At 40.3% G+C, this 144,179-nt stretch overlaps 1 long non-coding RNA gene across 1 annotated transcript; it reads left to right on the plus strand.

Moving 5' to 3' along the window:
- The first annotated feature begins 44,664 nt into the window (after nucleotides 1-44,664).
- On the plus strand, nucleotides 44,665-116,949 carry LOC142358795 (uncharacterized). Its single transcript, XR_012761854.1, has 6 exons — nucleotides 44,665-44,805; nucleotides 50,997-51,137; nucleotides 101,629-101,708; nucleotides 105,499-105,611; nucleotides 115,879-116,010; nucleotides 116,667-116,949. It is a non-coding gene; the product is annotated as an uncharacterized LOC142358795 (long non-coding RNA).
- Nucleotides 116,950-144,179: the final 27,230 nt, after the last annotated feature.

Here is a 144,179-nt window from a genome sequence, read left to right on the forward strand (position 1 = left end):
TATAGCTGGAATTAGATTGCTCCATGGGTGGAACATGTCACTTGGTGAAGGATGGGTTGGTGACAGATCTGTTATTCTCTTTCACCAGGTTCTCCAGCACAAACCCAGTCTCATTTCTCCTGCAGCTGAAAGAATTTGCCTTCCTAACTTGCTCTAGGCTGCCTAACAGTGAGACATTGGACATGGGTAGACAGCTTCTGCTAAAATCAGTCTCAAACCAGTCCTTTGTCCATCTCTGATATCTGAGAAATGGGAGCATTCAACAATCAGTTTACATCCCTTGCTCCTTCTGCTTGTAGGATCACAGGCAGCTTTGCTTGCTATAGTGGCTTTTATGTTTGGTACTACCCCAGATAAGAAATCACTACCGAAATATGCTCCACTTACAGGAATTCCCAAATTTGAAGCACTAAGTTAGTGCTGTGGCTGGGCAAATGGAGAATATGTTTTTTCCAGGACCTCTGCAGGAAATCTGTGGAGTTTCATGAAAAATAAAACATAAAGCAGAAGCTTGTTGATCCCATAAATCAGTCACTTCTCCCTGTTTTATAGAGATAGGAGGCACACAGTCCATGCACCCTAACGTATGCACATGGATATCATGCAAAAGAGACGAGAAAGACTTTATGTAACCGCGGAAGCTGGGTACATCTCAGCACTTCATCTCAACACTGAGTAGGGGATGGTACCTTAGACAAAATTCATACTGAAATTAGGAACATGGAATGGAGAGGTGAAAGCTTTCCCTTCTCCTTCATCTGTGCTCTGGACATTAAAACAACAGGTGCAAGATATTTCTAATCTATTGCTGACTTACGTGACCAGGCCTACCACCTCAATTTCTTCGTTAGCAGGTGACGTTGGTACCCTTCTAAAATGGAGGTCCCTACCAACTTAATCTGGTTGGCATTGGCTCTGTGCTGTTGCTACAAGGTCGGATGGGATGTATCACATGTACTCAAGCTGGCCAAGATGAGCTTCTCCCAGAATCGTGAAGACCAGGGCATGCATTAGACAATGCAAAATTGTGGCATAGATTCAAGGTTTCATATCCTCATGTTTTTCCTAATTTGCCATAAATTATGCCTGAACACAACCCTCCATTCCACAAAGAGTCAAGCACTTTTGAATAATAGGGGAGACTCACAATCCTACAGTTTTCCTCTCTGTAACCAGTAGTACTTTGTTATGACTATGATTTCTTGTCAGTGAAGTTCTCTACTGTCAGCTCCAAGCTCCAATTTCTAGGGGAAGAATTAGAAAAAAACATGTCAGCACTGTAATAGCTAATTAACAATAAATGAAGGTCTGGTATAATTAAAGCCTTATTTTAATGTGCTGTAAAAATCTTGTATTGCTTCAGCAATGGGAGAAATGTATTACATTCATCTTCCACAATGTATAATTTAAGCAAAAAATATGGCCTTTTGAAGGTATCATAAAACTTTATATTGCTCCAGGATTATATGGCATTCCGTGATTAGGGTATGTTAAGCCTTCTTTTTATTTCCTTTTCCGTTTTTGTCAATATTTATTTTTCAATCAGCAGATTAGCTTTGCTCTGAAACTACCCTGATTTGGATAAAGATGACTTTGTTTCCTTTTGCCTTCTGTCTCTTTATGAATAGAAGTAGAGCCGTTGATTGTGTTTACTGACTATATGTAAACCTCCTGTTAAGAAGAAACATCTGGAAAAGCTGAAACTTTTGCTAGAAACTAATATTTGACTATGGTTGGCAGCCACATCTGTTTACAGATAAAAGGCATGGGTGTAACTTTCCATATAAAATCCTGTTCTCAATTTATGAAACTGAAGACGGAACTGTCCCACTCTAGGAGCATAATGATCGAAGGAACAAATACAGAATGACACGTTACAATATGTGGCACTTGTTCTGCTAAGACTGAAGCTGATCTATTGTCACAGCTTCAACAGCACTGACATATTTGACCATGGAACCTGGTGAATTACTCCTGTAGTTTTCACAGATGCTTGCCCACTATAATCACATCATATACTCATGTTAATCATGCCCAGAGTGGACACCTGAAGGGAAAGAGAAGGAAGTAGAAGAGTTGTAAACGGTTACCTATCTTTCGTTACAAATTCTCCCAACTTCTCAGTCCTTGCGTGAACAAAAGTGCAATGGAAGTCTACGCTGGTTCCTCTTCTTTTGCACTGTCAGTATTCATTACTCATTACGTTCTTAATGCCAGAGCTATATAGGATTTGGGAGGATCTTTCTGTACTCAAATGCAGAATAACATCTGGGAATCAACCCCAAATATCTTTACGAGAAGTTCAAATTTTTTCATGCTAAATTATTATGTCTTTCTCCTAACGTATTATTGAAATTGGCCTACAGTTCTGTGCTTAACTGAAACTTTCATCAGGCCAACATATAAATTGACTATTTGCAGACTGACCAGCTAGCTACTGTTATCTCTGCAGTTATGCCTTGCCTGAACCTAAATTTGGCAATTATATTTTGTTGCTTTTAACTAAGTTCTTCATCCTGGTGAAACAGCTGCACTGTGCTTGTAACCTGATGACTTGTTATTTGATTAGTATGAACGTAATTTAAAAAAAAATTTTAGATGTGTTTAAGAAAAAAGCTAGTGTTTTAATAATGTATTTATGCTGCCTCAGAGAATACACCAGCTTGTTAAGAAAAGCCAAAACTGAATGGTATGAATGAGTTCTTCTAATCTTACAAGGTTAACATTCAGGTTTGAGAATACGTCATAACTCCCTCTCACACTACAGGAACTTAGCATGGTTATTCTTGCAACCGATATTGCTAAATGAGTGTTTTTTTAAAAAAAATACTTCTGCTTTGAAACTATTTTTTTCTCTGCTAATATGCAATTTTGTTCAAGTGACAGTTCGTTTTAGAAAGCCATACAATAGGTACTTTATATAAACCCCAAATATAATCCAAACAGTGGTTCAGGCACCTTCACAGCTCAGATTTTAGTGATGGTTTAATTGATTTTTATTTAGATAGTAGTCCCCTGAAGACTCTTTAATTTCACACTGCAGTAGTTTGTATTACTCTTTGTAGTTTCAGGCTCCATTTTAGGTTCAGACAGCCCTTTAGATCAGTCAGACTCCAATAAACAGAAATGTGAGACAGAGAAACTCTTTCCAATATATTCAGTTTAATTAGACAGTTTGTCACTTGTATCTAAATGTCTTTCACAGGCTTTGTTGTAGAAGATGGAAGCATCACCTCAAGTGTTAGCTGAACCTATAATTCAAGTGAATTTTTGCAGGACCCAAGAGTATTTTGGGAAAACAAGGAATGACTATCAACATTCAGATGTTTTCTTTTTCTATTTGTAGTGGTTGTTTCTGTATAGATCAGGGAGCTGGAAAATGTAAGGAAGAGGAGATTGGAACAATTTTTTTTTAATAAGTTATGAATTTAGAGTCTTTCTCTTGTTTTCTTGCATTAGAAATATTTATATCTCGGGAATCTATCCACAAGTATGCATTTAATTACAGGGAGAAGTCTGCTTATGAATATCTAATAACTTCTGTAGTATTTCAGTATTTTGAATTAATATTGCTTGATTTTTCCAAGGAATTACATGTTTCATAAGTGGAAAAATATAGGGTCTTAATAGACTGTCTGGGGGAGAAGGGCAGTCAAAGTTCTTTTTTGCTGAATACAGACGACATACAAAGAAAGAGAAAAAATCTAAAATTTGTGTCAAGTGGGAATTTCTTTACCTAGCCATGTTAATTAATGCTTCTCTTAGTAACCTTTGTAGTCTCAATAGAGCTTGCCAGTGAAAGTATGTGTTACAAAATAGTACTATTTTTGTATCACTAAAATGTCTCAGTACTTCAAACAGAGCTCAGTTAGAGAAAAACAAACCGAAAATTTGGCAATATTCCTCACAGGCAATGTCTTATACTCTCTTTTTTGTATTTTGCATTTATTTCCTCTTTTAAGAAAATTTTTGTTTACAAATCACACCTGCTTGTGTCAAATGAGCAATGCCGTATTTCCTCCACCTGCTCCCCCCGAGTGAAGCTTTCATTGCAGGGTTGAGAACTGTTTATAATCAAAATAGAAGTATTTTGTAAGTTTCTCTCTGTGGCATGGAAGTCTGTCGGTTGTACTGTTGCCTGTGGTGGATTGATATTGGCTGGCTGCCAGCTGCCCACCCAGCTGCTCTCTCACTCCTCCTTCTCGACAGAACAGGGGGAGAAGATAAGATGGAAAGGCTCATGGGTACAAGATAAGGACAGGGATCCCAATCACTTACAGCTGCTCTCACTGGAGAAACAGGCTTTACTCAGGGGGAATTAATTAAAATTTTTGCCAGTTAAAACAGATGTGGAAGGTGAGAGACAATGACAAGAATTTAAACACCTTTCCCCTACTTCCTCTTTTTCCGGCTCAGCTTCACTCCTTCACTCCTGACTCCTCTACCCTTGCCCTAGGTCCAAGGGCATGGGAAACGGAGATTGTGGTCAGTCCATAACAGCTCCTCTCTGCTGCTCTTTCCTCTTCACGTTCTTCCCCTGCTCCAGCATGGAGCTCTCCATGGGCTGCAGGGGAATCTGTGTTCCAGCACCTGAAGCACCTCTTTCTCTCCTTCTCCTCTGACCTTGGAGTTCACAGGGCTGTTTCCCTTACTACTTTTGCTCACTGCTGTGAAGCATTTTGCCCGTTCTTAAATACATTTATGTTCAGGAAGTGTGGGCTGGATGAGTGGTTGGTGAGGTGGATTGAGAACTGGCTGAATGGCAAAACTCAGAGGGTTGTCATCAGCGGCACGGAGTCTAGTTGGAGGCCTGTTACTAGTGGTGTCCCCCAGGGATCAGTACTGGGCCCAGCCTTGTTCAACTTCTTCATCAATGACCTGGATGAAGAGTTAGAATGTACCCTCAGCAAGTTTGCTGATGACACAAAACTGGGAGGAGTGGTGGATACACCAGCAGGCTGTGCTGCCATTCAGCAAGACCTGGACAGGCTGGAGAGTTAGGCAGAGAGGAACCTGATGAGGTTCAAAAAGGGCAAATGCAGGATCCTGCACCTGGGGAGGAACAACCCCATGCACCAGTACAGGCTGACCTGCTGGAAAACAGCTCTGCGGAGAGGGACCTGGGTGTCCTGGTGGACGACAGGTTGACCATGAGCCAGAAGTGTGCCCTGGCTGCCAAGAAGGCCAATGGCATTCTGTGGTGCATCAAGAGGAGTGTGGCCAGCAGGTCGAAGGAGGTTCTCCTTTCCCTCTACTCTGCCCTAGTGAGGCCTCATCTGGAGTACTTTGTCCAGTTCTGGGCTCCCCACTTCAAGAAAGATGAGGAGCTACTGGAGAGAGTCCACCGGAGGGCTACGAGGATGATGAGGAGCCTGGAGCATCTGTCCTATGAGGAGAGGCTGAGGGAGCTGGGCTTTTTCAGCCTGAAGAAGAGAAGGCTGAGAGTGGACCTAATAAATGCTGATAGATATCTGAAGGATGGGTGTCAAGAGGATGGGACCAAACTCTTTTCAGTGGTGTCCAGCGACAGGACAAGGGGCAACGGGCACAAACTGAAGAATAGGAAGTTCCATCTGAACATGAGGAAGAACTTCTTCCCTCTGAGGGTGACGGAGCACTGGAACAGGCTGCCCAGGGAGGTTGTGAAGTCTCCTTCTCTGGAGATATTCAAGACCCGCCTGGACAAGGTCCTGTGCAGCCTGCTGTAGGTGACCCTGCTTCGGCAGGGGGGTTGGATTAGATGACCCACAGAGGTCGCTTCCAATCCCGAACATTCTGTGATTCTGTGATTTGCACTGAGATGCCACCATCTTGGCTGTGGGGCTCAGCTGTGCCCTGCAGTGGGTGGGCTGGAGCTGGCTGGAACCAGTTGTGTCCAGCATCAGGCAGCCCTGGCCTCTCCTGTTCTCAAGGAGGCCACCCTGCAGCCCCCATTACCAGCACATCACTGTGGACACCTAATATATGAGTAAATAATTACCAAGATCTGTTAAAATATTTACAGCTCAAAAAAGAGAGAGAAGACAGAGTAAACTGATGAAAATATTTGAGAAAAGATTTTCCAAATGAAAAATTTGGGTGATAAATACAGATTTTGAAGAGAACAGGTACTCATATAAATGTGGAGGGGGGTAGAGAGGGAAACCGCAAATGGTAAGACTTAAGGGACATGAATGTACACAAACAGCTGCAACGTGTTACTCACACTACAACAGATGGAAAAACAAGCACAGAACAACAGGAAGGGATTCAGAGGAAAAGTAAAATCAAAAATGGGAAATGGCTTTCTAAGGAAATAGAAAGAGAACTCAGCAAAGGATGAGAGACAAAGTTGATAACAATTAGAAACGACTGAATGGTACAGAAATGGGTGAAGTTCTGTGTGTCCTAGGACGTGAAGGGACTTGTGGAGCAAAACTGAGAAAATCAAAGCCGAGAAATCAGGGCAGGTGGGAAGGAACAGACACAAACAGGAAAATAAAGGAAAGACAATAAAAGACAACTCTGAGGAAGAAGGTGGCAGAATGAACCACCCTCTCTCCCCCTGAAAACACCTGCAGCAAAGCTTTCTCCCTTCAGAGAGAGAAAAATTAGGCAGATGTAATTGAAAGATGTAGGATGAACCCCAAAACACAGGCACTGCTTCAGTTGCTGTTGGCCTGTGTGCGTCATATGATACATTCATAAGAACCGTTTTGGCTCTAAAATCTATGAATCTTCACAAGACTTGTAACTCGATGACAAAAGTAAATACATATTTGCAACTGTTAACAGCCTTTTTAAACATTAGGTTGTTTCTTAACATTTGGTAAAACAATTGTCCCATTTTTAATAGAACAGTTATTATATGTAATTCCGTCGAGAAGCAAAACAAAATAGATACCTGTAACCTTAACAAACAGAAATGGTTCTTTAGCTCTCTGAGCAGTGTTACATCTGGAAATATTTGAAGCAAAGCAAAAAACCAAATGCCACACAAAGCCTCCTCTCAAGGAGAATAAGCAAGATCTGTCTAGTGTCTATTTCAAGAAACAGGCTTTTTCTGTTCTTTTGCACAATTGATACACAATCTCATTTGCATATTTCAGAAGTTTACAAATGACTCCTCATATACTCTAGGATTATCTCTTTCTTTGGCCTTTTATTTAATTCTAAAGATAATGAGTTTCATAGGTCTTCTGAATTTCCAACAAAAAATTTCAGCAGGTCTTCAGGCAAGGGTAGCCCAATGTGCTGGGAAATTTGATATAAACTGTACTACATGTAATGAGGGACAGAGCAAAATGGCCGTATGTATAATATTGACTTAGGGCTAACAAAAACCCTGAATAACTGTCTGAAAATATGACTGGCTATTGTTTTTATTCTCTTTAATTTCTTGCTACTATTCCTGTTTGCCACTTTCTTCTAATTTTTAAGTCAAATATTGTGGCAGTGACTTCTCAGCTCCTTGTAGCTTTCCTATTTGTTTTCTGGGGGAAGTGGTGCATTATTTTTTTATCTCCCTCTAGCCTTTACTGTCCCTTTATTTGCACTTTGTTTTGGCTATGCTAACAAAGAGAGCTCCTGAACTCCAAATAATGTGTTAAACCACTTGTGTTCACACACAGAAATTTTTAGCTTGCTTGAACTGTAGCTCTATGGAAATATCAGATAAACACTCAAAATCAGAACCGATTGGGGACCTCAGTGATACTCACAGCTGAGATCTGAGCAAGGGCTTCTCCTGAAACAGCTTTGTTCATGTGTCCATGAATCAGGCAGAGATTTACTCATTTTTGTTTTTCAAAGAGAGTAAATTAAGCAGCTTGCAGTTCAGCTGCCCCCTGGAACTGAACTCTGATGCAGGACGTAATTAGCTCTGTTTCCCCCACAACTCCTTGTGAAACTCATGCAGGCAGTGACTAAAACTGCTGGCAGATTACATTAATTCACCCCAAACATAATCTATGTTTTACAGCTGGGGGAGTGTTTTGGTTTTTGTAAGAGCTGTTTATTTTTTTTTATTTTGGCTTATTTATTCATCAGTATTCAAGCCCTTTTACTTCTAAGAGAGGAACAGTAGGAACACTTGTGAGCTATTCAGTATGGAAAGAGTGGTGTATGCATTGAGCAAATGTGCGCTCTTAATATTAGACTATCGTCAGCCAAGTTTATCTAAGATGTAAGACTTCATCTACAGGTTGTAGAACTTGTTCAAAGAGATGAAGATTGCTTATTGCTTGAAGTTGCTTGTTGCTGTATTTGTATGGACTGTGTTTTTTCCCTGTTTTGCTGTTATCAAAAGCAGGAGTACTCCTAGTCTGAGTTCAGCTAAATATTTTAACTTCTCAGACGATCTTTGGCTGTACTTTTTCGATCACATTTGCACTGTATTTGATGCATTGTATTTGATGATTGTATTTTTTTTTTTTTTTTTTTTTTAAGTCAGGGATCCAGTTAGACTTCTGGTGTATCTGACGTTTTCCTTTTTCGAGAATGTGTGTACACGCATGGATGCATGGATGTCTATGGAGACCTGGTGTCTATGTGGGCTCAGGCTGCAAATATTCTTACAGCTGGGAGCAATATCCTAAACTCACATTGACTTGAGTTCCTGCACGTGTCTCTGATGGCCAAATGGAGTACAAGCTTCTAGGAAATGGTAAGTTTTCAAGAGAGAAGACCCTTCAGTATTTGGAGCCACAAAGCTTGCTAGGGAGCGAGGCAGAGATCCAATGTTATACATATTTCACTGTTCCTGTATTCTGAAATCATATGGATGCTTTAGGTCCCTGGAAGCTTTGTAATTCCTGTGCAAAGTGCAAAAAAATTTTGGTTTTGATGAAGACTTGCACATTGTCCTCCCAGGATCCTGGTATCAAATTCTAAACTAACTGTGTCTTGGGCATGAGGCATCTTTCTCCCTTTTGCTTTAAGCTGTCCACATCCCCTTAAAATCTACTTTTTGGAGTCCACAGAAAATTTTAAGTGGTCTCGTAAGGAAACGGAGCTGGTGAGAACACACTGTTAGTCTATCCATTTATCAGTCTCTTTGCTGGTCTATCAGCCATTTTCATCCAGATCAGATTAGCTGTTCTGTTGCTCATGGAACAACTTTGTCTTTAATGTCACCAATGGAAACACATTTAATTAAATTCCCTTTTTTTTGTGCTAACAGGATGACTTTTAAGTATGTGCCTACATGCAACAGATTTATAAATGGGTTTATCTGTGTAGACATTCATAAAAAAGGGAGCTAAATCTAGCAACAAAGTCAAGTGGCCTCTTCCAGAAGGACCTGCTTCCAATATGAATATGTTTTTTCTCTCATAATTTAATAAAGCAATGGAAATATACCACTGAATCTAAAGTGATGTCTCTGTTTGTTTTGCACTTCAGCCTCTCAGGTTAAAACCTTTCAGGTTTACTGTAGTGTAAGTCCATGGTAAATTATGATAATAATTAGGACAATAAAGCATAATGTCGCAATTTCTTGTAAAATACCTGTAAATGCACTTAACATTGATTAAGCAAATAATAAGTTCTTTAAAAAAGCAAAATAATTTTTTTGGGTAGTAAGAAATGGAATGCCTAAGGATGCAAATTTAACGTCAGAGATACTAGTTGTAAGCTAAATCTTGTTTTAAATTCAAGAATTGAAACTTTTACCCTAATGACTGAATGAAGGTAGGTTTCTCACCTTTTAGCTCACAAGAGTTTCAGGGAATCATTATTTCATTGCATTTTATTACATCTTCTAGAGGCTAAGGCTCATCTGCAAGTGAACCACCATAGATCTCAAACAATTGAGAAAACCATACTCTCCAAATTCTTCAAAACTATTGCAAAAGTCAATTGTATAGTGAAAGTATATGGTCACCAGATGGTCTTATTTGTTTGCCATGTAAACTGGCGGTATGAGGCAAAGAATCTCCTTTTGTGTTTTGGTGTACAAATGTTGCACGGACACCATATGAGCACTAGGTCCTATGGCCAATCTGTCATGCAAAACAACCACTTTGTTTCCTCTAATTCCTTGCATTCTCTTTTCCAGTAAGTCTAAAGCTAATTTCACTTTTGACACAGATGTCCTGTGTTTTATTACTTGTTCATAGACATCTCGAATAGACAGAAAAAAAATACAATTCTTTTTCTTTGTTTCTTTTTGGACTAGTCAGATGGTATGTTACAGTGAATAATGAATAAAGAAGTGCATTGGCATCCTTTATCAATTTCCTCAGTTCTGTATGTTCTTCCATTGGAATTTCAGTTTCAGGCAGGACTTCTGATGTATTCTCCATAAAGTTCCTCCCAAGCTCACCTACAATGAACTTACATTAAAATATATATATAATTTAGTTCTTCCTGCTATAGTCTTGTATTCTGTGAATGCTTCTTATGGCTCTACAGTTTCTTTTGCACTCTTCCTGTTTCTGATACGTTTAAGAAAGATATATTATAAATTCTTACACCTTTTGCAAGTTTTTCCTCAGATATATCTCTGACATACCATATTCTGAATTTATATTTAGCCTGCTTCAGTTTATGGTTCTTTCCATTTCCCTCATTTTGACACAACTCCATTTTCTATAAGCATGCCTCCCTACTCCTGTGCCTCCTCTCACCTAGCCATATATATTTTTTTTCTTCCACCAAACCCCCGCCTCGCCCCCAGTTTCCAGACTTTCTGTGCGGATTTAGTCAGAGTAGTAAGAAAAGATGATTACAATAGCAGATATTGGAATAAATAAGACCTGACATAATTTAAAAAGACAACATATGCTAGAGATGGGTAGACTGTACGGGGATTCATTTCACGTAACAGTGGCTACCAAAAGGTAAAGAGTCTGTCTTCCCTGATCTTCTGATCTTCCTCTATGGTCACGGAAGAGAGAGGATCATCTCCGGAAGGTGCTCCTTCTCACCCAAAGAGAGGGGTCTTGGTTCTCTTTGTAAATTTAGGACAGCTCCTAGGAGAGTGGATTGAACTTTGGGCTTAGTAAATGGGTTGTTGAAGTTAGGTCAGATGTGGGGTCATGACTCACAAGTGTCAGTCACTTCCTTATCTGTGTCCTTGCATTAATTCAGTCTGACGAATGATCTAAATATGTGATTTTCTTTGGTTTAGGTAAAGTTCTAGAGTGAGAAAATACAATCTTTCCCACTCAGTCTCTTAATTTTCAGTAGACACACCATTTAAAACAGGTCATTCTTATTCTTCCCTTTCATTAAACTATTTACTTTTTCAGTCAGTTCACAGGTCTAGTTTCATTGCGTATCTCCTGGTGAAAAATTCCTTGGCTGTTGCCACAAATGGGAACAATGCAATTCAGACACCTTAAGAAAAATAGCTACCATTTCTCTCAGCTGTCAAGACCTTGTATCATGAATAAATTCTGAGGAGGAAAGTTTCCTTTCCATGGCTGCTGCTAGGTGTCTCAGATTCTCAGCCTGAGAAGAGCTTCTGTTCTCTGGCTGCATTATGTAGTCACGTCAGCTTCATACCTACTGGTGAACAGAGAACCTGGGTACAATGAATCATTCAGCCCTCTGTACAAAGAAGGAAATACTTGGATGGCCAAAGGCAGGGTAGCGTTACACTTAGAGCAGCATGAATGTCCCTAAAACTTTCTTAAAAAAACAGTGTAATGTTGTTTTTAGTGTGTTCTATTTGTCATTCAGAAACACAACACATTAGCAGCTTTGAACTCTGAGGCACTAAAAATATTTAAGTTACATAAGCAGATTGAGAGAAGGACTGAATGATGCTTTCAAACTGGAAATATTCTTAAGCATCTTTCCACTTCTGCAGCTAAATAGTGTAGTTCTTGTAAAGGGCAGAGCTATAGACACTGAAACAGCCAATCTATACTAGGATGTAAAGAGGCAAATGAACCAAGATAAATATTCAGACAGATCTGCAATTTCAAGAAAGAAGAAATTGTTTTTTTCTGAAACAAAACATGCTATTGAACCTAAGATTTATTCTTTTCTTTTTCTTTGAATTTGTAGGTATTTGCATAGGCTGTTTTATTCATTCTTCATTTTTCAACATTAGCAATTTCCTTCAATAAGAACCTTTTTTGCTGACTTCTCTAGCATGTAACATTGGGGAAGCACTGGCATAATAGATCAAGGTTTTTATTTTTAAAATGCCAATCATAACAAAACCCTTGAAAGAGATTTGTTTCTTAAACAAATCTCTGTGCACAGTGTTAATAAAATACATGCTCTGAAGGGGAAGCTATAATTGAAATAAAACTTAAAGCAGCATATATTGGCCAACCAAATAAAGTGAACGTCTGTTACCTTGCTCTAAATTTAAACCAGTCTTCGTTCATAGTTTCAGTCAGAAAAACCCCAAACATCTGCTAGAAGGGAAAAAAACCCATCTGTAGCCAAATTAACATGAACAGCTATAAAACCAATAACTGTGCAACAGGAGGGTCTTGGAGAAAAGCGATAGGTGAAATTTGAAAGTGAAATCTCCAAATGCAAATGAAAAAAAAGAAGAAAAAAGATGGTCTTAATTAGCAGCAGACACAGACATGAAGTAAAATACAGAGGGGCACAGGATATAGGAAAATATTTCAGATATGTTAGCACTTCAAAATGTCAGACAGTTTGAGACAGTTCTAAAGAATTTATTCCTTGGTTTGGAAGGCCTAACAGACATGCAATAAAATTCACAGGAGCACTACTACAACAGAGTAGAATAGCAGGAAGAGTCAAGTGTAACAGTAATACAATACAGTATTTAGAAATCTTGTATTTCTATAAAGAGGGTGATTAATGGTGTAGTTATTGGTTTGTCTTTGCATTTGCGTTTATATACATACAGACATGCTGAATCCATACACAGATCAGAAATTCCATGTCACAATGGATTTACAAAATCTGATCTATTTGAAATTAAATCAAATAACCATATTTTCTTAAACTTCTGGGGAGAAAATGAGGTAGAAAATGTCAAAGGAAATATTTTGTTGTAATATTAGCTTGGTAATAGCAATTTTAATTTTCAAGAACAGCAGTAGTAAATGTCAAAACAAAACAAAAGCATTCAGAGTTTAAAAAAATAATGAATGTTTCACTCTGAAAACTTTGAAAAAGAGTTGTCAGAACATTGAGATGTGATTTATCTCAAAGAGCATCACATTGATATTTGCACAAAGCCGTTATCTCTAATGTAATTCTTGAATAAGCCTTCAATCAGGTTTTAATGTAATTGTTCATACACATGTACGATCAGAATGTATATACCTGTATGTCGTCGGTATGTTGTATGCTGCTGTAGCTCACTCATCATTCTGTGTATGCGCTGGTCTCAAGGTTGTTGGAGATAATGACTTGAGGAGGGCTGAGGCCTGTTTATTTCTTTGAGAAGACAGAATTTTTGTTCTAATCATGAGATGACACATTTAATGATATACTATCTCTAAGCACCAAATAATACTTTTTACCTGTAGTACTTTCCCTTTTTCTCTAAGGTAGATTGAAAATACTTCCTGCTTCTTCCTTTGAATTCTGGTATCTGGCAGAAGCAAGTGATTTAACTTAATGACCCCAAATATTTTAGACAAATGCGAAGACCATAATTCCCTGCAGCTCCTTTTTTGTAAGAAAAACCTGTATATCTGTGAGCCAGTGAAGTGAAGAAGAGATGGAATTTTACTTGGAAAAAGTAGTCTCCTATATGCCCCTTAAGAATAACACATTCTGTTAAGAAAGAGGGTTACTGGAATTATTCCGTTTATTTTTTCAACTCAGAAACATGGTGAAACATTTGCTCCAGACTGTGGATCCACTTAGGAGCTTTCCTGTTGTCTCGATGTTGTGGAAGTGGTCTGGTCAGCACTTCTATCTGTCCCTCCATTAGGACACACACTGATTTCCCCTGTCCTTTATTTCTGCAGATTGGATGGGGACAAATTTGTCAGATGACGGCAGATCCTTCTATACCATGGCCCAGCTCAAGCTGTGGAGCTCTTTAAGGGTGAGATTCTTCTAAACCATGTCAATGATTTGGAGCATAGATTTCTGTTGAGTTTTGCTAGCTCATGTGAAACAAGGGTCATGTGTGTACCTACAAAAATCACTTCCAGTATCTTCGTGCTGGTAGCCAGATTTAGCATATTCTAGATGTATCTTAACTGGCAAGATTATTCAGGTAATTAGAGTCCACCACATTGTCATAGCTGAAATGGACTTATAACCCATCTGTGCCAGATTGTATAAATCTCTTGCCTTATTTTAGTCATGTGATAAATTATGTTGGTGTACATCCAGGAATTCATAAAATCTGAGAACTTTGTATGTGGAACACCTACAAGGCATGAAGAATAAGTATCATGCATTAATAAAAATAATGAAAAAAGAATAGAAATTGCATTGCTGAAACTGCTGTTTTAGCAGTTCTCAACCTCTTTTGTGCCAAAACCAGTTTCCAGGAGGAAGGTTAATGAAAAATATTTTCTCTATGACAGCTGATGATGTGCAGGAATGTCAAACGGTGTTCATGCCTCATCCTCTGAGCAGCGACATTGAAGACTGGGTAAAAACCTTGCTCTTTCAATGGCAAAATTCTCACTGACTTCAAATTGCCAGGTTTTCAACCCAAGTCCTCACTGAGCACAGTGCTCATTTATTAGTCTTTATTCTCACAATATTTATTGCACCTGAAATACCCTCAGTGTCCGTCTCTCTTCATCTGGGATTCGCTTTGTTTAGGTTTTGTGCGATTGAATAGCACAGGGACATGGAAACAGATAATAATTTTTGAAGCAGAGCCACAAGAAAGCCAGGGATTTGGCTGCTATAGCAGAAGATTTGCACCAGTCTTGTACACATGGAGCATGTTTTTGGGAAGAATTTAGTACTCACTGCTCGTAATACAGAGGTTGCTAAATCACTACTGTGATCAATAAAATTAATAAAATTAGCGTTGAGTGTAATGATATAAGGTTTAAATCCACAAGCAAATTTTCACTACCAACATTGTTTTTAGTTCCGAGTACTTACAAAAGTACTTCTCAGTGTGTCAGACTGTACTGAGTGGTGTCAGTTTTTTTCTTCTTTTGTTCAGAATTTCAGTATGCTTCTACCAAAACATATTCTAGTATGAAAAGCTGGCTAGCATTCTATCAGCTAACAAGAACCTGAACCTGTCTGTGTCTTTATTCTCAGTTAATTAAAACACCAGTCTCTCTTTACTCTTTCTGTGGGAATAAATATTAAGTATATATGTTTGGCATTGTACACTGCTGACCCTTTTGTAGTTTTATCTGGCCTATGGCATATGAAATCAATGTGGTTCACACACAGCACAGCCACAGCTCCCATGCCACAATGCATTTCTCTCACTAGAGAGGAAAGTGGGCTGCAGGATTAGGTACAACACCAGGAACCCAGCCCAATGTGCACCATAACCTGTCGCAAAGTGGAGAGTAAGACCAAGCAGCATTGTGTCCTAAACTAAAACTGACTTGTGGATTTCTCTCTCCTCTCCAAGTGCTCCAGCTCATAGCACAACAGAAGTCTGACACATCTTTCATGAGAATGTGTTACTTTTGCCCTTTAGTATATTTATGGCTGGTGAAGCCCTTCTGTCCTTATGCTTCCTCCAATATCTTGTCTATTTGGAGGATTGCATCTTTGGGCGAGGAAGTCTTCTGTAGGAATTACTGAAGGAAGCAAGCAAGGGAAGATTTTGCCTTGAGGACAGTCCTTTTGACAGTCACAAAAATAGTGACAGGCGATTCTGGGATCTCTTTGACAGACGATGTGACTATGTTACTGCTTTCTTGATGACAGAGAGAAAAGAAATTTCTTCAGGGAAAAGAAAGCCGAAGAAAAAGTTAATAAAGTAGAATTGAGGAAAAGAAGAGAAAAAAAATGGCCACTGGTTTTGATTAATTGCAGGTTTCTCCTCTTCTTCTCCCAGTCATCTGCTATGCATTCTTAGTCCTCAGATTTGCCAGGTAAGACTAATAGGAAAGTGACCCTGTTTTATAAAAACTATGTCTAAGTGGAAGTTAATGAGGTGGAAATGAGTTACCTTCGGCAGAATTTTTCCAAGCTTTCAGTTTTACCAGTAAAAATGCTGCAAAGTAGGATTAATTATCCTAAAGGCAGCTCTGGCAGTGCAGCTCTGCAGGGCTCTGACCCAGTCTGGGGACTTTGCACAACCGTGCTTTGAGCTGGGTAGACAAACCTCCCATCCAGCTCCAGCTTGGTCACCTTCACCACAGTGCCTCACTGTACAGGACTGTGTATACCTTTGTCCTCCAGCCCTGCCATTATGGCACTTCAGCAATGTGGCAAAAAAAGCACCTCCTAATCCTGCAGGCAAATCCTGCTGATGGCCTGGGTGAAGCTCAGAAGACACTTCCGGATTCCATAGATGTTATCTCCCATCAGGTTCCCGGAAGCATGTGCTCTTCTGGTTATGGGAGCTTAATGGTGATGCTTTTAAGGTATCATGCAAAAAGGCAGGCCGTTCCAGAACCTACAGATTCAGGAAGGCACATGGCCAGAGCACTGGGCCTCTCTTTGAAAGGATGCATTGTCCCTGTCCTCACCACGTCTTTCTCAGCAGCTTCTGCTATTGCTGGCATAAGCATTAAGGAGCCCTTGCATTATGGAGGAGTAAGGAACCTTTCCTTTTTTTCTGTTTTCTTCCCTACAGATACATGTCTTTGTAGGGCTAGTTTCACATAAGCCTAGGATTTTACAGGTCTGATCTGAGCCCAAGACTGCAAACATTATACAGGCAGATTTCCATGGAAGTCCAGCATCAGGCTACTGGCTGAACCAATTTCCACTCGCAGGCTGGTGTAACCAATTGAGCAGGTGTGAATGCAGACATTGTATCCACCAGAATGAGGAATATGCAATGCTTTCTTTTTAAAAAATTAAAAAATTAATACAGGGCACATAGCGCTTTTGAGACATTTTCTTTGCAGATCCTGTAATGCATTTAACCAGATTGGAAAAACAAAATAAAATAAACAAATAAGTAATGATGAAAACAAAAGCCTACTGTAGATTTCAGCAACCTGTAGGATTAAAGGAGTGGTCTCCCCTTTCATCACACTGCCCACTTGAACCTGCTTGCTCAGTGTCTGCCAGGAAACTGTTTAAAGTTCCTGTGGCTTGAGAAATGGCCAGTCTTTACAAAGAAGGAGATTTTTATCTGACCAGCCAAGATCTTAGAATGTCAATACTTGACTCTGTCTAATAAATAAATAAACAAAAATGCACATACATGCACACATCATCTAGGATGGCAGTCTCTTGCTGGGTAGCTAGATTTAAATCATAAGGGATTCAAATCTTGTTTTGTTTGAAAAATGAAAGTTTCTTCTCAGACACGGTTATTTCCATGACCTACTAAACCAGTTTGCTATAAATGTTCATCATACTACAAAAAGATTGAACGTTTGTATTTAATTATGGTAAAACTCAATGAGAAATAAAAAGATAAGGAAGAAAAAATACTAAAAGGATCTAGGAGAGCCTGCAACCTTTCATCTTTCTGTTGCACTGAAAGACCCAGCAGATTATGGTCAAAATAATGTGTCCCCATTCACTTCCTAAATCACCTGTGAACTAACTATGACTCTCATCCTAGTAAACACCTAGTAGAACTCTACTCATCCATCTTGAAGCGTAGCTGGTATAGCTCCTTTTATAGACAGTAAAGAGAAGTAGGACATGATTGTCCTTCCACTAATACTCTTTGGAGTGAAAGTTACACAGAATCACAGAATCACAGAATAGTAGAGGTTGGAAGGGACCTCTGTGGGTCATCTAGTCCAACCCCCCTGCCGAAGCAGGGTCAACTACAGCAGGCTGCACAGGACCTTGTCCAGGCGGGTCTTGAATATCTCCAGAGAAGGAGACTCCACAACCTCCCTGGGCAGCCTGTTCCAGTGCTCCGTCACCCTCAGAGGGAAGAAGTTCTTCCTCATGTTCAGACGGAACTTCCTGTGCCTCAGTTTGTGCCCATTGCCCCTTGTCCTGTCGCTGAGCACCACAGCAAAGAGCTTGGCCCCATCCTCTTGACACCCACCTTTCAGATATTCACTCCAGTTTAGCTCCCACATTTAAAGCAGCGTATGTGACATGACATGAGTATGATGAAAAGCTCCATTTTCTCTCTCAGTTTCATGTGGAGGCAGGTAACTGAAGAATTTTAGGAACTCAGAATTCAAAGGCCAGGGGAACAAAAAAGATTTTCAGCTGAATTTTGGAGTTTTCTAAAATGAAACAGCTTTTAAGAGAGACACCTTAAAAAAGACACCCCAAAACTCAGAAATCTGTAAAATAAGGAGACTACCGAGGGATCCGATCTGTCATGTTGAGCACAAGCATAAGGTGAGTCACCACTGGCATGACACTTTGAGTCTTTTTGGACTTCTAGGATTTTTGGACTGGGATTAGTGCAGAGCCAGGGCAGCCCATGACAGAGGCAGAAGAAATGTCACTGCTTGGCAGTGAGCCTCGTATCTACGTTGACGGAAGCCTATAGTTTGTATTACGTAGGAGAAGCAAAACCATGTATTACCCTTCCTTCAGAACACCCAGCAAGGGGCAGATGATTCCCATCATAGGCAAGGATGCTCCTTGCATTTTGCATGTAGTCCATGCACTCCAAGGTACTTTATGTTGGAAAGACATCATGGGAAGAATAGCACAGTGGCCCAACATGTGCTGTTTCTCTGGATAAGCACTTCAAGAAACATTATTCTTATTTTATTAACACAAGATAAAACTATATATTTTTGAACCTAATGTAAATATTTTCCTTCTGTTCCCCTCCCTTTGAAAATATTTAACATATTAAATATGAAATTTTAAAATATAAAAATTTAAGAAATCCCTTCCTCAAAAGCAACAATATGTTTTCATACTACTCAGTGCTGGTGGCAGAAGGGAGTAATTTTTTACTTGCTTCTGCCTCACATTTAAATCTTTTGAAGCAGTAAGTCTTCCTTAAACTAGAAGGTGAATCACACTGTAAAGGAGTGCTAGCTGGCATGCCTGTTGGGTCTTTGCAGCACTCTTAATCTACACAAGAAGAGAAAATTTGCAGTCCAGTAAACGCTCCTGTATCCAAATCTCTTCCACAGCATACAGCTACAGCAATGCTATTTGAAAAGCAGAACTGTCTTAAGAGACCAACTGCAAAATTTTGCAGGGTTCCCGTAGGAGACAATAAAGTTGGCTGCTCTTTTGCATTTTCTTTTCTGACTGCATCTATCTTTCAAAAACTTCCCTTCTGGTTTGATGTGTTTTCTTGATTAGCCAAAATTTACACCTTTGCATTCAGCCCTCATCTAATTTTATTTTGAATTCTTTTTTGTTCCACTTTTTTCCTGCATTTTTTAATAGGTAGCTGTTCTGCATTAATCTAAATGAAAAGGTTTTTTTCCTCTGCTTTAATTATGATTATCTGATGTTTTCGATTTCTCTTCTGCTTCACAACAGTATCAGTGTTATTTTAAATACCTGGATTTCCCCAAAATATTGATTCCTTGTAATATGTATTTCTTCTATTCACCTGGCAGCTGTTTTTCATGCACACTTACGCAGAAGCACCACTTGCATTTCTGAGGCACTTATTATGGGCTCTGAAAACTCAGCAGCTAATAAAACAGTCAGTTTTGGATAATGATCAGTCCAGAGAGGCCATATGGGGACACTAGGGGCACTGGGGAATTTTTACATCTTATGGAATTGAAAGAAATGGAAAAGTTGGATAACCACTTATTTGAAATTGCCTGTGATAAATTAGGTGACATTCTGGAAAGAGTTGACAACATTGTGTCATTTCCATTGTGATAGTCAGTTTTGAAGTGAAGCACAAATAAGGGAAGAAAACCAGGGGATTAGTCTCATATGTTCTTGATATGTTTCTGACACAGGAATAAATCGGCTTGCTTTGAGGGGGGTGAGTTTGCATCAGAGAAAGCCCGCCAGTTTTTATGACCTCCAAAAATACTGAAGCAGTTGCTGGTGCCAAGTTTTCAACTCCTTTTGTTTTATTCAAGTGCTCTCACCTTCATGTGTTTTTCCATGCCACTCCCAATGGAATTATTTTCTTAGTCCAGAACGCGAAGATCCTTCTTCATTTAGGGCCTGATTAAAATCCCATTTAAGTCAATGGAAAGATTTTCATTGACTTTAGTGGGCTTTGGAGCAATCCTCACATTCCTCCAGAATACGCTTTTCCTTCCATGGTGCTTACAGAAAATTGTGTCAGTTTTGCCTAGTCCAGGAAAAAGAAGAAATGCAGGGAACCCAAGCTACATGAAGGAGCTGTCTTGGAATAGATATAGGACTGTTACTACTCCTCAATAGCTATGTGTATATATACTCTATTTTGGAAAAAAAATACTTTAAAAGAAAAGCAAATCACTATATACTTTTTTCCCTCCCCAAGTGCTAGTTAGTCAGCTATGGTTATACCGATCGGATAGTCTAAGCAGTAGAGTCTTTAGATGTCTCTTAACATGTTCTTACCAGACCTTTATTCGTGTTTTACATTTTACACTCGATGGGCTTTCTCTGTTTTGGACATTGTGAATAGTCAAATAATAAAAACATGGCAAAAGCCTGCACTTCGAGGGAACACTTACTTAACAGCCATCAGGCTGGCTGTCTTCTGTAATGCCCATTGGTGCATGAGAGGATCTTGGCCACTGACTTGTTGCACAGCTGCTCCAGCAAGATGCCTATGTGTGCATCAGTCCTTCCTTTCTCCATAAGAGGATGCTTTATCATAGATCCAGTGACAGCACTCCGGCTCCTACTGCAATCGCAAGGAATTTGGGAGCTTAAGCTCCACTATGTCCAAGCACATGCAATTCCACATCTAGTCAAAGTGGAAATGGAGATCTGAGAAGGACAGTGCAGAAGGTAGGAGGTATGAGTAGAGGGGTGTCAGTGGCTTGCTAGCCAGAATCGTTCTGCACGAGCAGATAGGCAGAATTTAAGTACTGCCCTAGGAATCAAAAAACCCTCTGTTGGATATTGGCCTTTACTTCTGGAGAAACAATTTTGTAGGCTTCAGTTGGGGTCAGCCTTTAAGTTTTCACAGTACTGATGATTTGGCCAGAGTTTTTGTGGAAGTGGAAACTTCATGCACCGTCCAACACACTTTAGTAGTGCTACGTTTTGAGCAGGAGAAGGGAGCTGAACTCCGCATTTACTGACTTCCAAAGTAACTTCTTTATGACAAAACTGCTTTAAGACAAAGATAGCAAATATATTAATTTATTGGGAACAATCAACTCACAGTAAACCGAACTAGTCTCCTAATAGAATTCTTGATTAAGACTTTAGTAATTCCCACTTAATCATCTGACTTTTTACATTGATTCATACCTATGGAAAATAAATGTTTCTGATCCATTATTTCTTATTCTTGGAAGAGAAATATGAATCTTCATTCTTGTTAGATAGCTCATTTTGCATATTGTTCCCTTATTTCTGCTTCAAAAACTGTGAGATATTTGTTAAAGAATTTAGAAGAAACTGTTAATTTCTCATAACAAAACTGTGAAGAGTGATGGCTCAAAAACAGAATCACAGGTGGTATCATTATATACACTTGGTCATGAAAGAAACGCAGTAACCTTACTACAGATCTATAAAGACTAGATATAGGTAGATATAATACAAACCATCTTTGATGACTGCCAGGTATTATATGATAACAAACACCCTTTATAAACAAATACTGAGTCATCAGCTTTGATGCTGAAGAAGTGAAGATTATGATGAACATATGTAAGAACTAATTTAATTTTATCTCATGGCAGTGACTCACCTTTCTCCCACACAACATAGTGGCTTCTAACTATCCTATTGTTTCATCCTTGTACAGTATGTAGCAAAGAAAATTACTACTTTAATGTTTGTGCTTTATGTTTATAGAAAACAACGTAATGAGGAAATTGTTTCTGAACAAATTTCCAAGGGCAAGAAGCCAAGAGACAACAAATCAATTCAAAAGACTTTTTGAGGACATTGGTGGTTTAATATGAAATAATTTGTTTTATGTTAGAAAATGTTCTGAATACTTCCACTTCGGTGTCACACTTCATAAAACCTCTGTCACTGTCTACCATAAATGCTAACACACTTTTACACTTTTATGAGAAAAAACTTAGAATATGCTGAATGGTTGGAGTGAAGAGTTACATGTCAGGTTCAAGGATTTAATAGAGATACATATATCTAGAACAATAGGAAACATGCTGGAGATTTTCATCTGACTTCTCTGTCAACTGCTGACATCAGAAATCTCAGATATTGGAGGGAGGGCAATAGTGTTTCTTCCAAACACATCACACTTCTGCCAGCCAAGATCTCAGTATCTGGCTTCAAAGGGTTCACAGTGCCTGTTCTTCAGTGATGCTCTCGTTTTATACCACTTCATTAAATACCTCTTCTCCCCATACTGTCTATAGAGTTATCCTCCTCTTAATCCCCATTTTTTTGAATACTTTGGCATAATTTCTCTCCATAAATTATATGTGTTCCTGCTGTATAAAAACCAGCACTGTCTTCTCAGTCTCCTCATCAATAAGCAAGATTCTTATCATTCCTCAATAAAATGTTTGGAGTAGCATTACTGAAATTGTCCCTTTCATCAACCACTTACTTGTCAAATCTGATTCTTACTTTACTTTGCATTTAATTGTTCTGCTTCAAGTAGCACTGATTTTCATAGTTCTACTAAGAAGTAATCTTCATTTATCTTAGTTTGAATTGCTTTGTCATTCTACAGTTTCTACATTTTCTGTCCAACCTAGAAATTTTTTGTTGCCCCATAGTTTAAGATCTTTTTTGTTCACTTGTTCATAATAACAGCTTTTGCTCAGAATCCAACTCTGTAGAGATTCAAAAAGCTCTTTTTCTCTGTCTGTGCTTTTTCCCTCATTAGTCATCTTGCTAGCACCATACTTTCCATCTTGTAGTACTACTAATAATCTATTGTGCACCCAGAGAATCATATCTCATGCACTGATGATGACAATCCTTCTTTTGACCCCCATGTCCACTCCCCACCACTATGCCTATAGTTCTTGCATTCATGACGAAGTATTGGCACTTTTCCCTTTGTGCTTGTTGCATGTGGTGCTCAGCCTGAGCTACAATCTGCTGCTTAGCTGTTGTGTAGGTTGTTTGGGATCTTGGTGCCATGGCCCTGTGCTGCAGCTGGGTACAAACATGGTCAGTGAAGCAAGGACTCCTGCTTCTTGCAAGTTTTAGTGTGGTCCTTCACCCATTCCATGACCATAGACATGCCTTGTAATGAACTGAAATGGAATGAGATTTGTCTCAGCAAATTTATACATCAGCCATACAGATACCTACATCTGAGCTAGCCACTCCAGACTTCCTTTATAATCACTGCTGAGAAACAGGCACTTCTCAGGCACAATTATTATGACATATTTTAGACATCTGCAGTAGGATGAGATGACTCGTATCCTAGAAATGCTTATTTTTCTCTAGTGATAGTAAAGAAAATTTAGACAACTTTCAGATTTAGACATCGACATTATACATACCCACACCTCACCACATGAGTTTTGTGTATGGAGTCTCAGACTCTGAGGCTGTGGAAGATGGGTTTTACCCCTGGTATAGATGAATAGCTCTGCCAAAAGCTGAGTGATTAACCTCTCTGAAGGACAAGACCACTGTGCTATGGAGTACAGACAGCTGCTCTACATTTTGAAGGTTTGGGTTGGTTTTTGTTTTTTTGGTCTAAGTCTGACCATTAAATTTCAGCAAAATAACTTCTACAAAAGATGACTATATTTCTTCTGCAGAGTCAGACTGTAAGTAACAGTAAGGAAAGCCAGAAAATCAGACCTTCAAAATTTCCTTTTTTTCCCTGCTTTCCACACACGAACAGACAAAGATGTAGTAGGGAACGTGGTGAGAATCACAGCTCTGGAGTGTAGCCATGTCTATGAGGCACAGCAAAGACTGACAGAAAGCACTGTATAAAATGAAGGGAAATAGTGAGAGTGAAAGGCTTGCAGAGCAGGAACTCTTCCAGTTTTGAGTACTGCTTTTTTGAATATTTTCAAAAGGTGTAGAATGCTTGCACAGAAAAAAAAATATTCTTTCTTGGTGGCTAGGAGGGATTCACTGGACACCACCTGGCATTTTTTTTGAACATTCATTCTCCAGATGTGCATGGTTTGTTTAGAGGGAAATACAAGTTATCTATGTGCTTGTACTATGCTCTTCAAGACACAACTTGCAACAAAAGCAGTTACAGACTTACATATCACTGACAGAGTTGTTTACAGAACCAACCAGAATGGTTTAGAACTCCAAAAGCTGCCAAAAGACTGCTATTGATTTTTACAATATTTACGTTAAATTCTGTCCCCATTAAGAGCAATGACAAAATCCCAGTGACTTAAGTAGTGCTAGAAATTCAGTCCATATTGCTTTGGAATTTGCCGTTAGAAAAGGATTTACGTCACAGTCAAAAGTGAATGCAATTTAAAAGCTCTACTGTCTGATGCATCAAAAATGTTCTTTGACTCAGAGCACGCCTTAATAGAATGCAACCTGTTTATGAACCTCAGACTGAGAAGGATCTCATTAAATCACAAATCTCATAATTGGAAAAAATATTGGTAAGTAACATGATACAGACCTTTTCGACAACATGACCATGTGAAACGTAGTTTGTTACAGGTAGAAATGTCTGTCTTTGTCAGATGTCATCACCCTGCTCAGTTAACACAGGTGAAGCATGCTATGCTTGTAAAATATGGACCTGGTGGTGGGCTGACTTACCAAAATTTCATTTCCATGTGATGCATTAGCCCTTCTACATTGGTGCTGACCATAGAGTGTTGCAGACAAGATATGTTAGAAAACAGCTGAGGGGCAGTATTTTACCTATAACGGATCCAACTGAGCACTGTAATTTCTTCTTCCTGAACAAAGTCAAAGAGCTCAGCTTAAAATTGACATTAAAGGTAACTGTAGCTCAACTGTGTGACCCTGTCCTGAAAGGGATATGGAGCGTGCAAACCATCATTTGAGAGGTAGTTTAAACACTGGCTTTTTATTTTCTTTCAAACAACAGGTCTAGCTGAGATGCAATGGCTGACTGTGTTAGGTCTTCCGATGTCCATGTCTCTGCTGCAGAGCCTTGGTTTGTGTTGTTGCCCTCAGTGAAGATACATCCTTAGTGAGTGTTGGAATTTGTATGGTGTTTTAAACTGATTTTATTTTTCTCCAGATTTCAAAATTCACAAATATTCAAAATAATAATAAAAAAGTCGCAGTCTTCAAATATTTCATTATTATGAGGTTAGAGTCAGGCAGGTTATTTGCAAAGCTTTCTATCAAGGAGTCTTCAGAACAGCATTATATATTCAGAAATTTGTGAGTCAGTATGCTGGCAGGTAATGATAAAATAATAATTCGAGAGGACAATGTGTCATTTTTTAACCAGTTATCCTTCCAGCTGTGACAAAGAATGAGTTGTTGTTGGCTCTAAAATTAGTGTACAGTGTTGTAATATTTTTATTAAAAAATTTGTTTTACTTTCCCTGGATCCTTGGCATTTATTTTTTCACATGTTCATAGTGTATTGATCAGACTTTGGACTGTCTGTTCAGGTTACAAATGAAACAAACAGCCAGATTCAAGCCAAGTCCTCAAAGGGGTCACATATGCAGCAGTGTTAGCTTTAAGGCCAAGATTGAGAAGCATTCCTTTATATGCTCAGTCTTAAATATGGAATCAGGTGCTTTACTGAAGTCATAAATAGTTGAAGACTAAAAGTTATTGTGGTGAATGGACATTTGTAGTCCCTGTGAAAACCAGGATGCTTGTGTGAAGTGCATTTGTGACACAAGTTTCAAGGGATCTTGCCAAAATCTGAAGAGTTTTAGAGGGAAGAATGTATTCAAAAATATGTCATACTTGGTCTTAAAAAATAACTTGTTTCTCTATGCTGTTTCTCTAATAGCTGTTTTACATTGGTCTCTAACAAATCTTTGCGGAACAGAGCTTATGAAGTCAGAGAAGAGGAATTAGGCTGCTTTGCAGGGCACGGCAATGCCGTTGACCCATGTCTGCAGTAATGTATGGAATGGCTGAATGTGCACTTGCTGCCGTGGTGATGTAAGAAGCAGACATCCCGCGTGACTGCTGTCGGAGCTGCAGCCAGACGGGCAGTCTCGCTGAGGTGAGTGGGGCTGCTCAACTCCCTGGCCTCGGACCAGTGTGCTAATAGTTCATGCACAGCAGGCTGTCTGCGTGAGGAGAGGGGACACAGTTAGCAATGGCTTAGATCAGCTGAAAGTTCAGCAGGTTTCTTCTGCAGAAAATTACAATACATAAAGTGTAGTTTGATCAGAGCTCTGAGTTTCATAAGATTCCCTCTTAAATTAAAAAACAAATGTATATGTAATGTTATACATCTGCATGAATTTCTGGTACTTCTATCGGCATTGGTTCTATGCAATGGCTATTCCCTTCAACAGACATCTAATGTGTTCATTTGAAAATCCATTTTTACATATTCAGCTCCCTGAGAGACTGGAGTCTGCAGTGTACCTTACCCCAGCAAGAAAGCAGATGTTTTAGACAAAGCACCTGTCAGCAATTTATATATGTCTCATACAGCCTTGGGACCAGTAGGTAAAATAAATGACCTCTTGATGCCTTCCACCCTGCTCCCATTTTAGAAACGAATCTGTTATGACACATCCTATGGCCAGCTTCTCAAGTGGTGTAGTCCTATACAGTTCCATTAGTGGCTTTATTCTGACTTCTGTTAGGGGCATCTGGTCTGGCTCTAGCAAAGCATGAACTAGGGTGTTCCATTTCCCTGCTAGAGGAGTTCAAGACTGAAGTAAAATGATCCATTTTTAACTCATTAACTGAAGATTGTTAATTCCAAGGTTGAGACCAAATCAACAGGCAGTTACAAGATTCACAAGTGCTGTCATACCAACTGCAAACAAATTTCTGTCTTGTGCTCCTAAAACTAGCACCCACTGTTCAGCTAGGGCTGACGAAACTTCGTATTGAACGTCTCGTGTATTTCAGTTGCAATGCTGCTTGCTTCCTTCTGGGGAAAAGCAGAAAAAAGCAGCCTGGCTGGGTTCTGAAATCAAGGTCTGGACAGACTGAATTTACATATTTAATATGTTTGATTTCACAACCTGACCCTCAGCTAGCAAATCAGATGTGAGGGTTATACTGCAGTATTTCCTGGAAGTAATTTGTGCTTTTGAAAGGAGGAGGTTATTGAACAGACATACTTTGCTCCATCTCCTGAGATAAGCCTCCTGGTGCCCATGACAATGTTGTTAGATGCTTACCTAGGCACTGCATTGATAGTGCTGTGGAGTACCAGACTGCCAGCATCAGATACGAGCTCCACCTGGCTGCTGCAGGAGATACAAGCCAAGTAAGCCCTACTCCAGCTGTTTCCAGAAGTGCTGATCCCCTCCTGCTCCTCCAGTTTATTGTTGTTTTCTCTTCCTTTGGGTGTCAGGATATGCCTCTGCCTGGATGCTATCTTCTGAACCAGTCAGTCAGAAGTTAATTAACTGGTGTCTCTTCCTCCTAAAAGGGAGGCACAAGGCACACACCTCACTGTAGCTTACTAATTTAAGAAGGTTTTTACTAGTTGCAATGGCTTTTGTGAGTCCCCTTCCTGTGTTCCAGTCTCCTCACTCGAGATGGGGACAGTCGGGTCGTCCTCAAACCTTGATCCCCTTGGTAGATGGAGGTTTTTTGTCACCATGATAAAAAGACTTTAGACTCTCCTTGTTTCTACTAGTTCCCATAGCATGGCTTTCTGCTGTTTTGCTGTATCTTTCCTAGAGCGAAAAGGAATGTGAAGAAAATCCTGTTTCTGAAGCACTCGTGTTCTTAGCTCTCCTGTTGCAAATGCTGCCACCTCCTTCTTAATTCCACAGCTTCTGCCTCAGGGAATTTGACTCTCCTCCTGTTTTCACCAACGACCTTACTGTTTCCAAACAAAACAACCTCCCTTCACGACCTCTTCAGTCAGGACATTAACTTTCTCCTGAGGAATAATGTTACTTGTTTGATAACTGGTCTCCTTCTGTGGTTCATGCTGAGTCTGCCTCGTGTGCCCAGCATGCTGCCAGCACCCTATGAAGGGCAATTAAAAAGTCAGAAAGAGTTAGCAGCATTTATGTGCCAGGAAAACCTTAATGGATTAGGACTACTACTCTAAACCTTGCTACCCACAGAGTTTGAGCCAGGGGAAGCTTTAAAATGTATGTATTTTACTAGTGCAGTTCTGCGTCTGTCACAAGCACATGCCTCAGTATTTGCATGTCTTGTTAATAGCCTTAAATAACCTAACACCCAATCCATGACTTGTTAACAACTTCCTTGGAATAATAAGGGATGAATAAATCACTGTGTTTGGGTAATCATGCCATTAATCTTGAAAAGAATAAGAAAACAGAAGGCAGAGCAAGAGGGACAGGAAACCCCAAAAGGATTTGCTGCTTGAGAACGTGACACCAATATAACTTCAGGTGTGAATTTATACAGTGAAATTCAAGCAGTGCAGAAAGGTGCATCCTTTTCCACACCATTTTACAGACGAATGGACTTACTTTAAATCTTTTAATCGTAGATTAAACTAAACCAAAGTTAAACCAGTCTTATTATCTGATAAGAGAAATAACACAGACTATTTTATGAATACAGAGGCTGATTTGAGCTATATTAGTCCAATCTTTTCTTGTCTGTGAGCATTTAGTGAAGGCAGATGAGCACTGGCATACATGATTGCAAAGCTGAAGCTGCAGCAAATTGCTTATTTACAGACCTGTTCCTTCCGTGCTTTTTCCTGGTGTACCCATAATACCGTTAGCAAAGGAGAGAAGGTCAAAGGGTGAATAGTAGCATTTAGCTAAGGGACAGCTAACAGGGACTATACAGGGACAGCGGGATAGGCAGAAAGCATTTCACCAACTGGGACTGGATGTGGGCTCCTTCAGACTGGCCTGCAGTAGACAGCAACGTGTTGGCAGAAAGCCCGTCAACATATTTGGCGTTCTGTCTGCGTGTTCTTTCTGCCATCTCCAGTGCAAGCAACCAGGATTTATTCTGCTAGCAAATGTAGTCCTGTGTCATTTTTTTTGTTCAAGCCCTTAATGAATATATAGGAACCTGTGTAGTTTGTGGATTGTTCTCTTTCTCTGGGTTATAGTGCGTGATACAAATGAAATAACATATTTGTTATTACACAAACCTTAATAAGACATGTAGGCTCAGGTATGTACAACTCTTACCTATATGTCTTAACCTGAAGTATTCCAAGACAACTTGACAAATCTATTGTTGGCCTAGGTGAGAGTGATAAGAAGCAAAGAATGGCTCTTCCTTCACCCCACCATCAGGGCCTGCCAACATCCCAAAGAACTGTAATAAATATAAGCCTGTATTGCTTATCACTTCTCCATGACATGAAGTGGCTCTTGGCCTATATGGATGTAAAGTGTTGTCAGTGGAAAGTCTGACTCTCCAGGTAGGTTAATGTATTTCTTCTATGTGGATTGCTTGGAATGTTGTATTGTGGATTTCGGTACCAGAACACTTTACTCACGGATGCATGCAATTGTACGGATGACAGGACTTCCCTCTCTTGCTCTCTTGTGGGGAAAATGGTGCAGTGAGGGGGAGAAATTATGCAGTTTAGCACAGTGGTTTGTTCCATCAGCTCCTTGTTCTGTGGGTGAGATGGCACAGTCCCAGAGAGGTTGGTCAGCGTGGTGGTTCCTGCCATGCTGTACTTCTTCCTACCACAGGAACGCGGGGTTTCCTGGGCTCTTTCCCCCTTCCCTGGCCCCTGCAAAGGATGGAGAGGTGGTCCTGGATCTGAATGCAGAGTGGTGGGTCCTCCACCAAAGTCATCAGGAACTCCTGGGAAGACCACAATATTCGTTGCTAAGTTTGCTCAGTTATAGAATGGGGTAGGGAAACACCCCATTGGTGATTTGTCTGATCAGCTTGAGCTGTTGTTTCCTGATTTGCTGTCACCACAGTTGTTGGTATCCACAATCAGTTTGTTCCAGACATGTCCTGGACATTTCTGTACTGAAGATTACGGGTTTTTTTGCATAGTTTCACTCTCTGTTTCCCTCAGCACACCAAAGACTGCTCTGTTGTTTGGAGCAGGTGGTTGATCATATTTCATCTACTACAGCAGAAATTCAGTTAAAGTTCATGGGTTTATGCTAAGAACTATGCTAACTAGATCTAACTCATGCTAGCTGGTACAGGTGGTTGCTATCGGTTAGCCAGAAGGTTTCATGTATATTTGATACCTATGAAGCAATTTCTATTTTGGGTGCTAGTCTTTGTAGGATTTGTGTAGACACGTAAAATAATATGTAAAAGTTTTCAGGGCTAATGAAAATGTTCTTACTGCACCATTCTCATTTGCTGTTCATCTGACAATAACTCAGTCTGAGGGGCCAATGCTATGGGTGAAGTGAATCAGTACACCTGACGGACTCTGGGAGTCGAAAAGTTGAGAATTTTATACCGTTAATAACTGGCTTAAGAAAATTTAAAAAAAAGTATGTTTCCTAGTTTTAGGGATTAGATTCCTATCAAATGCTGAAAATCCATCAAATTAAATTTTACTTTGTGAAGTGTCTGGGAGCAGGAGGAGTGAAGAAATACTACATCTCTTAAAGCACTAAAATATCACAAACACCACAGTTTGAAAAGTTGTAGAGATAAAGGTGTCTTCCCTCAGCTGCGGACTCTGTAACCTATACCTATTTTCCTCTTACAAGTTCTGTGATATCTGGGTTAAATACCCTTGGAGATGGAAACTTCACTAATGTAATCCTTTCTTCTGCTGACAAAGGACTCTGCATAACACCTTCCCCCCAGGAGGGATTTAAAGAAGCAGCTGAAGGGAGGCTGTTTTCTCCATGTAAATGTGTGGAAATGTGATGTCTCAGCCTACTTAGATGTGTAACAGAAAGGGAGAGAAGCTTCCAGTTAGCACCTGTGCATCCAGTGTGAGGACTGCTTTAGCTCCTTAGCTGCCTTTTTCTGCAGAGCTCTGGATATCTGCAAGAAGGAGTTTCTGACTCCTCTTGAGAAGGAAGTGCTTTAGCAAATGCAATTCCAGGTTGCACAGTTTGTCCCCTCTATTTGTAGACTGCAGACGACACAGACTAAACGGTTTGTGTTTTTAATCTTCTCAGAGCTTTGATGGTAAAATCTTCAGAAATCAAAAGTGTTGGAGAAGCAAACCTGCCATTCCATCCAGCAGTGGCAGGGGATCATGTATACCTGAGCCAAGAGACTGCACGAAAAATACCTAAATGAAGTTCAGAATGTCAGCAATCAAATATTGTAAGTTATCAAGTATTGTTTGTATTACTGGAACATTTTAGTAATCTGTTAAAATATTAGAAGAAAAGTAGTATTTATACTACCAGTAGCTGAGAAGGGCTGGACTACTGTGATGAGGTTTTTGGGCTATTATGTGATGTTGTGGATTTCCTATAAACTGGTCCACTTGAAGCAAAGTAAGTTAAAATTAATAAAATAAATATTACCTAGAATTACTCATACACCCAAAGCTTTTCAATAAGTCTGTCTGGCAAGGGCTAGCACAATGGAAAAAAGAAGTCCACAGAACATCTTGTCATTTTGTAGAAAATATCTGCGGATTTCTTTTGGCCATTAGTAGTTGCTCACTATCTTTGCATGGAGTTTGTCTGAAGTGTGAACGGTTAAGCTTGTACAGTGAGTGCAACTACTGTCCACAGACTCCTAGTACAAGTTCATGATGTCTTAATGGCTAATGTCCTGTGCAACTTTTAGGTGTGGAGGGTGGTGGAAAAGAACTGGAGTATTGCCTGAAAGACAATTTGTATTTAGATTAGATAACATAATTCAGATCTGCTCCAATGATGTACTATGACCAACTAAAGTACTTAGGGATGGATGTGATAAAGCAAACAAAATATTTTCATAGACTCGACTATATTACCATTAGGTACGTAAACATTTCCATTCATATCTCTGGTTCCCATCTGTGCTATTACTAATAACTCTGGTAATCAGCGATTTCCCATCTTTCTACAATATCATGATGATTTTTCTATACAGTAATTTACTTGCTCTCCCAGTCTCACACTCCACAGAAACAGAATAGATCAAACTACTGTACATACAAAATAGAGCTGGGTTTGTTTGACTGGATTTGTTTTTTGTTTGTTTGTACTTCGTTAAAATTTGGGAACAACCTTTGTATATATGACTTGTGGAAATCTTGCTATGTTTTACTTAAAAAAAAAAACTATTAAAAAAACAAATCGATTGTGTATAAGATAAAATACAGTAGATATAGTAATAAGGACAGAGTTAATAGACCAAATTGTATTCAAGTATTCTTCAAGTTTGGCCTTGCTTAATGAATTACTACAATTAGACTCTTTCCTTCTGGGAGAACATTGTGGCTAACAGAGCTCACATGCCAGGAATGAACAGAGTTATGAAGTTTCAGGAGCCACAAAACCTCTCTTCGGTGTGTGTGCACGTACAGGTCTAGCAGACTTATCTCGTTTCTCTTTCAAGATTGCTACTGAGGATTAATATGTATGGTCCAGCGCAGCTAATTCTATGAGACATCTTGTTTACTGGAGCCTGTATATTCTCTTTTGGATGCCTGTTTTGTGAGACTGAATCTACTAGCGGGTCTGTTTCATCTGCCTGTCAGGAAGGACCTGAGTAATAGGAAGATGCTCAGTGACTTCAGTGAGAGTTTAACTTTGAAGTAAATCAAGAAACTTCTAAAATACTAGTTAGACTGTGACTCTCAGAAGCTGGTAGTCTCTGATATTCACATAAAAGATGAAGGTGTACCGCCAGAGGCTCGGAGGAGAAAATGCTTGCAAGCTTTCAGTGTTTGAATAGTTACAGCCTAGCACAGATACACAAAAATGAACGTTTGGGAGTCCCCGGTTGCTGCAGCAGGCCATGGCATGGACCTTTGATTGTATCTTAATTAGCTCTTAGTTATTTCTGACCTATGACCTGTTCCTTTCCTGTTAGGTATTTTCTATGTGTAAGTGATTAAAATGGGGAGACTACACACACCTGAGTGGCTAGAGGCTGTTCAGATGAGATCCAAATCCCTTAAACGTTGTTACCATATTCCACTAATGCTATGAATTGTTTAGTTTATGCCAGTATGGTTTTATTAACATTAAATATCTCAAAGTTTTATTTGTCTAGTTTGAATAAAAATGAGAACTAGTCTAAGCCTTCCAAGAAAGATCCTTAAAAGTCTTAGCTCTGAAGTATGAAAAGATGAGGTAATTTAAAAAAAGAAAAAAAAAAAAAAAAAGAGGAAAAAGAAAGCACATAGCTCTTCCAGGTTATCCCATTTCAAGAGAAAAAAAAAAAAAACTAAAAGCCTGAAAATATATCTGCTACATTTCCAGCTTAATTTTTGAAGCCTCAAATGTGAAGGCTTGCTATGTATTTAAGCTGAAAGTTTTATTACTCATTCAGTCAATATTTTCTGAAGAGACAGACATAGGCTGAGATGAAGAAAACATTGTATCTGGCTTTGTTTTCCCAATAAAAATTGCAGTTTTGGCTCAACTGAAACATCTACCTCAATTTCAAATAATTATTTTAAATAAAAAGTGGGAAAAGTATAAAGGTATCAATTAGATATTTAAAAAATGAACAATTTTTTATTTCATTCAGATATAACACTTCATTTTGAAATTTGCCATGTTTTATGACATCTAAACATCTCAAATGTTTTTCATTCCAATAAAATATGTTATTCAATCTAGAATTACTTTTTTAATGTTTTGATCACCTGAATATTCTTGTCGTATGCCTTCTCCAATAAGAAGCTTTCTGTAACTAAGCCACTTTAGTCCAATATTATTACTTATGTTTTCCAGTATCATAAGCTATGAAACTGTCCCATCCTGGAACCATGGTGATGGATAAACGGACAAATACTGACTAGCTGTGGATGACTGGTGCTCTGGCTCCATCCCAAGGCCAGGCTGACTTAGGCTGTGACACATTAAAGAGTCTTTTGCTTTTGCATCACTGTCCATTTTTCTGTGTCAGAGACCACCGGGAGAAGGGGTTGCCTTGGCCTTTGGGGTGAATGAGGGCTGGCATCATCACGCTGCCCCTGGGGAGGGAGTGAGCATCACTCTGCCCTTTGATCAGAGGACCCGTGCAAAGTAATGATTGCCAATGCTCTGCTGCAGCCTCCTTCTGGAGCAGTGAAGAATTGTATTTTGCCATTTCAGAGCCGTTAACAGGAGTGTGAGTAAATGCAGCAGCACTACAGATCCCAGTTACCCTGCACTCCTGTGTATGTCAGCTGCATCAAGCATGAACGATTCCCCACCTCCCTCTGCTACCATGAACTGTAATTACCATGGTGAAATGTTACACAGACAGTAGCATGTTTCCCACTTGTTAGACACGAGGCTCCATCAGTAGCAGAAGTGCAGGAATGCAATTGTCAAAGACAAGAGCATTTCCAACACACTAGAGAAATAAACTGAGTCGCCAAGACTTAATTCCTGACTTAATTTTTCCTTTTATTTTCTTAAATAATAAACCAAAAGACCAATCTGTATTGCTTGTTTCTTAGTTTCCTCTCTAGAAATCTCTTCGGTGAAATCCCTGCTCAGTGACAGGGCATACCCTTGTGTACCCTGTGCTAGAGCTACAGACCTGCATTCAGCTCCTGGAAGTCAGCAGAGCAGTACGACTGGTCCCCAGAGCAGTTCCCATCCCCTCAGAAGATTCACACTTGTGGAAAAAGATTGAGTTTTTTTGTGTTTTGTCATGCTGTGAATATCAAAGCACAGAAGCAGAGGACGAAGCTCTGTCTGAAATGAAGGTGCTGTGTGTCCCCAGGCATTTGGCACAGGCGCATGCATGGCGCTGGCTGACCCGGGGAGGGGAAGGAGAGGAAAAGGTCCAAGGTCCCTTTTGCTAGCCCTCCTGCACTTGAGGAATAGGGCTGTGATCCAGTCACTAACATAAGCTGTCCAGAACATGCAGAAACATAGGCATGCAAAGACAGTTGCACCAGCCTGCGCTGCTCAGGCTACTGTTGGTGAGGAGGAGAAAAACAGTATGAAAAATGACAGGTGAAAAAGTTACCAAAGTTCTCGCTGGGGAAGAAGAACTGCTGGGCATTCCAGGAGAAACCTGGAGCCCCTTTTGAGCCTTATGCTGCTTTGATCATTCTTTGGCTTCATTTCCTCATATTTAAAAAAAAACCCTTCATATTAGTTTTCGCTTGCCCTTCTTTATTCTCTTCCAGGTTCCTCACAACTGACACCAGACTGAGTTATACACTTCAGTGCATCAATTATTTTTTTTCCATTCTAGAACACTTTTTTAAAAGAAGGACAAAGTAACAATTTTCTAACTTAGTTTTCTCAAGCCTCCCCAGTTATTTGAAAAGACACTATTGCAATCACAAGCTATCAGACGTATTATATAGACAACTGTACTCTTTCTTTTTTCCCCTTTGGCATGTCTTTATCATTTATTTTTCCAAATTCATTGTGTAGAGATGATTGTCAGAATGTGCTGACTAACAGCAATACCTAATGGATGCATGGTGTGTGCCAGTAATTCTAAGTTTGAAATTATTTCCAGCTGTCTTTTCTGGAATATGAACAGTACCTGCTTTTCTTCTCTATATACTCTATTTCATATTCTTGCCTGAACAGCCCAAACATACTCCTCCTTAAGTAACTGCATGAGCAGTAAATCTTCAGATTCACTTCTTCATTACTCAGTTGAGTCAAAACTTTATATAATTGCTCAGAAGTTATTTTCTTAGAATGAATATGAGTCTTGAAGAAAGTAGCTCAATCCAAAGTCCAATTGTCGTCCAGTTCAAAGGTCTTATTGAGTCCTTTTTCATGTTGCGGGGCCAAGAACCTCTTCATATACTGACTGTTGATGAACACACTAAGAAAAACCTTTAAAAATGTTCCAATAATATAGTCAAATCAACAGAGCAGTACTCTGAATCCACAAGGATATTTTCCAGAAAGAAATTCCAGACAGATAGAAACCCATTTTTATCCACATGGCAGTCCAAGCAAATAATGCATCAATAAACAGGATTTTCTTTCTTTCTAAAATGGGAATGAATGACAACAACAACAAAATTCTAGAAAGCAACTGCTTCTCCAAAGAGCTTCTCTGCTTTTATGCAGTAGCCTGGATGTTCTTTGTCTGCAAAAGTACAACTATGTGGCACATCCTACGGGTGATTTGCAGCCAGATTAGGAGATTACTGAATATCCTACAAAACCTTGCTTTTCATAAGTGTCAGAGGCAAAGTTGGAGTCCTAGTGGGTGCCATAAACACACAAGTGTATTCATGCTGAGATGAAGTAATTATCCAACATCTGTAGCCAGTGACTTGAATTAATTGGACTTCATGTCTCTTCCACTGATCTTTCTTTCCCATAATTTCTCGAAGATTTTATAACTGCAAGTGACCATTAATATTTATATGCAACCACAAAATAGACATGAGCATTCTTTGATTTTTTCCTGAAACCTTTGCTGTGGTCCTGTGTCCACCCTGCAGCCAGAATTTTGGTTGTAGACTGGGGAGCAGTGATAAAGTAACCACATGAGCTGGTCATCTGGATACTTACCAAGGTCTTGAGGATGTCTGTGTGAAAGTCAGGGGTAGCTGGGGAAGCTGGGATAGGCTGCACTTCTGGTAATGTCTGCTTGATCCATACCTACCATAGCGTGAGGATTGTTTCAGACTCTGTATAAGGATATACAGATATGAAGTTTTTGTTTCCACATTGGTCACAGAAGTGATGGGCTGAAATAGAAGTGAAATCAGAAGTCTGTCCACTCCAGGGAGATTAATTGATGGAGAGGAAGCACGAGCATGCATTAGCTATTCTGCAAAATTTACAGGCTTTGTCACTTCCAGACAAAAATCTAACCTTCTAAAAAAATACCTAGCTGTGTATGAGCAGGACAGAGGACATCACTTTTACCAGGATCAGGAGAATCACAGAATCATGGAATCACAGAATGGTAGGGATTGGAAGGGACCTCTGTGGGTCATTTAGTCCAACCCTCCTGCCAAAGCAGGGTCACCTACAGTAGGCTGCACAGGACCTTGTCCAGGCGGGTCTTGAATATCTCCAGAGAAGGAGACTCCACAACCTCCCTGGGCAGCCTGTTCTAGTGCTTTGTCACCCTCAGAGTGAAGAAATTCTTCCTCATGTTCAGACGGAACTTCCTGTGCTTCAGTTTGTGCCCATTGCCCCTTGTCCTGTCACTGGACACCACTGAAAAGAGCTTGGCCCCATCCTCTTGACAGCCACCCTTTAGGTATTTGTAAGCATTTATAAGGTCCCCTCTCAGCCTTGTCTTCTTCAGGCTGAACAAGCCCAGCTCCCTCAGCCTCTCCTCATAGGAGAGATACTCCAGGCCCCTCATCATCCTCGTAGCCCTCTGCTGGACTCTCTCCAGTAGTTCTTCGTCTTTCTTGAATTGGGGAGCCCAGAACTGGACGAAGTACTCTAGATGAGGCCTCACTAGGGCAGTGTAGAGGGGAAGGAGAACCTCCCTCGACCTTCTGGCCACACTCCTCTTGGTGCATCCCAGAATGCCATTGGCCTTCTTGGCAGCCAGGGCACACTGCTGGCTCATGGTTAACCTGTCATCCACCAGGACACTCAGGTCCCTCTCCGCAGAGCTGCTCTCCAGCAGGTCCGCCCCAAGCCTGTACTGATGCATGGGGTTGTTCCTCCCCAGGTGCAGGACCTTGCATTTGCCTTTGTTGAACCTCATCAGGTTCCTCTCTGCCCAACTTTCCAGCCTGTTGAGGTCACGCTGAATGGCAGCACAGCCTGCTGGTGTATCTACCACCACTCCCAGTTTGGTGTCATCAGCAAACTTGCTGAGGGTACATTCTAACTCTTCATCCAGGTCGTTGATTAAGAAGTTGAACAAGGATGGGCCCAGTACTGACCCCTGAGGGACACTACTAGTTACCGGCCTCCAACTAGTCTCAGCTTCGCTGATGACAACCCTCTGAGTTCTGCCATTCAGCCAGTTCTCAATACACCCCACTGACCACTCATCCAGCCCATACTTCCTGAGCTTCCCTAGGAGCATATCATGGGAGACTGTGTCGAAAGCCTTGCTGAAGTCTAGGTAGACAACATCTATGACTCTCCCTTCATCTACCCAGCCAGTCACGCCGTCGTAGAAAGCTATCATATTGGTCAGGCATGATTTCCCCTTGGTGAATCCATGCTGACTACTCCTGATAACCTTCTTTTCTTCCACTTACTTGTTGATGACCTCCAGGATAAGCTGCTCCATCACCTTTCCCAGGATGGAGGTGAGGCTGACTGGCCTGTAGTTCCATGGGTCCTCCTTCTTGCCCTTTTTGAAGATTGGAGTGATATTGGCCTTTCTCCAGTCCTCGGGCACCACTCCTGTCCTCCAGGACCTCTCAAAGATGATGGAGAGTGGCTCAGCAATGACATCTGCCAGCTCCCTCAGCACTCGTGGGTGAATTCCATCGGGGCCCATGGATTTGTGGATGTCCAGATCGCTTATGCCATCCCTCTCGCAGTCCTCCTCGACCAAGGGAAAGTCATCCTCTCTGTGGGCTTCTTCTCTTACCTCCGGGGCCTGAGATTCCTGAGGGCCAGTCTTAGCACTGAAGACTGAAACAAAGAAGGCACTCAGTAGCTCTGCCTTCTCTGCATCCTCCGTCACCAGGACACCCACCTCATTCAGCAGCGGCCCCACGTTATCCCTAGCCTTCCTTTTGCTGCTGATGTAGTTGAAGCCCTTCTTGTTGTTTTTGACATCCCTTGCCAGCTTCAGTTCCAGGTGGGCCTTGGCCTTCCTCGTTGCATCCCTGCATGTTCTGACCACATTCCTGTATTCTTCCCAAGTGGCCTGTCCCTCCTTCCACATTCCATGGACAAGAAGCTAGGAAAGGACTTAGAAAGTTAACAGAAACACAGGCAAAACTTGCAAGGGTGTGGGAAGAGGCAAAAATATTATCACCGCACTTACTGAGATGTAAAAATAACCAGTGGCAATTACATTAACTGGACAGGAATTCAGTGAGGCATCTCAAGTGGTACCTGCACTACATATCATTCGAGACCGTAAGTGCCTGAGCAACTCTCCTTGCTGTCAGATAGGAATGCTGGTATAACAAATGGGAGGGAAGTACCATGTCAGGGAGCTCACCATAGGACATCTTGAGCCTCCACTCCTCCTCGAGCCTTTGGAACACAGAGAAATTCCTAGGGCTTGAGCATCACCCAGAGTGAACCTATCAGATTCTTTTCTCTTTTTTTCCCCCTCTGTATTTTAACTGTAAGCTCAAAGCCTAAAGCTCTGCTATTTATCTAAAAGAGGTCCCTCTCCTTATTTGGTTTGATACTGCTGCTTCATAAAGATGTTCACATGCTGGATCAGATGAGGCCATAAAAGTTATCATTCTGTCTCCAGCAGAGTTGCTGACAGCAGAAGCTTAAAAAGGACAAGCTCCAGCTTGGACAGATGAAGAAAAAGTCTAATTCTTACTCCTTTTGAAAAACTCATCCTGTTTCCTGGGATCAGGACATTATATTTATCTTGGAAGATATATGTTTACCATCCTTAAGTGCACTCATTGTTGTTACATATGCTAACACTGGATTCCTAGCCAATACAAATTTAATGCAATCAAAATATCTCCAGCACCCAGCTGAATCATGCTACAATCTTGATTCAGACACATCCCATAGGAATGGGGTACATATCTGCTCATCCAGTATGTCAACGTTTCATTTCAAGAGTGCAGTCTCAGTGCCTTGTTCCTCGTCTGAGGACAGATACGTCTGTATATTTGGAATACTCAAGGCATGAAAAGATACCAGTGATGCAAGTAAAGGGACAATTTTTCTTGAAAGCTTTTTATATTAATTCTGTGCAAGCACAACTGAATAAAAAATACATGAGACAATTTAAAAAACAGCATTTTCGTATATTCACCAGTCATGTAAGTTACACCACTTTTTATTTTTCTGTCTGCTCTCCCAAATACACATGTAAAGAAAAGCAATAACTCAAACAGTAGGCTTCTGCAGCAGTTATAAATGGATCTCTGTTCATTACTATTGTAAGGGATCCATCCCTTATTTCAGCAAAGTAGAACTGTCCATGACTAGTAAGTAAATATTGTGTTGAATTCAACACCTCTGTACCAAAAAGGTTTTTCTGCCACAGCTCATCTGTCACACACATCATCCAGAATTTCAAATTATTTTCTGAAAGTGAGAAGACAGACTGTTTGAGACTATAGTCACTTTTTCCCTCATTCTATGTCTTTGAGATGCCTCCCTTTGACTTCATCTTCTCTGTTTTTATGCTATGCAGAATTAATTGCTACTAAATCTCATGCCTCTGCTCAGCTTCACCTTGGCTCCAAGGATCTCTCCAGTTTAGCTAATTGCTGTCAGCTAGACCAGAGCACACACAGTGATGTTGCTGCTCCACTTTCATAAATCACTTTCCAGGGCTGGAGATACATGACTTCCGGAGTGAGGGGATACCAATTGTGATATCCTAGAATATAACTGAACAGTTAAATTAGTGCTTAAACCCACCATAAAGATTGTTTCTTTAAAGCAGGAATGCATTAAGGGCCCAAAATTTTAAGACTTTGCTTTATCGGTTGCACATATTCCACCCCTACCTGTAGTAGAATGGACTGCGAATCTGGAGAGCTACAGTTCCTTTAAAAACCCTTAGGGCCCTGTGTTGAGATGCATGCATGCCCCAAAGTGTAATTAAGAGCAGTTTGAGAGAGATTAAAACCTATACTCCATTCCCCTGGGAAGCACCTAATAGCTATGTTTCCTTGTAGCTAACTCAAGACTCCTTCACTAGCACCTGCAAATTATTTTCACGTCTGTGCAGGAGAACAGGTCTCTGTGCTGAAAAGATGCTTAAAAAATAGTTTCTTAGGGATCCAAAGTGGCATGAAGTGAAGGAAAGAATGAATGAGTGTTGGGCCATAGTAACGATGCACTTTCTGCCCTGCAGCACCTGTGGTAAACACTGTGCCTAACCAGAAAAGAAATAGGTATGAAGCACAAGAAATCAACTGGAAGTAATTTCAAATATAAAGCACTTTGTCCTGTGGTTAAACGTATTTAGCACATTCTAGTGTTCTAGGACTTGGAATCCACAAGGGGAAGAAAGAGGCTCCCTCTGCTCTCTCCCTGCCAAGAGCTTCTCCCTTCTGCTACCATATTTGTGATGGTTTCAGAAAAGAAAGAAAAAAAAAGCAATAAGCATTTTTTAAGTATTAGCTATACCCCCTCAAAAAACGAATGTTCAAAACCATAATAGTTTGCACATTTATGCATCTGTCTTTTGCAGATATTCCTGTGATGACTGAAGCTACATAAGCGCATTACTAGAAAGGCTCACAGCAACAGAAAAAGCCTGCTGTGTGGGGGCACAGGGTAAGCAACGTGTTGGAGGAAACCTCCGTGAAAAATAGCTATTTACTTTCTATATCACATTGTTACTTGGAAGCTCTTTATGAAATGTGACATTTACAGGAGCTCATGTCAACACCTACCTTACAGACTTTATATTTTTGCTTCTCTCTAAAGCAGCTCAGGCTAATGCTTGCCAGGATAAAAGTATCTCCAGAGAATGTCACCCTGTGTTACCTGCAGGAGCAAGGCTCCCACGGAGATGTCCATGGCAGATTGCCAGCCACGCTCTTGGGAACCTTACAGCCCAAGGTGGTAGAATCTCAACAAATGTGTTTTTCAGACTCTGCTGAAATTCCTTAAATATTTTCAAGCACTGCTGTAGACTCCTGTGGCATTAATTTAATTACTCTGGCAGTGAGCTTTCTTATTCGCTGTTAGTGGATCTCTTAATAAAATTTCATTGATTCTCACATAACTGAAATAAGTGATCTTCCAAGGTATCTTAGAGGATTTTTAATCATTAAACAGAGTGCGAGGATGAAAAAATGCCTTTGCTTATCAATACGAATCTACACTAATGGAGCAGTATCCCCTTTCTGACGCATCATCAAGGCTATCCAACGAAATCACCAGTCTTTCCCAGCTGCTCCACTGCCCTTTCTGGCTCATTAGGTTTATCAGTTAGGACTCACACACCCCCAAAATTTCTTAGAGCTGTGCCTGTCCTGCTGTGACGCTTGGAGTCAGAGCAGGACCTCTCAGCACAGCCTTACTGGACTCCTTTTCCAGCCCAAGGTGTAATCACTGCTCTTTTCTCCCTGAGCCCTGTGAATGCAAACTGCAAGATCACGTTCAGTCATGCCGTTTCCTTCCTGTATCCCCTCTCAGGTTCTTCTGGTAGAGGTTTAGTGGCTTACCTCCTTTAAAATACACTTTCAGTTTTTTTCCTGCTTTCCCCAGCTTACAGATGCATTAAACCACAGGTTTAGCTATGAAAAGTATATGCTATGAAAAGATGTTAATGCTGAGAGGTTTTCCTAGGATACACACATGTTTTCGCTTGTTCTGAATCTGCACAGACTCTACAGACTTCACTCTACAATACAAACAGAAAAAAAATCTTCTTTGAAATGGCAGTTGCCACAGTACTGCATCCTTCTCTCCTAAACACGCTTATCTACCATTAAGAAGGTTTGAGAGAGCCTCATCACAGCCTCAGTAAAAGGCCAGCACCAGTAAGTCTGTCCGTTTTCAGGGCTCTTTTGGGCAGATGGCTGTGCTACGTGACTCGGGCTGCAGAGAGTTGTTGTTACCTTACCACTACACTTTACCTGGCACTCCACAGCCAGTTTACCCAGCATTTTCTGGGAAGACACATTGGGAAAGCTTTTCCTAAGACTTAGGAGTGAGGTGGGGGTCTTTTGAGTGACTTGGCTTGTTTCAGGTGCAGCAGCTGCCTAAGCAATGGTGGTTCCACCGTAGATTTTCACTTGGAGCAAATATCTCACTTTCAGAACTATCTGTGAGAATATAAGCCCTTTGATTTTCAACAGTTAGTAGAAGTCAACATTTTAGCAATATATTTAGGCTCTTAAAAGCACAAATCAGGCACCAGCCGTGATGACGACACAGAAAAAAATCATTACTTCTGGACGATAATCCCAGTAGAAACCTGCCTACAATTTTGTGCACCTCAAGATGCTTAAACAGATTTTGATACTGGGAACAGTGGTGTTTTTGAAAACACCTTTACATTCATGCACAACTTCACTGAACAGAGTGGTGCTCTATGTGGATTTAGGGGTCTGGTTTCACTACATCTAGATGAAACCTGTGGTTCCCCTGTCATTCTTATACAGCAAGTGCAAGTATGTTGAAAGGATGACTACAGCTGTTTCTTGCTGCTGCTCTCCCACACCTGAGATTCACATATATGAGGCAGTGTGGAGAGATGGATCAGGGAACTGGTTCAGCTAAAAGCTATACTGGGAAAAATGGCTCATTTTTGGTTGGATATGAGCCTTTTCTGAGCCATAGCATGGCTTAAGGGACAATAGCAAGAGGCAGAATGAACTGCTGTGTTGAGAGGACAGGACAAATCCATTTGGAGGCAGTGCTGGTGACAGCTGAGGTGATATGTTGGTGGGGAATCAGGGTCCCAGAACCAGGTACACGCCACCACGTCTGCGGTAATCTGATGAGCATCCCAACAGGGGAAACGGCTGGAATATACTGCAGGTCTCCCCTGCTAATTCATGCATTCATGTTTTCTTCTTATGGCAACAGAGACATGAGGAATAATGTGGTGCATTTCCAGGTGTCACTCTGAGGTGGGATCAAAATATGTCCATCAGTGCATGCTGAGATCTGGAAGGTCCTGGTTTCTCTGTTTTGTGGAGCTTTTTGCAGAGTTTGGCTACATTAAGTACTCTGTAAATCAGCTGTGTAAGACTGGATTTACTTACCAGGGAAACAAAAAAGGGTTAAATAAAATCTTGCCTTTTAATTAATTCTGTTTAATTAACCTATCAGAGATAATATCAAGATATGGGGAAAGAGATAAGCAGGCATACTTGTTTGTCATACTCGGACTCAGTGCATTTGACTTTTGTGAAGCAAACTTCACATTCCAGGCACCTGCAGGCAGCGGCTAACACCTCCTGGCTCATACACAAAGCTTTCATTATCATGTCTATACTCTTTATAGCCAGAGAAATCCCTAAGGTTCCCGTGGCTTCAAAAAAACTTTGTAACACTGGTTAAGTTAATATGCTCTAGGGAGGGCTGATGACGAATTTGCACCTTTCTCTATATTAAGACCCTCTGTGGTGGATTTACTGGCAGAGGGGTGAAGAGGCTTGACCTAGTGCAGTATGTATGGTCCTGTGCCCCGCAGTCCATTTGTGGCTTCCTGGCTGCACAACCCTGCCATTCAGGCTGGGCCTGTATCTGCCCTTTGGGCAAGCCAGAGATTATAATTTATAGGCTGCCTTAATTAGCGCTTGGCTGTCAGAAGGGCCCATCCGTACATGTACATCCTCAGGGTGCTGTTGGCCAGCTGTGCTGATCCAGGGTTTGCAGGAGACACATCTTTGCCAGGAGACTTCTGCAAAGGGGTGGCACTTGTGGCCACTGGCAGCTTTCTCCTGTCTCTGCTGAAGTGAAAGGGGCAGCGACGGGGTTCGAGGGCTCTGCTCTGGGGGGAAAAATCCGTTGTGCTTCTTCACCCATGCTGGTGAGTACGATGAAGGGGAAAGCATGGCTCTAGTTCAAGTGGTGATTTTGACAGAAGGACATTTTAAGCAACCATGCTGGCTGCATTCTGCTCACAAACAGGAATGGGTGCCTGTCTGTGCCATGGTTTCTAAAAAGAGGCCCAGTGCATGGTCAAGCTGCAGTGCAGAGTAAATACAAACTCATGAAGAGCCTTAACAGTGGCTTGCTTGTGGGTGTACTGGGAACCAGCGGCAATATAAATGACTGATTCCTCCAGGTCAGGCTGGCTTCGCACGCTGCCTGCGACTGAATTGTGTCTTTCATAGAAATGTTCTCATTAAATCCAAATGATCACAGAACCCCAAAGGGCCACATTATTGCAGTGCTTGAAAGATCAGAATCACTGCAGTCCCTTTTGATGCTTTGATTTTCACAGCTTTTAATGTAAAGAATAAATAAAGTAACTATTTAACCCTTAGGGTATGAACTTGGCTTTTTATCTTTTCCATCCTGGCTGCCCTGTCACACAAGGGCACTTGGACTACCTGCCTGGTACCACTCCCCCTCTCTCCTTTAGAGCCAGTGCTACCGCTTCCAAAACGGCTGTACTGGTACAGATCACCACCCAGAGCACGGGCCGGTGGCACTGATTTCTCCCATTACCTAAAGTGTCAGTTGGAGCTGGATTTGGTTTCCCTCCTGTCGCTTACACTAATTTGCAATGCTGGACTGCTGCTTGAGGGGGTGGAAGCAGTTAAAAGGCACTACGCAGTCCTTGTCTAACTTTCCTGACGTGCTGCAACCTTTGAAAACTCCGCTGTGTTCTACTTGCTGTGATACCAGAGCTGTGTACTGTCTCATTGCATGTCAGAGGAGAATCTCTACTTTTAATGAGTTTGAACCCTTCTCATTGTTGCTAGCCTTGTGAGTGACTAGTTTCTCAAATGTCTTTACAAAATGACTTTGAGCTCACTGAGCTTTTATTTTTAGGATCTTGAAGGGGGGGAGGGGGGAGGAAAGACCTACCTAGTACAGTCCACAGAGAGCAGACACAAACTTAAGGTTTAAACCTTGGCCATGCAGTGAAGGAAGTATATTTCTTATTCCCCCCTTAGGAGTTACTCTATATTTAGGAAGAATGTATTGGATTTGTTTAGTTACCATTGGAGTTCAGATTCACAGCCCCACTCTCCTCTCCCCTTCCCTCAAAACCAGATTCTAATAAATAGACTGAGAAAGCACTCTGTCTCTGTGCCAGGCAGTTATTTACTCAGCAGGAGTTAATGGAGCTCCAGGTGATGGAGCCCCACATTCAGGAGGTTGATTTGCTCTGGTAACAGCACTGCAGCTTCTCACTTTGTGCTTTGCTTCCACCCTGCACTTTACATTCTTGCAAAGCCTCACACAGGCATACCTTTGCTCTTATGGAGCTAGTAAAGTTGGTTGAGTTCTGCATTTAAAAAATCAGCATAAACCAGGCTGAGATCCATCTGAAAGGGTCCCTGCAAAAAAAGACACCTTAATTTAATTGCCTTTAAGAACTGCACTTATAGTTGAAGTCCTTATGCAAGTCAAAAAACTAGTGAACAAGACCACAAAGAATTAGGCAACCAAGTTCTCAAATGCTTACTCATAAATTCCCAACAAATGCAATGATAACTTTCACCAGGTGGATATTAAAGCCTGTGCTGTTGGGACCTACTGTAAATGAACAGTGGACATAGTCCAAAGCCTTGGAGAGTGGGGGGGAAGCTGTGTGCATGTGACAGGCAGTGTGACTGCATAGGTGCATCTGTTCAGCTGGCACAGGGATCATAGCTGGGATCTACCATAAGTGCAAACTTCAGGGAGCTTCCAGCACCAAATTTGGGTTTTCTGTGGTGGCAGAGAGAGAGAGTAATGGAAGGGCGTCAATTGACCCCAGGGAGGAAGAGGGGCTCTGGAGAGGCCGTGAAGAGAGTCTGAGTGAGGAAGGGATGGATCAAGGCTGGTGAAATTCAGGCAGATCGAGAGCAAACAAGGAAGAGTTTAATGTTGTGTGTGACTTTGGGAAGAGCATAGGGATCTCTGCCCTTCTCTCTTGTTCCCAGTACAGCCTGCAAATTAGAACACTAAGAAATAAACAGATGTGGGTTTGAACTTATTCGCTCCACTCTGAAAGACATATACCTTAGCTAAATTTGGGCTCTAACATCCAGATGCTTTGGACCTATGAAGGAATAAAATAATCAGTTTGAGAACAAAATATATATACAACGGTTAAGAATTGTGTTTTCCAGAGGACATTTACAGTGCAATGTTTTCCTATGTTGATATCACGTATAAAATAGTATCTCTCTGGCATCTGATAGCTGCTGGAGGGTTTAGGTATTTTGAAGCCAAACTTACTTGCCAGTTCTAACGGTTTTTATTTTACTCATGTTCTATGACCAGGACAAGAATAAATCACTTTTATTGTATCTTGTTTCCTGACCTGGCACCTGACAAAGGTTGGTTCTAAGAAAAGGCTTTTTAAGAGCAAAAGTAGAAGATGCATTTGAAAGGAAGTGTTTGTGATTGTATGTGCAGTGTGATGAACAGGATGGAGAGGCAAAAAGAGAACAGAATAGTAGTCTTTCAAATGCTATTTCATGCATAGAGAATTTGAGTTTCTCCCAATTTTGCTTTTGAAAAATGCATTTAAACTTGTGTTTCTTTGGGATAAAAATTGAGATTAGCCTCTAAATAGCCCTCTCAGTTCAGAAACCCCTTCTCTTTTCTGAAGTGTTGGGGTTTTTTTTGAAACTGAGGGGTGGATCTCATTCCTAATTTCTAATGATAAGAGGTCTTGTCTTGAAAACCTGTTATTTAATTTTGACTTACAAGCATCTGGAGATTCGACATTCATTTATTTTCCAAGGCATTTCTAGGAAACATTAAGCTTTTTGTTTTGTAACCTTAGACACACATCCATAAATCAAATATTTTTACTGCTCAAAATCTGTGAAAAATAGGGTCATGAGTAAAACTGGAATGCATCAGATTTGGACATATGTTATATCTGTTCCTAATATTCTGTATTTGCATGTGTTCAAGTTTCTGCTCATGAGATTTTTTTCAGAATTTACTGTTAAGGATAATGCAAGATAGGGCATGTAGCTTGAGACTGTTAGAGCTGCCCAGAAACAAGAATTCCTACTCCATATGAATTTTCAAAAGGAAAAAAGAAAAAAAGAGCCCCATTTAAAAAGCAAGTATGTTCTTGCTCACTCACTGTCTCTCAGTCCCACTAAAACAAACAAACAAACAAACAAACAAAAAGAATTCTTCACTTTCAAAAAGTCAAACACTATTTTATTTCCACCTTTCCAAGCAGTTTTTAAGCCTGAGACCTTTGTAGCAGTGGCATTTCAATGAGCAGAAAGGCAGGCAGTTCCGAGGTTAGCAAGTCACTATCTCAGAACGAGTAGCCCAGCTGGCAACCTCTGAGGCTGGCAGGTCCTTCTCAGCCCCTTGGGTGGATTGCTGGGGAGCCAGACATCCTGGTATCACTGGAAACCTGCCTACTGCCCCATCCTTTAACTGTCTGTGTCTTGGTGGTGTCTCCTACCTGCTGAGTTTCTGGGCAGGGGTTATGTTCTGCCCTCCCAAGTCCTGGTAACATGAACATCCATCCCCTTCCCAAATTTCCTAGGGTTTAGAAAGAGTGAAGCCAGATACAGGCATGACCACCTACTCAGAGGGAAACAACAGACTGAATATTGAAACCATTCAACTAATATGTTTCAAAGCTGCTTCATAAAGGATAACAAAGTGTAAGCCACATGAGTGGCTCAAAGCAAACAAAGAAAACCCACTGATTGATGAGACTTGGAGAAGGGACTTGCAGGGAGAAGCAGAGAGGAAACCAGCAGCTTTTTCACAAGCTAATGAGACTACACTAGGAGGTACTGTTGTGTGTCTACAACATGATGCCACCACCTGTCTTCCTTCAGGCTAGTGCTCAAACCCCAAGGCAGAGAAGGAGGATGAGGATTGCTGCGGACCTGGCCTCGTGTTCTGCTTTCACTGTGTTGCAAGGGGTTGGCAGTTCTTTGCCCATATATCTCAGCCAAATAGAGTCAGCCATTTTTTGTCAGTCCTATTCTTTGTATTTCATTTTTCACCTTGTGGATGTGATTTGACCCAAACATGTAATAAATATGCAATTGCCTCTTTTATCTTCTTGTTATCTCTCTAACACTGCTCCCTCCCAACCCCTTCCTGATCCTCTTCTGTTTATACAGCTAGCTGAGTGCCTCACACTGGAATGACAGTGAAATGGCCTTTTCTTACAAGGTGCTGAATAGCATGATGGGAAACAAAATGAAAGTACTTTGTTGGGAGTAAATTAGTATTATTATCAGTTTTTGTGTCTGGGACATTCAAAACAAATGAAAGTTTTTACTTTTGTCACTGGTTTACTAGCAGGCATGGAAAGTGTCTATGTGTTTTGAAAATCCCAATGGTGATCTACTGGAGAAACTACTAGCTAGTAAAAAATCTGTTCATTTCTTCTGACAGTGCATTTCAAACAAAGTCAGACACTTAGTCTTCATTTGCTGTGTATAAATAACTCCTTCCATCACTAATGACAGTTAGGTTTACAAAAGATGAAAATTGCATAATATATATGATATGTCTTTTACTTCTCCTTCAGACTTCATTTATGACTTAAATCAGTTTGCAGTTACCAGTTCCTTCCTGTTCAGACATGTAATCTGCAAGACAAAAACAGAAGTTCAAACACTTTGCATTAACTGAGCTCCCTCTTCAACACATAGTGCCATTTCTGAGGTGCATCACTTGCCATTGAAGAGCTTTATATCAATGCTAAGTGGAAATAAAAAAGTAAATAGCTAATTCAAGCAAAGTGCAACAAAAAAAGCTCTAATTAAAGAATGGAGATAGACAATAAATATTGTCAGAAATCTGTGTCTCTTTTTTTCAGAATTGGTTACAGAGAGAAGAAAGCGTCATTGAAAAAACATTCCCACAAAATAAAAATATTGTTTAAAGGCTGCTAAACTTTAACAAACTGTAAGAATCAAACCCATCTTGATACATGTCTGCTGCTCAGGGCCAGGTTTCCCACACGCTAATTCTGCTGAGAACTGTCCTGCTCTCCGAGGTCCATGGTAGGAAATGCCATCAGTGTGTTGGTGTAGCTCTGGGCAGAGAATGTTGACTCTGTCAGTTGTTAGCTAATCCCTTGGCTGAGTTGGCATTCATTGAACACAGCATTTTTAGGAATGTGGCCCAAGATGACCACACTTTTTTGTCATCTTTAGCTAGCCCCTCAGGCTGCTCTCAGGTTTTGAAATGCTTTGTCGTCTGATGTCTCATTGTCAGAACTGCATTTTTTTTATATTATCTGATCAGTTAGTTCAAACTTTATAGGTTTTTTTCTGAAGACTTACTAGTGTTTACTGTTTATATATATGTGTATACTGTTTATATATACATATATGCACATAGGTATGTTAATAGCTGATGGAAATAGACATAACTGAAGATGGAGTAAAGTGGTTTCAGGGGTAAAGATAGTGGTCCAGTTACATTCTGGTCACCCAGAATAGCGTACCTCTGCTCAATAAGAAAATGTTAATAGAGATAATACATTGAGGGCTGCTGCAAGGGGCAGATGCAAACTTGAGATGGAGCCAGTGCAGGAAAGAGTTAATGGTGTAATTGGTGTGCAGTCAAGCTGTACTCCACAAACCCTGCCAAAAGTCTTCCAGTGGAAGGAATGTCTACACTGAAGGAGCACAGCAGTAATGAAAGGAAGAAAAGAGGTTGTACAGGTGACTAGCCAGCACGGGACACAAATGCCTGCTGTCTGAACGGACAGGAATTTGCAGTAAATGTTAGTGTAGGATAACACTAAAGGTCACACACACTTTTCTGAAAGGGAGAACACTCTGTGCTCTCCTTTTTCTCTTTAAGGGAGTGAGTGAGAAGACTATCCAGGTCTCTTTTTGTCTCTCCATGCCAAAATAGAACCAGCAAATAAGCTTGTGCTACAGATTTTTTTTTCTTTGTTTTTGGCGAGGTCCAACTGTGATTTGCTAACCAGTGGGAGAAATTATAGCTCCTGGACTCCTGGAGAAAAGTGAAGCGTTAGAAATGGAGTAGATCTGGTATGTATTTGGAACTGGCCTAAGACTCTGCTGCTTTGCATTTTTTTCCTAGGTTATTCAGCATGGTGCTTCCTTCAAGACGTCTATGGGTTGTCTATAATTGACACCCAAAAAGGCCTTAAGAAGAACTATCCAAATAGTCTCTTCCGCTGTGTGTAACTGCCTGAGCCGCGTAACCATGGCTTATGGAAGCGTAAGTCATACACGCATAAGCATTCTCAGAAGGACGCGGAAACTCATGTATATTAATTAGTGTGTATACACATCAACAGCAGTGATGGAATTAACTGTCGTGTCAAGACCAGCTCTGAAAAAAAAAAAAAAACGGAGTGATTCCATCTTAAAATTAGTATGAGTGAGAGAGGAATTGAGTTGCGTGTTTTGACAATTTTCTCTTGCTGTGACAGACAAGCGTATTTTGACTGGCACTAATTTTAGCATATTAGTAGCAAATGTGAATTGCTTTGTGAAACGGAAATGCAATCAACTGCACCCATTACTGTAGTCTGTCATTCTAACTGAATTCATTCCTTGGAATTTGTTTATATAGTATTTTTGGCTGAAATAAAGAATGCATTCTTTTATTTTTGTAAGTATCATGGGGAGGCAGGCAAGTTAAATTATCAAGTTAAAAATACACTACTAAGAATCTTGAAAGTGACTATAAAATGATACAGCTAATTTTCATTTTTTTTTCCACTTTCATACACTGCCCAACTACTGTATTTTTAAACTCTGACAACTAAAAGGCCCAGTCAGGGACCTGAAACTCAAGCTGCCTCATTTTGAATACTTTTGACTCCATATAGTTCTTCTCCATCTCTGAATTTTGGCCCCAACATCAGCCACAGATAATCCCAGAAAATGCTCTTTGTTCCCCTCATCCCTTGAACATCTGTGCACAACCACACATTTTTTGGTAGAGAATATCTGAACTGTAGACAAACTACTTGGGACACTTTTATGGAGTTTGTGAAGATGTAAAATGTGAATTAGCTTCTTCGTCTTCTGCTGCTCTGCTTCTGAATCACTGGCTGGGATTCATCTGGCCTAAGTTAGGTTCCCCTCTTAGCTTGTGTGAGCATCTACTTATCCACCATTGGCTTCACTGACATTTCCTTACTGTCTATTAAGATACCTAAAATTAGATGCTAAAGGTCTCTAGGTACACAGATTGCCTCTATTGCACACCCATAGTGTAGGTACCTATATTTTTATGACCTTTGCATACCCTGCTTCTTAGACACTTAAATTCTACATGTAGTGTCTTTAAAACCCCAACATCCAGCTCTCCTGAAGCAGTCTTCTTCATTAGTGAGAAGATAATTAGTGATCCTATCTGTGTTTTTCCTGACACCAGTGGAGTGTAGAGAACAAGCATAGCTTGTCACAGTACACATTATTTAGTAGAAGGTGGCTGGTCAGGCAGATAGGGATTGGTGAGAGACAGCAGAGGGGCTTAGCTGATATCCACAACTAGAGCAGGCGAGAGGCTAGTGACAGTTTGAGAGGCTCTGAGGAGGTCATTATTTAGGCCTGGTTTGGGCAGAGCCTGGACTAGGGAGGCAAAATGAATGGGTGAGTTCTGGGGAGGCCTGAGATTACACCTGAAAGAAAAATGGAATGTTTGTACCAAGGCATGTGATCACAAGCAGTGGCATATAGAAGACACGGTTTAGGAGGAGACTATACTCCCAGACCCTGCTCCACTTTAGCTTCTTAGTCTTCACAGATAAGGTTGTTTAGACTGAACATGGACACTGTCAATAGCTCTGAACATGTAAAGAAGATTTCCCTTCTCTATCATGACATGCAACAACTGGTGTTCGTTGTCTTGTTTAGTGACTGTGTAGTGTATAACGAGGATATTCACTGGCAAACAGTTCATAACCTGTATGAGCTTGATAAGGGGGAGGGTGCAGTAAGCATTTAACTAGCTTCCATACACTTTCAAATTAGTTTGCACACTCAATTTTTTCAATCAGCTGGTTTCCCCAAGGTGCTGAGACAGCATATACTCTGTACCTCAATATACAAAATTTGTGTCCTGATGAACTGAATGGTTATGTGCTACTGTTTGTTTCACTGGCGTCTGTGCCAAGTTTGTGCAACCTGTCCAAGATGCAACTATTTGGTGCAGCCTGCCAAAACTGCTAAGATGGATTCTTCCTTAGTAACCATGTGCTGGATAACTCCTCTTTCTCTCCTAGACACCACACAACTGCTTTCCTTGCCTTTCCTGCTCTCCCCAGGTAGACAACAGACACAGCCCTCACAGATATGACATCTGGCTCCCATACACCCAAGCCTAGCTCATAGCTCTCATCTTTAACCCTTCTTTTATTTCTGCAGGATGCTGTGCCTAGCCTCCAACAAACTGAAAAAAGTCATAGAGGGAAGACCTTGAAAGAGGTGACCCTGAGGGGTAAGACATTTGAAACAGGCATTTGGTAGGAAGGATGTCCACGAGTGAGAGATGTTCCAAACAGCAAAGACTCTTCAGCAGCAGAAAAAAGGAGTCGGAGGACAGTTAGTCTTTTAGGAGCCAAGGTATACAGAAACACATCAGATCCGTGGGACCCGTCTTCATGACAGTAAGAGAAACAAGACTAGAAATGATAGCTCCTGTCTTCTCTTTTTTAGATGCCTTCCCATCCCCCCAGCTATTTCCTTTAGATCTGGAGGACACAACCAAGTTGTCGTTCCCTGTACTAGTCTCAGGGGGTGCCTGCTGGGAAATTCTGCTCTTCCAAACTGTAGGCAGAAAGGCTCTGTGACACTATTTAAGCTTTGTTCCTGACTTCTTTTCCAACAAGTGAAATGCACACAGTTGAGACCAGGGGTGTGGATGCCCATGCAGCGCCAGCAGGATAATGTTTTATCAGTAAGATGAAAAAAACCCAGGGACTGGATAACCCTGCTTTCTGATTTCCTGATGTAAAGCATCCCCCAGCTGGAAGACCCCAGTATCAGAAAGCTCTCTGTTAGTGACAGCCATTCTTGAATATCTGATTAGCTTTCCTATTCATCTTTACTGCCCTGTACAGGCTGGTCAACAGTGAAGGTCTTTAAAGCATTAATAAAGATGATTTTATTCTTTGCTTCCAGCTCTGTTTTCTCTCTCCACCCCAATGCTGAAAGCCCAGATGTGGACCTAGATCCTGACTCTGAAAGCAGAGAGCTCTTTTGAGTTGCTAGCCAGGATAATGAAGTGTGTCTGTTCCTCTCACTCCTCTTCTGCCTGCCCTTCTCCTTCTTTCGTACAACTTCTCTTTTTCTAGATAACTGGTCTCCTGATAGTGCATGACTTCAGGGTGTCAAGACTGCAGGCACATGACTATGTTACTGGCTAGTCCATGGTCTGAGGTTAAAGTATCTGAACAGGATGCAGGAAACTGTCCAGCATGACATGAGAATTTGTTGGGCATGAGAGATAGCAGTGTAAGAAGCTGAAAAATTTACAGATGGTGCCATGAGAAGTAGCAGTATTTCATAAGTGTTTGAGGAAAGGTTACATGAGAATGGCCCAACTTCCTAGATAGTTGAAAAGGAGTGTTGAGCTCTGGGGAAAAAGGGGAGGGACCTTGTTGTGCACAACCAACAGCACCTAGGTATATCAGTAATATCATTTAGGGCCAAAATTGCCCAGGTAACAGTAACGAAAATACTAAATTTGCATATGGATGTAGTAAAAGTGCAACCAAAAGTGAAAAAGTAATTAGATCAGGATTGTTTACTTTGTAGCAGACAGGATGGAGAAAGAAATTCAAGGGTAGGAAGAAGCAGGGTCAAGAACCAGGAAAAGGGATGATACAGTGTTCAAGAGATGTGATCATTGCTACATGCCTGTTCCCAAAACAGAGAGGGAAGTATAAGTAGTTGCATGTGGAGCTGAACAGTGATTCAGGGGAGATCTTATTGTGGCCTTTCAATAGTTAAAAGGGGCTTATAAGAAAAATGGGTACAATATTTTTGAAGGGCCTGTTGTGGTAGGACAAGGTGTAATGGTGTTACACTAATAGTAGATTCAGACCAGATATAAGGAAGAAATTCTTTACTAAGGAAGCCGAAACACAGGCACAGGTTGCCTAGAGACGTGGTAGATGCCCCATCCCTGGAAACATTCAAGGTCAGGTTGGACAGGGCTTTGAGCAACATGATCTAGTTCAAGACATCACTGTACGTTGCACAGATGTTGGACTAAATGACCTTTAAAGACCCCTTCTCACCCAAACAATTCTATGATTCTATTCTATGATTTTGGTGTGGATTCTGCCCAGGCTAATCTGGGCTGGTTCTTTGAGATCAAGATGCCAAACTGGAAGGGGCCTTTGCCACAGGAGCAGGTTGCCACTTGGAGGCAATATTCTCATTTTTTCTGGTCTGGAGACAGTGCACAAGACATGGTGCTTGGTCCTAGAAAACATGTTGGAAAAGGTGATGCTAGAGCTTCAAGCTGAACTTGTTCAAGTACCTCATGTGCAGCTTGTGAAGAGCTCTCTTCAGCAGCCTGTGGAGTTAGTGAACACTTGGACTTTGGCAGTGATTGGCAAAGGAATATAAGGATATGTAGAGGGAATACGATGAACATGAGAAGTGGGGTACTTCACAAAGAAGGTGAAAAAAATTATTCTTCTGCTGAAATCTGATTTTAGTATGCTTCTGAGGATACCAACATATCTCATCACAACTGCTGATACGTGTATCCTGGGCCTTTCTCCTGAGCTATGCCAGGAATTTAGGGGTCATTTGGGAAGATATAGCCAGTTATCACAGGGTCCCAGAAAGCCATTTCATCGTGCTGCTTCATATTCTACTTCATCTTATATTAAGAAAAGCCTACTTCCATGGTTTAGGCATGCTATTCTTTCCAAGACCAGCTGGAGAACACAGACTACATCATGGCTGAAAATAGCCCCACTGTCCACAGCTGATTTTTATCACATGAAATACAGGTGTTTAGCTGGGCTCCAGTCTCTGACTGTGCTTCAGGTGTCTAACCTCTGACAGATGGGTCCTAGTGTCTGAGTCCTGTTTAAAGATGAAATTTGAAGGCCTATGTTTAGCTTGTCGCTTAGATTGATTTAGGTGTTTTCATTGTCTATTGACGTTCAGACTGAAAACAAGGCTAACTGATGTCTGACTAACAGTTGTTTCCAATTGTGGTCTCTATACTACATTAGCTATGTCTGACTAAATAGACTGCATTGTTCAAAACCCAAAAAATGTTTCCTACTGTTTCTTAAGCAACTTAGGGTACTGGAAATGTCTCAATTTAAAAAAAGAAAGCACCAAACAAAGGGACTTGCTAATAGAGATTGCTGTTGCTGACGCTTCTCAGTTTTTGCTACCAGCAAGCATTCACTTTTTGGAATTTCACTTAAAGAAGAAAGACAAATATTTTATTCACACAGCTCATGATTTATATTTGGTGCCATAGGCATCTTTTCATTTCTCTGTAGGCCTCTAAAACACTTCAAAGAGAACTGCAGCTGTTAGCAGATGCTGTTCCCTGATCCAAGCAGAGGATAATTCTTCGACAGTATAGTCCTACAGGGAAGTTTGATAAAGCAGACTGTTAACATCATTCTGCAGGTCACATCTTCTGTCTTATTTTTAATCTTTTGTAAAATCTCACTTCGAATTCATAGGAATGTTTCTGACATCAAGCTGAGTTTCGGCTGATTTTCTGAAGCAGTCAACTTCAGCTCAAGAAGTGTGAGAGAAAGAGGCCACTTAGGATAGCAACTCAATCTTCCAAAGATCTCAACTACCCTCTGAAATATCTCCACTCTAACTAGAGAAGCAGCACCTGCAGTCCTAGACATCTCTGTTGTCTAAGGGTAGGCCTGCATTTATGTCCTGGTTCTAATCAGCAGTGTGTTTTTAAGGCAAGTGTCTCTACCATGCCTAGTTGCTGTGCTTCAGTTCATGAGCTGTGTCAGAGCATATGATCTGGATTTCGTTCTGATTATATCAAGCTGGAAGAAGTTCTCCAGAAATGCACAGAATGTGCACCAGTTGCTGATAGCTGCTTGATCCATGGGACTGGAGCAAACTGAAATACCCTCCCTAAAAAAAATGTAGTGTGGACATCAGGCCCTCTTGCATTAAATGTTTTGCTTTACAGATCTGCTTGTGCTGTGTTGCACAATCTGCTAGTATAGGCTAAGAGTGTGAGGAAGACACCCAGGAGAGTGTGCCAGGAAGGTGCCAAAGCCAGCAGGGCATATATGATTCAATAGACGCCTAAGGTTAAGTTTACTTTGAAGGGCAAATATTCTTTGCAGCGTGCTTGATCATTAGGCAGAGGTCCATGTCCCTCTTCCACTCTGTGAAGACAGCAGGCTGTGCAATGCCCAGACATTTTTCGTTTGAGTGTTCAAAGGGAAGGAGTTCTTGTGCTATCAATAGCTCCCCCAGTGCACTTGACAGGGGCAGGGGACGGCTTGCCTCCGTGGAGCTCTAGAATGGGGACTGACTTCACAGTTCTTTACCCTTTGCAGTGCCTTGTCTCCTTGACAAAAAACGAATACTTACCTCCCTCTGCTTCCTTCTTTTTTAGTGAAAGATCTTTTCCAGAAAATCTCTCCCAAATCCTTTATGTCTGGGGAGTGGAGGGGAATTAACATATTGTCTTCTTTCCTCTGAGCCAACGAAATTTCCTTAAGATCTTTCCTAGAGGAATCAACACAAGCTAGCAGAGCAGGGTACTTCAGGTGAACACTGAAAACCTTTGTTGGAGTGTTATAACTCTAAGGGGGAAATGGCAGGAAATATTTTGTATGTTTCAGTAAAAAGGAGTAATAAACCTTATGGTGAATTCAATGAAGCTGGATTTTAAAGCTGTGGATGGCATTCCTTATATGCATTTGGGGAAAAACAAAAATTAAGTATAGACATATGTTAATTGACCTTTATATGAATTCCAAAATTTTTACAGAGAGGCAGAATCCTTTGAACAAGGCTGAAGGTGAAATTGGGAATTTTATTGTCAATTGTAAATTTGGAAAAATAATTTGGCAATTTATTCTTTGAGTGTTAGGTTTACTTGAACAGGAATCTCTGGACACCAGGAATCACCTCACATTGCCTCTACTGTCTCCCTTGTGAAAGGGTAACTTACATACTAGAAGACAGAAGTAGAAGGAAAAAACACAGCGAGGTGAAGACATTGCCCAAACATTTGTTTTGAAACATATTACAGTTTAGTCTATTTCATTTAAATCTCAGAAGCTACTGCTCCCACAATAAAATAAAAAAAAATAAATTGACTTTGGCTAAAGACCACCACAGATCTGGCTGTTTTACCAAATGGTTTTCACCTAAATGTGTGAGATGAATCTTTGGCTTGTGAACAAGTTTTGAGCTTCTTAAACACCAGCTTGTTCAAGTGCTTCATGTCATGCCGTACTGACGATTTTAGTGTTTCCAGAGCAGACACCAGGAGAAACGGTGAGCCTGCTAGTTCAGTAACAGGTAAGGGCATATTGTCACAATGGTCACTTTTGTGGCCTCCATTTTTCACCTAGCAGGCCATGCAGTGATGACCTCTGATGTGTTTCAAATTTCTGCAGAATTCTTCTGAAACCTATCCTCCTTATTTATCAAAATTTCATCTAAATGTTCTAGGCTTTTCAGCAGAAGATTAGTCTCTCTCTTTTTCATGAATAAATGTGGAGGAGCCAAAAAACACTCTCTGACAGAATCCAGAATTTGAAAGGTGTCTGAAACATTTCAATCCACTTTCTAGCAATATGCTGACTACAGATAGCAGGGAAGAAAGCAGGGATTAGTTAGGGGAGAGGGAGCAAGAAATGGCACACTCTATCACTGGTACCTGCTTTTGGAGAGCGAGTGTACTGTCGGCTCCTTCGCACAGTGATCAAACAGTTCTGAACTAGAAAATATGGGTCTGTAATTTGAGTTTAAAGATGGAGCTCACACGATACCCTTGTTTATATCCAGACTAGCTCAATTTTCAATGTACCTGTTAAATAAAATGAACTCCTAAGAGTGCCTCCAGGCTAGGAGTTCAAAGCAATAGTGATTAGTAAAAACAGTGCAAGACTGTGGAGATATCACAGGTCTAAATTCCTTCCAGAATATTTTGGATTGAGAAACCCATTTTTCCTCCGCTGGTGATATCTCCAAGATACAAGAGTATATCCCAAATACAGAGGCAACTAATGTAATTTTCAAATGTTGCTGCTGTTTCCTATATGAGCTCCGGTCCCTAAGAATGGTAGAAAACTGTGAAAAATGTGTCATCAGGGAGCAGATAGCCTGAGATCTCCAGTTTTGTATGCTAGTAGTGATGTTCTGGTCATCACTATTTCAGGATTTTCACCCAACAATGCAGTTTTTCAATTTCGATATAAATCTAGAAAGACTGAGCTGGAAGAGTGGTTAGTAATAAGCATCACAGGAGCTTTGAACAGATACTCACACTCTATTCCACACTTCAGAGACAATCACTTAGACCTCAGAAGCAGTGGAAAGAAGGAAGCAAACTGCACATGGCTGACCTGTTGGAATTTAGCCTGAAAGGTTGTTTCACTGTGTGAGACTAAGGTCATGTCAGATACAAACGTACAGCAACTACAGACGACAGTGCAAGCCACACGTTAAATCAATGTTATTGCAACCACTAAAAACATTGCATCTTCCCATTCAAACAGGGGCACGTAGGACACATTAAAGAAAAACCCCCTCGGTCAGGGCTCTTGAAAAGGCAATGTTGTCATTCTCTTAAAAAACACGGTATGTAGAGTAGAACCCCATCAGTCCATTGGCCTTAGAAAGATGGTATGACCTCCATCACATTCACTTGCATGGTGAAGGTAGGTGCAAAGGTAGATTCATAATGCAGTTAGACCCATTGCATCTACAAAGATTGCATCTACGAAGATGAAATCCACAAAGTGCCATTAAGAACAAAGCTGCTGCCTCTGATTCAAGATATCTCTAAAGAGCATACTACCAAAATCTGGAAGAGGGAAAAGGAAGCACCACAATACACCTTGATTTTACTTTTCCCTGTGAATCTGGTATTGTCAACATCAGACACTGGCCTGAACTAGATGGTCCTTTCTGTCTAACCAAATACTGACAAATGCTCCTCAGTCCCCAGGAAAATGTCCATATGGGGGCTGAATATCACTTCATTTACCTGATCATTTTCCGCTCAATGAGAAGTAGTGGACTGCACTAAGAGAAACGTTCGGTTTGGGGCTAAAATCCGGATTTTGTTGTAATTGGCAGAGTATCAGTTTAATAACACTTTACCTCAGGTAAAAAAACTGTACCTGTTTGGAGCATTGTATTATTCATCTGGTTTTGGTTTTAGTATTCTGAAAATGTTCTGAAGCAACTGTGTTTTCTTGGCAAGGTGACTTGGTTGATTTGAACAAATTACTGCAGCAGTGAGGGTTCAGCCTTGCTAAACATCCTGCCCAGAAGAATGTGTGGAGACACTTATGGACTCACCCTTGCTCTTGACAGTCTGAGCCTCCCGTCACAGTGTGCTTGGGAAAGGGAAGAAGGGACATCAAACACTTCAGTATAGGTCACATTTTGCCAGTAGTTTATTTATTGCACTTCACTGGCTGGAATTCTCCATTTTTTAAATAACCTTTCCTGCTAATGCTAGTTCTGTATCTTTCAGTGCTATGGAAATTGTGTATTCTTTTCGAAAAAGTGGAAAACCTCCTCCAGTTTCCAAGCTTGCTGTAGGCACTTAGGTCAGCTCTGCCAGGACAGAGTACATATGTCTGCATATTACTAGAAGTGTTTCTCAGTGGTGCGTGAATGTATTCTTGGGCACTGTGTAGTTTTTTTCACATGCAGCTGGCTGTGGAAGAGTACGCTGGGGCTGGGCTCCCACAGGGAGGCATATAAGGCTGGAGTGTCTTCAGCTCCTCAGCAGCCGTGGCCAGTCCTTTTGAAAGAATATAACTTAGTTCAAATGACCTCTTTTCATGCCCCCTTTTTACTCACCCACAAGAACCTAGGTGATATGTCAATGGCACAAAGCAACCCTTATGCTTCTCATGCAGATTTTATCCAGGGAAACACAGCAGGGAGCAGAGCATCACACATTTGCTACATGAGTCTTAAAATGACGGATTTTCTTTAAGGAAATCAAATTACACCCAAAGCTCACTAAACTGCTAATCAGGCTTTTCCTTTGTAAGAAATCTTTCCATCGTTAAACCAAATGAACGAGAAAGGTGAAAACCACAACCACTGTTGTTTGTTCTGTGCTGAAGAAGAGAAACTAACCTCTCCGCGAAGAAATCCCATCACAAGTACGCCTTTGAGTCTCTTGACTAAATTGAAAGCACTTTAAGCTATTTACAAAGCAGGAGATTCCTCTCGTTTATCTGTGGTGTACCTCCCTGGTGCGTTCTGTCTAAGCATGAATGCGTCTGTTCACTTCATTTCTAGCCTACATCCACTGCAGTCCCAGCAGAGTGGCTGGAAGAACTATTATGAGCAGCCAAGTCTGGAACTGTTTGGATTTATTGTCTTTTCTGGGCACATGGATGTTGGTGTCCAATAGATGGATTATGGCTCATTTCTTTAATTTGCTCCGGGTTGTGCAGACTCTGGGAGGATTCAGCTGGAGCTATTTTTCGCTTGCCTGCTCTCTTCAGTAGTCCTTGATTTCTCAGGCCATCAGACCCTGGGTCCTGTTCAAGCTCAGCTACGTGCAAGACCTGATGTGGGCAGCTGAGATGATTTGAGAGGGTGAGGAAGCAGTGTGGCTGCAGAGGAATGCCCAGAGCACCTGACCTCTTCCTGGCTGGTGATTTTAGTGTGCCCAGCAGTGCGGTGCAGAGATCTGAAGCCAGCTTATTGGCCCAGTGGATAATGAGGCCCTCAGTAGGTTGTGACAGCCAGCTCTTTCTCTGTGCCATTGGCCACTTCATGGAGCTAGAGTGAGAGCACAACTTATGAAAATACATTCTGAAGCACTCTTCAACATTTGGAATCCACAAATTAAAACTTGAATAAATGTATTGACTCCAGTGTACATGTCATTTGTATACAAATACGAGTAAAATATTGTGCCTGTGTACTGGATGAATTACACACACCCTGTGAACCCTAGCTCTCTTGACATCATGCTAATCATGTGTTAGGGCTTGATCAAGTTATAATTTGGCTGTTTTTTAAATACTTGTCTTTGAATCTTCAGATCTCTTGTGCCTGATATATTTCCCATTAGTGTTCTAGACAATGGAAGTTTACAGGACTAAACACCTGTAAACTAAAGGAACCAGGCATGGAAAATTCAAATATTAAATAAAAATAAATTTTAAATTGTGCAGAACACAGTTTAATTCATGCTTTCTTGAATGAACAATACATACAACAGAACTGGGAGCAAAAACAAAAGCATGTGACATAGTATAAGCATTGGCTTCTTCTTGTGAATTATCTAAGCAAGATGCAAAGATATTGCAAAGACCAATTCAAGAGCAGCTCATGAACCAAAAATGTGACAAAATAAAATGAACACCTGTATATTATAAATTATCTGTTCAGTTTCTCTCAGCCAGAATCAAAATGAACTTTAAAAAAATTAAAATTAATCAAAGACTGCAGAGCAAAACTGGATACAAAGCCATCCAAACATGACTTTTAGTTACTGCTTCACAGATTTCTTTCTAGTAAACATGTGACTTAGATTTTAAAAGCACTCAGGATTTCTCTTTTGGGACTAAATTTGATTACCCAGGGTGGCAACACTTTTACAAAAACATAGGCTGTTGGCTTACAGAGAGTTAAATCACATGTAACATAGTAACTACAGTGATTTGACCTGATTTTCGTCTTTACTAAGTTGGAATTATGATTTCAAACAGGGAAAAGAAACACTTCAGACTTCACTTCCGTGTGTGAAAGCAGGGTTATTTTCCAGCTCAGTTCGTGTGGAAGCAAACAATATTACCCCAGCTTCCATCCAGCTAAATCTCTCATTCCTTGATCAGCACGGGATTTTACAAGGGTGTTTTTGAGTTCCCTGAGTGAAATGCCATATTTTAGTCAACCAGAGGAAGAAGGAGAGCACTATTCATCCTGAAGAAAGCTACACGAGTGTGTGTTGGGTGGTGTTGCCCAGTGGGTTCACCAAGTTCCTGGTTTGTTCAATGGTGCACAGACTGTGCTGTAGTCCTGTCATGTGGGGTTCGTTGCCCACAGAAAAAGGTTTACTCTACAGAAGAATCTTAGGGGTATTCAGGGTTTCTGGACATCTGAAATCTCAGATAGATGTTCAGGCTCTGCTCAGGGGGAAAAAAAAAATATTCCAGGCAAAAAAAGCAAGCCTACTGTAGCAATCTTGGTTCTGCTGAGGGTCCATTCCACCTCACTGATTATGCAGGACTGTGCAGCAGAACAGTGTATGCAGTGGCAGATCCAACAGCTTTTAGCTGGTGAAGGCTACTGTGCAAGCGCAGTGCATTTCCCTTTGTGATGTGTTGTGGAGCTGGGCTTTGTGCTGGTGTGGGCACTGTCCATGGGGGGAACTATTCAGAAGAGAAATAAGACTCAGATTTTTCCAAGTCTTATAAAACTCCAGTGGAGAAGGACCCTACTGTTCCCCAAGGTAAGAACCACCTGTGAGCATATGAGATCTTTATCCAGACTACCCGTCTCCTTTAGTGTTTATAACTGGACTCGGCACTTGTGCAATGATACGTGATTGTTCACTGTTCCTCATGTGCAATGACACAGACTTGCTCCGTGTTCCTGACATTCATTAGGTACAACTCACTATGCTGAAAGAGTAGTCTGGGCTGGCCAACTCTTCATGATTATTTCTGTTCCATGATCTCATCAGACCTCTGGGGTTTGAACAGCTCTATATGCTATTGCATCCCAGCATAACCAAGAAGGAGTGGCTTGGCTTTTTTTCAAAAATGGAAAAGTATGATTACATTTAATGTAAACATGTAAAAATATATGCACATATGTCCCTCCTAATCATCAGAGGAGGTGCTCCTGCAGATAGACTTCATCTATACTCTTTATCTTCTGTGGGGGGAGTCCAGGGATATTATCTAGACTGCAGTAATGTTTCATGACTATTTCTTCTGTAGCCCGTATAAGATTGCTGGGACCTGGGCTGATTTGGGATGGGTGTTCAAATATTAATTAGTAAAGCCAAAATCTTACCAACCGTTATTGTTTGTTCCAAGTTTCAACAACAAAAAGTTAATGGGATCAACTGATTTCAATTGATTTCAAGTTTTGGCCACTTCTAGAAAACGGAGCAGAAACTATGGTTTGGAATATGGTCTAATAATAATAAAAAAAAGTTAGATTTACAGTGATGAATAGTCAAATCCAACTTCTGTCCTTGAATATCAGAATTTCCATCTGGAAACTATATCTTTTAACTCCTAGGAATGTCTTTTTGTAGTATGGCCTTAAAGTGATGTGCGCTGTCTTCTGTGCACTGCTATAGAGATACCAATGTATTAAAACCCAGCAGGGTGACTTCAAGCATACTTGTGATGCCACTGGAATCTGTAGTTCATCTTTGTGGGTTATTCTTAAATGGGCTTTTAAAGATAACTGACAAAGTGTTTTACAAAACTACACATTTAAATCATGTCATTCAGGGGTGTGTGTAGAGAATATATGGAGGTACACACGCACGTCGTAGCAGCAAGAGATCACTGTAGTAGCAGTAGCAGCAGCAGTAAGTTGGCACTCGGCAGCTAACAGGAAAGTCAACTAAGTCAGGAATTAGGTCCAGAATGCAAACACAGAAAGAATTTCACATACTGTGCCACCAGCATGCAAGTTTCCAGAAGCTCTTCCAACCCCATACTATCCTTCCTCTCTGCTTTCTCAGCCTCCATCCTTCTTTCTGTGCTGATATTCAGAGGGAACTTTGCCATTTCTTTTCACCATACCATTTATTAAAAATGAAAAAAATGAACAGAAAAAATATATTAAAAATCAGCAGGAATAAATCCCATATGCCTCGTTGCCTACTACAGTACAAAATGTACTCCTGTACGTATAGTACAACACTGCATTAAACCAGAAGGAAAGCTCTTGTATAACCTTGGTGTAACAAAACTATCTGTATATTAAAAACAAGCCCTTATTTATTAAGACCCCCAAATCCCAACATCCATTTAAAAACTGGGCCTCTTTCAAAGTCTCTGAGTCATCATGAAAAACATGATTCATTCAGTAACTCCAGCTCACCGCGGCTCTCTCAGGAGTCAGAACAGATTCAGTTTCAAGCTTCCTCTGGCAATCTGAAAACCAGTATCTGGCTACCAATCTCTGTTTCTAATCTTAAAGAGAATTGCATCCTATTGCTGGTTCTGCATTCCTATTCTAAAAATGAACCTTGCTCTTTCCTCTAAGTAATTTGGAGTTTAATCTTCTTAAATGCCTTTTAAGGAGCCATGAAATTCTATTTTCCACGTCAGATATAGCTATTTTGAGGAGTTGCCTTTCCAGAAGAGGGAATTTCACAAATATTAGTCCTTTCATAGAGCTAGGAACTGGTGTTGTCCAGCTGTGATCTCCTGGCCCCAGCCTGAAAACAGGCTGTTATATAAAACCTCTGTTAACCAGAGACTGAAAAGATGCTTGCATCATAGAACACGTTTGTTCCAGGAATACTCACCAAACGCAGGCGTCTAATGAATTTCTTTTTGTTAGCATTAGGGCAGCTCCATTGATTACCCTCTTGTGTCTGTTCGGAAGGAGCAAACAAAGCAAAAGTGCTGTGACCGGCATTGCGCTCTGTGCTTGAATGCACATATGGAAGTATTTACAAGCCAGTAGTACAGTGAGGATTCATGCCTTTCCAGCTTAAGCAATGCTTTCTGATGACTGCTTGCTCAGGAACCCTGGCCACCATTCAGCTGTATACATTTATTTATTCCGATACTTAGCGGCAGCACTCCGTACCTTTTGCATTCAGTAATACATGAGGGGATTTTTATCATTTTTTCTTATTGCTTTCCATTTTATGATGCACTGTATGTTGCTCTTAAAAAAATGCGTGAAGTCCCCTTGAGATGCACCCAAAGAAAGCATGTGACTTGTTCCCCAAATCATCATGTGAGGTATTCTGCTTTAAGCATCAGAGAAAAGGCTCCAAACTCCTGCTCCTTTTCTTTTGGGAACTTTCCGGATAATTTGCCCTTTTAAAAGTGAAATACAATTACAAATCGTCCAGACAGTTTACTGAGAACACTCATTTCACACAGGTTATTAAAAAATGACTTACAGACTCTACAAATAAAAGCTGAATATATTGAGCTTTATATTCAATCCTGACAGTTTGATTCACAATGAATTTGTTTGCTTTTCCCTACATGTAATTTTGTGAGGGTTATTTTGGTCAGTACAAGGAGATGCATGCATTCTTCTTTTTACTGTGACCCTCCTGAATTATGCTGAATTGTTTAGGATCTGATCTTGCTTTATTTACGAAAATAAATTCTTGACATATCATACCATGCATCTGATTTTTTATTTCCTTTTTTAGATAGTCACCCTAAGCACTAGTTTACAGTCTGTGGCCTGAAAGCCTTGGGAATGCCTGCACTGTTTTTAGGAGGTCTGAAAAAGCATAACTAAGCTGGTGTTTGAGAGGCTTAAATTTTCTGAGCTGGGATCTGCCCCTTTATTAAAAATGTTTAAGGTCGAAAATTTGAAAAAAATGGATTGTAGTCACTCCTCTACAGTAAATCACATGAATTGGTTCCCATGCTTTCATTGTGGAACTAGGCAAATGGTGAATTAAGTGTGTTTGTTCACATGTTGATGAGGCTATTTGTGGGAATAACGGTGCTGTCTAGAGTTATGTCTTAAGAGAAAACTGTCACTGGAATACTCATAGAAAAATGAACAGCAGTACACAAAGAGAATGAAACTCAATAAGTCTGGTTAATTTTCGAAGTGTCAGTAAATGTGCTTCCTACTGTGGGAGAGCCTGAATAGAAAATTGATTTTAGAAGCATCTTAGAAATGAGATTTCCCTAAATAATTACTTCTTTGAAATTAAGTACTTTTCTAACAAATCAGAACTGAGAAGAAAAAACAAAAGACCTTAAAACTTCCTGGTATATGTCTCAGAGAGGTCTGTTTTCTGTATTACCACTATGTTAATTGTTTCTGAATTCCTTCAATGAGTACTTAGTTCTTCGCTAAGTTGGTAGATTGATTCTGTGTACTTGTGAAATGAAACAATCCCAAGGGATAACAGCAAAATTTAAAGTAACAGAATGGGATTTTTAAGCTTTAAGTATTTTGCTTAACCCACTTGGCTTCAACCAGTAACATTAGAACAAGGACTTTTTTACTGAAGATCAGTCAACCTTGACCTCCTTTGGAGACGTGAAAATTGCTATACTGGAGAGATAAAATTATGCATATGTACACACGCAGGCACATAGACATATATTCAAGAAAGAAAATCAGGCATTTTTAAATTAAGAAAATATTCAATAAGTTATGACACAACGTTTCAAAGAAAAGAAAGCAAGAACTGATGTTGTGACCCTGTGGAAGTGTGTCACTTATTTCTATAGAAAGAATATCATTCTACATTTTCTTGAAGGCTACTTAAGTCTAAATGTAATACAACGGTTGTATCTTCTCACAGGGCTGGCCGCTACTTGATATGATTTATCACGTCACCTAGGATGAGTGTAAAGATAAAAACTATAACTTACTGATACAACTAAAGGAAAATATCTGTGTATTTGAGAAATACATCATTATCAAATGACTACTCCAAAATACTCCAGCTTGAACCACCTTAGTACACAGATATCTGCAGGAAGTATATATTGCTACTTTGTCACTACCTAAAGGATGAGAGATTTGATCTTGAGAAATGAGTAAAGGTGCTGCCGCTCATCTTTGAAATACGCACCTTCACTATGCTGGAAGAGTGTTGTGCACCAGTGCTAATCACTCGGACTCCAGCTGCAGTGCATCCATCTGCTCAATGATGACACACTCACAAAGCTTCATAACATCAGCAGGATTGCTTGCACAAGGCTGTTTTAACCCAGTAATGAACTGGTAATCTGGAAGTATCAAAATAATAGGCCTAAAGGACTCCACTGTCTGAAAATAAAATGATACATTGTTTTTTAAAGCAGCTCAGTAAGGTCCAAACTTAGGCCCATTGCTGAGCTATCCTCTTAAGGGATCAGCAAAGTGAGGAAACCTGACGTGAAGTTAAGGTTTGACTGAAATAAGAGTTTGTTACTCGTGGATTTCATCCTCTGTGTTGTGTGAAATAGCCTCATGCTAGGCTGAAAGCCAAAACAGTTGCTTGTTTAAATTCCTTGCCGGCTAGAGCACCCCAGGACTGGCTCTCTGGCAGTCCTCAGGCTGCGATCCAAGAGTAAAGGAAATGAGTCCTTAAGCACACAGTCTGAGATGTCCTCACCTGAAGGGTTTGCCTCTGCCTCCTCCAGCTATGCCGCTCACCCTTGCCAAGGATGACAGCAGCCAGCAGCAACGACCCTGGCTCCCTCCCAGAGGGATGCAGGGGCTGGTGAGGTCGGTGGCCTGAGCACCAGGTGCCTCTGTGGGCAGCGAGTTTCTTGTGCATTAAGGGTTTTGGGAAGTTCAGAGTGTGTCTGGATGTGCTCTTGATGAGGTGGTGAGGATGCAAAGCAGATCTTTTGAGCTGTGTCCACTGTACCAGGGATAAAGCAATGTCCTAATCATGGACAACAGTGAAAATCCCACTGATTTTCCTGAAACTAGGATTTCACTAGAAATCCATAGAAAAGAATTTGCTGGAGACCCATCTCCAGACAGTTCGGGGACCAGAATACTTCAATAAACAGAAACTTTTCATATTAGCATACCATTCACTAAACCAAAATCCGGGGCCTCTGTTCTTTTCTGTGTGACCCACTATCACGGGATTCTTTAGATCATTTCAGACCAGAGACCTGCAAGTTTCACCATGTACTGATTCACCTACATAGAAATTGGTTGATGTTTCTGGAGGGTGGTTTTCTCTAATTTTTTTTATAGTGGCATGAGTATTGTCTCAGATTAGTGGACTCTGTGTAAAACACTACTTCATGGCATGTATGTGAGGTTTTGGCTATAAGAAAATTAAAAATAAATGCAGCTGGGTTTCTTAATACTGAGGTTGTAGGATCCTCCCATACTAGATACCAAACAATACTGATAGACAACTCTGGCCACTCCCTACTGATTTAAATACATAATTGCAAAACGTGTGTGCAAATTGTGTCCAAGTTGCACTACCAAGAAACATTTGGATGCCCCTCTTACTTTTTTTTTCATATTTTTAAAGATGACATAATTTCTTCTTTGTTTCCATTATGTATCTGTGAAAATGAAACAAAACAAGCTTACAACCTGCTGTCTACTTCCCTGTCTGACAGCTGCGTTTGGATACAAACAGGCATTCATTCTTCACTGCCAGGAGTGCCGGCTTCTTCTAACTGCTCTTCAGCAGCAGCTCTGAACAACCACCTCCTGGTCCTGTTTGTATGATGCTAACTGTCCCCTCTGTGAGCTGATTCAGTGACTCTGCATACTGCTTTCTCATGCAGCATTGAGAAAAATATCCCCTTCAAGCAGTAAAGAAAAGGTGCAGATGGATGCTGTTTGCTACCTCCTTTCAAAAGCTGCTAATTAATATATTTGTATCTACTTCTTCGCCTTCACGTTCAGCCTGCCACCCACCTCCTTGGGTCAGGGAGTGTGAGATGGGAACTACACGTGCTGTCTTGCAGATCTGCTGGTGTAACAGGACCTCTTGCTCAGGGCCACTGAGCAGTATCTGTAATGGAAATGTTAAATAAGCCTATGCACCTAATTTTCTCCAAATAAGAACAGCTTGTTTCTTTCAAGCTCATGCCCATTGACTGCTATGAGACCAGAGTACTCATCACCCTGAAAGCTATGCCTGTTAGCTGTAACAACGGGGTATTTCTTGCTTTTTAAAAGTACACAAGGTTACAGCTCATCAACATAGCATCAATAAAAATGCATGAAATGCGACAACACTGTGAGGATAGTTTTCCTCTTAGTTTGTGAAGGAGCACTAATTAGAGAGGATTTTCAGACATGAGAATGGGAAGCGTTTGCTTTGTGAAACAAAGATCCTCAGGATCAAAGCTGAGTCATAACATCTCTGTGGCCCTGAAATTTGTTTTTCTTAATGGAAAGAGCGTAATATGGTTCAGAGCAGGAATCTTGTTGAACTCCCTACACTTGAGGCTGGCAAACAGCAAACATGAGGACTTAAGCAAGCCACAGTGAAAGCTTAAAATGATACCATGGCTGTGGAATCTGAGAGTCTTATAATTTCCAGTTCAAAGTCTCCTCTTTGGAAGAAGAGAACTTGCAGTAATGAATGAAGACACATTTTGTCATAAATGTACAAGGGAGCCTTTGCAAGGATCCGGTGAAACCTGAAGCAGCTGTAAGGGAAATCAGCTTACAGAGGCTACAGAGCACCTTTTGAGCACAGTGCCATCCCTGTGAGAGGGCCACATCCTAGTGCCATCATGACGAGCAGCTCCCCAAGCCACTCGTACTTCCCTGGTGAGGTGAATGGAACCATTCACTGAGCAAAAAGCTGATTGGCACAAGAAAGCTGGTGGAAGGACTGAAATTTCATAGCAACAGGACTGAGCGCTCTATTTTTGGGAATGTACGTGGTATGTGTGACCCTTGTGTTGTCCATTAGGAGTACATTTCACTCCTTCATGGGTGAAGAGTAATCCAGACATACTCATGACTCATTGCAGGCAAGAGCAAAATAAAAAATTGCAGATTAAACTGATAATTATGAATCATCCAGTGATTTTAACACTCAGATATTTTAAAATATTCAGCCAGACTATTCATTTTTACTTAATCTCAAAACTTCATGGCTAGCGTAGCTGAGATGCTCATAAGCAGTGAAAAGCAGTCTTACAAAATAAGATTTGCAAAAAGCAGTCTTACAAAATAAGATTTGCAAAGTGAAAAATATTTTTATAGCCAAGGACAAGATTTTTTCCATTATCAGAAATAATCAGATCAGTGGAGAGGCTTTGAGACTTGCATATTCTATAGAGCAGAACATGCCATGTACTAAGTGCTTGTGTACGGACATGTTATGGAGGGGTGCTTTTCCGGCTAGCATTCTAAGTAGGAGTATTGGCTTCCCTCTCTGAGTAGTCAGGTCTCTGTTCATCAGTGTTTGACTCTTCAAGGTATCATGTGTCGCCCCATAGGTTTCAGATAATAACTCGGCACCAGACTGGGAGGTCTGATTTCTCTCAGTTTAATGTGTAAGGAAACAACACATCCTTATCCTGAATGTTCCTCCTTAATCCTTGGTAAACTGAGGTTTCCCAAATAGTCCCAGCTTACATTCATCACAGCCAGGAGAGAGATGTCCTCAAGTTCAACATATTCCCCTGCTCTGCTGGCACTGCATCTGTACTGTAATCACAAAGGAAATTCTGGAGTTAAACAGCAAATATTTATGCTGTTGTAAGAGGAGGATCTGGTGACAGAAAAGGCTCGAGGCTACTGTGTCTGTCTGATGTCAGCCAAGTGGCTGCAGACAGACAGGAGTTCTCGTCCCATCTGCACTCTAGGTCCCAGCCTACAGGCTGGTGGGGCAGAGCTGCACAAAGATGGTGCATTTGGATTCACTACAACAGATCTAGATAAAAACAAGCATGATTCATGATAACTTGATAGCAAAGCTATAGCTCACATATAAAATACTGAGTACTGCACCATGGCCTCCTCACACCCACTGCTGCATCATCAGGGTTTGCATCGGAGTTGCAGGGGCCAGGTGGGGAGCTGGACCAAGGACCAGGAGGGACAGGATTCCTACCAGGGACTGTTGCAACTCTGCAGGGTCTCTGGCATTCACTCGGCTATCAGGGAAGGTCCATGGACTTTGAGACCCTCAGGGAGGGTGCCGCAGCAGAGTCCCAAGCTCCTACAGGTAGATGTGAAATATTTAGAGAGGAAATGCTGCCTCCTGTTCTGGCAAGGCTGGGGCAAGGGTGTCCTGTTGCAAAGTGGTGAGTGTCCCTGGTAACTCTGAAAAGCTGAGCTAAGTGGAGGGTAAAACACAAAATTCCAGATAATTCTGACTTCTACTTTCTTTCTAAAATTTTTGGGAAAAATACTGACTAGTTCTCCAAGTTTTTGACTGTACCCAAAACAAATCTGCTCTAAGAAAACTAACTGAGATTTTGAACACAAAAACAGCCCCTTGAATTTAAGGACACTTGCAAAACCACCAACTGGTACCTTTATAGTCAAATTCTAAGCCAGACCCATTGACGATGTTTATCCAGAAGAATGAAAGAAAGAGATGCACCTAAAGTTATACAAAATAAAGAAGAAAAAAGAAGAAAAAAGTTTTGTTGTGTTGTCTTTTGAATTTAGTCTTTCTGTTTGGCTTCTGTCAAACTGTATTAACCAAGTAAATCTTCATATAAGTACTATATGGGTAGAAAAGAAGTACAAAAGTTTGTTATTGTATGCTCACTTAAAATAGCCTAAATACCTTACAGCAGGGAATAATACTAAGAGCCCCAAAGATCTCAGGTGTTAAGAAATTTGTTGCATTTGGGTGGGTGGGTTCCTGCTGGATCAGACCTGTTGAATACTAAACTCCAAATACAGCTAAGGAAAAAAGAAAATGAAGGGAAGCTACTTTTCAGAGTATAATCTATGCTCTGATGCATATGAATTATTGGAACAATTAGAAGAAAATAATAACTAGTGCAGAGGAGCAGTGAGACCACAAATGGGTACACAGACGACCTTTACAAAGGCTCGGTGCAAAGTCCGACCTTCCCACATTTAGCCAGTCCTGTGGAACTCTGTCTGGGGTGGATGGGACTCCAGACTGCCGTTCTACCATTCTACTTAACAAAATCACCCATTTAATGGGAAGATATATTTTGTCAAGCTTTAACCTTGTGTTTCCACTGAAAGAGTAACAGAGCTTGGCATACAGAAGGAAGAGTACTCCACAGTACACGAGCAGTGTCAGAAAAGGCCTACATATTTTCATAGTCTTAAGTCTTGCTAAATATCTTCTTCCAAAAATTTGTGAAAGCCCTGTCTGTCTTGGTGTAACTAATAGATCACCTGAAGCTCAAAAACCTTTCCAAACAAATTAATATTTCCACTTTAAATTTAAAAGTACTGCTCTTAATGAAACTCAACACAAATATCAGTGGAGTTAAAGAAACAGCAATTTAAAAAAAAAAACACATTTTACCATCTCTAAGTGATTAATTAACTCTAATCAGTAGAATGATTTCCAACAAACAGTACAGGAAAAAGTAGAGAGAAATTTTTTTCTGAAATGTTTGATTTCATTTTGCAAGGCAATAAAATTCCAAATTTAAGAAATTATTATTAAAAAAACACTTAAAGTTCCAAAATATAGGACAATATTTACATCAAGACAAAATAAATGGTTCTAACCCCAAATGGAGCTGATTCTTATCTTGCCGTCTGCCACCCAGGGGAGCAATGTGGCTCCGGAGTTGCACGCTGTCCTAGTGAGTACATGGGGATGAACTTGAGGGAAAGGAGGGAATGATCAGCTTTGGTACCGGGCCTGAGGCCTGAAGGTAGAAACATGAGTGGCCATATCTGATTATGACAAAGATTAGATTTTTTAATGTCACAGATTTCATCACAGAGAACATCACATTAACTTTTTTTTTGTGGGACTGCCTTTACTCACCTTCTGCACCCCCAAAACTAGCTCAGAACGGCATCTCTGTTCACTTGAGCTACCCACAAGTTCAGAAAAGTAATAAACCAGGTGCTTCCTACCCCATTCTCTAGCTACTGGTTACCCAAACTTACAGCCCATATTTTTCCTCTCAACTGTTTTCCTTCTGACTTAACCCATGTGGTACTTCATGGGAACTGCATTGCCAAGCTCCCTCTTTGGTGACAAAGCCCAAGTAGGGACCAATGCCCAAGGAGAATACTGCATCTCCTTGCAACGTGTGTATGTACATAGAGCAGTAGGATGCATCAGAGCTATGTTTACCTGGAGGTATAGTGGGAAAAAAGCATTCAAATGGATTGAACTGTACTCAAAGCAAGCCACCAGCACACACGAAGAACTCTGAAGTGTTTTATTACTGTGAAAAGATGAAGCAAAATATTTTGGATTAAAGGTATTTAGAGCTTTTGTTCTGTGAAAAGTTTAAATATTTAGACTTTCGGTCTCAGTTTAAAAAATGAAATGTTGAAATAATGCCTGACACCACTATTTTACCAGCTGAGTACAACAAAATGAAAACGTTAGGCTTTTTTCCACTTTTTCTTTTTATTTTTCTCTTGTTAACCTTTAGAAAAGTTGGAGTGGCAAAGTGAAAAATGAATGAGAAATATGAAGGATTATTGTTTGGGGGGGCAATGAGGGAAACTAATACATGACATTATTCATTCTATTTTATTTTATAGCAAAGAAAAGGTCATAAAAGGATAGAGAAAAAGCAGAAAACTGGAAAAATCTGAAGAAAGTTTGCAAAGTAGGTATTCATAGCTCGGGGGACCTATTTATTGGTTAGCCTTTAAAACAATAATTCAACCAGCTCAAATGCTATCCTTCTCTGCTAAGATACTTGACTGAAAGATTCCCCTAAATTTAGGTAGCTCAGTAACTTTAATGTTTTGCTTAGAGATCTTGGGCACTAAAGAAGTTGCAGTTGCAGGTTTTAGTGCATTGCTGAAAACCAGAAAAGATTATGAACTTGGGGCATAGTGGTAATGACCTTTTCAAAATAATGTTGGACTCTGGCTAGCCGCATTTTGAAGCAAGTTGAAGCAAAAATTTTTAAAAATCAAAGCATTTGAATCAAAAGTTATTTTACAGGAGAAATTCTCCAATAAAATGAAGGAAGTCATCACCTTGAGGAATGATGCAGTATAACTGCATTTTATTTCTTCATAAACAATTTACCTCTTTATCACACGCTTACCATCTTCAAATACTTATATGTACATAACACCCAAGTGATTCTTTTAGAACTGTAATGAGCAGGATCCATGAAGCATTCTGCTTCACAGCTGAGGTTTCTCACCTTCTTCAGCCTGCCCAGGTCCTCCCACAGGTTTATATATGATCTCCTTTCTATTAGAATAGCCTAACTGCATATCCTCCACAGAGTGCTGGGTTTGTGTGAGTGGCTTTTTGGGACGCTGCTGCTTAATTTTGCAGGCATGTTAAGCCTAGCCCTTAAACCATGATCGTACACGGGAACATAAGGATATCTATACCAAATCGTGAAAAAGGACTATCTAGACTCCGATACTTGGTCTGAGCAATCCTGTCAATTCCCTGTCCTTCCCTAACAAAGACCCATAGCTGAAACCTGTGAAAAATTACCAGGACAGCAGTATTTCTGTCATCTGCAGTCTGAGTGATTCCTAAGCCAAGAGTATGAACTCTTTGCATTTAACACCCCTTATGGATTTTCTTTCTGTCATTTGCCCAGAGATCTTGTCTGAGATGTTTCCCTGTTAACTTTTATCAGTTAAAATGTCCTGTGAAAATACAGGGATTTTTTTCTTTTTTCCCGTCTTATCTTGCTTGGCTATTGGATCCCTCAGTGAAAAATACGCATATTGCTAGTGTGCACTCTATCAGAAGATGTTATTGTGGAAATGCAAGACATGTAATAACATCCTGCAAGGACAACAAAGAAGATAAAACAAGAAATACGAGTTAACTGGTAAAGTAGCAGTTTTTCTAAAAAATACATGAAATTCATATGCACTCATGATCAGGAGTATAGTATTTTTAATCCTGCATTTGCTTCCTGTCTCATCCTTCACTTTTGTTTCCAACCCCATAACTCAGTTTTTAGCTATGTTTGTTTTGTTTTAATAAAACAGCAGTGCTGCACTGACAGGCAATAATAGGCTCATTTTTCTGCCAGACATTTTTCTTTCTGTAATGTCTATTTTAGGCAATTATATTTGTAACTGAAAAGGTGGAAACTTTTTTTTTTTTAATGATGCGATTTATCTTCATCATTTTCAAGGCCAAGAGATGCACTTGTCACCAGGAGGGTCCAATTTCAGGAGGCTGGTTAAGACATGGGCCAGTTTCTGCCTGTGAGCAGGTCCCGGGAGCTCCCGAGGGCCCAGCCTGCCCTGCTCTTGTCCCCCTCCCACCTCCATCCGCAGGCATGGGCAGCTCCTGAGCTCACACACCATCACCAGTGCTGCTGTTGCGCAAGCGCCTGAGTACCGAGTCCCTGGGCCTCTTTTGCAACCAGTGAGTGTGTTCCTGTCCCAGGCTGCCTGCCCCAGGCTCCCAGCCATCCTGACCGTGTGTGGAGCCAGATGGTTGTGGCCGACTCTGGCAGGCAAGAGAAAGTGTTTGGCTCTTTGGATCCCATTTGCTGTTCAAGCATCTTTTTCCAAGAAGGATGCCTAGCTAAGTAGCAACATTGTGCAAGATGCTGTGGGAAAGTGTTTTTAAACCAAGGGACAGCTTCAAAGCTTCAGCTTTCCAAGCATCAGAGTCTCTTAAAAGACGGTGAAACATCCTCTTCTTCCCGCTTAACCTTATGATTAAGGTTAACCTTGAAGACTGCAGGGAGACCTAATAGCAGCCCTTTAACATCTGAAGGGGCCCTATAGGAAAGATGGGGAAAATATTTTCAGCAGGGCCTTTTGTGACAGGACAAGGAGTAATGGCTTTAAAATAAGGGAAGGTAGATTTAGACTAGATATAATGAAGAAATTTTTTACCGTGAGGGCGGTGAAACACTGGCACAGATTGCCCAGAGAGTCAGTGGAGGCTTCATCCCTGGAAACCTTCCAGGCCAGGTTGGATGGGGCTCTGAGCAACCAGGTCTAGTGGAATATGTCCCTGCTCACTGCAGGGGTTTGGGCTAGATGACCTCTAAAGGTCCTTTCCAACCCAAACCATTCTATGATTCTATGACTTTATGATAAACCAAAACAAGGAAAACTACTCATATAAGACCTTGACTTTATCAGGCTGTATTTCAAATGTGAACAACAGTACCAGCAATTTGTATAGACTGTGGAAGACACTCAGGAGATCAATGCAGGGTGGTGGCTGCCATATAAGAGTTAGGAGTGCTAGTTAGTCCTTCTCCTTGGCCAAGAAAATCTGTCTCTTGGTAAATCCGTGGTGTTCCACAGAATGCTTGCAAATCACACTACGTGAAAGCATGTGTTAAATGCGGCTGTTCTGCCTCTGAGATGATATAAAACACTTCAGCTCAACTATTACTTGACTAACATTTCCTGGATAATAAATAATCCGTCAATCAGAGAGCAGTGCTGTCAAGACATATGTCCTCTTCATATCTCTGTGGAGCGGGTAGCATCTCCATTATGTGTAGTTTCACCACCCTAAAGCAAAGCTTTCTGTTGTTTGCTGAATATTTCACATTTTTTTGGATCTATTTTTGACTGATCTCTCTCACAGTTTTCTGTCTATCTTGCTCTGTGAACTCCATGACCTGAATGTTGTCAAAAATGTGTTCCATCACATTTCATATATTCATTCCGACTGATCTTAATAGTCTCGAATCTCTATAGCACTTTCTACAGAACTGAATCCATTTTGTATGCCACGTCCTGCATGTTTTCTTCTTCCAACAGAAAAGTGAAGAGTGTGGCTAAAAATTTCATCATCAGAGTTGCCAGCTCTGAAATTATGCATGGTAAAATGACTTACTTGGAGACATTCATCTGAAAAATGGGCATCCCTGTAAGCACTGAACAAGACTTGAGCAGCACACGAAAACGGAGACTCTCTGAAGCTAATTACATTGCATAATGACATTCCATCAGGCTTTGACATTTTTCCCTTCCTTATATTTGTCTTTTTAATACGATTTAAATGATAGTTTGGTCACATGATGAGAAACTACAAGAATATTTCCTTTAGTAGTAGAGGGCAGCTGCAAAAGCTGTTTCCTGACTCAAGTAATGGTAACACAGTGAGAAAACTTAAGGTTTATAGCCAGGAATAAAGTGAATTTTTATGAAAAGTATGGTGTAATATCTATCTATTAGACAACAATAAACAAAGGAGGGATTTCAAAAAGATAGAGATTTTCATTGTAACACTTGTGTACACCCTGTTGTCTGCACCATAAAATCAAGTTATAGCAGAATGAATAGTTATATCGACTCAATATGGTCTCTGATTAAAGAAAACAGCTAGAAATTATAGCTTAGTAATTGCAGTCTATGGTTTCCTTTTCTGCCACAGTGTTTGTACTTAGCTTCCAACATATGTTAAAATAAATGTAAAGACCTTCTCCATCCTCACAGACTGCTGTTTTGGAGCCTTCTGTGCTTTGCCTTAAACAAAACCGACAACAGATTGTTACCTGTGGATAGATAATTTGCACTTGTCCTACTGCCTTTCCCTTGTATATCATTCCCTAAAAACAAAGGTATTTTTGAAGATATAGGTGTATGGGTCTATCCCTGTCCAGCTTAATAAATTGCTTTACACACTTATTATTTATAACCTAAGTTTTAAAGGTTGGCTTTGTCAATTTGCTAGAGATTGCTAAGCAGAATGATCAATTACACAATTAAGTTTCTGCTTCACATGCTGTTGCCTAATCTCACCTTCTGATTATTCTGAGGCTGCAAGAAGTGCTCACACACTCCTCAGTTGCTCGGTTTGGACACTGAAAACAGGAAAATATGTCACATATAAAAAAATAATTCACTTTACTGCTGGTAAAAAAAGCAAAAATAATGCACAAGGATTGTCCAAAGTCCACATGGATCTGACGACAAAGAGGATTACTTTGGAACAGGGGACTTCCCACAGCACCAAAGTGATTTTCTCCCGTGGTTGAGTTGAATACCATGAAAGTAAGTATGTATTTATGGAGCACGTGAAAACTCTGAATCTCTTTATCTTGTCTTATCTGGATAATACCACAGTCTATGCAAGGAACGTTTTTTAACACCAGTACTGGCAGCAGTGAAAAAGCTGTGGAAATAGAATACATTTTAAAATTTTCCTATTACTTGTAACAAATTTTAACTCATTCCTGACCACAACAGTGACTAAATCCATGACTGTGACTGACTTTTCCACTGTGAGAAATCAGGCACAGAGAAATAGATTAACTAATCCAGCCTCATCTAAGCAAGCTGGTATCAACGAGAGGTAGAACGGGATTTCAGAGCTGCCTCCAATCTCCTACATTGCCCATGAACACAGAGTGCTTGGAGATATCAGTTACAGCAGATGCATTTGTGGGAAGGCTAAGTGGTGTTGCAGCAAGTTTAAAAAAAAAAAAAAGAAATATAAAAAAGGGCCATGGCGGTATTAGATTGGAAAGAGAGTAACTCCTTATAAAGCTGGGGTTAGTTCTGGTTGACAGATACAACATGCTTCAGAAATCCCCAGGAAAGCAAGCTGTCATATCCTACACTGTATGACATACTGGTGCTATGGGCAGCGGAAGCTGGGTCTATCCTGGTGACCTGAGTTGAATGAGAGTATTGATATATTGGAGTGGATTCTGCAAGGAGACATGAGCCTAATACATGATTAATTAATGCACTTTGTAGTTTATTCCGTTAATTTTTGAAGGTGAATAGGTCAAGGAAGAGGTATCCAATAAGAGAAGGAAATATACAACATAAAGCAGCTGTAAACTGCAGTGAGAGTAGACATCATACCGCCACTTCTTCTGTTGGAACTACTGACTGAAAGGAATGGATAGTACCCTAAGAGATATGGCCCTGTTCAAATACAGAGGAAGGACTGAAAACGATTGCTTCTTAAATCTTACAGCCGGTGTTATGAAGGGGTAGAGCAGTAGAACATTTTCTGGTAAAACTGAATTTCATGGGAAAGTACTATTTTGTCAGGAACGTGGCAGCATTTAAACTCTGAAAGCTCCAGGTCTGACTGGGGCCAGGGCTTCTGGGATGTCAGGCACGCGTTCGGTTAAATCGAACGGCAGAGAAACAGATGAGAGTGGTAGTCCCACCAAGTAACTCTTGCATCTGCTAAGCACACATTACTTTAGAAATGCTCTCTGATGGCATTTCCAAAATAGATTTTTTCAGAAGCTCCAGGATTTTTTACCTCTCTTAATTTGGTTAAGTCTAGTTAAACACGAAGGAAGTTAATCCCTGCCAGATCAGTCTATGACATCTGTTATACTCTCTATATGCTACTGCTGCTCCTGTCTTTTCTTCTTAGTCTTTGCCTATTGAGTAGTAGTTGTTGATATTTCAGAATTTAACTATCCAGGAATGAGGTGAAGGCACAAACCTCCGTGCAGGGAAATCATGTTTTCAGGAATACAGACACTGAAATAGAGAAATTATACAGGACTAGGGGATGTAAAAAGAAACACAGGGAAGGAGAAGGGGAAGGGGAAGAGCTTCCCCAAAACAAGTGCTCCTATAGTCTTCCAGAAAAGATTTTACTTGTCATAAGACTATATACCTTAAATATGAGGAAAATGGTTCATCTGCTTTTCATGATGTCATATCCAGGTTTTGAATGGAAGCTGTATTTCAACCCAAACTTTCAAGAGATTAGCATCATTTTCAAATAATACAGTTTGAACAACATAAGAGAGTTTCCCCTGACTTTCCACTGTAAGGAATTAAATGTATAATATCTTATGGATTTGTTTTGGCAAGTTTCCCAGTGCTTCACTGGCATTCATGTGGAATGCATTTTATTTGAGCCATGGATTAAGAAGGATGTAGCTGACAATGCTGTGCACATTTTATTGCGATGTATCTGTTGGAAACTAATCCGAAAATGTTCCAGTTGTCATCAAGCAAATAAAAGTGTAGCTAAATGAAATGGTCTTAAAATGCTCTTTATAACTTGATATTATATAGATAGAATTTAATTTTTAAAACAGATTTATGAATCTGGCAAGTTTTCTTCCAAATATATCTTTACTTCGTTAAAAGTACCTAAAATATTTGACACAAATAGAAACAGGGAAGAGCAAGAAAGGAGAATTATGAAAAGAATGATCAGTAAAGGAGAACAGTAGAAGTTTTCATACTATATTGTCACTGCTTCCTTTTTCTTTTGTCCTCACTTGTTATCCTTTGACTAGGAGGAAGCAGGACAAAGAGCAGGATCATAGCCCTGGATGTTAGGAGAGAAGGCTTTGGCTTAGTCAGAGATCTGCCTGGAGGAATCTCATGGGATATTGCCCTGGAGAGAAGAGCGGTCCAGGAGAATTGGCTGATTTTTAGAGATCATCTCCTCTAAGTTCAGGAGTCCCATCCCAACAAGCTGAAAATCAAAAACAGGTGGAAGGAGGCCTGCATGGATGAACCAGGAGCTCTTGACTAAGGTCAAATGCATGAAGAAATCATACAAGACGCAAAAAAAGGTGACTCAGGAGGAATACAAAGACACTGTCTGATCATGCAGGGATGGCGTTATGAAATCCCAGTCCACCTGCAATAGTATCTGGCAAGGAATGTGAGAGGCATCAAGAAGGGCTTCTACAAGTTTATCAGCAGCAAAAGAAAGTTCAGCAGAAACAGGCCTGCTAAAGGATGGGGCAGGGGACCTGGTGACAAAGGACACTGTGAAGTCTGAAGTGCTTGATATGCTCTTCACCTTGGTCTTTACTGATACAACTTAAACTCAGCAAAAGCACATCCATATGGAAAAATCTGGAGCAAGGAGGACTAGCCCTCAGAGGAGGAGGATCATGGTAGGGAACATTTATAACTGAACATACACAAATCCATGGGATGCACCTGTGAGTTCTGAGGGAGTGGGCCAAAGTCACTGTGAGACCAGTGTCAATTATTTCTGGAAGGTTATGACAATCACGGAAGGTCCATCTTAAAGAAGGGCAAGAAGGAGGATTCAATAAACTACAGGCTGGTTGGTTAGCCTCACCTCGATCCCCGAGGCAAAGATGGGGCAAATAATTCTGGAAACCATTTCCAGACACATGAAAGACAAGAAGGTGACTGTCAGTAGCCCACACAGATTTACAAAGTAGTGCTGGGTCCAGTTCTGGGCTTCCCAGTCCAAGAGAGATATGGAGCTTCTGGAGTGAGTCCAGTGAAGGACTGTGCAGATGATGAGGGGATTGAGGTATCTCACATATAGGGGGAGGCTGAGAGACCTGGAACTGTTCAATCCAGAGAAGAGAAGGTGTCTAATAGCTGATAAGGGAAAAAGAAGAAAAGAGCACCAGAGTCTGCTCAGTGGTGTCCAGTGGCAGGACAACAGGCAACGAGCACAGATTGAAACACAGGAAGTTGCATCTGAATACAAGATGATGCTGTGAAAAGCCGGAGCTGAAGACTCAATAGTCAGAGGGCTATTAAGCAAGTATTCTTTATTGCGGTGCTGGGCACACGGGGGATCTCTCCTCCAAACATGCGCGCCAAACACCCTGTCATTTCAGGTTAAATACAATCACAACATACATATTCATTATGTTTCCGAGAAATGTTTAGCATATTCATGACTTTTCCACGAACAAATTAGCATATGTTAATATCTTTCACGCATGTCTGTTAGTGTCCTCGGGTGGTCTTTGGGGATCTCAAGATGAAGGCTTATACTCCTCATCACAGTGTCCACTGGTTGACCTTTGTTTCTGCCAAGACTCAGTTCTAAGATTACGTATACCGTGTCCTTGCAGGTTGTTTTGCTCTGGTCTTGTTGCCTTCTTGGTGTCTCTTTATCTCTGTAGCTTGGTACATCTGCCCTCCCAAGGCTGAGCTGTCTGGGGTAGAATTATTTAGGAGCCTCTCTATCTTAGAGCTTTCCTGCCTTCTCAAAACAGCAAGTCGAGTTTGTCTAAGTAGTATTATTGAGGAGCCTCTTTATCTTAAACCTTTCTTGTCTTCTCAGAACAGCAAGGATCTAGTTTAGTTTAATTACAATCACTCTGGTAAGTGGAAATTTTACATTTACAGGTATCAAAGAAAACATCCTTTTACTGTGAAGATGGTTGAACACTGAAACAGGTTGCCCAGAGACATTGTAGAGTCTTCATCGATGGGGGTATTCAAAACCTGACTGGACATGGTCATGAGCAACAGGGTCTCACGAATCCCACTTGAGCAGGGCCTGGAGTGAATGTTCTTCTTGGTGACTTCTGTGATTCTGTCATTCTTAACTTCATCCTTTTTCATTTTTGTTGGTTTTGTTCATGCTGCCTTTCAAATAACATACACAAATGTATTTATTGTTCTAGATTGTTGTACAGTATTTATTTTTACTTTGTTTTTAGAGTTCTGCCCTTTCACATGTCCTTGGGAAAGAAAACATGATTTCACCCTGACCTGTCTCCTCCCTCTCTGTTCCTGTCCCTATGTGTACCCACAGCCTTTTCTTGTCTGTTAATAGTCTTTTCAAATATGTCAAGTCAAATTACAGAGCAATACATGTTATTTTGCAGTCTGAATTCTTAATCTGCCTATTTCCTCAGTTCATGAGTTCAACAATACCAGCCTTTGCCACAGATCTTCTCTAGATATGCAGTCAACTTACATAAAGTTTCCAGCAAAGGCATTGACTTTAAGCAGGTGGCTTGAAATATCTCTTTAAATTCAAAAGCTGAAGGCAGTAAAGAGAATAAAATAAAATCAATAGTTGAGAGCTAATGTGATAAAAGCAACCTATAGAGTGTTAAGCTTTTTAGCGATTGTTTTTCCACTGGCTACAAACATAAGCTGTCTCAGCCTCTGAGCCGTTTCAAACCCTTTTTGATAAAGCTCATTCAGGTCTCAGTGGACCTGGGAGCTTCACTGAATTTGTCTTGCAGTTTGATAGCTAAACATTTTAGGAGCTTATCCTTTGACTGTAGCTAACATCCTATGGTGTGCTCTTCATAATATTTATTTAGCGTAGCAATACTTCATAAGGACTGTGCAGCACACCAAATGATCCACAGTCAGTTCTCAGTTCCTGCAGTGGGGATCTGCTACATTTCTTTAGACTTCAAGAGTATAACTCCAACTTCTGTTAATGTAATATGGATGAGGGCAGAATCTGTTAGGGTACATTTATCTACATGCAGAAAATAGGATTATATAGCCATAGTGATAGATTGTGTGAGAACTGGAATCTGAAAGTTTAACAAATTTGGTGTCCACTCTAATAAAATATGGATTATTTTGGAGTGAATGGATATTAGAAAGTTAGATTAACAAAGCTGTTTATATTGGGAGAATTAAATCACTTTTGATTCAACAATGTGACAAAAGATCTTTTAAATATGTTCTCCCCTATAGTTTTATTGCTGATAGACCTGGATTTTAGTCTGACATTACTGAGTTTTGTCAGTAGAATTTTTATTTTGGCACATAACTCTGCCTCTGTGTTTGAAGTCTTCAGGTCTGCATGTTTCACTTGGAGTGCAGCAAATCAGAATCACCTTCACAGAATGATGTAAACCTATACCAGATTTGTAATCATAACAAAGATCTTGATGTCTTCAGCGTGGTTTAAGTGGGGGCACACAAAAACCTTATTCCAAGAAAATTCCAAATGTTGTAATCAATGGGCTTTATGAGTTTTAATATTTTATAATGGATCAAGGCCATCCTATATTCCAAATTATTAAAAGAAACTGATGACTCTTAAGTCTAATATGAGCTACAGGTCTGTATTACCCTTAGATTCCACTGAGATTTCTAAGCTGATTAGAAGTACAAAAAAATCAGATTTGTAACAAATATGACTACACTAGCAAAATTAATGGGGGACAGATTTATCAGACAAAATGTTCTTTGACAAACTACGTCTTCAGTGGAGGAACTGAAGCTCATAAGGCACACCACAAAACAGTAATTATTCTAGTTTAATTTGCATTTTAATTTGCATTTTAGCTTAGTTTAATTACCTTATACCTTGTTTGAGTTAGTGTAGTAGTCCCTGTTTTCACTCACTGAACCCTGTTACACATTCTGGCTGATGGACCGGAGAACTCGCAATTCTGAAACTTAACTTTTCTTGTATTCTGCTTATAGGTATATCAAAGTCTTACTTAAACAAACTGGATTCTTGCACTCTTTCAGTGCAAGCTATTATTGCAGTCTTTCCATTGCTCTACTGAATTTTCTTTCAGTCCTCTCCCACTCTTCACGGCTTGGATTATCAATGAGAGGCTGCTAGCAGTCACACAACCTCTGTATGCCCAGTGCAGGGGAGATAAGGTAGCCCTGCTCCAACTCAGAAGCAGGATTTTTCAGGATCTCTTGATGCATTCTGCAGTTTCCTTGTTCATTTTGGTCCAAGTGTTTCACAGAGAGCTGAGGATAAACTGACTGTCCTATGGACCCAATGATGTTTTCAGACTAAACGTTTCCTGTGTTCAAAGGTTCACTTCCGTTGTGGTTTTCTATATATATCCCTTTATTTGTGCTTTTCTTAAAATGCACAGCATTTATGCTCCATGTAGCAAGCAGTATGCCTCATTCTGTACTGAAGACCTCTCCTTTTAATTGATTACCATTTTTCCAATCATCCTTATAAAAACCATCAGAAAAGTGTCATCATTTCAAAAACTGTCTTCTGGGGGTTCCCACTGGAAACAAACTCTCTCAATTATCTTTGCTGCTTTTGAACACATTTTGACATGGTTCAACAAGTTAATCACGGTTTCATTTTTGTATTCTTTCTTGTTTCTTCAACAAATAGATTTTGTAATTAAAAATTACACAACAATCCATTCCTACTATAACTACATTAAGCTAACCATTTGAGTGAATCAAAAGTATAGCAACTTTATTTAACACTTTCCTTGTAGTCTTACGTCAATTAACATGAACTCTTTTCCTTTACTTTAAAATTTTGATAAATAATACCTTCTTCATGCATTTTTTCATGCTGATGACAGGGCATATTATCTCCCAACAGTTCTGGAATGTACTCATGAAGTTTATTGAAACCCAGCATTCCTGGTCCTCAGTCAGCAGTCAGCTCTTTTAAAACTCTAGGATGCAAAGCTCCAACATCTGCTAACTTAAAAGCATGGATTTAGAAACTGGTCTTTAACTTATCTCTCCCTCTTCTCCCTCCCCCCCCCCCCCATGATGTGAAGGATTTTACTATTTTTCTATAGTGATGGAGGAATCTCACTCTGCGGGCTATTCCCGCAGTGTAATGTTATAAAGGGCAGTAGATGATACAAAGAAGAGTTACCATGCACAAGCTGCTCTGCTATCCAAAATCCTAGTGCTTTAATAAGTTGGAGTGTCTGCTCTGTCCAACACAGGGTGCTCACTCATGCCATAGCTTCTGAGTTCTGCACAGAAAAACACAGCACATTTGTCTCATTATTAGCTACAAATAGCAGACTCACTTAATTACATGCATCTAGTACTGTACCAAAATGAAATCCTCCAACCATAAGCACCTAGGGCTAAACTTCAGCATCTAACACATAACCCTCAGTTGTAGGTATTGAGATGAAAGTGTGTTGCCTTGCATGTGCCTGACAATTATGTTCCATGTTAATTACCTTTTTTTTTTTATTATTTGGAGGAATTAACTGAATCCTACTCAATCAAATTAGATTAGAAATCCTCTTTTGTGCTGTGCTATCAGCTGTCACCGAGCCCAGAATTTTATCCCAGCATGAGCCGGAAAATAACTTTCTTCAACAAGCTGTAGGTCTTGCCTTTGCTGAGAATATATCACCTGGTGTATTCATACCTTAATTGTTCACCATGAATTCAGGTGTAAAAGACAGACTTAGTTGGTTTGCTATGCTTTCAAAGTCATTGTCGTGAGAGGCTATAGCAGCTGCTTCTTCTTTTGTGTAGCAGTAGCAAACCTCCGAGGCTCTGGCTTTGCTGCATGGCACAGGCAGGCAGTAACTTTTTGTCCTATATAGTTGGCCTGTTGACTCTTTTTCTCAACAATGAGGTTTCTCAGCTGGCTTTTAAAATCTGGTCAAAACATGATTGCTTTAGCTCTAGAGTATAAAATGAAATTAGCTGCTATTTACCCTTGCTCCTTCATAAATATTTATAACTCTAGCTACATTACTCCTTTCTGTGTTTTTTTCTTACAAATTCTCAAGGATTTTAATTGGACAAGACTCATAAAAGTTTAGGAGCAAATCTTTAAATCTTGCAATCTTTAAATATTTGCATCCCAGTTTTCCTCAGAACAAAGTTGTGTCTTAGCCTTAATCTGTATATCTTCAATGCTCCCATTTCCTCAGTATCTGCAATACTGTATCTTAGCAGAATGATAACAAAGTGGAAATAGAAGCCCTTAGAATCTTCATTTACTGTCTACCACCATATGCGGAGATGTTGATGATGAATAGGATAGGACAAAAAAGATTAATGCTATCTTCACTTACGGAGTGATTGGAAGTAGGCCCATGTCATAACAGACTCTATGCAAGCTGATCGCCAGAGACTCATTGTCTCAAAAGGATTACAAGGCAAAGCAAAGCAAAGCAAACCAAACCAAACCAAATCAAACCAAACCAAACATGAAAATAAAGAAACGCTGAGGTTATGACAGACAAGCAGCCAGCAGCTTGTCTGAGGTTTTCTTGGTAGAGCACAAGCTAAAGGGGTGAGAAGGCAGGACAGGGTACAGTGAAGGGGCAGAGACAGGGAGAAATTGGCATGGATGGGTCAAGGAAATGGTGCAAATGGTGTTGTAGTTTGGTTTCCACGTCAGAGGACACAAGAGCAGGCTGAGAAATCTGAGGACACTTCTGGGCATCTGCCATGGAAGCACTGTAGTAGCACTCTTCCACATCTGCCAATGGAGGTGAGGTAGGGCAGGAAGTCTGGAGTAGCAGCAGTAACCTTCACACACAAACCCCACCAACCGGACCTGCTCCTGCCGGGCTAACACAGAGTACTACAGTTCCCTCTGCTCACCGTGGGGCTGTGCGTGGCCATAAGCCCTGCAAACAATGAAGCAGCCCTAGGTGCTTTCTGTCTGGGAAAGTTTAGGGTTGTGTAATACCTTAACCAGCACTTAACAACCAGGTTACACGACAGTATCGGCTTTCAGCACATGGTGTTTTGGTCTCGCTTGCTTGAAAAACTAGTATAGCTTGAAATACTGTTGTCTGAGTGATCTTACAAAAGAGGATATCCATGTGCAGGGAACATTTTGTTGATGGTTTTTGCTTTTAAACAGGCTTTACTTTTCTTTCATTTCTTAAATAGGCTTTACTTTCATTCATTGCTTTTTAAGCATCATGTAAACAAATCAGAGTAATTGTGCCCCAACAGGAGCAGCGTCAGCCTGGCTGCACCAACACCTGGTGTTTCTCACAGGTCAGGCCCTCTCATCAGTGTTACTACATGGGGAGAACAGACCCTGCCTGAGTCAATGGTCTTCTTCATATGCCCCATATCCATCTTAAAGGTAGTGCCAACCCATCTATTGTTTATGATGTGTGCTGTGAATAACATTTTTTGAGGGAGTAAAATCTCTGAGAGAGGTACTACGGATACATGCAATTTTTTCCTAGATACTTTTCAAAGCAAGAGCAAGACACACAATGAAACAAGTTCTGAGATTCCTGTTCCTAATTCCTATTTGACTTCACTCTTCGTTTCTCCCCTATTTTGTTCAGTCTAACAACATGTGCCCTTTAAGCATTCTAGTTTTTCTTAGAGTGTATACGTTGTATCACAACGAAAAGCAGACTTGGTACAAAGCTGACTCAAAGCTTTGAATTAACATGGTGCAAGAAAGTTTACATAAAACGATTCTTCTGTGAGCCCCCCAGTCTCCATTCACAGAAATGTGCAATTGTGTCTTTCAATTTTGAGGAACATGGTGAAAAATTCTAGGTTGTTTTTGTATGTCTGGAATTTTCTGGATGAAAAGAGACAGCTTAAGATGTTTACTAACAAAAATATTGAGGACTGGAAGGCAATTTTTTGTTCTGATTTCCAATGAAATGAAAGCACAAAATCCACATTTAAGCATTGCTGAGCCAATGGCAACAGTAGATCTGTTAGAAACAAGCAAACGACAAGTCCTGCAGATGCAATTGCAGATCTCTGCACACTTTGAAATCTAGTATGGCGTGACTTGTTTACCTGAGATCATTGGTTTTGAAGGACTCAGCTCATGGAGGCTGGAACAATCGCATTCAGAAGTACTCGTACCTTAACAGCAAATTCTAGAAATGGACAAATATTTTTCATGAAGTTATGCAATACCTAGAACATTTATAGTATATTTTAAGTCTGATTGCAGCCTGTCTTGAGCAGCAAAGCTATTAGTTAAAATCAATTGTTTAACAAGACAACACTCATTAATAAACTACATTATAATCCGCCTTGGGACTTGATGAAAGATGAAAGAAACTTGATGCCTTGTCCATTGAGCAGTCCAGGCACAAATTCTTTTGGTCAGAAGTAAACGATGAGTACATAAATATTCTCTCAAGTATCTATGATATTTTCATTGCATTTTGTTTTGTTGGAAGATTACATTTATTTCATCCAAGAATCTTTTCTTTTTATTCCTTGACATGAAAGGAGTAGAGGCAGGCCAGGCTGTCCTTTCTGTGATCATTCAGATCCAGCTGCTGCTGAGACAGACGAGATCTCATTTCTGCCTGTGCCAGCAGTGTGACACTGTTAGAATGGGAGCTTCCTGATTATTTGAAAAAGTGCTAAGTGGTCACTACTGGCCAAGTGAAAATTTGATGAAGAATGAAGCTTCAGGAGACACATCACTTTTACAATATTTTGCATTTGAGAGAGGTTCTACTTTCTTCATTTGTCAAGAAACATGCAGTGACAAGTCAGACCCACCCAGCCCACACATCCTTGACCAGACTGCTTTATATGAAAGCCTGGTTGCTTTCTATGGTTATTAATTTTTAAAGCGACAAATGTTCTTTTTCTATTTCCATAACTTACACAAGTTATGATGGTCTTGTATATGACAGGATAAGCACCTGTCAGAGCAGTTGCTTTCATATATTGCTCAGCATTAAAGAACACAGACTAGATCTCCTGTGTATTTTTGTCTCTAGGATGAAGAACATTTGTGTTGCAGCTGAGTTTATGCAAGTGATCCTACATGTCTTCAGTGTTTTCCCTTTCTGCATAGCATCCTGGCAACTTTCTCAGAATCATATCTCTTCATTTCTGTCTCAGAAAACTACTGTATCCTTGTTTAATTACTTATGTAGAAATCCTTGTGGTGAGATCTAAAGGGAAACTATTTGCCAATGGTATATAATTTCCTTAATGGTGCAAAATCTTTCTAAGAAGATTAAAGTCACGGTAGCATGCTAAATTCATTCCAGCTACATATGCTTTTTCTATTCCTTGTAATACATTTGGTGATACAGTAACACTTTTGGATTTTCTTGACATTTCCACAGAACGTATGCACGTGAGTGTAGGCAAAGTTCACATTTCATTTCAGACATGAAATTAGAAGATATTTTTACAGTTACTTTCTTATTTAACTTTTTTCCATGCCTGTCACTAATGGCAGGGTGCAACCTGAGATCTGAGTATGCAAATTACATCATCAGGAACAGTGCATGACAAAACATTTTTATAAAACATACCTCTTTTTTTAAACAGGTTGAATCAAAGCATTTGTTTATCAGCCAAAATCTTCTGAAGTAAAAATATTTTACCTGGCTAAAAGCTCTGAGTACTTTGTGCTGCATTAAGCATCTTTTTTTTTCCTGACATGTTCCTAGACACCTAAACTACCTGATGGTTTATGCTACAAATAGGAATCTCTAATATAGCTGTTCTTTAGATGTGCTTAATTCGTAGAAGGAGGAAATGCTACACTATATATTCTACATTAGGACATTCCCTTGTACTGTATGAAAGAACAAGAAGGTGCAGTGGGTAGACATAAGACCTTTGGGGGCTGGAAGGCTTGAATTATTTTCCTGGTCATGCCTGCAAGGTTTCATTGCTCTGTGCCTCAGCTTCACCATCTGAAAAAAGGGACAAACGGTCCAAACATCTTCTGTAAAACAAACAAGCAAACAAAGAACCTCTTTGAGTTCTCCTGGTGAGAACACATCTACACAGAGGGAGTTTTATTATTATCAGCGTTATCAGCTGGGCTCCACAGTTGTACAAATCCTGCAGTAATCACTTACTTCCTTGTTTTTATTTCAGAAGAGAGAGGCCGAGACTGTTTAAAATGCCAGTGATGTGTAGAGGATACGCCTGCATTCTTGTTTGTCTAGAAGGTCATGTTTCTCACATTAAAATTTATGAAACAAAATTCCAAATAATCATGTCAACAGAGTGGATTCTGTGGGGCACTAGCATGGAATGCACAGTCCTCCTTTATCCGGCCCTCAGATTTGCATTCCTCTGCCTATCCAGCTTCAAAGGAAACACTTCCTTTGATTTTGCTCTTTGCAGAAATTATAATTGATAAATTCACTTAGAGAACAACTGTCCCTTAGTCCCCATAAGTATGTTATGGTTATTTGAAAACTTATTTAAAAACACACTTTTTTTTTTGGGGTGGTATTGTAGGCTACTCTAGTATTAGTAAGACCCCTTCCCTTCTTTGGACCAAATATATGAAATTGATAGAGAACAGCTGCTATCCAGTCTGCTAGAGTTTTATAACTTGTTATCAAACCCTTTGAACACAGCTGGTAAACAGACGCTCATCAGAGCATGAATGCCAGAAGCTTTTTTTGATGAAAAGGTAAGACGATTGTTTGGGGGAAATTCTGTTAAAGCAGTACAGACACCGCATCAGAAGACTTATGTGCAGGGTCTGTACATTCTGCACATATGAGGTTCAACCAGAGCTTGATATTCACGTTTTTAGATGGGAGATCTGAAGTAGAAGTGCGGTCAACTTCCGCAAAGGAATTTACCTGGAATTACTGAACTTTAGCAATAAATCATTGAACAAGGTTTCTCAGTGAACTCTCTTTTCAAGATGCATTTGGAAAATGCCGCGGTGTACTGCCAGGATATTACTATGGAAACATGGAGGAATTTTGTGATGGCCCTGAAACCCTGAGTAGTCAGTGGAGGTGGTCAGTTCAGAGAGGTGTCGGTTTATGTGGTCGCCTATTCCCTGGGGCTTTGCACTATATGCAACCATGGCTGCAAAGTGGACAACACTGAGGTTCCAAGTTGGCTTCTGGAAGCATGGTAGCTATTTTCCAAGCAGAGCAGAGTTGTGTTGAATACACTGCTGAAATGGGGTGTCAGCTTTGCTCTGTCTAAGGGCTCCTCCACTCACAGACCACTGAGAAACTGCTGTTTCCCTTGCAGCTACTAAAACTGTTTCCAACAGAAACTGTGAAGCTGTCCCCTGTGGCCAAAAAGTGGAAACATCAGGGCACTCTGGTAAGCTCCTGGAGCCAATCTTTCTTCCTCGTGGGCACCACCCAAAAGCATGAGATTCAGAGTGTTGTGAACGTTGACAACTCTCTTAATCTGAAGCTGTGCAGACTCTTTAGCTGGGAAGTAAATGTACCCAAGAGGCCTATTGCACTGACAGATGCATTTAACACCTGTGAAACAGCTCCACGCTGCTGCCTCTGTGTTGCAAACAGTATGTGACAAGGCTGCTGAATGATTTAAACAATGACATGATTCCTCTACTGCATTTTCCAAGGTGGTAAACCAGAGAGGAAATTGTGCATCATTTAAGATGTGTTGTCGGGACATCTGGTTTTCATACAGATAGGAATAGTTGCTATCAGATGACTGTTCAGTAGGCTACATGATGTTAAGTTTTTCCCAGTTATTACCAGCCATATCAAAATGTCTAGAGTCACCGCTCACATCGGGGTTTCATTTTCAAAGGCAAGAGCTGGAGTGGAGATCTTGGCATAGGAAACACATACAAAGTGCCAGCAGGACATACCTTTTGTGCATGAACCTGTTCAGGCTACTGTGCTAAGTATTTGGGTGCATAATTCAGATTAATCAGCCAACTCCACATTGCAAAATGGCAGATGTAGTCCATTGTTCTCAGCCATCAGGATACAGTGAACTGCAACTGCTACAAAGCAGTACTTTAGGGAGAAAGAGTGTAAGTTTCTTTTTGACTGGATACATAGCTAAATGTTATGGGCTACTTCATATGTGGGTTGATGTGGACTGAAAGAGAAGATTTTACTTATTTTCCCAGTAGGAGATTAAAATTCTCTACACAGTTATCAGATTTCCTGATTCATTTTTTTCATTTTTCAGAAAATGAAAATAACTTTTCCAATTACTGCTGGAAAAGCTTACTGCTAAGAAGTCTGCAGTATGCAAGGAAAATATAGAGAAAGCTGCAATAACCTGAACAAAAATCAGTCTTTTGGATCATATTTAGGACATATTGACTTGAGTCAGCCTCACTCATAATCAAAATCTAAAATCTGGTGAGTGATCCAGTTGCTGGAATGTACTTCCCTTTCAAAGCAAAGATTAAAGATCTTAATAGGCAGTAATGCCCCTGCAGGTTAAGATGTTGGAAAAACATTGAGGGTATTCAATGGAAAATTTTCAGCTTGTCCCACAACATCAGTCTAGTCTCCTAAGAAGCAGAAGCAAAGAGAGAAACTTGTTTCGGGTAACTTCAGAGAAGCAATTACTTACTGTTGTAAACTGTGGATAAAGAAATCAAAAATCAGCAGAGGAAATGGTAAACTGCAGTAAAACTGTAAATGCAATAGTGGTCACTGTAGGAGAAATATTATTAAGCACTTAGCAAATTAAAGAAAGAAACCGAATACTATTTTGATAGTATATCATGCTGATTATACAACAGCAATAACAACTTCCTTTGTCCAGCTGACAACATTATACCGAACATAAGGCAAGCAAAACCTTTCTTCTATCTAAATACGAATTGCTCATTGTTCTTGTAAATGAACAATAGCTATACCCAAATTGAGGAGAGCGGCTACCAATGCAGTGTCAGATCATGATCACATTTACTGAAGGATGAATAAGAATTATCTCCAACCCCTCAGAAGAGTTATATAGATTCAGTAACAATGGCAACACTTTACCAGAATAAATTATTTACAGAAATCTATGCAACCCATAAGGGCTATATTTTTGCCAGTTTGTATGTCAGAGCAATCTATTAGGGCCCATAGCCAGTTAGGGATTTTTCCTTTGGCTTAAAATGTAACTAAGAGCCAACAATTCACTGTATTTGCATATGAAAAAGGCTTAGATATGTTCCAGGGTTCTGTATGGTTAAAATGTGTGTCTTGTCAAATTAATTCAGTTGTAAGCGTACTGCAAGTAGCATGCAAATCTCTTCTTCCTTATTTGCTGAGTTACCTAATCTGTTTTTTCTTTCAAAGTTATACTTGTTCTTCTGTTCTGCACTTCTTTCACTGACGGATAAAGACAATTATTTCTGTTTGCCATCTAAAGCCTTTCAGCTAGCAAAACAATTACTTAAATTCTACCTGTGTCTGACAGAGCTGTTGACGCAATATGTAGAAAGATAAAGCTGCTGTCAGGAGTAACAGGGTTCAAAAGTACATATTTAGAGAATATGCCTATCAAAATAAGTGGGAAGCAAAACCAGTAAAATGTCTAGATACTGAAATACATCTTGTCTCTAAAAGGGAAGAAAATCCCATGTTTCGTGGTGGTGTTGGAATAAGAAGTCACACCCTCAAAAACAGTTTGAGAAATATTTGATAAACTGCTTAGCAGTGGACAATCATAATATCCAGTAAAGTCAATGATAAGCCTGTCTGGATCATCTCTATGATAGCACAGAAGTAAGGCAAAGGGAAGGGAAAATCTATATCTACAAATTAAGTTGAGCCAACAGTGGGGCAACCCACCTACACTGGTAAGGAAGGCTACTGAGACATGATTTCAGGTCAGTGACTGGACTCTGGAGTAACCTCACTGAGGTTTCCCAAAAAAGGGGACACCTGGATTTCCTCAGTAGCCTTGGCTTTGACCACATCCTTTATCTCCTCATTTCAAAACTCATACAGGCCCTTTTACAGCCCCTCTTTTGCATTGTTTTGACTGGGCATCTTTAAGACATCCTGGCAAAAACACTATGCCAGGAAGGTACACACAGCTTAGAAGTATAAAGCAATTATTTATTGGCCATCCCACACACACACACACAAAAAGCATAGCTGAGGTTTACTGAGCTGTTAGGATAAGCATCTGTGTGCTCACCATCCTTGAGAAAGCAGCTTTCATTAAGAAAGTGTTGACTACACCCCTAATTGTTACCTTATCAGCAGTGAAGCATTGCATGGTATGTCCTAATGACTTGTTTGGTCATGACCCTCTTTTGTCAATGACTGAAGTCCTAGAAGGAGAGGATATCAGATCTGAAATGCTTATGAAAATGCCTATGCAAAGGGGCAGGGCTCTGAACTGAAACTGTCCCTTGTTTGGTGCATATCTTTTCCTACTCTAGCAGGGTATCACTGTATCACTGAAAAGAGCAAGCTTCAGAATGGTGTTCTTTGGGTGATGTGACTATGTTAATGCTCTGCTTGGTCATTGCCATCCTTTCGTAACCACATTGGATTCTGGGGGGAAACAATAACTATTGGGACTGCTTTTGATTAGTATGCTTTTCTAGGTATATATTTTCTTAGTTACTTGCCATACCTAGCCTACATTTGGTCAAAATCTTAGAAATCTTTGAAAAATGCATTCTTTAATGACATCCATGTAAGAAAAATCCTTGCCTGATTTGTCCTGCACATGCATAGAACAGGCCGATGTTATAAAACTCCATGTTACTGAGTGGAGAGTTCAAAATGCAACAACACAGTGATTCAGAAAACACTTCATAAGTTACATCATGAAACCTGTGTTTTTATATGTTGTATTTTTTATTTGTGCGAGAAACACCCAGTAGGAAGTCATTACTTTCCTTTCTTGCATCTCTCCAGTGGCATGGATGTAATATGAATCAAAGAGCAAGACTCTCATATGAATTCTGCAAATCCCGGTGTTAGTTGACAGTTCTGTAATCTTTGTCAATACCTTTGACAAACTGTACAGTATTGCAGTTTTCTGGATGACATTTGGAGGGGAGATAGGCTGGAGTTATCAGTTTGGTATGTCATTCAGTATATCAAAATAGTCAAGGAACCTGCCTGTCGACTCTATGCTTATAAACAAGTGAATTATTTAAATAATTTTCTGTGTCACCATGCTCTTCAATAAGAACTGGCATGATTAAGAATAGTGGATGTACAATCAGAAAAGAAGATTTTAATCAGATTGTTTACTGCTAGGGCAGCTGGGGAGTTTTCACTTGCCTGGTTTGTAGTTTCAAGGTGAATAGATATAAAGAAGTGTTTGCCAGGGTACTGTTTGGTTTCATGAATGTATTTTGACTTTGAGACTTTCAGTAGCTTATGCAGAGGGGAGTAATGAAGGAAACAGGTTTTAAAGTCAGTTGTCCATCATAGAGATGATTTTTGTAGTTTGTGGGCCCAGCAAATACAGGTATTTACCAAGGACTTTTTAAATCATTCTGGGAGGTATCTCACCACCGAGGACTGCCTCTAACATAGGAAAAGCAGAGACCTGGCACAGTACTGTAATTTGAAACATCCTACTAGTAGATGGAAAAATAAAAGTGTTCTCAACGTTTTTGCATCAAAATCTGCAACACTTAGGCCCTATGGGCAAAGTGGAGAAGCAGTAATTTTTATCTGAGCACTTGGAATTTTGTGTCTCAAATTACTCAGACAAGAAAAGGGTTTTTGCACTGCCTAGCTCAGACTGCAGTGCAGACTGTCAAAGGGAAGGCATCTTCTCAGATTAATGAACCACTTTAATTGAGTTTATGCATGCGTGTGTGTTTGTATCTTTTCCTCTGAGACTTTTAATAAGCAAATAACAGCTGCACTCCAATTCTTTGGTCCTGCACAATTATCAGTTCTGTCATCAGCAAGCTAGAGAGCACAGGTTAGGGTACTGTTTTTGTGGCTGATAAAGCCATTGTAGGACCTTACCTTAAATGATCGCTATTTGTCAGAGAAAGGAGACAATACAGGGTAAGGCTGGGTGTGTATCTATTGCTAATCATGTTTTGATTGCTCTGAGGTTTCCCTGGTTGCTGTGCATACAGTACTTGTGTGAACTGTGTTGTATTACACATCAGTGAAAAGATGCCCAAACCCTCCTTTCAAGGCATGTAGATGTTTTGGTGCAGGGAAGGGTATTAGTCCTTAAAACCATACTGTTTAGAGGGTATGTCAAAGTGCCCAATGTCCACAGTTAGCCTGGCAGCCTGGCACACAAATGGTGATGTCCATCCCCTGCCTGAAGCTGAGGATAAAAGGCACAATGAAGGTAAGCTTAAGCAAGTAGTCAGAGTGATTCACCAACCGGATTAGCAAAACAAAAAAATCCATGAGGCTCTCCGTGACCTCCCACAGGCTTTTGTTTTCCACGGAGCTGAGAGTGCGTTATTTCAACATTTTCTCTGCATGGAGTTTGGAAGAAGTATTGGGGGCTGCAGGAAGGGGGAGTTTGCTTTGTGTGCTGGCTGTAAGAGAAGCTCCCTTGACAGTGATAAGCAGCTTCAGTTTCTAGCTTTACTTGAATGTGCATGTGTGTTTTTCACCCCTATGAATTTTAAGCCCCAGGGCAGGGTTCAGCCAAGTCTGGCAGAAGAATAGCAGTCTTGACAGTAACAGGGTTTCATGAAGAAGGTTGTCTGGGCAGGGAGGGGCAACATTGTTAATGCCTTCACTAATCAAAACGCTCTAGCATAAGCCAAACATCTCTGGGCATCAACCAGCAGAGAAAGCAATAAATGGATCCCAATCCATAAGAAAGTGTGTGGGGTGGCTCTTCACCCTTTGCAGTTATCCGTTGCATTCAGTAGCTGAAATGGTGGTCAGCTAAGTGAGACCCACAGCAAAGAAAGGAGCATGAAGAGAAGTGGAAGAAAAGGGAAAAGGCAACACACAGAGACGGGCCAGCAGGAATGCCAGATTTCTAGACAAACCTTGCACCACTAGGGAAACAACGGGAGCTAAAACTGTATCTGTATTCAGAGCTTACAGATCTTAGCACTGCTAGAGATTAAAAAAAAAAGAAAAAGAAGCCAAGGATTGTTTTCACTGTCTCATCAGGTAGATGAGAGGTGAGAAGTCAAAGAGGCACAATTGCCAGAAACAAGAACAAAGACATTGGAACAACTGGTAATTTCATGTAAACGGTGACCCAAGACAAACTAAGACTTAAAATGAGACTGTTTTTCTTTACCGGTGGCCAAGAACCAGAGGGGGAACCAAAGCACATTTTTGGAGCAGTGATGTCTCATAATTACATGTAACTTTGGAAGGATTTTTACATTCATTAGCTGAAGGACAGGATCATTTGTTGTACTTGTGATTTCAGTGTACAAGAATTATTCTTGAGAAAAACAGACACATTCTCCAGAAATGCTTTGAAAAGTGGGGACAGATGAACTATCTGGGGAAGGGATTAAATTCATGGCAGACACTTGAGCAGAGAAGGTAACTAGCTCTACAAGAAATCTAGGAATCGGGCCAGCGGCAGTCTTACTCTTCCAGTGCAGGAACAACTGCTCAGAGCAAACTGCAGGAAGAAAGAATACTTAGGCTGCAAGAAGACTGGAAGTGAGATGCATCTTATGTGCTTTCTTCTGACAATAAGCCAAGAAGAAAAAAGGAAAAATACAATACACACAGGATGTAGAGACATCTGACAAATGGGAGGGCATATGTAGTGTGACCTGAAGAGGACTGGCACTCTCTGTGCCTCCACTGGAGCAGATGACTTTCTCTCAGGTTGAAGCTGGTGGGTAGACATCCGGTATTCTTTCTTCCTTTTTTTTTTTTAAATTTGTTTTTTACCCATACCTCTCAATGCACATAAGTATTTTCTCTTTTAAGCTATTTATCCAAAACTGTAATGTTCTGTGCATCTTTCTCCTCTTTGAGGTGCTGCTGCAAAACTAACTATAATTAATGGACAGATCTTGGCCACAGTATGTTTTGGGTTAATATGGTATGTTTACAGTGTCAACCAAACATGGCCGTGACCTTGTTCTGAAGTTCGTAGTCATATCTAGTGCACACAGCAGACACAAAAACGCTCAATCATGTATCCACCTCTGGATGTAAAGTCTAGATCTTTCCCAATGAGTTCAACAGTGTCAGGGCTCAGGCTTCAGCAAGGTAATGTAATTGTGTGTAAGTTTAATTTTTGCATTGTCTTCAGCATAGCTTTCCTTTGGGTTACATACTCACAGTTTCCAGCTTTCCCAGACTGTTCCTGAAATGTAGTTTAGATGCTGCCATCCTGTTGGTAAGAAGACTTGTGCGGCTTGCGTGGTTTATACAGTATATTGCTGGATTATAAAGTCTGTCCTCAGCAGCAGAGAATAAGGCTTGGCACTGCTTGGTTTCTTAGTACAGATACAGACAGAGAGAACAATCACAGTGGCATTGCACGCTAGCGTCTGACCCTGCAGATCAGCTTCACGTGAGCTGGAGATACTCCCAGATCAGCTGCTTCTGTAGACTTTGTGGAAGCTCTGAACAAAGCAGAAGCTAGGCGCACAAGCTCGTGAATGGATTGGGCATGCATAGAGTCATGGTGGTCAGCATGTCTGGGTCAGCTCTCCACCTCACAGTGCGAAACTGCATGGATAAAAAAGAAAATGAATAACCATAAGGTATCATCACCACTACATACGCTGAGCCTGGTTGCAATGGGAGAAAAAATTTTTCTCCCTCCACTTTTTCTCAAAGATTGACTACTGCAAGTGAATTTACCCAAATGCAGTGGTGATGAATGGGCTGGGAAGCCCCAAGCAGTATCTATGCTTCTCGGGGGGTCTGACACAGGCTAGGGCTCAGGCAAAGTGTGCTATTTCAATGGAAACCAAATCACATGTTTAAAACAAAATGTTTCTTCTGAGTGCTGGAGAGGAGCGTCGGTATTTGTGAGCTTAGAAAACACATCAACTTACCATGAAGTCTATGAAAAGTAATCTTTGTTTTCTTGAAAACAGACTCTTGATTCCTGTCTGTTAGATGAAATGCATTTGCCAAAGTTTTGAAGTTACCTTTTGGTTTGTTTTTCAAGATAAAATGTTTTTAAAGGACTATAAACAGAGTGCTGAAGTTATTTTTTAAAAATTGAATTATCTTGGAATTGTTTATAAACCTCCTCCAAACCATCACAGAATTGGAATAAGGATAAAAATGAGCTCAACGGATTTCAGATGACTGAGCCCAGCTTACCCAAGACTGCAGTGCTCTGCAGAGCTGGTTTCTCTTCACTTTTCTCCCTTAGCAACTCTCTGTCCAAAAATGGCTCCAACATTTTCCAGATAGGAATGTTATGCACTTTAAAAAAATTGTTTTTACTGTTTGCTCAGTTTATTTCAATGTTTTATAAATCTTTAGAATAAAAGAATTAAGATTTGTGAGCAATAGCTACTCCCACAACAAAACCTCTTAAAACTGTGTGGCACTGCTCACTTGGCTCCTATTTCTGTGGGTTTTAGAAGCTGCTGTTTGCAAAGGGCAGGGTTTTTGGTGCTGGGAAATTTTGATGCAATTGGCTGCACATGAGAAGGCCTTTTAAATTCATTGTCTCCGATGACAATGGCAATTATGGAGAAAGGTGTCTTTTAACATGGGAATTTATCCAGTGAGCACTTGCACAGACTGTCTATTCACATGCTTGTATATCTCTGCTGAATATATTCTCTGAGTCAAAGGAGTCTTTGAAAAATTGAGGCGGTAACTTAGAAGCAAGTTTTCAAACTATAGAAGCACAAAGCATTCTGGCGAATGATGATATTTTATTGATTCTTCTGTACATGAAGTTTATATTGCAGATAAGGATAATATTATTTAGTTTCTACAAGTATATATTTCAGAGCATGAACAGAGTTCCTGAGAAAACTTATAACATCATTCTTTTGCCATTTTGGCAGCTGTCTTCCATTTCTCATATTGGAAGTATTCTTATATATGGTAAGAAGCAACACTAATGCTTCCAGAAAAGGAAGAAAGGCATTCCAATTTTAAGTTCATTTGCCTCCTCCATCAGAATTACACAGTATCCTTACACCTCTGCTGTGCTTCTTCATAAACATAGCTTGAGGACTCCAGCCCAGGACCACAATGCAAAATATCATAATTTTCAACATCAGTGTGGCCTTATATCCACCGAGGACCTGATTCTTCCATATTGTTCTTTCAAAAGGTCTTGAGTTTACCCAGAAGGCTGGAATATTTTGGCTCATGTATAGGAAGTGGAACTGAAGCTAAGACTTCCCTGATTACTCAGATAAGCGTCACCTTGGTGGTTTTGAAATTTAAGCATATTTGGACTTTCGGGCTACCAGATACTGCAGCACTAGCACAACAAAATCAATCTATCGATGTAAATTTGGGCAACATCCCAAAAATGTTAGCAGTGTTTTCAGTTTCTGGGGAAAATTTGAAGCATAGGAATAAGCAGTTAGACTTAGAAGAAAAAAAGATATCTTTTCGTCTTTTATTGTATTATTTTTTCAGTATACAATGGAAACTGTTAGGCAGGTATAATTACTGCTATTGTAAATAACGCTGCCTATAATTATGCTATTAGATAATACCCCTGTAAAATAGCAGTATTTTATGGACATGTGACTCTTATTTTATTTTCAGCTCCAGAAATAAGGCATCGTTTGTTTCACTGAAAAGGCTCCTTTAATGGAAAAATCTATTTCTTACATCTGGATTATCAGGTAAACACATATATTATTTCAGCTGACAGTTGAAAAACCACGACACACTGTAAAGAAGTCGAGTGTGTTCAATAAGGGTCCTAAATTCCTGGCAGAGAGTCAAACTGCTCAGGATTTTCAGGGAAACATTTATGGAGATCTGGTAGTGCTCTTTTAAAATGTTATGTTCTTTTAATGTTATTAGAATACCATTCAGTAAACTGCAGAAATGTTTCTTACTGTTTTCCTTTGTTGTCAATGTTGAAATAATAGTTCCACTTTTAGCAAACACTATACAGTTTAGCAGCTCTGTGCCAGAGCGTTGCTTCATTTTTCTGATGAAAAAATATATTTCGTATGAAGTAGGTCAAGGAAATATTCAGTTGCTAATGTTGACTGTCTACTAGTAGAGGATAAGAAAAGGAAATTCTGTATTAATTGTCATCTTACTTTTAATTTTCCACTTACATTTACAAAAACATGACAAAGAATTATAGAAGGGAAAACCATCTTAATACAAAAAAACCCTATTATTCTTACTTTGCCTTAAAAAAACATGAAAAAAGTTTTCAGGTAAATGAGATACACAACAGTAGGTTTAGAAGGAGGGAATCATAATGAAGTTTTATGATTATGCTGTCCTCTTTCAGAGACCTCTTTGCCTAATTCAGGGGTCCCTCAGGCTCTGGTGGGCGACCACTCTTTCCTGGTGGCTGCCATCTAGCTCGGGCAGGTGAATTCATTTGGACTGTCCCGCTCACAGCTAGATGTGGCAATATTGAACAATGTCCTGCTTTTTCACATGGACTTTGGATCCAAATGAAGTTGCAATCTGGTATGGAAATGAAGTATTTAATGTTGGACTGAGAAAGGGAGAAGGACCCTGCTCAGCAGACAACGGTTCTGGTTCTGGTATTGTAGGACAAAAATGGCATGAAAGGCAACTCTGGGCAGAGTCCTTGTTCTGGGATATCTAATTCCCGCTGACTTCACTATGGCTGTGTCTTGACCCTCTCCTCCATATTGTAGATTTAAGTGAGGAGTTACAGAAAAAAAGTTGTGTTTGCCGTTTCTCAAAAATAAATCTAAAAAATATTTTTTGAAAACATTCCTATAAAGCTCTGGTGACTGAGTAAGGCTGTGAAATAAAGCCTACTATGATTTTCATTGTATAGCAAAACTTCTGAGTAACTCAGCTCTTCTCAGAAAAAACATGGCATAATGGAGTGTATAACTGAAAACTTGTCAGTAGTTTAAGAAAAGCAAAGTAAATTAAACTGAAATTAAAACGTAGCTGAACCGTATAAGGTACATAGATATGTGCATTAAGGTTCTTTTTTCTTTCAGTTCAAAATACAGATTTGATAATCTGAAGCTGCAGGGTTTAATTTATCCGTAGCGCTTAATACCTGTGCCACTCTATCCCCATTGAAATAGAAGTTAAACACTGCAGAGAGCAGGGCTAGGTTAACTCTGAGCACTTTGAGTGTTTTTTCTTTTGGCTCAAGAGTCTGTTAGCTGCTTTTATACAGTGTGTTGATTTCTATATGAAAAGGATAAAAAAAGAAAATATACTACATATTCCTAATAAGGAACCATGAAGAATACCTTCTTCACTTGCCTTCTTCATAGATTGTTTTTGCAGGAGTTAAGCTTGGACTTCAACTTCTAAAGTAACTACGTAAGATTTAGATGAAACTGCACTAACTTAGGTATAAAACTACATTACTTTATGATTTCTTCCTGAAGATTTTTACCTAAATGTTCATTATTTTGAAGATTTCTTCCAATAAAATGTTAATCTTTGATAATTTTTTCTCATTAAGCTGCCTCAGTATTGAATTTCATGTTATGATTATTTCTCAAAGTCATTCTGCTGGTGGACGACAGGTTAACCATGAGCCAGCAGTGTGCCCTGGCTGCAAGAAGGCCAATGGGATCCTGGGGTGCATTAGGAGGAGCGTGGCCAGCAGGTCGAGGGAGGTTCTCCTTCCCCTCTACACTGCCCTAGTGAGGCCTCATCTGGAGTACTGTGTCCAGTTCTGGGCTCCCCGCTTCAAGAAAGATGAGGAGCTACTGGAGAGAGTCCAGCAGAGGGCTACGAGGATGATGAGGGGACTATAGCATCTGTCCCACAGGAGACCTGAGGGAGCTGGGCTTGTTCAGCCTGAAGAAGAGAAGGCTGAGAGGGGACCTTATAAATGCTTACAAATATCTGAAGGGTGGGTGTCAGGAGGATGGGACCAGACTCTTTTCAGTGGTGCCCAGCAACAGGACAAGGGGCAATGGGCACAAACCGAAGCATAGGAAGTTCCATCTGAACATGAGGAAGAACTTCTTCCCTCTGAAGGTGACGGAGCACTGGAGCAGGCTGCCCTGGGAGGTTGTGGAGTCTCCTTCTCTGGAGATATTCAAGATCCGCCTGGACAAGGTCGTCTGCTGCGTGCTGTAGGTGACCCTGCCTGGGCAGGGGGGTTGGACTAGATGACCCACAGAGGTCCCTTCCAGCTCCTGCCATTCTCTTATTCCGTGATTCTGTGATTCTGTGATTCTGTGATTCTGTGATTCTGCTGCAACACAAAGGCCAATAAGACAATCAGTAAGAGAATACTGCTAAAGACATTATATTCTTTTTCCTTCATGTCACTGCAGCCAGATTCCTTCAATAAGTCTTTCTTGCCACAGAGTAAGCTATTTAAACGTATGAGTCTCAGATTTGCTTAAGGCAAGACCTTTTAAAAGTGCGTTTATTACAACTCTCCTTAAAACAGCTTAATGAGTAAAGGCAGCCAGGAAAAAGAATAGAAAAGGGTGTTATTACTGGCATTTAAACTGAGCAAAACCACATTCACTGTTTACGGTGGAGAAATATTTTGTGGCCGTGAAGAAAAGATTCATCCTGAAGGGTATACTTTGTCACTGCAAGTTAAAGCTTTCTGCCCTGCTCAGGCACTATGTAAGAAATAGTTTTGCCATCTCTGACCTACTGTTGCTCAATGCCCTTCTGCTCTTTGATATGGGAAAACTGGCTGCCAGACTCTTCTCCCTGAAGTGCCAATTAGTTTGGAATTGATTTTTACACTTCTGTGATAGGTGTGAAAACATGGGCAAAGATGACGAAGGCATTCTAATTTGTTTTAATGAAGGAGGATTTATTAGAATTCGTGTAATCACCATACCTCTTATTTTGGTTGCATCACCTAATTGTCTGGCATTTTCCAATACTGTATCATCCTCATCCAGTAGCATTTTGTTTTGTAAATTGACAGTTCATTCAACTTGCAAATGTAAGTTGAATTTAGATGCTTCTAATTAGTTTTTAATCTCACCAATCTAATGAGAGGCCCACTGTGGAAAGAGGTAGCCTTGAAAGATTTCTTTCAGTTTGAGAATTGCTAGGATGAAGTCAGTGTCTGACAATTTGTCATTGTTTATCCTTCAGTCTTACTCTTCACATGTGTGTTGTCAGCACTATCTTCTTGGGTCATGCTCAGTAGCAGTAGTGTCTCTGGACCTTTAAAGGTGGAATACGTGAGCACTTCAATCAACAAAATATTATGAAAACATTTTTCATCTCCGTATTTCTCCTTGGTGAGCTGGGCTTTTCTTGACAGTAAAGGTTAACAGTGTAAGTGTACTACTTAAGAAAAGGTATAGATCTTGCCACTGAAAGAGAAAGATCAATTCAATTTATGCCGCGTGAGGCCTCAGAGAGCTGTTCACAAAGCTGAGTTGGTATTATTAGTACAGCTGTAATTCTTACCATGTATGAGATCTCTCTGCTGATTTTATTTGATGTCTTTATGCTCAGTGCCATGTGAGTGGAACTGTCATGACAAAAATGGGACATGTGCTACCAGTGCTATGTACAAGCTTCTCAGAAGGTTAATGGTTTTATGGGGACTTCAGCTGCTTCCTCAACAGGTGAGAAAACCCATATTTATAACCCTGCTGTTTTAGTTTAAGATGGCTAGGGAAAACATCTGAAAACATCCCAAAATAAGATGTTGCGGCTTTAACAATGAAAAATAAAACGTAACCCAGTCTGAGCAATTAGCAAGCGATGCCTATTCAGATAATCTATGTTTTGACATATACAAGATTTAAACTCAATGATAATATGAGAGCAGTAGATGCACAGAGTAAATACCATGATAGACATGGAGGAAGATTTCATCTCAGAATTTCACACAACACTTTACAAATCATAATGAATGCAACTGCTCACACAAACAGAGCAGTATTTGTCTTTCTGACTTATACATCAAGTTCTTTCTTCATTATTGTGATGTATTGTCTTTTTTGGATGGAATTCCAAACTTAATTCTTACTTACTCTTGAAGGATCAGCAATTCGATAAATATTAAAATCAATGTGGAACCTTACACCTACAACTAGATCATTGAATGTAAAACCCAGACATTTCCACTCAAACCGGAGATATTTTCGTCTTCTGAAATACATTTTTTTCTTCCTGCATTACAAATCCACTGAAGAATGTTACATGTTCCAAACTGCTGAAGTTTCCTTTTTCATTTGTTGGCTGTTTACGGCTTTTAACTCTATTGGTTATTTTGTTTTAAGGTAGTAGTTGTTCTGCAATAAATTTCATCAATTTTCAGGCAGTGATGAGAGAAATGCAATGAGAATGATGGTCAGGATATTTTATTTCTCAGTGTGCTTTATAATTGCAGGATGTTTCTGTCTTTTCCTGAATATATTCAGTGTGGGCACACCCTGTAGTTGGGTTGTTACCAATCCCATCATCTCTTCAAAAGAAAGCAGCATTTGTTTGCCTGTTGGACCAGACTTAGCTGAGCATGACCATAACCAAAAAGAAAGATGTTTCAAAGGGTGGTTCCCACTAGAAAAAAAAAAGACACTGCAGAAGACAGTATTCCTCCTGTCTATAACCATGGCTAAAAATATTATCCAGAACAACAAACAAGTTACTTCTCCACTGCACTACAGAAGAATGAAATCTGTTGCAGGTTTTAAGACTGCTGAGAGCATTGTTTCTGTATAATGTGGTTTTTTCTCAAATTATGGAAAATTCCCCAATTGTAAACTAAACGGAAAATTTATCTACCAAATATATAATATGTTTGCATCATTGCCAGCATGCATACTGACTGTCTAGAGTGGAAGGCTGAACAGGCCTAGTTACTATCTTGCTGTTGTCCAGACTGTTGAACTCCTTGGCACAGTTTTAGCCTATGCCAATGACCACTCTGTCAAATAATACCTGGGCATGATTTGGGGGACAAGACAGGCCAGGAGGTCTTTCATTTGGGGCTTCAAATAAGGCCACTGGAAGGAAACAATTTTTCACCTGTATGGGCAGAAAGCAGACTGTGCTGCTCTCAGGGCTAGAGAATGGGATTTGGCCTTAAGTACTAGATTTACTCTGGGCTTGGGCCATGCTGTGTAAGTACACGTACTTGCCAGTATCTCCTGGGACATGGAAGTAAAGCTGCACAGGCTCACTGACCGAAAATGTTGCAGAGGTCCTGTAGCCTCAGTTAGTCTCTCTCCAGTGACATTTGTGCCTAGACCACTCTTCTTTTTCTTGGACTAGTGATACCCAAAGGAAAATTCATCCCAGTGAAAATGGGATTAATGCCAAACCAAATGCTCAATGCAGTGCAGATATCTGGATGCATGAGGCATACACTTTCTCTGATATATCTGGTTGTAGACCTCTTTTGAATTGTTTTTATGAATCTGAGAGAGAAAAAAACAACATTATAATCAGCCTCAAAGAAAACTGCTGACAGGAAGCTTCACAAATCTGGGGCTGGAGTGATAAAGTTTGATAAGCTAAAGCAGCAGTAAATAATGAGCTTATCCCTTGAAGTCTGTATACATGTATGAAAATTCCCAAAGTTTTTTAAAACTTGTGATTGACACAACATTGAATGCTTGGAAGCTTGCTTGCTTACAGTCTGGATAGGAACCAAATCTCTCGAAAATTTGGCAACTTGAAGGTACAATCCAGATGGTTATGGCATGGGACCAATAGTGACACGGAAGAGAAAAGCTAAACAGCAGACCAGCATAATCATCTTTCCAAGAAAAACGATTGGTTAGTCTATGCAGGAGACAGAGTCCAATGTTTGTTTTGTTTAGATCATGCGTTGTGTAAATTGTGATGTTGTTGTTTTGTTTTGTTTTGTTTTCTAGTAGGTAATGTGGTCTCATCCATCAGTTTTCACCGTACTGTACAGATGGAGGTATCAGGTGGTAAAGTTGACACTGGGGATGTTCACAGGCTCACTGCCCTTTAAGTCACAGATGGTTGCCGACCTAAAATGCAATGTTGTCTGTTAAATGTGTCATTTGCTTTCTGGTGAATTCTTTGGTTTACAATTAAATGGAAAAATATTTGGCATTGACTGCTCAGACTAGAGTCGGTGGCTGGCCATTATTTCTGGCAAAAATGTTATTTCTCTATTTTCAATAAGCCAACTTACTGAAAATGTTTTCCAAAGGAAATGTAGTACATGTTGATGTTTCAGGATCTTGTCAAGATTTAGTGCTACCTTTCCAGGGTGGTACCTCAGAAGTGAAGTCATCAAAATCTTCCGTTAATAGAATTTTCACTTCTAAAATCAGGACTCTATTTAGACAAATCCTTTGCTTGGAAAGCAGCAAATACACTGTGCTCAGCTTCCGCTCCTGTACCCATACTGATTACAGTCTCAATATGTTTCCCCTGTAGTTAAATGTCTTTGATATGAATCACTTCCATGCATTCCTGAGAAATATCACTTGGAAGGGCTGCAACCTACTGTTTTCACTCCCTTGCACTTGTTAGATTACACAGTGAGCAATGGGATGATTTTTTTTTTCCTAGAAATGTTTTGGGGGATAATTATTACAATTGATAAAGGAAAAGCAAATTACAACTTACACCAATCTGTCTGGCCTTCTCTGATATGCAGCTAAGGTAGTTTTACACTTCTGAAATGAATGTAAAAAATAACTATTTTGGTTTTTTAAAAGCATACATACACTTTGTCAAGATGTTGACTACTTTCCAAGCTGTAGGACAATAAAGAATCAGGCAGTAGAATGTTGTCTGTTGAACTCTAAATCTTATTCTGCTCTACAAATCTCTCCAGTGAAAGTCTGGAAAAAACTTTAAGATGCTGACAATGTCATGTGTTATTTCAAACAACAATGTATGGAAATCTGAGGGTGCAGCAAAATGTACTTTATCAAGAAAATTATAGATGATTGATTTAAGTTCTGTACAGCAAACAAAAAGAAGGGAACAGTGCTATGGCAGGGAATGAGCACCCGTTTCTCTCAGTAGGTTCTCATGGGGGACTTCAGTCACCCTGACATCAGCTGGGAAGATCATACAGCTAGGCATTCGCAATCCAGGAGGTTCCTACAGAGCATCGATGATAACTTTCTGATGCAAGTGGTAGAGGAACCAACAAGCAAAAGTGCTCTGCTGGACCTTGTATTAACAAACAAAGAGGGACTGGTGGAGGATGTGAAGGCTGGAGGTAGACTCGGCTGCAGTGACCATGAAATGGTGGAGTTCAGGATCCTGCGTGAAGGAAGCAGGGCAATAAGCAGAATCAAAACCTTGGACCTCAGGAGGACTAACTTTGGCCTCTTCAAGGAGCTACTGGGAGGAATCCCATGGGACAGGGCTCTCGAAGGCAGTGGGGTCCAAGAGGTGCTGGTCGCTCTTTAAACATCACTTCCTCCATGCTCAGGAGCGGTGCATCCCCCTGAGAAAGAAATCGAGCAAAGGAGGCAGGAGATCTGCATGGTTAAACAAGGAGCTTCTAGCGGAGATCAGGTGGAAGAGAAAGATAAGTGGAATATGGAAAGAGGTGCAGGCCACTTGGGAAGAATACAGGAATGTGGTCAGAGCATGCAGGGATGCAACGAGGAAGGCCAAGGCCCACCTGGAATTGAGGCTGGCAAGGGATGTCAAAAACAACAAGAAGGGCTTCTTCAAGTACATCAGCAGCAAAAGGAAGTCTAGGGACAATGTGGGGCCACTGCTGAATGAGGCGGGTGTCCTGGTGATGGAGGATGCAGAGAAGGCAGAGCTACTGAATGCCTTCTTGGCTTCAGTCTTCAGTGCTAAGACTGGCCCTCAGGAATCGGAGGCACTGGAGGTAAGAGAAGAAGCCCACAGAGAGGATGACTTTCCCTTGGTCGAGGAGGACTGCGAGAGGGATCGTGTAAGCGATCTGGACGTCCACAAATCCATGAGCCCTGATGGAATTCACCCACGAGTGCTGAGGGAGCTGGCGGATGTCATTGCTGAGCCACTCTCCATCATTTTGAGAGGTCCTGGAGGACAGGAGAGGTGCCCGAGGACTGGAGAAAGGCCAACGTCACTCCAATCTTCAAAAAGGGCAAGAAGGAGGACCCAGAGAACTACAGGCCAGTCAGCCTCACCTCCATCCCGGGAAAGGTGATGGAGCAGCTTGTCCTGGAGGTCATCATCAAGCAAGTGGAAGAAAAGAAGGTTATCAGGAGCAGTCAACATGGATTCACCAAGGGGAAATCATGCCTGACCAATCTAATAGCTTTCTACGATGGCATGACTGGCTAGGTAGATGAGGGGAGAGCCGTGGATGTTGTTTACCTAGACTTCAGGAAGGCTTTTGACACGGTCTCCCATAATATCCTCCTAGTGAAGCTCAGGAAGTGTGGGCTAGAAGAGTGATCAGTGAGATGGATTAAGAACTGGCTAAATGGCAAAACTCAGAGGGTTGTCATCAGTGGCGCCGAGTCTAGTTGGAGGCTGGTAACTAGTGGTGTCCCTCAGGGGTCAGTACTGGGCCCAGTCTTGTTTAACTTCTTCATCAACGACCTGGATGAAGAGTTAGAATGTACCCTCAGCAAGTTTGCTGATGACACCAAACTGGGAGGAGTGGTAGATACACCAGAAGGCTGTGCTGCCATTCAGTAAGACCTGGACAGGCTGGAAAGCTGGGCAGAGAGGAACCTGATGAGGTTCAGCAAGGGTAAGTGCAGGGTCCTGCACCTGGGGAGGAACAACCCCATGCATCAGTACAGGCTTGGGGTGGACCTGCTGGAGAGCAGCTCTGTGGAGAAGGACCTGGGTGTCCTGGTGGACAACAGGTTGACCATGAGCCAGCAGTGTGTCCTGGTTGCCAAGAAAGCTAATGGGATCCTGGGATGCATTAGGAGGAGTGTGGCCAGCAGGTTGAGGGAGGTTCTCCTTCCCCTCTACACTGCCCTAGTGAGGCCTCATCTGGAATACTCTGTCCAATTCTGGGCTCTCCACTTCAAGAAAGATGAGGAGCTACTGGAAAGAGTCTAGCGGAGGGCTACGAGGATGATGAGGGGACTGGAGCACCTCTCCTACGAGGAGAGGCTGATGGAGCTGGGCTTGTTCAGCCTGAAGAAGAGAAGGCTGAGAGGGGACCTTATAAATGCTTACAAATATCTGAAGGGTGGGTGTCAGGAGGATGGGGCCAAACTCTTTTCAGTAGTGCCCAGTGACCGGACAAGGGGCAATGGGCACAAACTGAGGCACAGGAAGTTCCGTCTGAACATGAGGAAGAACTTCTTCCCTCTGAGGGTGATGGAGCCCAGGAACAGGCTGCCCAGGGAGGTTGTGGAGTCTCCTTCTCTGGAGATATTCAAGATCCGCCTGGACAAAGTTGTCTGCTGCCTGCTGTAGGTGACCCTGCTTGGGCAGGGGGTTTGGACTAGATGACCTGCAGAGGTCCCTTCCAGCCCCTGCCATTCTCTTATTCCATGATTCTGTAGTGTTGTCCAGCAACAGCTTATAGTAATAACTGTAGTTTTGCATTACTAACACTTGCACACAGGGTCCACATCAGCATTTGCTTCTTTTATGTGAAAACACATAAACAAATTAGAAACAAGGAGCCAATATGTACCGCACAAGAGCTCTCCCTTTAGACATGGAACTTCTGTTTTAATTCTGTTTCTAAGAAAGTATTTAGCCACCTCCCTCCACAACACAGGCACTTCTTATGGTTAGCTGACACTCTGTGTAACTAGTTGCTTGGAAACATCAGGCTGTTGGTAGCTTTTCCTAGTTTGTGGCTGGAATGTGAAGACAACTGAAATAGTCGTCTAATTACTTTCTTTTATGGAGGGTATGCAAAAAAGCTTTTGTCTGCTGTTCTGAGTGGAGAAGTGTGAAATCTAACTCTTTGTAACACATTTCTAGTTATTTTTGTGTTGGTTAGGAATACTGTCAGAAGACTTAAAAAATAAATCCTAAGATTTATTTTGGGCTCTTCTTCTTAACAGATTGAATCCACTAAAATAATATGAAATACAATAAATGGTGAGTTAATGATCTGAAAACTCTGTAGTGTAGAACATCTTTGGATCTCATAAAAGGCTTTTGATGTATCTACTGAACAGCATCGTGTGCTTCTGCTCTCAGATAAAGAAACATCTTCTCTAAAGAGAAAATTATGTGTTATGAGGATGAAACCAGAAGCAGAAGGGTTTGTTTCTTTTTATTAATCACAATTCTAGTATGCCATGACTGGTATTTGTGACTCTGGGAAAATTTATAGAATTTGACTGTCAAAGGAAGAACACTAGTTTTTAATAGCTGTCTTTAAAATGGTGTTTGGGGAAGAGATATTTTTTTCCTGCTTGTATTGAACCATGGGGTGACTTCTGTCTTTGATTACACCAATGAAGATGCAAACCAGACCTTTAGTAACTTCCTCTGAAGAAGCTGCTTTTTATATCCTCTGTACTTGCAGTCTATCTTTAGCACACTCCTTTTTCTTTTGCTTTCAAACCATGTTTTGCTTAGCGAACAGTAAGGACATCTTTCCCTGTGTGAGTGACTACGCAGAGCTCTGTCATGCGAAAGTCATTGTCTTATCTGGAGAATGAGGGTGTAGAGCCAAGAGCAGAATTAGAGCAGAGAGTTACGAGATGGCCAGCAAGGGCTGCCAGCTGTTTCAAATGGCAAGGTGAGTTAGATCATAGTCTTTCATACACACTGATTGTTCTTGCTTTTATTTAATAATATTAACCAGTTATATCAGCATCCATTTGCATGAGATCTAGGCTAAGAGAGAGAACAGACACTGATGGTCATCTTGGAGAAAAAAGGAAATGCTAAGGAAATGGTTCAGCAGAAAGCTTTTATACTAATAAATGGATCTGCTCCCTGAAATGAGACTTCTTGGTTGGATGGCAACTTACTAAGAAATCGGAACACATCACCTTTAAAGAAACCACACGTGGACATAATATTGTTTATCATGCCGAAAATAGAATCTGAAAACTCCAAAAGGGATAGCTAACACCACAATCTGTGATGCATACAGGTAATATAATGAGCTTTGTGAAACACGTTACATCAACTGGGAATGCGCTGAGCAGCTCGTGAATGAATGCCAGCCTTTAGGAGGTTGTCAGTTCAGTATATGAATGGGAGACATTTTATTTAGCGGTGTTGCTATTCCACAGACTGCTAATACCAAATGCTTTGTTGTCTTCCTGCAGACATTCTCATGAGGAAGATTTCTTGCTCTGTATCTGTCTTCCTTTCTCATGCGGCGTTTCCTGTTACCATAAGCCTAGCAACACTTCTGGTTGTGACGTCTGCTACAGGCTACCCAGCCAGGAAGTCTGAGTGGATGAGACTGTCTATAGACAGATAGGAGCAGCCTCACATTCATGAGCCTTGGTCCTCATGGGGGACTTGAACCACTCCAATATCTGCTGGAGGGACAACACAGCAGACCATAAGCAATCTAGGACATTCCTGGAATGCATCAATGATAACTTCCTTCTCCAAGTGGCAGGGGAGTCAACGAGTAGAGGTGCTATGCTGGACCTTGTTCTCACCAACAAGGAGGGGCTGGTGGGAAATGTGAAGCTCAAGGGTAACCTTGGCTGTGGTGACCATGAAAAGTCAGAGTTTAGGATCCTTAGGGCAGCGAAGAGGGTGCACAGCAAGCTCACCACCCTGGGCTTCAGGAGACCAGACTTTGGCTTCTTCAGGGATCTGCTCGGTAGAGTAGCATGGGATGAAGCCCTGGAGGGAAAAGGGGGCTCAAGAAAGCTGGTTAATATTCAAGGATCACCCCCTCCAAGCTCAGGAGCAATACAGCCCGACAAAGAGGAAGTCAGGCAAAAACTTTAGGAGGCCTGCATGGATGAACATGGAGCTCCTGGACAAACTCAACACAAAATGGAAGCCTACAGAGGGTGGAAGCAAGGACAGGTAGCCTGGGAGGAATACAGAGAAATTGTCCAAGCAGCCAGGGAGCAGGTTAGGAAAGCTGAAGCCCTGATAGAATTAAATCTGGCCAGGGACATCAAGAGCAACAAGAAAAGCTTCTATAGGTACATCATCGGTAGAAGTAAGACTAGGGAAAATGTGGGGGCTCTCTCTGGAAGGAAACAGAAGACTTGGTTACCCAAAATATGGAGAAGGCTGAGGTACTCAATGATTTTTTGGTCTCGGTCTTCACTGGCAAGTGCTCCAGCCACACTGCCCAAGTCACAGAAGACGAAGGTAGGGACTGGGAGAATGAAGAACTGCCCACTGTAGGAGAAGATCAGGTTCATCTCAGGAACCTGAAAGTATACAAGTCCATGGGATCTGATGAGATGCATGCATGGGTCCTAAGGGAACTAGTGGATCAAGTTGCTAAGACAATATCCATCATATTTGAGAAGTCATAGCAGTCTGGTGAAGATCTCAGTGATTGGAAAAGGGGAAATATAACCCCCGTTTTTAAAAAGGGAGAAAAGGAAGACCTGGGGAACTACAGGTCATTCGGTCTCACCTCTTTGCCTGGCAAGATCACAGAGTAGATCCTCCTGGAATCTATGCTAAGGCATATGGAAAATAAGGACGAGACTGGTGACGGCCAACATGGCTTCACTAAGCGCAAATCACCCCTGACAGATTTGGCAGCCTTCTACAATGGGGTTACATCATTGCTGGATAAGGGAAGAACAACTGATGGCACCTACATGGCCTTGAGCAAAGTATTTGGTACTGTCCCGCATGACACCTTTGTCTCTAAATTGGTCGTGGATTTGATGGATGGACCACTTGGTGGATAAGGAATTGGCTAGATGGTCGCACTCAAAGAGTTGTGGTCAATGGCTCAATGCCCAGGTGGAGACCAGTGATGAGTGGCACTCCTCAGGGATCGGTATTGGGACCACTGTTGTTTAACGTCTTTTTCAGCAACATGGACAATGAGATCGAGTGCACCCTCAGCAAGTTTGCCAGCAACACCAAGCCATGTGGTGCAGTCAACACACTGGAGGGAATGGATGCAATCCAGAGAGACCTTGACAGGCTTGAGAGGTGGGCCTGTGTGAACCTGAAGAAGTTCAGCAATGGGTTGTGGCAACCCCAAGCACAAATACAGGCTGGCTGGAGAATGGATTGAGAGCAACTCTAAGGAGGAAGACTTGGTGGTACTGATGGAGAAAAACTGGACATGAGCCAACAATGTGCACTTGCAACCCAGAAAGCCAACCATATCCTGGGCTGCATCAAAAGAAGCATGGCCAGCAGGTTGAGGGAGGGGATTCTGCCCCTCTCTTCCACTCTGGTGAGACACCGCCTGGAGTATTGTGTCCAGTTCTGGAACCCTCAGCACAGGAAAGACATGGACCTGTTGGAGAGGGTCCAGAGGAGGGCCACAAAAATGAACAGAGGGCTGGAACACCTCTCGTATGAGGAAAGGCTGAGAGAGTTGGGGTTGTTCAGCTTGGACAAGAGAAAGCTCCGGGGAGACCTTACAGCAGCCTTCCAGTACCTGAAGGGGGCCTATAAGAAGGCTAAGGAGAGACTGTTTACAAGGCCATGTACTGATAGGACAAAGGGTAATGGTTTTAAGCTTAAAGAGGGGAGGTTTACATTGGATCTAAGAAAGAAATTCCCTACTATGAGGGTGGTGAGGCAGTGGAACAGGTTGCCCAGAGAAGCAGTGCATGCCCCATCCCTGGCAGTGTTCAAGGCTGGTTGGATGGGACTTTGAGTAACTTGGTCTAGTGGAAGGTGTCCCTGCCCATGGCAGAAGAGTTTGAACTAGATGATCTTTTAGGTCTCTTCCAACCCAAACCATTCCTTTCCATGATCCTATGACTGCACAATACTTGTTTTAACTGGAAAATCGTCAGTTCCTTTAATACAAAACTTTTCTCCTTCTCCCAGGCACTCATCACTGCTGCTTTTGATGCTGCTACCATGGGTGAGGTGGCCAAAGAGCTAGTTTTGCTCCCACCACAACCTCTTCATCCAAGGAGCACTGTGGCACTTGACACCTGAGCAGGCTAGATAAACCAGGTGAGGAGAGCCAGGCATCAGTGTAGTGGGTCTGGTTATCTTGGTCATAATACTGCCTTGGAATTGGACTATACTTCATATTGCTGTATTGACAAGGCCTAAAAACCCTGATTTGTATTTCAGGCTTTCTATAGAACATTCAAAAAAGAGCAGAATCATTGACGTTGGAAATATCAGACAACTTGATTTTTTTCTGATACTTACTTTTTTTTTCCTTCATCCCATACATCAAATCCATAGTTGTTTTTTTTTAAAAAAAGGGGGGCAACAAGGATTTTAGGTTGAAGTAATAATATGTTCTGAAATTATCATTGTGCTACCTCCAGTGAATTAGCCATTCATAAGCAGTATTATTCTACTGTACAGTAACAGTATTTATTGTTATTTTTTCACTTTCCTTAATAGCTTACTTAAAAAATATTACTTTTCAATGTTGATGATGTAAACAAACAGCAACAGGACTTGTTTGAAAGTACATTTGTGAAGTGCCTCGTGTTTTTTACAATAAAACATTGACCTGTGTTCATGCAACACTTAGGGTTATATGAGGATTGTGTGCACACATGTATGACAGAAATGGCCCTACTAAGAATTTTTAAATGACTGTTTCAATGGCAAGCTTCTACATTGCTATCTATTAAATCAACTCTCTGCAGACTGAACTCTCCCTGGGAACATGGTCAGAGCTGTAATGGGAAAAGACAAACTTAAAGATGTTTGACTGATGAAAATTGTAAAGAGACCCAGAACAGCAAACCACCTCTTCCATGCAACTTAAGGTACAAGATATAGAATGGCAGAGACAAAATAATCACAGTGTCAAAAACGAAAAGGACAAATTTCATCTGCACAAGAAATGAGAAAAAGACTGCCAGTCTGAACTTGGAGACAAGCACAAGCCAGAGCCAGAAGAAAGTGGCAAAACAGCTATGAATAACTCAGAGAGAGAAAATCTCCGCCGTAAATTTTAGTATTTAAATAATCTATAAAATTGGATCTTCCATTAAAAAGAAAATAGAAAATTAAAAGTTTTGCACTCTTTCTCTGTGTTTCTGAAGAATTAACATTTTTGAAGGTTTAATCTTAGATCTTTCTATGTCCATAAGTGGGATTACCTTACTCCCACCCTATTTATAATGTAATATTTTGTTCTACCCATGCACAGAAGCACTTGTCATAGTCCCTCCTTAACTATCCGCATGAGAACTGGAATATGGACCTTTTTACCACCTCCTGGCAGTGACTCATTTTTCCTAGTGTGTAATGCCATTCCTTGTAAGCGTTCTCCCAACATGTTCTTCCCCTTTGGAACAGTATTTGTCCACTACTTAGACAAATTCATTCTGTACATCAGATTAGAAATCCATAACATAAAGACGTTTCTTGATTTCACTGCATTTCTGAAAGCTGAGGAGGGGGTTGGTCACAGGGCTGGCATTTGGGAGGACTAGGGTTTCTTTTGGGTCCATTCTTTATTTTTACTATTATTTTAATGCATCACTTGTATGTATTTATTACTGACATTGCACTTTAAAATAGCTTGTTAAAATGTATGTTACACTTGGGAACCCTTGGGATCTGATCTGGACACAAGTATGATCGTTAGAGTTTGGTGCAGTATTCACTCAGACCAATGGATATCTCACAGAAGACTTGGACTGCAGCCTAAACTCTTACATCTAAGATGAGCTTAAGAAGCTGTGCATTGTTTCCATATATCATCACTTATCAGGTAAAAAGTTATGAAAGCATCCAAATTCTGAGAACAATTTTTGGTTTTCAGACAGAATAAATAATTTTAAAACTGTAGAGGCTGCCTGTGTAAAGAGAAAGCATGAACAAAGTTTCAAACCAATATATATTGAATTATGTGGGAGATAAAGTCCAGAACAAGTTTAAGATATAAAATGTAGTTTCAACCATAGCAGTTTTGCTAAATATATACTGCTGAAATTGGAAACCTGTACACAAAAGCAATTCAAATAGACCCTTTTTCTGAAAAATCTAGAAATATGCGTGTGCTGCATCCCAGTTCTCAACCGAGATAATTTCCCCTTTTTAATGTATGAAATCCTTGATTTCTATTAAATAAATTAGGCCTCATAAACATCTGATAGTCATTTTCATTTAGATGTAGGAAAATGGGTGACCGAGAGTTATTACTCAGCATATTGTATGTTCCTGTAAGTGTAATGAGCTTGGTATTTGCTTTCATCTAGTTTTCTACTCTCTATGCTTTGTATACAGACTAATGAGAGAAATATGGGTTATATGAATTGGAGTTGTCTGGTTTTGTTTCTGCATCTTATTGAATTTTTCTGTAAGTTTACTGTGTTTGACTTGTATTCTTCTCCATTATGGGGTAAAATATTATTTTGAAAACTTCCTTCCAAAGTGAAGCCTAACAATTTTCTGGATTGAACTCGGGAGTATATTCAGTTACTGGGATATTTTTATAATGACACAAAAAATGAGATGATTAAACATCTACCCAGGACTCACATGGTTTTTCACTACTATTGAGTTGCATATATAAAAGTGCATAATCAGAAGTTCTATCAAAGTCTTTTATAGCATGTCACAGAGATTGGTTAAGATTGTTATACAATTCATGCAGAGTTCTCTAGTAAGTAAATGAAGTTTGCAGATGTTTTTTTCTGTTGATACTAGAGCCCAAATCTCTGGAAACACAAGCTTTAGTAAGCTTGACTATTTCTAAAGAAAAAAGAAACTCATGTGTTTATACAAACCCTCTGAGCACTTATATACACAGATGTTAAACCATATGTTCAGGAATATCTGATAGAATATGTAGATTTCACATGTATCCAAAGGGAAAATTGACTATGGCATAAGAAAAAACTCCTTCCTAACTCATAGATCCATGGAGGGAAAAGAACCTAGTTGTAAGGAGACAACTTGGAAGGAGAGAGCAGAAATAAACTGAACTGATTCTTGATATCTGTCAATGTCCCATACTATGTTTATTGCATCAGAAGCTGTAAGAAACCTGAAAATCTCAAGGAACAGAGTAATTGTTTTGAGGGGTAAAAAATGGGAAGGTAACATTCTTCAGAACCTTAAAACCACCCACTAACATCTCTGTTGTTTCCTTGGTCCCGATCAGACCTCCAGTTGTTAGAAGTTTACCAGTGGAGAAATTACGTGGAAAACGTAATGTAGTGCAACATCTGCTATACATGAACCTCAAAGACATACAATAAATTGAGATAATTAGCTACACTAAGATCTTCTTCCACTATTACCTTTATCTAAAATATGAATCCCATGAGAATTTCTCAATGTATGAACATTTTCCCATTCTTGTGATTTCTTCCTTGTGCTATCGATAATCCACCAAGCCATTCATTTCACTACAGAAGGCTATCAGTTATTCCAGACTTCCTTCATATTTGTTCCAGACTGTTATGTCTTGGCAGCGAGGAGGAAATGAAGGGAAAAGGAAGAAATACTGTGATAATGAAACCATGAGGAATAACTTTTGAGATAGTAGGGAACTTAAACTTCTGCTTAATGTGAGTGCTAGTGGATCATGACCTCACCTCAAGCCCACAGGCATGAATCAAAGCAGAAAATGTCCCTGACAAGAAAATATAAATGATTGATTACATTTACTGAAAGTTTATTCTTCATTTCTCCTTTCAAGGTTGATGCTTTCTTCTCTTTTGTTTTTCTGCATTACTATTAGCACCTCAGTCTGAGTATCTCTTTCAACTCTTCAGCCACCTGCTACCCTACTCCTCCACCTTCTGTACTGCATTGGTGAAGCTCATCCACCTTTTCCTGCTTTGTGCCAAAGGACCACTATGGGGGAATTAAAAACACTGGAGGAAAAGTCAGCTTGACTTCAACTCTGATACCAGGATGAGTTTTCAGCCACCCTGAGCAGGCAGAAGCAATCATTTTGAACTATAACTTATTAGGATGCTGTAGTTACTTCAAACTGTTCAGTATAGATAGATCTTGTGAAGATCTGAGTTTCTTAGCAGGGCTGTACATATGAGGCAAATTTTGTATTTTTTCCAAATATAAGTACTTATTTTTGTGTATATATATATGTCCCAAAAAAAGTGAAGTAAGTTGTTTCACAGTAGAAAGTCTATTTTTTTTCCTAATTTGTTCCATATTAACATTTTGAATATGGTTTTACATTGTTTGTTGAATCTTTCAACAGATTCCTCTTGTTCAAGACTCAAGCTAACGATCAGGCTTTTGTGTATAAATTTCAATCAGTATCCTTAATGCAGATATCATGCACAAAGCCTTGTAAGTTAGAAGCAAATAAAAACTGGATTTTCAATCTTCTTGTCAGCTTATTTTAACAATGGGATTTACCCTGTAAGCACCAATAAGCACCCGGGGAACTCTAATATACCTGGTACAATTTTTAAGGTTTTTTAAATTTTCAGTTCTTGATCTTACTAAATCATAATTGCCCCAACGCTGATATTTTTCACTCCATGACACTGTCTAACATTTGCGTAATTTGTCTGTGAGATTACTGGGGTTTAACTTTTTCTTAGATACTGATTTCTATGTACTATTTTAGTATTTAGTGTAAAGCTACAAGAAAGCAATCCTTGGGATGCTGGGTTATCCATATCCAAAACTCACATTGTTTTTATGCATTAATGATTTAAAAATAACATTTCTTTAAATATACAGTCAGAAAGATGTTATAATGCTTTCATATTTTAGTAGTTCAACTGATTTCATTTTCTAAAACTGTTCAAAATTTTCTAGCTCTTCCCAGTGTTTATACATTATTTTCATGATGCCTCTTCAGAGTTTAGCATAAATTGAAGTGTTTTGCAGAGTCAGATATCTAGTGGCAATAATACAAAAGAAAGTCTGAAGGAACTTGTATATCCTCAAAAGCAACAGTAACATAAAAATCTATTTATTCCAGGTTTACAAATTCATGGAGGCAGGAATCCTCACTGAATTTTATGCAATATTTAATCTAAAATATTGGATGTATCCTTGCCATGATGTGGACTACAGGTAACTGTTTCTTCAGCCTGATAAAACTGTGGACAAGACTTCAACGGAAGAGGGAGTTTCTGTTTCTATGAAGCTATTCTGTATCCAGATAAATACCAAAAGCAAAAATATTCTGTTATGAAAAATACTGTGGTTTTGCCATTAAATTTTCACATGCTAGCAAACTGTATATCAGCAAGGATAGCTTTCCAAACATCTGGCCCATCAGCCATCTGTTTCTCATAGGTTTGCTAGCATTAAACTAGAAAAATCTCTGGTTTTCTCTAAAAATTCTCAGCAACTGAGACTCACAATAAGCTGTTCTATCGGCTACAAGGATTGCAAGAGAAAAAAATATACCTTTATTAGAACTAAAGGCATTGTCTTCTGACTTGAAATTCAGTGCCTTCTAGTTCAGACCTTTACAGGTTTTTTTAGAGAATGCTAACTGCAGCATGAGTAAAAACTTGTGTACTGAGAGATTCTGCAGGGATCACTCAATTTACTCCAGTAAAAGTTATCTTCGGTTTGAAAGAATTTCAGAGATTCAGCTGATTTCTCTACTGACTTTTCTAATAGCCTGATGAGGTTTACAGGTGTAAAATAAGCCAAATACCGAAGGTCTTCAGTAGGGAAAATAGCTATTGACTTCAGTTTTGTCTGGAGGATGCCTTCAGTTTTCAAGTGAGAAATATTCTGGAACTAACAAGATTCACTGCTTGTGTTAGCTGTCAAACCAGGCTTAGAACTGCCAGATCAAATCCTCAGAATGATGTCCAAAGCAGGAACAGATCTGCCGACATCAAACCGTCTTAGACAAAAAGCTGGATAACAGTCTTTACCGACCCTTCCTCCTTGTGCAGAGTGCTTTTTAGCACGGGAGGTCTGACTACCAGAAAGTTTTCCTTGGAGAACTCTAAATGCCAGAAAGCCTGGGAGTGCTGGCAAAATCTTGCTGAACCAAGTAGATGGTGTAGGTTACAGGAGTTTGCTACACTGGCTTTCCAGTGGGGAAGGGGTGAAAATTAGGAAATATTGGGAAATAGGAATTACCATTCTCCAGATTGTCTCCACTGGAGGAAAAAGGTAGAGAAGGAAATGAGTAGAAGGGAAGCTATATTTCTTCTGGAGGAAAGCAAAGGAGATGTATATGGTCATTTCTGCTCTGGGTTACAGTATTCTGTGAATAAATAGGTTTCCAATATTTTGTAAATAACAATACGTCCTTAGAAATGTAATAAGCAATGGAATAGTAATAAAGAATGGAAGTATTCACCAAGTATTTCCTATAGAGGTGGTCGATATAATAGGTAGCTTTGTATCAGTTAAGACAGTTAGAGATTAAACACCAGCTGAGAACATTCAGTGTTATGCAATATCTTTTCTGGACTTTGAAGAACTTTCGTATACTGCAGATGGCTTATTTTGTGTGGCACCTTACAAACATCTCTTACTGTGAGCACATAAATTGTATTGTAGCCTTATGAAAATATATTGTATGCTTAAGTTTTATTATATTGATGGTTAAAGAATTTAAATGAGAAAAAATCTGTTCCTCTGTGTCCTAAATCTAAACACAAACTGCTAGCAGATAAAAAATTGTAAACACAAAAGCAAGGAGAGAAAGCAAAAATTCAAAAGCAGGGCGTCTTTCAGAAGACAAAGATGCAATTTAACTTGAAAGCAGAATAAGAATGTCATCTTTCCCTATGAAACTAGTTCTTATACAAAGTACTTAGTAAGAAGCACAAGGTAGTATATCTTGGAATGAAAAGAAAAAAAAAAAGGAACTGTTCAATATACTATACTAAACAGATACACTGTATGCTAGGTCTTCACCTGGTACAACACTCAGTACTACCTAGATTTATACTGAATATTATTAAGTCAGTGTGTACCATGTGAGCATCACCCTTTCATGTGCAGACATAAGGGTGTAAACACGAATACATATTCCAAACTTCCCATTTCAAGCTGTTTATACATGTTCTTTCTCTCCTCTGTTTTTTTGGTTTTTAGGTTGCTTTCTTCATCTAAGAACTTCTGTACTTGTTTCCAACTCAGAAAAACTTCTTTTGAAAAAGTTTCAGCAAAAAGTGACAGGCCCAATTCGCACTACATAATTTTTTCCAGATATTCTTCTCAAATACTTTCTATTTAGGTTGTATATACTCAAAAATATTTGGAAACATCAAAAGAGGACATCACTGGAAACCTTAAATACATATCACAGATCTCAGCAGCTCCATTTTTTCTGTCGTTTCATTCACATTGTGTTTCTCTCCGCTGACTGCTTCATTACCCGTACAACATGAGTTTATAGTAAGGTAGTACCCATATAACATGGGTTAGTAAGGTTTGTTAGGCTGCTAGTCCATGTCCATTTTCAGCATGGATTTCAGCATCTCATTCTTTCAGATAAAGCTATATTGCATTCCCAGTGTAGGATGTGACGATTATATTCCAAAGGAATCATACATCTCCAGAAAGCGTACACCCGCATCACAAATGAGGGGATTTATAGAATCATAGAATCATAGAAAGTTTTGGGTCAGAAGGGACCCCTAGAGGTCATCTAGTCCAACCCCCCCACAGCGAGCAGGGACACCACTAACTAGATCAGGTTGCTCAGAGCCCTGTCCAACCTGGTCTTGAATGTTTCCAGGGATGGGGCCTCCACTACCTCTCTGGGCAACCCGTTCCAGTGTTTCACCACCCTCATTGTAAAGAATTTCTTCCTTATATCCAGCTTAAACCTACCCTGTTTTAGTTTAAAACCATTACCCCTCGTCCTGTCACTGTTGTCTCTACTAAAAAGATTGTCCCCATTTTTCCTATAGTCTCCCTTTAAGTACTGAAAGGCTGCAATCAGGTCTCCCCACAGCCTTCTCTTCTCCAGGCTGAACAAGCCCAACTCTCTCAGCCTGTCCTCATAGGAGAGGTGCTCCAGCCCTCGGATCATTTTTGTAGCCCTCCTTTGGACCCGCTCCAACAGTTCCATGTCCTTCTTGCGCTGAGGGTTCCAGAGCTGAACACAGTACTCCAGGTGAGGTACTCCAGGTGAGGATTTGCGGCACATGTCCACATAACCTACATAATCTAGCAATTTAAGGCATGTTTGACAACTTCTAGTTCTCCATATTTCTAATACAGAACTAAAAAAATAATTTAATCTTCCTGTGTCTTGTCCAGTTTTAGATGCCTCCAGAACCTGGGTTTTTATCACATCCCTAGCATGTTGTTCAACAGTCTTGAAGTGAAAAAGATTTTCCTAACACTGTGAAAAAGATTTTCTTAAATTTGTTAGTTTCTTGATGTCTTCTCATTATAGCTAATGATAAACTTTTATACCAGTCTTTACAGCTTCACATGTTCTTCTTTTCCCACATTCAGTGCATGCAAGCTCTAAGTAATTTTCATTAAATAACTGAATTCAAAAAAATTAATGTGTTCACAGAATACTTATACATCAAATCACTCTTCCCTGGATTTTGTTGTTGTTGTATTTATGAATTACACAACTGTTATTTTTTGGTTCTCTCTTGGCTCATTTTGAACAACTCATTGAAAATATCCAGCACCTGATCTGAGATATAAATCCTGAGGATTTGAAATTCAAGATCTTTCGTTTGTTAGAATGACATGCGTCACATAGCATTAACTATGTTCAGCCTGGAGAAGAGAAGGCTCTGGGGAAACCTTACTGGGAAAAAAACAAAACAAAACAAAAAAAAAAAAAAAAAAAGGGCAGCCTTCCAGTACCTGAAGGGGGTCTACAAGAAAGCTGCAGAGGAACTCTTTACAAGGATATGTAGTGACGTGGCAAGGGGTAATGACTTTAAGCTTAAAGAAGGTAGGTTTACATTAGATATAAGAAAGGAATTCTTTACTATGAGGGTGATGAGGCACAGGCACAGGTTGCCCAGAGAAGTTGTGGCTGTCCCCTCCCTGGCAGTGTTCAAGGCCAGGTTGGATGGAGCTCTGAGCAACCTGGTCTAGTGGAAGGTGTTCCTGCTCATAGCAGGGGGATTGGAACTAGGTGATCTGAACTGCCCTTGCCCTGTCACTACATGCCCTTGTAAAGAGCTCCTCTCCAGCTTTTTTGTAGACCCCCTTCAGGTACTGGAAGGCTGCTATAATGTTTCCCCAGAGCTTTCTCTTTTCCAGGCTGAACAGCCCCAACTCTCTCAGCCTTTCCTTGTCAGAGATGTGTTCCATCCCTCTGATCATTTTTTTGGCCCTCTTCTGGGCCCTGTGAGTTAAACATAACATCAATGAAAGTGGAGTAATGATGCATACTTGAAATTATTGTTACTAAATAGGATGCTGACACTGGTACCTTGTAGATTTCTGCAACCTAAGGTAAACTGTTAGACAACTTTAGTATAAAATACAAGCAGCTGAATCCCATACATGAATGCTAATTTTAAATTAATTTTTCTGCTCCTCTAATGTTAGGGATGACAATCTAATGACTCCAGACTGACAGCTGATCTGTCATTTCCTGTTTTAAAAGGCAGTTGTAGCTGGAACAAGAGATAGGAAAACCCAAGAATAAACTTTACAGTGAAAGACACAGGCGTATAAAAGGGAATATTTCTTTTCTTGTGATATTAAAATGCACCCTATTCACAGATATTCCAATTTTCAAAACAACTACAATGATATATGAGAGAGGTGCACTCACTCACACCTACACCCACATATGCACAGGAGGAAATAATTTGTGACAGTAGCTACAGTGAATGAAGATAAATGTGTGTGGGGGGGGGAAATCACAAATTAATTCCACAAAGCAGAAGTCTAAGTGTGATAGGTAGTTACATGCAGCATTTAATAGTGTTGTGTCACAAACAGAAAAGAGTGTCCAAAATCCCTTGGACAGACTGATTGCACAAACGCAGTCACTCATGTGAAGAGGCCAAATAGAAGTGTCTGCGCCCTTCAAATGTTTTAAGGGCTCTCTCTGAGGATTTGCTTGCGACATTTGGCTATTGATGGCATTATACTTTGGAATTTAAGATGACACTGCTGGTGGTATCAAGCTTTCTCCATATGTGTAGAGCTAGAAAGACCAGCGCATGGCTGGTACTAAGATGGAAACTCTTCTGGTCAATATGCTTATTTCTACCTTACAGGGTACTGCTTCACTTCTTCAGCCAAGGGTTTGACTAAACAGCACAGGTGGAAGACGGCTGTTTGACCAGAATATTTATGAGAGAGATGGTAGCTAGGTCACTCCTGTGGGTGATCTCTGGATGGGTGCAGATCAGGAAATGGGAGATGCAAGGACTAGTCACGAGAACTGATTGGAGGATTCCAGCTAGGAACGAAGCACCTTCTTGAGAAACAAGAGTGCGTGCAGTGCTTGCAGTCTGGGAAAGCACAGAAAATGCTGAGCTAGACAGTAAGTGTGAAAGAAAAGGTCGTTAGTGTGAGAAGACAGGAGAAAGGAGTAAGGAGGATTGGTTTTTAAACTTTGTGTTGACATCTGTCTTAGCCAGCAGAGTAGAGGTATTTTCTATTCAAAGTCCTACTTGGGTCTTGTTCTTTTTGGTTTTTTTCCTAGTTCAGTATTTTGCATTCCATTAAAACCTAGGTTTGGAGATTAAGTGACTTTTAATGACCTCCTTGAGCAAATATGTGATCTATCCACCTGAGGATGCTGACTTTCATAGAATCCTGAACAAGTATCCTTTATGCGTTGATTAAATATGTCACCAGAATTTGGCACTTCTCCCTGTCAACACTGTTGTGGCTTTCATTTCTGCTCAAACAGAGCCCCAACTTGAATTGCAAAACCTCTTTTCTGTCAGTAACTCACAAGTTCTGATGTCAGTTTTGCTTTGCCAGAAACTGTGTTGCAGTGTGTCTTTCAAGCATTCATCTGCCTTTCTCCCATACAGCACTCCCATCTTCAGGTTACTGTGTTAAAACTTTAGTAGTCCAGGTCTTCCATTCCAGGCACATAACCAACTCAGCACAGCTTTTGTGTTAATATCTTGGCATCAGTTCCTGGATGGCAGTCCCAACCCAGTATCTTATCACTGCAGATTTTTATCCTGCCATTTCATGTGCACTCTGGTATGTGGATGTCACAAACAGCTTTTGAATAGAGTCTTGATAGTAATCTGTGGCTCACAGGAAAATGTGTGTCACGTGAATGTTTGGAAAAAGAAAATAACTTAGTTGGAATTTGAGGCCTCTTTTCTTTCCAGTTTCTCTGATAAATGACCAAAAGATGATCCGGTATTACTAATGCAGTTAGTCCATTTGCTTGCTGAAAGAGAAATTGATGTGTGAATTCGCTATGAACACAGTAGCCATATATAGCTAATTCTAATTATTAGACTTATATTTATCCTACATGATGCAGGCGAGGTCTAAATTTCATTGTCTTATTTGACTTTTTATCACAAGCCAATATATTCCATCTAACTCTTTAAACCACCTCATACTCATTTGTACTTTTTTCTGTGTTTGAATGTGTACATTGCTATGTACTGTTGCCTCACAGTTTCTAGTGATGCCCTAAAATTAAATAGCTGTCAAAGATCAGAAATGCACTCATGTTAGTACTGACACCACTTGTGTCAGCAAGTGCAGTTGTATACAAAAAATACTCTCTAGGCAACCCTTCTTTTTGTCCTCTTGGAGGACAAAAAAGGTTAAAGGTGGTTATTTCTGAATTGATCCTACCAAACATTTTATCATGGATTAGTATCATGATTTTGGAAAGTTGTCTTTGGCCATCAGTCTTGGTATTCTCTATGCTTTGCTTGCAACTAAAGAGATGCAAATGGCACATCAGCTGCATTCCATTTGAGTCTGAAACTATACTGCAGGTAGCTCTCAGTATGTGGTTTTCTTTAATGGATACTGTCACATAATAATCTAAATATGAGTTTGCCAAAGCCCAAGAGCAGTATTACGCCACTGTAATTGTGACTGCCTGGATTTTTGTATTTTAGCTTGAGGATAGCAACAGTTGTGGCATTACTTCTTTTTTCCAAGTACTCAGAAGAAGTCTGTCCACTTGGATCTGCCAGTTTGTGTTTCTATTTTAAAATACACAAGAAAATTCCCCTACTTTATTACTTTAATCGACTTCTGAATTTGCTAAGGGATGGGACTCTACCTACACTGCAACCTCCATTGCCTGTTTCTTGTATTCTTCATAGCTCACTTTTCAATATTTGATGTTGGAATTAGAAGATCAAAGAAGTGTTGCTAACGTCTGTAAAGAGTCTCTGCTTTTGTAAGTAGTCACTGTGGAGCCATCTGCACTCTTCAGAGTCCATTATACTAAAGGGTTTGCAACGACATTCCAGAAAAGCATGAAATTCTTTGATCGTATGGTCAATATTATGCTGCAATTTTTTTTCCAGTCTGAGTATTTAGACACTGATCCTGCATATCTTACTGGTTTTAGTTTGTTATTATTATAGGGTCTTGCAAACTATTATACTTGCAGTAACAGACTGGTAGGAGTTTACTGAAGTAGTTCACATTTTTGGTGAATAGTTGGTAAATTTTAACATTGTATTGTAGAAACAGTCATGAGCCAGATATCAAAGGTATCTCCACAGGAACAGATGCCTAAGACTTCTTTATGCACTAGCTACATTTTCAATGGCTGCACAAACATCAATATCTAACAAAGATGTTATAGTGCTAAAGCAACTTCTCTTACACCATCTTGTTTAGTATATATGAACGGATTGAACAGGCGTACACTACAGTGGTTGTACCCATAGTCTTGGGTTGGGTACTGGATGATGTGGTAGTTTGACCAATAGTCTTTACCTTGATACCCACAACAGTGTGCACACTCTTTGGAGTATGCTCCAGATAATAACATAGCCAGGGTTGCTTATTCTGAAAACTTGGATTCATCCTCAGTGTCTCCTTATGCAGAGGTGAAAAAATGTGGTGATAAGGACAAGCTGATGCTCAGTGTCTTAAGTCCAGCATACACTTTTCTGGCACTGTAGTGAATGATCCAGTGACACCAGGTTGCCAAGCTATGGGATTCCTGCTCTCCTGTTGAAACTTTCCTGTCATTCTCTGTCTGCTGTTCAGCATTGACATAGTGATGCTTCACAAAAGTTAGTGCCATCTTTGGCCTTATTTTTCCAGTTGGGAATGATTGAAGAGTAAGTATACGACCGTCACTTAAACATCTGAACACACTCCCATGTTTTTTCGTAATAGTGTTCATAATCTCAAAGATGGACACCCAGATATGTAACACCAAAACTGGTCTATAAATAGAATGTGCACACACACACACACACATGCACACATATATATATATCTAAAATTACGTCTTGCGTAAGTGTGGATAAACTGCTCTTTGTGTCTCAATCTGATACCAGTAAAGGATTGCCTATTTTGTACTTGGTCAGTTCTTGAGACTACAACAAACTCTCTCTCTGACCAGTTGTTATTTGGGTTGGCAAAAAATGTTCTGATATTTGTTCATAAATTTTTATTAAGGATTTGAGTTCTGACAGTAGAAATGAGGAGCCTATCAGATGTGATTTTTTCACCAAATTCCAAATGTAGGAGCTGATTTTAAGGCACTTTCCCCCCCCACACTTTTGTCCTCTCTGAAGAAAGTCAAGTGCTTTGCAACAGGGCTTCTCAGATAGTCAAGTTGCTACCAAAACCATGTGTCTACCACCAGCACTGCACATCTTGTGTGTTCCTACACAAGTAAGCAGCCTGTAACCTCATGGTTCGCTCTCATGTTTGCTGTGCTGTGGTTCTGTTTTTGAGAACTGTTCTTGCTATTGAGATCTGGGGGGTTTGGCAATACCATGCACAAGCTGCGATGCATTTAGGCCAATTGCCATTTATTTTGTGACAGAAGCAGAAGATAGGGAGATTTGTGATAGTACATGGTTTCTCTGAAATTCCCTATCTGGTCTTGACTGGGACCTAGGAAAGCACCCTGTCTTTCACAGGCAGCTTTACTTTTTTGCTGTCAAGTACTACCATCTTAAATCGGTCACCCTATTCTTCACCTGATGCTTCAGGAGATCTCTTAGATATCTTTGTCCATTTTTGTGTGGTGTATCTGACAGTATGACCTGGAAATGGATGCTAACTTTTGCAAGGAGCTAAAAAAATAATAGCAACCTCTATTGCAGAGGATTGAAAAAGTGAGCAGCAGGTCTCTTGTGGCTTAAGGAAACATCTGGACACATGTGATCAAGTTCTTTGCAATGCAGTGCAAGAATATACAGACACCAGCGTGTTTCAAAGCAAGATTCTCAGGGATGCTAATGGCTAGCATCAACCTGTTGTCTGAAAGTAAGTTATCTAAATCTTGGGTGGTCAGCAGAGTCTCTTTCGTAGTCAGTGGGAAGAACTAGAAACCACCTTTTTTATCTCATCCCAAGGTGACAACCTAGGCATGTGAATGAGGTAGGGGACAGGAGTCACTCTCTGCACAAGTCTGTTTCTCTTCATATTTCATGAAGAAATCTAGCCTAGACAATTTAGAGACCAAAAGATGTTGAGATCCATTGAACCCACAGCCTCTTTATGTGGTTCTTTTGCAGCAGAGCATGTTTAAAGTAGAAACAAGTCCTGTTAGTCTGAAGCTGACAGGTACTTTCATCTTCTAATTATTTTTTTTTATTTTGAATATGATGTCTTTAAATATCTTTTCCCCCATTCAGGAGTGTATTTGTGTTTCAGAAGGGTTCATGCTTCACACACACATGATTAAGTCCTTCCACTTCTCAGGGGCCTTTGTCTGTACAGGAAAAGAGATGCCTTATGTGGTGCTTCTTAGTGAGAGTTTCCTCAGAAAGGGGCTGTGCCAGCTATCTGACTGTTCCCTCCACAAGTATGCTGGAGAATAAGCACATGCGCTCCATCTGTATGAAAGGGAGAGGAGAAAAGTGCATTCAACATCTGTTGCAGGCAGTTATAAATATTACAGTAGTCTAATTTTACTAGGAATTATGCCTAAAGCAGGGCCTATGGCTCAAAAATTGAAAAGGGAAAAACTAGCCTGGTACAATTCCTCTAGGTTTCTTATTTCCTATGACCTTCCTTTAAGTTTTTACCATATGTTCCTTGAGAAAATCAAGGTCAAGTTTCTTTATCATGACTTATGACTTTTCATTGTCATATTTGGATGTCTGGATGATCCCTCACAACATTTCTGAAATAAATATCTGTGAATAATTGACAAGAAATTGTGCAATTAGGAGGGAATTTATAGTTTGAATTTTCAGTGAAATCAGAAAAAAATAGTTTCATAATATATATTTGAATGAAACAAATAGCTTTCTCTAGTATTTATTATTATTATTATTATTGTTGTTGTTATTATTATTAAGTTATATCTCTGTTTACAATACCTAGGGAATAAAAAGGCTGAAAATGTTTACCTGATTCCAATTTCGCTTCACATACAGCAAATTTCATATATGGTGGAGTACACTAGCATGTTCTTGGAAGCATTGTTAAACAGCTACTTCTGTTGACTTCTCAAAGAGTAAAAAGATATAAATCACTTTCTAAAATTCCTAACAGCATGGTGGATGAAATATTTTCAAACTGAAATAAATCAGGACAGATAAACAAATTTCCTTTCTTTCACAGATCTTCAAGACAGAAAATATGCTAATAGTAATGAAAAAATTATTTTTTACATGCTTAATTTTTTACTCAATTTTACATTTTTTCAAGGATAATTAATGAGATCTCACATCTAGAAAACACCCATTTGCATTAATTTATAGCAAAAAGAAAAACTGTCAATATTACATATTCCTTTGTTTTATAGACTCACAATAAAAATTAGACCTCAGAATCTTTTTGTAGTGTAAGGCAGAATTATGTTTTTTTTTCTGAAAATCGCTATACTGAGGCAAAGATAAATTAAAAATGGTCTTCCTAAGATCAAAGAGAACTCACCTTTTTAGGATTTCAATTATAGACAGAAACATATGAAGAAAATGACATGCAGTAAGTTATTACCAATTTGAAACATATGTTTATGTTAATAATAGACCAGCGCTATTTTTTTAAACTGATGCTTTGCTTTCAGCACTAATTATGTGGCTTCCATCACACCACACATTTATAAGAAAGAAAAAATTAAGGGAAATTAAAGGATGAAAGAGAAAAATGTTGACAAATATTATTTTAAAACAGTTCTACTTTGACATAAATTATGAGCTATTGAGTGTGCCAGCACTGGTGTTTCAATGATTGGTATGTAATTATCTAGGGAGGAAGGCTTTTAAGAATTCTTAGCAACTCCTTAGCATGTCTTGTTGGATTTAGGCCAGCATGAAGGATTTGGTAAAGAACTGTTAATCCAACTCTGCTCACTACCTGCCTAAGGTTTAAAATGTGGCTCTGTCTAAACGTCAGCTGCAATTAAGTGTTAGGACCAAAAGCATCTCAGAAAATGAGAAAGTAGTAGGATAGATTTTACTGACTATTATTGGTATTTATGGCTCTTCTCAAGTTTAATCACTTGCAGCCACTGCACACTAAACACTTTCTTGCAAATGTGGCTGGAAATAGTGTTTAATAGGAGAAACGAGATGAAATGAAGACAGGGAGTTTAGACTGGTAAAAAATCCTTATAATGAGATTTGTTAGACAGTAGAAGAATCTCCTAAGGGCAGAGGGGGAAACTTTAGTGTTTGGGACATGTCCAATTAAACTTGAAAAACAATAGAAAATGTTCTCCTTGGAATGGGAAATAGATGTAATTAATATTTTTCATGACTAGTTTCTGTTATTCTCAAATCTTTTTCCCAGGCAAGAAATTAGGTTTATTTCCTATCACTTCCGCAAAGAGTAGTTTCATTGCCTTAAAGAATTAAGGCAAATAAAGTTACAATATTTGTATTAACTTCCAAAATGAAAATGGAAAATTTAATCGTAGTCTAACCCAGATGCCCTTCATGCTTACCTCGTAACAGATGTCCTCTAAGGAGTAGTCTAAGGCTGGTAAAACAGGAATCCTTTTTACCATGTGCCAAGATAAGAACAATTGTAAAAACATTTCTACTGCAAAATAGTCCTCAGAACATGTGTTCATGCTAGCAGTCAAGGTACTCTTTTGCAATTATCTCAAGGGAAGAGAAACTTTCTTGGAGTCACTCCCAATTTTACACTTACTGGACAAAACTAGGGACATTTCAAAGGAGTGGGCCCTTGCTAATGTAATCCCAATATTTTAAGAGTACGAAAGGAGTGACTTGGTAATGGGGAGCAACTATGTTGTTAGTACCAAGATAAAAGGTAACCGCTAAGCTGGGATCCATCAGATTACATCGAAGCCGACTTTACTGAATCTTAAAAGTAAATCACATTGACTTAATTTTGTTCCCCAGCTGAGCTACAACTGAGACCTTTATTCCTTCAGGTTGGAGCAATTTTTCATTATCCCGCTTCTGACTCTGTGTGAAAACACAAAACTGGAAAGCACGCCATAGAAACTATTATAATATATACACATAATTTTATATGCGTATATACATACGTATACACATAACATAGATAGGTACGTATACATATGCAATCACATAGACAGTGATATAAATACATATATATATTTAGATAGTAAGAAACAAGAATTCCAGTAACTTGACTAAATGTTAATTATATTTTTATAATCCAAAGAATAAGAATTTTTTACAAAACATTTGCATTTCATTATGAATTAAAATTATCAGTTTTCCATAATTTTCACAAAAATGTTTGCCACTCAAATTTTTTTCTTTATAATGGCTTTGGATAGTTTACCTTAAAGGTTTGCCCATCTTCAGTTCTTTCATCTCAGAAAGTGTATATATAAGGAAGGGCAAAACTAAAATCTAGAAATGAGAAAAATATGCAATATTTCAAACAAGTTTTTCTTACTTCCTCTATTTTTCTGTGGGAAAACACAGAGAAACCATTCTTGCTTCTTTCACAGTTTCTTACTTTCTAACTTTCTGTTTCTTTCTATGATGGAAAAAAACCTGTGTTTAAAAAGTAAGAAGAAAGCAGTTTTTCTCCATTAATAATGAAAATACTACTTTATAAACAATTTTTAATAAACAAAAAACTTAATACTTTATTGAATAAAAATTCAGTCTTCTTTTTCTGATCTTTAACTCATTAGAAAGTTACATTTTTAATAGTTCCGCTACCCTACCATCTTTCTTATGATATTCTGAGATAAGATTTGCAAAGCCAAGACATCTAATAAGCACTTGGTTTTCAAGGTATTTGCATGATCTGCAATAGTAAAGACACTACTAATAAAATGTTCCGAAGATTTAGTCACGGCAAAATATAACAGCAGTGTTTCCCAAGAAGCAGGCAGCACTTTTCTGCTTCCCCAGTAATTCCCACCAGTGCCAGTTCTGTGCTCATAGACCTTAGCAGTGACCCTGATTCAGAATTTTTCTCAATTTCAAAAACTAGCCAGCACTGACAGCATTCAAAACACCCTTGGTTGTTCATGAGCAATTTATCAGACCCTGCGAGCAGCTTTTCCAGCTGACAGATCTCTTTAGTGAGGCTTAACTAGGTCGACCACTCACATTGTAATGCACGTCTGGATCTGAACTCTGTGGCCCTGCCCTGTCTCTGCTTGCTGTAAAGATTCACATTTTCAGAACACCTCCTCTCCGCAAAATCTGCCCAGAGTGAACTACCGTCTGAAGTCACAATGCACTGACTAATCAACACTATCTCTTCAGCACACTGCATTAGCTGAATAAAAAGTTAAAAGGTTGATGAGTTTAAGCAAGGACAATTATCATAAATCTGTTTATCGGCTCCTTTTATTATTTTTATTTGTTATTTATTCTGTATTTTTTTAATGATAAGGGAAAGAAAAGGGGAGGAAAAAACCCCAGAGATTTTAAGAGTAAGCCATTTTATTCTTAAAAGTCAATTAAGGCGGACTTTTTTCAGTTCAGTCTCACATTCCCAATTATAAACCCAGGACAAAAGACCAGCCCTGAACACTGGTGTGGAAATCAGAATAGGATTCTTTTACCGAAAACTGAGAAGGATCAGTGAAAACTAGACTTCACATTTGTTAGAAGACAACTTGGCCATAAGCCAGAAAAACTATGAAAGGCAAAGTAAGGATAAAAAAATCGAGGAACTTGAAGTATTTTTTCAATATATCTGTACATTCTGTATATACACCTTGCATATAGAATGCCATACTGGATTAGTGATTCTTGTTTTACAAGTCAGGTAGCTTTCAAGTATGTTATAGCTACCTGCAGATCTGAAAGCCACATTTATATGAAAAAAAAGGCGCTTTTTTTATAAACAAGTGAAAGATCTAAACTAAAACAGGACAGCTTAATGGGTGGTAGATTATTAATTATTGAATAACTTTTATTAAACAAAATTTTAAATAATAATAACTGATTTTTTAAGAACACTTTTCTTCTCCAATATTGCAGCACCTTACCCTTTCAAAACTGTTTAAACCCCTTTTTCCTCATGCCTTAGGTAGGGGAAGGGAAGGGCAGGGCCAATGATTTTGCTTTTATCATTCAGACAGCTGGAGACAAACATCATATAAAATGAGGAGACACTTTTAATTAATGTTGATAATTTGCATGAAGACCACTGGTCTTTCTTTTTAATAAGCTTTAACAGATTTACTCTCTGCTAAGACAGGCCATCAGAGAATTAATTTGTACTTGTTTAACATTTACGTACTTTGTGAATACTACAGACCCAGGAAATTGGAAAATATGTTTCAAAGCTTAAAATAATCTCTTCCCCTAGCAACTGCTCTAGGAAAATGAGACCTTTGACTTTGATTCAGAAATTGTTTATGCTTCTAATGGTAATTACATCAGCATGTGATGAAGGCTCCCCATTATGTAAAGGGTAACTGTAAAGCATATGAGGTATCAGAACAAGCACGGAAAAGGCACAAGAAGTTCAATTCACATATGAGATTTATAGTGTTTTGGGGAACATTCTGTGATTGCTTTTAAATTAAAGGTAAGCCAGAACCGTATTTTATTGTGATATTATGGCGATGTGTCACCTGCAAACAGTCTAGATAGCATGCACCCAAGTATGGACAGAGTTCAGACCACAGGAACAATTACCTAGCCGACACTCCCCTCCTGCTTACCTTTTTGACAAGGCATCTTCACACATGCGAAAATCTGGCCCCTGATATTGTTTCATAAGGTCTACCACCCTCCTTTCTCTCTCACATATAGTACAAAATTCTGGGTACTCACTGAGGACATATTCTATACAATTATTCTTAAACCCGTGTCCTTTTCCTGTCTTGCAAACATTACCAGTTAGCTTACTGTCAGTTCCATTCATCTGGATTTTGTTTGTGAAATAGCTTACTGAGGGTGCACTTAAACATTTATTGGCCCCAGATCATTCCCTGAAGAACATGACTGGTACCCACCCACTTGAACTTTGTACCACTGGCATCTACCCTTTGAGCTAAGTGGTTCATCTTTTCTGTTTTGAAGTGTCATCATGGTAAGTTTTCCTATCCCTTAAGGTTAAAAATTTTATTAAAAAAAAAAGCAAAATGAAGAAGAAACATAAGCATGCCATTAATTTTGTAGGTCTGAAAATCCCAACTCCCCATGGTCAATTTTCTTATACATGTTTTTCTGTTTTCCAGAGAACATAAAAAATAATGCTTTCATATTCTTGCGTCTAGGGAAAAACAAAGAGAGGACAGCTAATTTTTATTTTAAATTTAGTTCTTAAAAAAGGATCTTCCAAAGGGTTGTCTGAGTTCATGACACCTGGATGCAAATTGCAGGAATTTTCTGAGCACTTCTACTCTTTCCTTTTTTTTTAAAGGAAATTGGCAAAGTAAAAATGCTCAGAGCTGCTCTTCCTTGCTTCACAGGCTACTGCTAAAAAAGTCCTCTTGAACTAATATGTAAATGTGTATTGCTGCATAATGAAGGATTAGAAAAATGAGGCCATACTCATCCAGTTTACTTTATTCCAGCCAACCTTGTATAAATGAGGTGGCAATCTAGAAGAAGTTGGTCTTTTCATTTAAACTGGGACTGTTCCAGAAGATCATGAATGAATAGAAATATTTATTGAAGATGAAATGTTCCAGACTTAAACAGTGGGTAGGAACAGCAAATTCCTGAATAGAAATTAGTATTTTATTGTATAATATTTGCTTTTTTATACTGTTTTCCTTAAATCATAAATATATTTTATCTGTTTCAAAAAACTGAAGCTATGTTGCTGCTTTGATAGTTTTGGAATATTTCTTTTAGAAATTTATTAACCATCAATTAGATAGATTATAACAACTTCTTCTAATTTATTTTTCTACCATTCTGCTTTAAAAAGTTGCACATTTCTCTGGGAGTAGTTTGGTGTATGGACACATGCCCGTGTTCACGAGTCAAGTGACTTTCAGAACTGACCTAACATTCAAATATATGTCCTTATTTTGGCTTCCAGTGACTATCAAAGTTTGTCTTAGTCCTAGTCCAAAAGCTAGCAGCAGCCTTCTCTTAACATAAGTCTGTCTCATGTCAAAATTCAATAATAAAACCTCTTTTGAAGAAAGGTAGAGGTAAGGACAAAACATGCAAAGAGCCTTAGAGCCATATTCAAAATGACATGGTTGCCTTGAGTTCAAATCTCAGTCCTGAGGAACACTTCTTGATCAAAAAAAAGGGAACAGTTAAAATCCTTGTAAAAAACAGTTTGTCAAAGAATTTCTGACCAACTACTACTTCAGTATCACAAACAATTTCAAATAACAGCTACCTGAAGCAGCAGCACTGATAATAAATGATTGGTTACTTTTCAATTTCCATCTTTGCTGCAGCCCCTTAACTCATGACAATAAACAGGCAAGCAAAATGCCACCTCCCTCTAACCTAGGACAGGCAATGTCTGAGCATTAGCTTCCTAGCTGTTTTTTACACCTGGGGACACGGTACGGTAAGCACTCTGCAGAGGTGTTTGCAAACTGGGTGATTATCAGCGAGTGAGTAAATGGGCTGCTCTAGCAGCAGTGGTCTGCCAAGTCTGGTCCTGAAGATGCTTTGACATGGCTAATCTCTAACATCCTTTATACAACCAATGCTGCTGCTAGGGAGGTCTCAGGAGTTCAGGTGACAGAGGTTGGTGAGGCTGACTTGCTCTCATTGTCTAGCTTCCTCCATTGCCACTGCTGGCACTGGATGGACCTTTCCATTGATCCAATGGGGCACTTTTATTGTCTTACTCTGACAGGATGACCAAAACTACACAAGTTGTTATGGACTTGGCTCAAAAAATGTTCTCATTCCACGTCGAGCCTATCCCATCTGTTCTCTTTTCTGTTCCCAGATCCCATTCAAGATGTTCTCTGTGTCCCTTGCAGCACTATCTAAGAAGAGAGCATGCCATCTTAGGTGCCTGGGAATTTTGTGTGAATTGAAGCACACACCAGATACAGACAGGGTAGGCCTGAATGCTCTGAATAATGCTTCTGACTTTGTTTGCCAGCTTAGGTAGTCAGCTGTCGGTTGCTTACACGGGTTAAACCCTACCTCCCCCTGCACATGCACTCATGCTCCACATTTTAAATGGAAGTACCATCAGTGTTGGTTGACTTCTCTCTACCTATGTGGCATTAGGTTTGTGTGCCCTTGCTGCAAGCAGAACCTGTTCAGAAATGGCGCTGGGCTGGATGGACTGGTGGGAGGGGGGAAGGTCAATCAATAGAGCTTGGACATCTGCTTTCAGCGTATGAATCACAAAATCACAGAATGTAGGGGTTGGAAGGGACCCCGGTGGGTCACCTAGTCCAACCCTCCTGCCAAAGCAGGGTCACCTACAGTAGGCTGCACAGGACCTTGTCCGGGCGAGTCTTGAATATCTCCAGAGAAGGAGACTCCATAACCTCCCTGGACAGCCTGTTCCAGTGCTCCGTCACCCTCAGAGGGAAGAAGTTCTCCTCATGTTCAGACGGATCTTCCTATGCTTCAGTTTGTGCCCATTGCCCCTTGTCCTGTCGCTGGGCACTATTGAAAAGAAACTGAAATGAAAGTGCTTCAGGTAGGAGTGAACCCAGCACAGCAGACTGCGTGGGTTTGCTGTGGAAGGAGGCCATGTATGATACTTTTTTGCACTTGTTGTTAGGCAAATTGACTTTGCTGACAAACTGTATACGGTGTTCAGCTGGAAACACCTGAGCGAGAGCCATAGTTCATTCTCTGGTAAAGGTCGAGGTGTACAGCCCTTGTGCAGGGCCTGGAGCCCCTTTCCAGGGTCCTTGAGTAGACTGGCTGTCATGGCTTGGAGGAGGAACAGTGGAGCTGGGGACACGGCAGAGCCAGGTATGGGGTAGCAGGGGCCAGGGCTTGGAAAAGCCATGCCCTTCTTGTGGGGCTTTCACCGGTGGGAGACACCAGGCAGTACTGCAAGGGCCACGCAGGCACAAATGTATCAGTGAATCCACCAGGTCCAAAGGTCCTGGCACCTGCATTCGAGCACCTGTGCCATTAAACCATTACTTTTTTTACATGGCTTCTGGCCTAAAGCAACCAGCACTCTCCGAAACTATTTCTAGACAAGGTTTCAGACTTTGCACAGGCCAGAGACCATTTCCAATCAGCAATTTGTGTGTAGCTATCCTGTTTTGATGGGTAAGGGTGTTCAATGGTAACTCTATGGCCAGCTGGCCTCAGGGCCAAAGGCGGTAACTAATTACTGACACAGATAGAGACCAGGTTTCTCTAGGGCCCTGCTTGTGACTCACCCAAGGGCAGACTAAGGCTAAACCACAGCAGGCAGTGAGGAGATTTGACCCCAAGGTACTACCAGTGGAACTGTCCCAGGACAGTTTCCATAATAATCAGGAAGACTGGTTTTATGGAGCCAGAAATACAATACTTTCATTGACATAAAAAGCAAACCCTAGCTTTGTCTTCCTGTAGGACACTATGTTACAGTTCTGCTATGAGGATACTCTCCCGCTCCCTTTTCTGGTCGAGGTGGCCACCTGAACCTCATGGTGGTAAATCCCCACATGGGCTTCCTGAACTACTGTTGCTCAGGGGCTATCACAGGTGCCTGCAGATGCACTCCCCAGTGGCAGCAGTCCCCGGCTCTGAGCTGGGTCATTTTCACATGCAGTGAATGGAGTCAATTTAAACTTTTCTCCCTCATTTGCCAGCTTCTCAGGAAGAGGTCCCAAACCTAGCCTCTATCACCTTTCCTCAGTTCTTCCTTGCTAGCAGCTCCTTTGCTGCCCATACTACAATCAAAATCAGCTTTCTTCTTGTTTGGGAAGTGGAGAATTCAGATGAAATATAGATTATGCCTGGAAATCCGCTATACAATCATATATTATTGATTTATGGCATTGCTTTGTACAGCTAGTCAGCTACTTGCTTCCCTCCCCTCCAACCCCCTCGCCCCCTCCCCCCCTGATTATATTCCAACTCTGTCAGATTCTTTTCCTGAGACAGCCATTAATTCTGGACTATATTTACAAGGTTTCAAACTCCACTTGTCATTTCATAAAGCCACACAGTGCAAAATGAATGCCAAATATCTCCCCTGGCAGCAGACATGAACACTAGTCCTTGGAATTCGTATGAATTCCAGTTTAAGGAGATAATGAATTGAAGCAGTACAGACCCACAGACATTAACAGGATTTACTAGATACAGAACAGTTATAGTGATGCACATAAACTGTATTTTATGGTTTTATAAACTAAAAATTGGCAGACTCTGCTAGCTAGCCCCAAGCAATAGTGATCCTGACATGCACAGAGCTCCTTATTATGTTTAGCAAACCACACACTTCTCTTTTATTTAGTCCTGTGAAAATTGCAGGGGTTGTGGGTCACCATGAGAAGGGTACTTAGGGAGTGATAACAAATTAAGAAAGAAAGAAAATGCTCTGAAATTTGTGACTGTGAAGTTAACAGTAATATGGGGGAGGGGGGGAGGCCTTCTGTGCATTTATAGATGTCTTAAAGCTGCAGCAAAAAAAGTCCATCAACTTATATATTGCAGTAATTAGCAATTTCCAGTCTCCATACAGTGATTATCTTCAGACTGGGGCTTAGAGCTCCCCTGTTTCTGCATGTGAAAACATGGGCGCCTGCCAAGTTTGCACACAGTTCCCTCACAGTAAAGGTGGAGGAACTCCAGATTTTCTGTAGTGCAACTGGCAGCTCCTTCTGAATCACTTTATAATTTCCATAACTGAGTACATCAAGTTAAACTTATACTCCTAAAAGTGACCATGTATACTCCTTTTCTCCTCTGTGTCACACAGTGGCATATCTGTGTTCAGTCAATGGTGTGTGTGGCAAGGGGGCTGTCTCCAAGTCGTGGCTAACAGCCTGCCTACTGTCATTCTCTCTCTACAGAAGAAAAGTAGATGATCCTCTGAGTCTCTGTACCTTTATTGTCAGGTGACACACAACAGAGCAAAGGCATATATGGGGAGGGGTTTGGATGTCCCTGTCATCCTAGAAGTCATCTTGCATTGTAACCTTGCATCATAGTTTCAAAACAAACTGTGTAAAAACCATTTTTTTCTTATGTAACTTCTTACTAATGTTACTAGTTACTTTACTGATATATAAATAATTGCTGCAGGCAAAGTCCGAACTGTATTGCACTTAAATTTAAAACTGGAATATCTTTCTACTTCGGTCAGATGCCAAGCAACCATTCAGCAGTTTGAAGATAAAAGAACTCCTTTTTATTGTATCTTCTGCTTATGATGTTTTCAAAAGTAGAAATACAGTCAGATCAGTCTCTAGTGGTAGAAAATTTAACTCGTTTTCCACATAACATTAACAGGGCTACCCAGTGGGTAACCAGTAATGCCCTGTTATAGGGTATTATCTCATCCAGTTTCAAAATATCTTTGAAAACTTAATTCCCTTCCAACAGCCAAGTGCTTTTCATCACTACTGAAGAGTTTTGCTGTTATTTCTGTAGCCCTTAGGTTTGGTAGATAAGTTACTGTAGTCAATGGCCTTGCTGGACTTGCCATTGCAACAGGAAAGACATGCTGGGACTCAGGTGTCAAGAGCCGAAGAGTTAACAAAGAGAGCAATTAACTTGCGCTTATCTTATCACATAGAAGTAAGGGAGGATAGCCCATCACTGTAAATCAAGTGATCTCTGGGGCATAACAGAGGCCGCGCAACCAGAGGTTGCTTCAGATAAAAAACAGATGGCACCTTTTAGGACATACCAAGATGCCCGCTCTGTAGGCATGTCAAATGGCTGAGTCCCACTTGTGATCTACACAACATTCCATGCCAGGAGTCAATCAACACATGATAATTGACTTAGTCCCACCTTGCCAAAAGATTTTCCAAGGTATAAAAATTGCCACTTGAATACTCTCTTTGGAGGAGGAGCCAAGCAGGAACCTTACCTGACGGACAGGACGACAGGCCTGAATCTCTCTTCCCTCCCGCAAGAAGGGACGCCTTTTTGGTAAGAGTCGCACCTCTGACTTTCTCAGACGTATCCCCGGGAACACATTGTTAACTAAAGCGCTAAACTATTACCTGGAGCTCAACTTTTGTAGGCAGTGCATTTATCAACAGCAATCCTGAAGCTATGATAGCTGTCGCTTGAATAAATTACCTCGTGTTTCAACTTTGTGAAACTGCTTCAGTGAAAGTCCTTGGAGGGGCTCTGGCAGGCAAGTTGAATATGCCAAGCGGCTACACACTTAAACCTTTAGACATAAACTGTTGACCACTTCTGGAACTAGGAGTAGATCCAGCTGTACCTAGACTCTCCTCTGAGAGAGAGTTTAGAAAGCAAGGGGGTCTGCTCTGAATCTTGTGACTCAATGGGAGGGCTCTCCTTTTGCCACTTGTCAGACTCCCTTACCCCTTTTAATGGGACAGTTACTAATACACATTCTCGCATTTTTCTTGCAAAGTCTCTGAATGGCTTGCATGGCAATTTCTCCCATCAGGGACCACTGTTTATCTTGTTAGATACAGATTCGACAGGTTTAAGCTTCCAGGTTTGACATCACAGAGGGGCAACTCTTGGACAATGATTCCTCCAAACATCCTTCACAAAAGGCTTTTTCTCACCAAGCAGGGTGAGTCCTAAACTTAGAAGCAGGTATGGTACAGACACATGAAAGAAGATAGTGAAAGAAATGTATGGAGGTTTTACTTTGTTTTACCTTTGTTTTATCTGAATCCTGCTATGGCTACCATAGCAAGACCTCACTCTTAGATGTAAAGATTTTCTGAGGTCAGCAACGGAGTTGGAGGAATAAGCCAAAAAAAACAAGTTTCCTCGTTTGTTTGAGTTCATAAAATCAGGAGTCCTGTCATGCTCCAGTATGAGCAAAGGAAGACAGTGGAACAGAGACAAGGAAAGAAATGGGAAGGAAGTCTATGTATCCATCGAAGTCCCAGGAGTGCATGCATCAGGCCAACCCTTTGGCTACCTCTTCCCCCTCCCTTCAGTCCCCCTACCAGTCCGGTGACTTAAGGCAAGTGAGAGTCATGGGTGCCAGCAGCAAGATGAAGGGAGACCAACAGGTTTCATGTTGTTCCAGCACTGAGAAAGTTGCTAAGGTTGCTGACATATGTTGTGGAGACAGATTTCTGCAGTATGCAGACTGCAATGCATAATCTGAACAAGGTTATGAGCCAAACATCTACAGTGTTCATTGAAAACATCCCTGGTGTTTAAAATTCTGTGGTCTTTTGAAACCCAGAAATCCAGCCCTGCAGTTATTTCTCCCTTTCAGAGAGAACGAGACACATACATGCTTTGGGAACACGTGGCTTGCTTTTTTCCCCTCCCTCCTAGCAGGAGAGACAGTTTAGCCTGCTTTTCCTGGTTCACATCCTGGGATGAATCACTGCAGACAAACAGCTCCAGCCGAGACACGGCTCAGAGGCCCATACAGGAGGAGAAGAGCAGCTGTCTGTCACTCTGGGCAGGGATCACCACACAGAGACAGGGAGAGGGGAGGAGAGTGATATATGTGGGTCCCTTTATGAGGGTGTCTGGCTTTCAGATACTGAATGGGATTTTTCTTTGCAGAACAAACAAACACTATTTATATTTCTCTTAATTGTCTGGAAAAAATCACTCCTTCAGCCAGTCGTTCTCCTCTTTGCTCATTTTTTTAACTCTCACCCA

Source organism: Opisthocomus hoazin, chromosome 2, assembly GCF_030867145.1.
Source record: "Opisthocomus hoazin isolate bOpiHoa1 chromosome 2, bOpiHoa1.hap1, whole genome shotgun sequence".
Classification (NCBI taxonomy): Eukaryota; Metazoa; Chordata; class Aves; order Opisthocomiformes; family Opisthocomidae; genus Opisthocomus; species Opisthocomus hoazin.